Raw genomic sequence first — 131,434 nt, 5'->3', positions numbered from 1 at the left:
AATAATCCAACATGCAGCATTAGGAGTGTATAGCGTCCATACGCACAGCAGAGCACCGCCAGAGTCCACTTGAAGTAAACCCCAGTCCACCGGGGCTCCAAAACCATTTTCACGCTCTACCAAACGAACTGAACTCTCAGAGCAAGCGCTCCTGAGTCTGGAAAACAACGTTACTGTCAGATTGCTCTAAATGTGAACGTCAGCTAGCCTCCAGTTAGCATCTTCTTAAGTAACAAGCATGTACTCCCAGTCCCTTCTGCTTTTCTTGCTCTCACAAACCTGACTCAGCTCTTCAGAGGCTTCATCGTTACTTGATGAGTTGAGTCACGGGGTAGAATAGAGGAGAAACAAAAACGTACGGTATGGATTCACCATGACTGGACTGTTCAAGAAATAGTCCAACCAAGAGCTAGCTAATGCAGCCTATATGGTGCATGGGTCCATGGTTCCCAATCCAAAGCTTTTGGAGGTGCTCAATGTTTCAACAAGTTGTGAAAGGTCGGGATTGTTGGCCAACAGCTGTCAAGTCAAATCTGCCCATAAATTTAACTCCATAGAGAATGCCTGTTGTGGTAACCTTGACCTTCCAAGCCTCATTAGCATCATTTGGGCAATTCCAGTCTAAATAACTGGTGAAAAGCCTTTGTGGAAGTGAAAGGAGCTACAATTTACATGAGATAATACTCCTCTTTGTCTGCATAAGCATACTGCTTTCAAAAAGGCTGTGCTGCAGTGTGCCTCACCCACACATCTCTGCTTTATTCAACCAGATTTTATTTTATTTTATTAACCAGCTGGTGTAAAAAAAAAAAAAAAAAAACATTTCCGAACCCGATCAGTTTTGACAGCTTTGTGGCGTTGAGATAAAAAGCCAGGAAACCCAATGAGAGGAAGTTGCAGGGATCATTATTGAGCTAGTAGCATGTAGTTGCTCGGATTACTCGAGTCCAGTCTTAGTTCTGTCGCAGCCGTGATGTCATATTTACTCCTTTTATCAAATTAAGGAAGACTTATAGAGAACTACTAGAGTGCAAAACCTAGTTTATGTATTTCTAGGGACTTAACACGTCTCCTCAGCCGACACACTGGGGGGGGGTGTAGGGGACCGGGTCCTCAGCTCCACCGCACCAGCTAACAGACAGCCCGTGACGGCCAAAATCACTGAAGAGTGATGGAGAGAGAGAGAGCGCCATCCTCCCACCCGGAGACAACACGGCCAGTTGTGCTCTCTCTGACTCCGGTTGCTGATTGCAAAGCTCAGGATTGCACATCTGATTGTACAGCTCAGAACTCTAACTTGTGACGGTGATGAAAGGAGAGAGCCTCATCTACCCACTCAAAAACAGCATGACCAATTGTGCTGTTTTGGACGCTGATCGGCATGGCTCGGGATTTCAATTCGCGACCCCCAGGCCATAGTGGTAGCACCGCTGAGTCTCTGGGACTAGTAGTTTAAGTAGTAGTTTCCATGCCACCTGCAGTGCACCACTACGTCCCACAGATCTGGGTTGTAATGGTCTTAACAATACTACTGTACATTGTTGCGTCATCTTTTAACACCACATGCTCAGAAACCACATATCAGGAGATTAATTATTACCATATTATTGAGGAGAATGATTGCCATGATTTACAACAGATGATGTCCCAAAGCAGTTTTACAGAGATGCGGGTTAAGACCCATAAGGGACAAGTAAGAATGACAGTGGCAGGAACCAAGATTCACATAGAGAACTATCCTCCATCTATTACCTCACAAAAACAACCCAGTAAGATAAATTAGCAGTTTGAGGGTCTACTGTTGGCCCACCTTTCCTTAAAAGCTGAAGATTGAAGCTGAACTGTCTTTCTGACTGACTTTTCACACTTAGAAACCGGGGCTAATATTGAGTCTATCAGGAACTTTGGGTGATTCCAGTCCTGGAAGGCCAGATTCCTGCACAGTGTTTTGCTTTTCCTGCTCAAGCACACCTGAATTAGCTCACCTGTTATTTGGCAAGGTTGGAAGTGTCTGTCAGGTCAGGGAAATCAGCAACTCTACTGGACTCTGGCCTTCGTTTCCCACTTAAAGCAAGACTATGGAAAATTGGCATTTCCCCTCTAGTGTAATTCATCTTTTGAGCCACTGCTAAAGGGCATGTTTTTCTGGACGAGCTGAGAGGTACAGAACCGTCACTTAAAGTGGATGAAGCATGTGGACTGAGGTGGTACAGTAATATCACTGGATTTTACACAAACAGGATTTATGCATGTCTATGCAATTCTCTCAAGCGTTATCTTGCCGGCTTCACCAGAGTTACATATTGCAGACCTGCTAGTCCACACAACACCAGCTATCAGCATCACCAGCTTGAGCAGGCTGGTCGAGGTGGTCGTGCTGCTGGATCAGCTTGGTCACGCTGGTTGACTAGCTTGAAAAGGGTGTTCAAACTGATAGACCATCTAGCCATCAAACTTGGACATACAACACACTCTATGCTGGTCAAGAGCCAAGCTTGAGAGCCTGGTGTTTTTATTTATTTATTTGTTTGTTTGTTTACAATCAGCAGGGCACCCTTCCCCTGACCTTTGTAACCTTTTTGTAAACCCAACCAAGCAACCAATTGCACACCTATGGGGCTTCCGCTGATTCTGTCAGGCCTTGCTAGGTTTCCTAAACCTGAAACCAGGTTTGTAGGTGCATGCTTGGCACCAAGTCCTGCACCCACACCGGCACTTTCTGGATCATGATGCTCACCCCTGCTGGAACTTCATGTTCCTGTGCGAGTGGATGTCTTTGGAGAGAGTTTAGGAGGGAGCGCGTGGGATTGAAGAGAGGGGGTGGATTCTTTCAGTGGCTAAGTCTGGCAGAAGTTAGCGAAAGCTACTAACTTCACTTACAGAAGATCTGCACAATATCGATGTTCCAGAAATCCTCCATGAAACACTCGAACCCTAGCCGCAATAACAGCGCATTTGAACCATCGGAACCTTAATCCTGGCTTTTGTCCTGGTCCAATAAACCCTACCCCGTTTGCTAACAGGGTAAATGTGACCAGTTCAGGTTCTGAGAGCAACGCATATTCAAAGACTTCAAGCCTTTGCGCCACCCACAATGCAACAAAACAACATGTAGTAAACAGCATATTGTGTTGGCATCTGCCAGGCAGAGGAACAGACGACGCTAAGCTGCTCAGCAAGCATGGATGTTGTGTGCATATGTGTGTGTGTGTGAGAGAGTTTATGAGAGTGAGATGAGCGTGGCTGCCTATTCCCTTTGCTCCGCAGTCATGAAAGCAAGTTTGGCTGCCATGGCAACAGATGCGCCCTGTGTAGCCTGGAAGCGTGCTGTACCCCCCCCCCCCTCCCCTCCATCCCCGACATGCAAACAACACACGAACGTGCACACGCTCGCGCTCACGCTCAGCATCAAAGCAATGCTCTCAATTATTCAGCACTTAACGCTGCAGCCTTCTGCTGAGTGTCGGGGCCTGAATGATGGAGCTCTTGAGGGCCTCTTGAGGAGCATCTCACGTTGGAAAAGGGCTTGCATGAAACGCTTGTTAGGGTCTTTTGTTGCACCTTGTGTTTGCACTAGCGTCCCATAAACATATCCCCACCTACGCTATTCTAACACCAGAGGAGCTCCCTTCACACCCTTTAACGGATTTAGTAGGCAATTAAGCGGCCTAGTAGTTTCGCATCAGCCTGGTAGATTAACAGAAGCCCAATCCTGGAGCTTCATCCAATGCAGACTAATTTGCGTTTTACCCCACCCCAGTCCCCAGACGTGTCAGCTGTTTTAACGCACTGGACGCCGTCTCTGCTTACCAACACATTGTGCATGAAAACCTCCATTACACACTCTTCACAATCTTCTCCAGGACCATGCTCATCCCATCCAGGGACAAAAAAAAAACAACAAAAAAAAAGTCCCACGGTGGTTGCCATGGAAACCTCCGTACCATGAAGGGAAGTTGTCCTAGTTCTCCCACCGATGGTGCCGGGCTCTGTGGGAGGCACTTCAACTCTGCCCGTTCCCCACCATCAGTTCATCGTGATGCATTTAAAAGCGTGTTAGAATTTAGAAGTGTGCCGTAATTGGCCAGACGTCCCTATATTACCACTTTCCCGCTGCAGATCCGCTTTCCACCTACAGTGCTACAGCTCAGGGTGGACTTCTCGATGGAGTTCCCTTTGAAATGGAAGAAGGGAGCTATTAGTGTATGACAAAACAAACAAAAAAGTCATGGGGATTTGAACCGCCATTAATTTCACTTATTACGAGTACACGGGGGCTGGTGTTGCGCCTCCGAAAGCCACGGGGCAAAAAGTATTGATTATAAAAAGTAGAAAGAATGAAAAACCTAACGCCTAAAGCCCGCTAGAGGAACAGCGACTGGCTGCCTGCTAAATATGCACCTTTCTTTGGCGACAAGTAAGCCTTCTGAATGGTGCATCAAATGCCTACCTGTCTCTGTGGTTGTGATTAGAAATACTATGGAGTTTAAGGCAAGTTCGCTTAGAAATACAGTGCACTTCAAGAAAAGTTTGAGTAGAAATACTATGGAGTTCAAGACATGGCACTGCAAATGAATTAGGATGAATCTGACGCTAATTTCTTTAATCAGTAGAGCTGAAGTACCTGAGACCGGACCAGCCTTTACATTATTTGTATGTGAACTTGTATTTGACTTGATAGTAGTCGTACTTCATCTTCTCTTGAACTTTATAGTATTTGAATGGAAATTATGTTCTGAACTTGGTATAATTTGTACTGAAATTGGTCCTGAACTCCATAGTATTTCTACTCTGAACTCAGTACAATTTGTACTTAAAGATGTTCTGAACTCAATAATAATAGTACTGAAATTTGTCCTGAATTTGATACTTTTTGTACTAAAATTTACCTGAATTCAATAGTATTTGTACTTGAACTCAGTAGTATTTATATTCAAATTTGTCCTGAACTGAATAACATTTGTACTTAAACTTGTCCTGAACTTAAAGGTTTTTGTATTCAAACTTATCTTGAACTCTATGGTATTTCTTACACTTGTTTGATCTTGATTGTATTTGTATTTAAACTTGGCTTGGAAACTTTTGAAAGTATTTCTACTCAAGTATTTCTCATCAGACTTGTCTTGAACACCATTGTATTTCTAATCGGACTGGCCTTGAACTCCATAGAATTTAGAATCAGACTTACCTTGAACTTCACAGTATTTCAAATTGAACTTGCTTTGAACTCCATAGTATTTTTTATCAGACTTGTCTTGAACTCCATAGTATATCTACTCTGACTTTTCTTAAACTGCATGGTATTTCTAATCGAACTTGCCTTGAACTCCATAGTATTTCTACTCAGATTTTTCTTGAACTCCATTGTATTTTTTATCAGATTTGTCTTAAACTCCATAGTATATCTACTCTGACTTTTCTTAAACTGCATGGTATTTCTATTTGAAACTTGCCTTAAACTCCACAGTATTTCTACTCAGATTTTTCTTGAACTCCATTGTATTTTTTATCAGATTTGTCTTAAACTCCATAGTATATCTACTCTGACTTTTCTTAAACTGCATGGTATTTCTATTTGAAACTTGCCTTGAACTCCATAGTATTTCTACTCAGATTTTTCTTGAACTCCATTGTATTTTTTATCAGATTTGTCTTAAACTCCATAGTATATCTACTCTGACTTTTCTTAAACTGCATGGTATTTCTATTTGAAACTTGCCTTAAACTCCACAGTATTTCTACTCAGATTTTTCTTGAACTCCATTGTTTTTCTTATCAGACTTGTCTTGATCTCCATAGTATTTCAACTCTGATTTTTCTTGAACTCCATAGTATTTCTTATCGGACTTGCCTTGAACCCCAAAGTATTTATAATCAGACTTGTCCTAAACTCCATAGACTTGTCTTGATATATTTTGTGCTCAGACTTGCTCTGAATTTGATAGTATTTGTACTTGAACTTGTCTTTGATTGTATTGTCTCTGTGTCTATCTAACATTAAAATGATGCCACCAAACAATTGGACAACAATTACAAATTTGGACTTTTGGAGTTTCATTTGCACCTGGATTGTGCTCTCACTGTAACTCGGTCCTGACTTTATATCAGATATCGATTTTGACTTAACCTCAAATAGTCAGACACTTGTGATTACAGCCCTACTAGTCAAAAAACCAATTGGCTGTTATTGGAGAAACAGGTCAAGGGTCAGTTTCTTTCTGTACTTTCTGAAAACTCCACAGTAAGTCTTTTGTTCATAGACATTGTCTGCTAATCTTTGCAGCCTGTTTTTAAACTCATTTTTTACTTGTGTAGAAGTGAATAGACGGTGGAAGCGGTGGTCAGTTCACTGCTTGATATGAGAGCAGGAAAATGAACAGAATCGACTCTCAGTATTTCTCAGCTCAGCAAGTTTGATTATTACTGGCGTGAACCCTTTCCGTCATCACCAGAGGGAACGCTGAAGCTGAACTGTGCTGTTTCCCTGAACTGCCGAAGAGGTACACTGAAAATACCCTACGTTTAGTATTTGCTGTAGATTAAAGTAGGACTTGGCGTATTCCAAAAGATCTCACAAACAATGTATAGGGATTGTGATGAGTGAGGGTGATTTGTGTTGGATTTCCCACCAACGTGGTCGAAACTAAAGCTTTAGTGACTAAATATAGATTACTGTCTCCAAGTTGCTCTGGAAACTGCTATGGTTTTGTCATGAACACATCACATCACCATTGCTTCATTGCTTGTTTTCATTTTCTTCTCCAGAGTCGAGAGAATTAATTATTATCATTATCTGATCATCTTCTTCCCAAATTCTCCTCTAAAATATTTTGGATGCATTAAGCATCACATTGTGATGGATGGAGACCTTTGGTCTAATACAACCCCTCAAATCCACCCCACCACCCCCCAAAAAGCCTTTGAAGAGCGCTACTGAATAATGAATACCTATATTGAGTCATTTACCAGGAAGAGTTTTTAATTAGGTACCATCAGAGAGAAGCTTATCATCACTCAAGTTCTCTCTTTCTCTCTTTCTCTCGCTCGCTCTCTCCCTCTTTCTGTATCTAATGGAAAATGACAAACACCTTAAACTCCATCAGCTTTGATTCACAAGATATTACCTCTTTCAAAGTGTAGGGAAATTCTCTGAGGGCCAGGAGAGATCCACATTAATCTACCTTGATATGACTCACACCTTCAGTTGGATTAGTCTTTCAATTATTCAGGCATGCTAATACATCCAGCTAATGAGGCCGTTAGATTATTAAGGTTTCGCCGCTAAAGATTGTTTCCCAAACTGCCTCGTGGAGCATTGTGAGGAAATGTATGACTTATGAACCAGTGGGATACGTCCATTTCCATGGTGTCACTACAACCGATTCAATGGTAATGCTGGATGGTCTGCTACTGGAGATCTCCTGAAGATTTACACCTGCTGCCCCGAGGTCATAATCTGAGTGTATAGAAATAGCCTTAAACCTGAGTTGACTGATAAACCACTGATAGATCACTGGGCTACATCCATGTCTATGGGCATGCTGTATAACCATTTCCATGCTAATGCTAGGAGGTCTGCTATTGGAGATCTCCTAGCTTTCGGAGATTTCCTTGGAGTGAAGGTCTACACTTGCTGCCCAGAGTTCACAATCTGAGTATACAAAATAGCCTCAAGCCTGAGTTGACTGATAAACAACTGATAGATCACTGGGCTACATCCATGTCCATGGTTACGCTATAACCATTCCCATGCTAATGCTAGAAGGTCTGCTATTGGAGATCTCCTAGCTTTTGGAGATTTTCTTGGAGTGGAGGTCTACACTTGCTGCCTAGAGTTCATAATCTGAGTGTATAAAAATAGCCTCAAGCCTGAGTTGACTGATAAACAACTGATAGATCACTGGGTCACATCCATGTCTATGGGTATGCTATATAACCGTTTCCATGCTTATGCTAGGAGGTCTACTATTGGATTTCTCATAGCCTTAGGAGATTTTCTTGGAGTGGAGGTCTATACTGGTTATGTACCAACACTAGGAGGTCTGTTATTGCATATCTAGTTTTTGAAGACCTCCTTGGAGTGTATATATCATATGTTATTATTATGATATGATGTTATAGTGCACTTTTCACTATTCCGAGGATTTTATGAACCATATACCAGCACGAACTTCTAGAACATTAAAGATCTACATGCATCATAATAAGAAAAATTAGGGTGCGGGTATAGTAACAGTGCATAGGTCCCAATCCTGGTTCTGGAAAAAGACCACCAACACACATCTGGCTGTAATATTCCAATATCCCTGAAGGCCTTCAGTACCTAGATCAGGTGTGTTAGATTCAGGTCGGAGCCGAACTCTGCAGGATACCAGAACTGGACACCCAGGATATTTTTCAGCTTAATTATGGTGGTGCATTTTTTGACGCATCACCCACCCTTAACCAGCCAATATTCAAGATGCCTGTTTTAATCATCCTATCTCCAGCATTCTGCTCGTAACACAATGCTGCACACATATATTAGCTTGCCTCCGTTGCTGCGGGAGACAGGAAAAAATCTCATGAACGGAGCAAACCCCGGGTGCCCTTAATTGGCTCAGGAAGATCGCTTGTAGTGGCAGACAGCATAGACGGAAAAATGAGCGTGAAAACTCATTACGGCCCTCGGCTGCATAGATTTCTGTTGAATAGGCTCCACACAAGGCAGAAGGCTCCACCACCCACACCTGGTTCCTCTGCCCTGCCCTCGCTAACTTCCAGCGCAGCTGCCGAATCCCTGCCATTGTACCCAATTGGCACAGTTCAAACAGCAGTGATTAATACTGCTGGTGTCAAGCAGGCTCTTTTGAAGTGCAATGAAGCTCTGGAACAGCCCATATTGATGCAGTCAGTGCATAGCGCAGAGCGGCACGGCAGGGCCACTGTTTGCTGCAGATGGGCTTTAGATACGAGGCGTTTTTTTACACTGGCATTACCATAAACAAACAAAGTAAATGCAAGGCCTTGACAGGGCTTTTATTGTAGATTTATAATAAGAGCTGGACGATATGTTGTTTATACCAGTCTATCATATTGGTGTCATTTTGCATGGGGTTCCAATCCCAGTTCTGGAAAAAGACCACCAACACACATCTGGCTGTAATATTCCGAGATCCCTGAAGGCCTTCAGTACCTGGATCAGGTGCATTAGATTAGGTTTGGAGCCAAACTCTGCAGGATGCCAGGACTGGACCCAGCTTTTGCAAGTAGTGCTAGATAACACGCATTATCTCCATGGTAACATTCTGCTCCAGAAAAAAGCTTTTTTTTTATATAAAGGGAAAGTAGTTTAGAGCATTTCAGGCCCAAACCTTACCTCAAAACACCTGGTCACTCCATGTGACTAGTATCTCGAACGTATCCTGGTCTGATTTTAGCCACATGCATTCACACCTGGTAGTCAAATGTGTCTCCGGTTGTGTGTGAGGTAGAATATGCAAATTTGCTCGCTGAGCAGCAGTTATTACTGGTGTTTCGGTTGTACTGGGAGGGGTTTTGGTTGTCGATTGTGTCTTGGAGAGATGGATGCATTTACACTGCTATGACGTACTAAGAATCTGGATGTTTGATGATTACTACCACACCTCATCCCCAACTCTGCAACAGTTTATTAGAAGGGCTGTCCATTAACATTTGGACATATGGTGAAAACATGAATAGAGCATGGGGACCACATGAGATTTGAGCTCTCAGATAACTTTTACTAAGGTCTCAGATCTTCATTAGGTTTATTACGGCTATGGCTCATTTAGCCATCGTTAGGAAAGGCCAGATGATGCTGATTTCCGAGCTTTATAAAAAAACTCTTCTCTCCAACCTTGTCCCAATAATCAGCAGCCTGGGCTCCTCTAAGACTGCTGATGTTAAACTGGAATTTTGGGCTTCAATGTGCAAAGATTAGAGTTTGGAGGCAAAAGGGTGCAGAAATGAATGTAAAGAGCACGTTTCCAACTGTTAAGCATGGGGGTGGATCAAGCAGGCATGGACTTGTGCTGCAGCCAGTGGAATGCAATTCAATACCAGCAAAGTCTGGAAGCAAACATCACTTAATGTGTAAAACTGAAGATAAAAAAAGAGTAGGGCTTCACAGCAGAATTATGATACTAAACCTCAAAATCCACATTGGACTACCTTCATACCTCCTAAAGCCATGCCACTTTGCCATCAGCAGCCAGTTCCTAGAGAGCACAACTGTCTGTGCTCTATCAGGATGGGTAGGATACGCTCTCTACTCTCATCATTCCTGAAGTGATGTTAGCTGGTGTGGTGAAGCTGGGTCCTCCGAGCTTGTCGGCTGCCTGGCTTGTTCAAAAAGAAGCGACGGCTGGCTTTATATGTCCTTCATACCATCCTAGTTTCGGAAGCATTGCTAGTGCTAGGGGGAGCTATGAATGTGAGACCAAAGTGAGAAAAAAAAGGGCAAAATTTAATAAATCTGTGGATAGGCCATAAAGGACACCAGTGCAGCAGGAGAAGAATCCTGCCCAAGAATCTCCCAGAACTAGAAACCTGGGGACGAAAGTCCCCCAAGCACAAACTAAAAGACCCTTAGCTGCAAAGCCAGTTGAAAGCTGTGATACTTCCCAAAGGGTGGCCAAATTTCTGCTTAAGGCCCTTTCCTTTTTACCATCCAGGGAAGAAGGCTTTCTACTTTCTACTAGATCTAGCCCTTTTTTTTTTTGTCATTTTTGTAAGAATTGTTTGGACATCAGGTCATCTTTTATTCCCGTAGCTTTTCACAGTACCCAAAAATGTTTAGGCGTTGGTGCCCAACCTTTTGCTCTGTGTTTACTTATTTTTATTCCTCCTTGCTAAATAAAATGCACCAGGCTATGAATGGAGTGGTCATTAATGGTGGAGTGAGTCTGTGGAGGGGAGCTTGGGGGGGCGGAGGAGGTGGTGGGGGGGGGGGTTAAAAATAATGAAACTGTCAGGGCGGATGATGGGATGTTTTTATGACAGCTGAGATGAATCACTTTGCCATGTGTGAAACATTCACTTGGTTTTCCGAAGCCTCGCTGCCAGAGGAGTCTTCTCGGCTTGACGCCTGTCACGATTAGCAGAAGCTGACAGACACAAGTGTGTGTGTGTGTGTGTGTGTGTGTGTGTGTGCGTGTGCAAAAATGTGCATGTATCACAAGTCCTGCACAAAGCAAAAACAGTGCCTGGTGACACGCTCTCGGTGCGATAGCCGTACGCATCGGGGCAGCAACGGTGGGGCTGCCGGGGCTGTTGCCATGGCAACCGTCCCAGCTCCTCTCTGCTCACGCGGCTCCTCGCTTGGCCGCGAAGTTGAAGAAGAAGAGTTTATTTTTATAGGGATTGCGCTGCGAGTTTCAGCTTCCTACACAAGGGCCCGACACCAGGCAGAGAGCACGCTGCCTGTGAAGACGGTCTGTTCCGCATCTAGGCCTGGACTCGTTTCTTCCAGCTCGCTTTAGAGCAGCAGTTTAACCAAAAACCTAATCCGCAGTTTCCCTCTTTGACCAAATGCAGTCACGACCTGTTCAGTGTCTGAAGGTTTGCACTGGAGCTACGAAGTGATGGACGCTCCTAACCATCAGTTTGCACAACTTGGCAAAAAAATGGCTGTAAACAGCAGGAGCAGCAGCCGTGTTTTTGTTTACATTTGTAAAGATTATACTGATGTATCGTAGAGCGTCTGGAACCATTTATTTTGAGGCATATGTGGTCCAAATGTTTGTGGACACCCCTTCTAATGAATGTACTGCCAATAGGATAGGACTCTCTGCAGCAGATAAACATGGACATACTGGCACCATGCCTCTGAATGCCAGGCGTGGGCTAGAGGGGCACTGAGCATTGAGCAGTGGAGCAGTGGAACTGTGTTCTCTGAAATGATGAATGGTGCTCCATCCAATACTTTTGGATCCTCACAGCAATGTTCCTCCAAGATCTAGTAGAATTCTTCTTCCCTGGACAGTAGAGACAGTTACTCCAACAAAAGCCGGATCTCTTGATTTCGGAAGAAACAAAGAATAAGCAGGTGTCCCAATACTTTTGTCTTTATATATACATATAGTGTAATGGCAAACTGTGACCATTAGAGCTAGGCCCTCAGTTTAGGCTATAAATGTCAAAACTCAAAGTCAAAGAGGGGAAAACCGCCTACACCTACAAACCCCCATTATTCATTCTTCTGAAAATCACAATCCAGATGTTGTTTTTAGGATTTCCAGAAGGACCAGAGTGGCTTTTTATTTCCTCAGGACATCGCTCCCATCTATTCTACATCACAATATTTTTCTGTCACTATCATGTCATGATGGGAGTTAATCTGAAGGATTTTTAATACTAGTCTATCGATCTTTCCAGGGAACAAATGACACCAGTCGCTTCAATATTTGGAAGCCGTTGCCACGTTATTCCTGGGTAACTGTGATACGTGTGTGTCAGAATGTGATATTATGCAATAAACCTTCTTAGCTTTCAGTGGAAGTCAATGTAACAATGTAAAAAGTCATTTTGGAGCATTTCTATTGGCCCATTTATCCTAATTTTTTGACACAATGTAAAAAACATCTACAACAAGTGTCATTTCTGCATAATTTCCTTTAAAAAGCACAATATATTTACAGTATTTGTTAGAAAAGGCTACATTTGTAAAGCATCTGTATTATTTCTTGAAAATCTGATGTTTATTTATTGAAAAAAGCCAAATTATCTGTATTATTTCTTGAAATAATTTATTCATTATCTCTAGAAAGAAAATACTAAATAAAATAATTTATTGAAAAACAGACAAATATCTGCATTGTTTTTCGAAAAAAACGGGATTGTATTTCTTTAAGTAAGCAAAATTAGGGCAAAATAAGTGAAAATTTATTCATTACTTCTTTAAAAGTCTATATTATTTATTGAAAAAGCCAAATTTCCCCCCATTATTAATAAAAAAAGCCAGAGCTGCAACTGACTGAAATCCTTGCTGGGCTGAATTCTGAATAAATGTTAGTATATAACAAAATAATATAAAAACCAAATGACATTATGTGTTTAGAGGATAGATCTCTGTTTCTATGGGCCAGAAAGTATTTGATATCCACATTCTTGCAGCTCACTGTGTTTTTCTGATGGAATCGGAGCTCCATCCTGACTAAGTGTAATTTCATGCAATGTACTGTCCTTCAAATCTGCGTTATTTGCTGTATTCTCACCTGGCAGCATCAACCTGACCTACACAATCAGTGGTCTCATCAATAAAAACTCCTTTCATGCAGACTGATACCATCATTCATCAGAAAATCACATTCCAGATGTTGTACACGTCACTGATATATACATTACTGGCAATTATTGACCTACTGCATGGTTCACACTTGTTAAAGGTCTGAAGTACAGGACTGGTGAGGCCTGTGATGTTGGCGTATGGTGCACTACAGTGCAACTCCTCCAGCTTTACTGGCCTGTGTAGGATAACCCATAAGAAACGTTTAGCTGTGCACAGAGAGCCTACGAAACAGGGTAAAGATGCTGCACAGGCCTTGTTGTAGAAGATAAGGCCTGTTTTTCTAAGTACTGTTCAAATCGATGTAAAGAATGGCCACTGACAGGATAATTCAATTAGACAGACTTCACTGTGTCTAGAGAAACAGTTTTTAGGCCGTTTCGGTACATCATGGCGGATGGATTTAGGCCCTTTTGAGATGTGCTCCTCTTGTACATGCTGAAAAAGATCTTCTTTTTACTTTCATTTAATGGAAAAACAGGTCACTATAAAAGACGGCAGCTGATATAAGCTGCTGGATGTTGGAGTTAAGCAATAAAAAGTTCAGTAAAGTAAAACATGCAGTCTCAAGTGGACGGTCTATGAAATCTGGGACATTCTGGTATATTGTTGTTGTCTGTTTTTTATTATATATTGTCTAAAAATGAAGGAACTGGCACAGTAATGTTTGTACAAATCTTTTCTTTACAGTTATGGCCTCTACGTCTTACCTGTGGCTCTGTGTTAATATACAGAAAAGTACACATTATATTATATTTTCAAGAAATAAAGATTTTTTTTATTAGATTTTCAATACATTTCAATACATTTCTCTTTTTTAAAGAAATGTTGATTTTTTTTTCTATTTCCAAGAAATAATATAAGACAATTGTCTGTTCTATTATTATTGGTGGCTGGTGAGTGAAATACTAATACAGAACTGATTGACTGTTCATCTGACCTTACATAATCATAATCTGAAAGACTTATTAGATTGCTAGAATAATACAATATGGAGAAACATCAAAAAACAAACAGATGACTGAGCTGTCACACAAACCTCCAAAATGGCAAAAAAAAAAACAACAAAAAAAAAACATAACATTTAGTGGAAGCCAATGTTTGGACCTATTGGTCCATTCATCCTGGAATTCTGACAAAAGCAACTGAATGCAATTCTTTAATAAGCAAAATAAATTTCATTATTTCTTGAAAAATTATCTGTATTTTGTCTTTAAAAAAAATAATTGTAAATTGTATTCATTATTAATTGAAAAGGCTAGATTGTTTGCATTATTGCTTGAATATTGAAAATAAACTGGATGTATCATTTCTTGGAAGCAAAATTACCTTCATTTTTTCTTGAAAAAGACTTATTTTCAATAAAAGTTGTTGAAAAAGGCAGAATTGCATCATTCATTTTATTTCTTTAAAACAAAATTGCCAAATTAATTAAAATGAGACTAATTACCTAAATAATTGCTTGATAAAGCTAAATTAAATGCATTATTTCTTGAAAGAACGGGAAATTTATCAAAAGTTCTTGAAAAAGGCAAAATAGGATTAATTACTTCAAATAAGTGAAAGATTATACATTCTTTTTTAAATAAATCTGCATTATTTCTTGAAAAAAAGCAAAATTGTTTGCATTATTTAATGAAATTATCTGTTATATTTCTTGGGGGGGAAAAAAATCATACAATTTTAGACTCTCTAATGTGTGAAATGTCATTGATCTCACCTTGTACCTCCAGCTGTGGTGAATCTATGATCTTTAATAGGGTTGAGGCCCAGTGATGTGATTATGAATTGATCCAGTGGTGAGCTGTATTGAAGATTGCTTTTCTAATAGCATGGCCAGTCATAGAGGCCAGCTTAGACAGTGCTGTTGTGAATTAAATATAACAGTGGATGATGCTTGTCACGTCTTCCGTTTCTCCAGAATACTTTCTTTATCTAGACTTTATCAACAGCCTGCATATCATTTTCAATGTACTGGAATTTCCCCTCTATGCACATCATGGACGCTCCTGCAATCACACAATTGCACTGTTGAATTATTAATAGTTTATCAAATTACATGGAGCTTGTGGTTTCCTCAACAGCTTCCCGCCTTCCTGCCAGGCCCATACCACCTGGCCTTTCACCAAGCAGTGGCGATACTCAATCCTCTAGCGCTGCAGCAGCAAAGCCCAGTGGAATCAACTGTGGGCCGGTCATGATTAATTTACAGCAACTACCTACCATCCGCCAGCAGCCAGTCTGACCTGGAGGGAAGAGTACGGAGACACCGGCAGCATCGAACCCAGGAGACAGTATTGGATAAAGCTTCAACTCAGGTCTCTGTGCTTAAACAATGTGTATTTAGTATGAACGTCTACACCCGGCCTATATCATGGAAAGCTGGACTTCCAGGAATTCCAAATATGTAAAATAAGCATGTCAAATTTGCATAAATCCACCTATTCTCCTGCTACATTTGCTGACATGCTACTCAGCCAATTGGAAATGACCAACCTAGGCCCACAGCCATGCTACTGATGTACCCCTGGGCCTAAAAGGCAAGTGAGTTCCCTGCTCTAACACACTCTTCATATCACAAAAGAGTTGATAATGATATGTGATATGATATGTTATTTCGTTGGATCAAGTGGATCGGGAGCAGTGAATATGCTGCGATTTGCAGGGAAGTGGGTACTTCAGGACCACGGACAGAAACCACTAGATCAATGGCTCTGAACCATGATCCTGGACTACCTGTTCATTGGACATTGAAGTGCTTCTGGTGCTCTTTAATCACAGAAAATTACACCATTCAATCTTCAAATGAAGACTGAATGGATCAAGTGTGTTGTGGAGTGGAGGCAATGCTGCATGTAAGGGCAGGGGGTACTCCAGGATCAAGGTCGGGACCTACTGTTCTGCTCTGGACAGCTCAAGGTCAAGAGAGGAGCTTTACCTCTTCTGCTACATGAGCTCCTTCCTTTTCTGGACGGTGGGATAATCTCTCAGAAGACTGAAGAACCTCTTACAACACTTGTCCCATGAGAAGACTCGAGTGTTGTGAAAGAGTTAGAGGCAGCGGCAGAACATTCAGGGGTGCCTGAAATCACTGCAAGGATCTTTCTTCCGATGGGATTGTGCAAGAAGCAGAATCGATATGGGGAAACTTCAAAGGCAGAGGCTATTCAAAGAACTGGTAGATAGGACGGTTGCCTGGAAACACAATCGCAGTTCCAGCATCACGTTCTTGTATTACTGTTCATCGTACTCCGGTGGACTCCGATACTGAAAGACCCTCTTCCTTAGAACACTCAGGGCAAGTTCTGCACATTGCAGCCAAGCAAGTGAACCCTTTGGTGTCGGGCAGTGGGCCACTGGCTTTAAGCGAAGGTCAGGCCCTCTGATGCCCAAGAAAGCTCACGTAACTAGTTCTCGGCTACGCACGATTAAGACCACCGAGGAACTCACCCACAACAAATGTTATTAACGGCAGATTACCAAGTGGGAAAGGTGTGAGAGGTTTCCTCTCTGCCTTAATTATGAGCGAGGAGCGGGTGTCACGCTGCTGTTGCTATGGTGACCTCTCCTCGTAGCCAATCCCTAAGGATCCTCCAGGTTCAAATTGAAAAAGGGGCCCAATTATACATGGCTGTCAGAAACAGGTGTGGGGGAGGGCTCATTTGGACACATTCCTGCGAGGCTGTGCGTGTAATTAGACCTCTCTCTGCTTATGCTAATGAGGCTACGCAAGGTCACTCATGCTCACCGGGCTCCTCCAAGGCTCATTCATCCTGGCTGTGTTCCAAATGGCTCCACGATAAAACACATTGGCTCACTATATGCAGTAGAGGATTTAGGGTGGGGGTGTGTGTGGGGGACGGGGACGAGGACGGGTGGAGTAGGGGTTTAGTGGTTTGACCTCCCTGTCACCCCAAATTAATTCATTGGCTAATTATGCCCGCAGGCTCAGGTCACTGATGTCTCGTTCCCAAGTCCTGTAGGTCCTCAGCTCTACGCTGTGTAATGCTTCACCCACTCGAGCACACCTGCTTCAACTCGTGGGCTAATAATTGAGCCCTTTGTGAGGCGAATCTGGAGCCGCTGAGAGATACTGCATTATTTTTTCACCCTTAAGGACGAGGAGTTTGACACCCTTGCCCTGTCCTGTGTACCACGTGTCAATTAGCGAGCCGCTGTAGGTCCAGGCAGTGAGGCACACAGTCGAGTCCCTCAGCGAACACGGACACGCTAGGCATCATTACGACTGTACCTGGCTCCTCTGGGTATAACTGCAGTGTCTCAGCGCTGAGAATAATGGCCATGAAAGGACTACTTCACCTAAAGTTCACTAATAATGAATGGCAGCTAAAACACAACAACTATCATTACTCAAATTGGATCGTACTAGGCGGCCGCCGCTAGTTCTTATTCGTGGCATATTGAGTTAGCATAAATGTTCTGAGGATTGAGGTTTATGCATAATGACCTGATCATTCAACACAGTCTAGTTTCAGTTCATTATCAAGCTAGAATACAAGCCCAGTCAGTAGTGAGCTGGGTGCCTGTCCACTAAAGTTTCATCAGTAACTGTAGAGGTTTATCACTAACTAGAGTTTTATGAGTGGTAGAAAAGTTCTATTAGGCTTTGTAGAGTTTTATGAGTGACAGTAGAGTTTTATTAGGCTTTGTAGAGTTTTATGAGTGACAGTAGATGTTTATTAGGCTTTGTAGAGTTTGATGAGTGACAGTAGAGTTTTATTAGGCTTTGTAGAGTTTTATGAGTGATAGTTGATGTCTATTAGGCTTTGTAGAGTTTTATGAGTGATAGTTGATGTCTATTAGGCTTTGTAGAGTTTTATGAGTGATAGTAGAGTTTTATTAGGCTTTGTAGAGTTTTATGAGTGATAGTAGAGTTTTATTAGGCTTTGTAGAGTTTTATGAGTGATAGTAGAGTTTTATTAGGCTTTGTAGAGTTTTATGAGTGACAGTAGAGTTTTATTAGGCTTGTAGAGTTTTAGGAGTGATAGTAGAGTTTTATTAGGCTTTGTAGAGTTTTATGAGTGATAGTAGAGTTTTATTAGGCTTTGTAGAGTTTTATGAGTGATAGTAGAGTTTTATTAGGCTTTGTAGAGTTTTATGAGTGATAGTAGAGTTTTATTAGGCTTTGTAGAGTTTTATGAGTGATAGTACAGTTCTATTAGGCTTTGTAGAGTTTTAGGAGTGACAGTAGATGTCTATCAGGCTTTGTAGAGTTTTATTAGGCTTTGTAGAGTTTTATGAGTGACAGCAGAGTTTATTAGACTTTGTAGAGTTATAGGAGTGACAGTAGAGTTTTATTAGGCTTTGTGGAGTTTTATGAGTGATAGTAGAGTTTTATTAGGCTTTGTAGAGTTTTATGAGTGACAGTAGATGTTTATTAGGCTTTGTAGAGTTTTATGAGTGACAGTAGAGTTTTATTAGGCTTTGTAGAGTTTTATGAGTGACAGTAGAGTTTTATGAGTGACAGTAGATGTTTATTAGGCTTTGTAGAGTTTTATGAGTGGTAGAAAAGTTCTATTAGGCTTTGTAGAGTTTTATGAGTGACAGTAGATGTTTATTAGGCTTTGTAGAGTTTTATGAGTGGTAGAAAAGTTCTATTAGGCTTTGTAGAGTTTTATGAGTGACAGTAGATGTTTATTAGGCTTTGTAGAGTTTTATGAGTGACAGTAGAGTTTATTAGACTTTAAAGAGTTTTAGGAGTGACAGTAGAGTTTTATTAGGCTTTATAGAGCTTTATGAGTGACAGTAGAGTTTTATTAGGCTTTGTAGAGTTTTATGAGTGATAGTAGATGTTTATTAGGCTTTGTAGAGTTTTATGAGTGACAGTAGATTTTTATTAGGCTTTGTAGAGTTTTATGAGTGATAGTAGAGTTTTATTAGGCTTTGTAGAGTTTTATGACTGATAGTAGAGTTTTATGAGTGATAGTAGAGTTTTATTAGGCTTTGTAGAGTTTTATGACTGATAGTAGAGTTTTATGAGTGATAGTAGAGTTTTATTAGGCTTTGTAGAGTTTTATGAGTGACAGTAGAGTTTTATTAGGCTTTGAAGAGTTTTATGAGTGACGGTAGAGTTTTATTAGGCTTTGAAGAGTTTTATGAGTGATAGTAAAGTTTTATTAGGCTTTGTAGAGTTTTATGAGTGACAATAGAGTTTTATTAGGCTTTGTAGAGTTTTATGAGTGACAGTAGAGTTTTATTAGGCTTTGAAGAGTTTTATGAGTGATAGTAAAGTTTTATTAGGCTTTGTAGAGTTTTATGAGTGATAGTAGAGTTTTATTAGGCTTTGTAGAGTTTTATGAGTGATAGTAGAGTTTTATTAGGCTTTGAAGAGTTTTATGAGTGATAGTAGAGTTTTATTAGGCTTTGTAGAGTTTTAGGAGTGATAGTAAAGTTTTATTAGGCTTTGTAGAGTTTTATGAGTGACAGTAGAGTTTTATTAGGCTTTGTAAAGTTTTATGAGTGACAGTAGAGTTTTATAAGTGACAGTAGAGCTTTATCTCACTTTGTAGTTTTATCAGCCTCTGTAGAACTTTTTCAGACTCAGTCAAACTCTGTAGAGTTTTATCAGAGTGTAGTTCTCGCAGAGACTGTTTTATCAGACTCCATAGAGTTTTATGAAATGCTGTAGAGAATTATCAGACTCTACAGTTTTTAGATTCTGTAGTTTTATCAGACTCTGTGGTTTTTTCAGACTTTGTAGAGTTTATCAGATGCTGTAGATATTTATCAGACTTTTTACAGTTTTATCAGATTATGATATACAGTTTATACAGTTTAATCAGTAACCCTGGACTTCTATCAGTGACTGTAGAGTTTTATCAGACTCTGTAGAGTTATAATTAGTAAGTTTTGTAGTAAAAGGTTTTACAAGAAAGTCCACTAAACTATTGTATCACATTTAAACTATTGTCAACTAATGAAATCTTGGCTATAGATCTATGCTGAAGCACAATCTTATTTAAGCAGAAGCTTAATTATTAGTTTTATAAATATTTTTAAAAACATCAAACATTGTACAGTTATTTATTAAATATTTGTTGGATTTTTGTTTTAGTTCAGTTAGTAGTTATTCTTTAATAAGGTCAAAAAGCGAAGAGGGCTGCCTGAAAGCAGAGGGCGTGTTTCAGATCACGACGGTTGAAAATTGAATTCCCCACCATGACGGTGAAATCCAGACTGGTGCATGCGCTCCGTCATGGTTGGTTAAAGGCAATTGGTTATAGCTCACTGTCAACCCAGCCTTGAAGGAGACTCCGCGGGCTCTCTGCAGAATAAACACCAGAAGTCTCTATGATCTTTTATGCAGTCAGTTATTACCCCATAAATAAATGTTTAAAAGCTGTGGCATCAAAGACGCTCAGGCTTTTTATCATCGCGCTCTGTGAGTCGCTTCTGCCGTACTTTCCTGCTTTCTTGACAAGCAGTTTGTGAGGAGTTCTTCACAATGTTTCCAGTTCCCATAGAAACAAAAGTTCCTACATGGCTAACCATAACACATTGCTGCTTTTTTTTTTTTTTTTTTTTTTTTTAATTAACATGAGACAATTTGTCTTGTCTTGTGATAGCCAATAAAATCCATAGTGTTAAAATAGATGTTTAGCTACTGTCATATTTATCTTCAGGTTATATCAAGCAGTAGCCATGAGTCTTTGGGGCCTGGAAAACATCTTATTGGTTGCACAGTCTGAAGCATTTCCAGAAACATGTGCTCTTATATAACATTGAGACCAAAAGTATGTGCACACCAGCGCATTATTCCATATATATATATATATGCAACATTGCTTTCCAAAACCATGGATTCGTCACCAACAGCCTCTTGGCCTCCTCTACCGTTCTTGTAAAGCTTATCCTACAGTTAGAGCAAGTAAGTGAACCTTTGGAAGTACTTGGATGTTATCTAAGTCTGATTGTTATCTAAGTCACAATTATAGACAATAATCTAACGAAACTAATAACACACCAACAGTTGAACTGTCCATGTCTTCATTAAGTAAGCACCCACAGTGCAGGATAGAAAAAGTAAGTGAATTCTGAGGAGGGATTTGGACCACTCCAGTGCCCAGCCCTCTTCTGATCATGCCACAGCATCTCCATAGGGTTAAGGTCAGGACTCTGACCTTGTCTTTTTCAACCATTCCTTAGTTAAATGACTTGTGTGTTTTGAGTCATTGTCTTGTTGCATAACCCAACCTCTCTTCATCTTGAGATCATGGACTGCCATCCTTACATTCTCCTGTAAAATGTTTTGATACACCTTTGGATTCATTGTCCTCTCATTGTTAGTGAGGGATCCAGGCAGCAAGGCAGCCCAAAGCCATGGAATGAAATGTTGGTTTTGGTATACAGTGTTCTTGGTGGGTTTTATATATGCAGTGGTGGCTCAGCGATTAAAGCTCCGGACTATCGATGACAGAGTTGTGGGTTCGATACCCAGGCTCGACAAGCTGCCACTGTTGGGCCCTTGAGCAAGGCCCTTCAGCCTCTCTGCTCCCTGGGCGCTGGAGTTGGCTACCCACCGCTCTGGGTGTGTGTGTGTGCTCACTGCCACAGATGAGTATAATGCAGAGGACACTTTTTGCTGTAAATAGTACAGTGACAGATACATGCTTCTTCTTCATCTTACAAACACAGACTTTTCACTTTTGTCTCATCTGTCCAGCGCAGAAGTCCAGAAGCTAATTCCAAAAGAGTTCCCTTACCTTTCCTTGCGACTGTAGGTCTTGGAGAATGCCCACTGAGCCACAAGAGCATTAGTAAGGTCAGGCACTGACATTTGATAATAAGGCCTGGCTCACAGTTGGTATTTCACTTCATTCTAAAGAGTGTTTAGCAGGTCGGTCAGGTCCGTCCACATCTGGGGTGTGAATCTGAGGCTAGTTTCTGGGGTGTGGCTGAATTCTTGCAAGTCTCTGGGGAGCAGGTTCTGAGTTGAGGGAGTTAAGGGTGAGTCTGGATCGAGTCATGAGTCAATCAACATGAAAACTTCCAGTTCACAATGATGCCACTTACAGTTGACTGGGGCAGCTCTCGCAGGGTTCAATGTTTGGAAAGGTGGCTTTCAATGACAGTGCCATGCTGAAGTGCCATGATCTTCCCGTAAAGAATGTGCTTTATGCACCTGGGTGTGGCTGAAATCCAGGGTTCGACAATGAAATTGAGGTAATGGAATCTAGCATGACATATGAGGAATGCCATCCATTTTATTTCTGTAAGTTTTGTAAGAACCTGCATTGATCTCCATATGCTCCTTTGGCTGGAACATTCACACACTATCATAACAGACAGTTTAAGGCTTGCCAGAGACCACTCTTATAAGAGGAATTACAAAAGCATTCTTGTGCTTGTCTTCCTAACACGATTAATGGTTCATATAATACTGGATACGCAACAATGGCTTGCTACTGTTTAAGTAACACCCCCCCTTCCCCTCCCAACCTCATTCTCTAATCCTCTGAGGAAGATGAAGAGACTACTAGCTTATTTAAAGTGAAAGTCTGCCAACTATCCTCTGCACACACAATGGAAACTTTGGAACTGAGTTCAGCCATGTTCAGCTCCTCATTTGCTGCGTTCTCTCCTCACTGGCGTCCTGTAGCTGCTGCCCACATCAGATTCAGAACCCTTACTCTGGCCTACAAAGCCAAGAATGGACCAACCAGCCCCTCCGTACTTGATGGCAATGGTCAAAAGCCGATCTGCACCATAAGCCATTCGAGCTTTGAGTATGGCTCGGCCTGACCCGCCATCCTTTTAAGATCCCCAGAAGACAAGCGTCCAGGCTTTTTTCAGTCCTGGAGCCGAAGTGTGAACTTCTCCTGGGAGTCGCTCACTGTCTTCAAACCCAGCTCTTCCAAGAGTACTAATTGCAGCCACAAAGTTAACCATGTTACTTGGACTTACTAAAATGAATCAGGATCAAATAATGAACTAATTTTGATTAGAAATACAGTATATATACTGTATATATATATATATATATATATATATATATATATATATAGTAAAAAAAAAAAATATATATATATATATATATATATATATATAGTAAAAATATATATATATACACACACTATAAAGGGTGTCCGGCTCGTGCCGGCTCTGGATGAGAGATGCTCAAATCAAGTTCTACAGCACATTTTGACTTCTGCAAGAGCCAGGTCAAAGCTGGGTTCCTGAAGATCATCTCTGTATTAATGAGTATTGATTAGCCACCTCAACACACACACACACACACACACACACACACACTTTCCCCTTGCTGATAGCGTCATCAAAGTCTTTTTATCCCGACCGGCACTTTGATTCTCAGCTTTCCCCCCAGGTCAGGTCCCCTCCTTAGTGGTAGTAATTGGTCTAAAATCCTTTGACATGCCTGCTGTGATCTGGGCCAGGTCAGAGTGACCCATCAGCAACACTGAGACACAGCATGGATTTTAAGGATCTTCTCAAACCCCCAGCTTGTCATCCCAATCATGTGCATGCTTAATAGGACACTAATGGGTCGCGAAGGTTCAGCCGCAGCTCGTGTACCTTCAGCTTGTGACATCATATGGCGTCATGTGGCTGCATGTGTAACACGGAGTGAGACAGCTTTCTCTCCCGGGGCGGCTTTCCACGTTCCCAGCTATCCTTTAAACCCCCTGATGGAGAAGGTAACCTGCACAGAAGCGATTCTCCTCGCTCTCCTGGTTTCTAAAGTGTGGTGCAGCATCTGCTGGTTACAAAAAGTATTGCTCAGACTCAGGCAGGAGGCGGGGCCGTCAGAGGGTGAAATAGAGCACAGTGAAAGAAGTGTCATCTAGGACTTCGTGAAAGTGTCGGATGGCGCTGTACTTGGAGGGCGAGGTTCTTAAGGGTTCACAAGAACCTACATAAGCCTGTTATGGTCATTACAATGAACGTATACTCTTCAAAATAAAGGTGCTACAAAGGATTCTATCAGCGATGCCATAGAAGAACTATTTTGTGGGTGAGGAACCCTCCTAAAGAAGTGGATGTAAAGGTTCTTTACCAATTGAAAGGTTTTCTATACTCACAGCCCCTGTGAAATGCCTCTTTATGGAATGGTTGTGTATGAAATGGTTCTTTTGTGGCACCACTCAAAAAGGCACCTCAAATTTTAGAGTGTATGTACATGTTTATAAAGGCTTATTAAAATAAGTGCTAGTAGTCACACTTTCTGAAGTTCAATGACATAGGATTTTACAAAAAAAGTCTGTTGGTATACGCCTGTGCAGTGGTAAGCAAAAACCCCTAGTTGAAGGAAAATCAGTCTCTGAACAGTTAAGTGTGTAGAAGATAAACGGATCTACAAAAGGTTAAAAAAAAACAACATCAAAAGATCAACCATTATTTAACAAAATTAAAGGAGTACCATGCAAAATGTGGGCACCCCAAAATATATCTTTTAGAGACCTTAGTGAGCTTAGTTCATCGCTACACAGAACAGAACCCCAAAACCTCTGTGGAGTGATGAACTAAGCTCTCTAAGGTCTTTGAGAGATCTCTTGGGGTGCCCACATTTTGCATGGTGCGCCTTTAATTTTTTTTTTCTCCGAAACTGAACAAAAACAAAAATATCACACTGATCTTGCTTAAAATGCTGAAAATAATCCACAGGTCTGTGGATCAGCACTATGTCCGGAGAAGAAGGAATAAAAGAAGCATACGCTGAAAAGAACACCCTACAGTGAGGCATGGAGGTGGCTCGGTGATGCTCTGGGGCTGCTTTGCTTCTATGGGAACTGTATTTTCAAATTTGACTTTTTGACATCATTTAAATCGGATCGGAATTTCATGATGAATGGACCAATAGAAATGCCCCAAAATGGCTCAAAAAGTTGTTACATTGACTTCCATGAAAGGTCTTCTGTAAAGTTGCCTCTTTGTAGATGTTTTGTGTGACAGTGACAATATGTCAATTACTGAAAAAGCAATGCAATGCAACCAAAAATGTAAAGCATTGTTTTCGTTCAATGCTTCTGTTGGTCCACTCATGTCCATTCTCGTCTCTGACCTCAAAAGTTCAAAAGTCAGCTGTTCATTTCAAAATGATGGTTGATGAAAAGGCAACAATGCTGTTTACTGATCAATGGACCACTGGATGAAAGGATAGTGCGAAATGCTAGACTCCACTATGGCCCGGGTGTTGCGAATCCCGTTTGAATCCCGAGCCGTGCCCCTTTGCCATCAGCAGCCGGAGTCAGATAGAGCACAATTGGCCGTGCTCTCTTCAGCACTGCTTTAATTTCTCTTAAAACGATGCTGGCTGGCACAGGCATCTGTTAGCTGGTGTGGTGGAGCTGGGGACCCGGCACTTTCCTCTGAGCGTGCCGGCTGCCCGATGATTCTGTATCCTCCTAGTGTCGGGAGCATTGCTAGTGCTAGGGGGAGCTATACATTACAGATATGTCAAAGCCTCAGTCAGATCTCGCTGTGGTTTTAGTTCTATAACAGCATTTTTTGGATATAGTGATCCACGTTCCATTCCCTGTCTACGTAAACTTCAACCCTAGTAGCTCTTCATCTGTGATAAGAGAATTTATGGGTTAATAACACTACTGTCTAGTTCCTTTGTGGCTGCAGTCAAGAAAATAAAGGCAAACACGCTCTCAGTGTATCAGTTACTCAGCAGCAAGACTTTATTACATGCAGTTACACACTCCGTCATTGCACTAGCAGCACTACGGCGAGTCGACGAGAGCTTGACAGCCACTTTGGAAACACAATTGACCTCAGAAACGCGAAAAGTCGACGGCGGCCACATTCACAAGCTTATATTTTACACATCGGTGGTCACAACTCTCAGCCCACTGCCCGCAAGCAGAACAGAGCCAGGGATGAGAGAAGCTTCTCTGTGCCATATTCATGCATCTCAACAGACACCAAGTCACCATGCTGGCCACAGCAACCCAAGCTACACAGGAGCAATACCTGAGTGATAGAAAACAGTTACAATCTCGTACAGAAAATAAATGACACATCCATCCAGACCAGTGGGTCATAAAACAGCTCAGCAGGGGAAAAAAACACAATCTGTATTCTTTTCAGTTTTTTGCTCAGTTTAGTGTGGATGTCTGTTTCTGCCACTTAAGCCATTTAATGATTCGTAATGGGAAGCTTTCTCATAATGGTACCATTAATAATGATCTCAATTATTAGATACTGCAATACCTACAACCTTCTATCTCACAATGAGATACTACCTCACTGACAACTTCTGAGAACTGGGAGATACTATCTCATATGCATATTCATACTCATAATTAATAAATAAATAAATAAATAAATAAAAGTGTGGTTAGTGGGGGCATCCTAATTGGGTACTAACTACTAAGTATGTAGTATAGATGTCAAAATTTTCAAAATTGAGTACACTCCAATATCCAAGATACATACTCAAAACCAGGCGGTTTTTAGGTGTGGTTATGATAGATAACATTATCCCACAATGCAATGCGAAAGGGACAGAGATGAGCTACTCACGTCTGGAATAATTATTCCAAATAAAATGAAAAATGGATGGATGCAAGTGCAGTGATAATAGTGTCTGGAGAATGTACAGTGTTGGCATATGTTGCCATAGCAATGCTTCATCACTTCTTATTATTAGATAATATGGTTAGTATGGTAATATTTGGTGTACTACCCTGCCAAACCCACACTATTAAGATTAGTATGTAGTCTATACCTTATAGTATTAGTGTGTAGTATGCAATTGGGACGCAGCCACTATCTCATACCTGGGATGCTCATCATCTCACATGAATTCTGGAATATTGACATTCGTCAAAACTTTCTACTTTAAATAGAGACCGACCTCCACAACACTAGGGGGCAGCCGAGTAGTGATGACAAACAATAAATTGCCTGTGCTTGTAATGTCGCTCTCTACAAATGACTTATATGGGAAATGCACATTGGTCAATGGCTAGAAATGGCAAAACAACCCAATACACTTCCAGACTACTTCTATAAAAAGCTAAAAACTGATGTTGCTGAAGAGAAACGACAGTCTGAACAGACAGGTGTCACAAAGACACTAAATTACCAGCCTTACAAGCCCTCCTGTTCTAGACTTGACCTTTGCTAATCAGTGTTTTAAAGAGGTTTGCCATATTCCTCAGGAATGCTGCCAGAAGCTGGTGTTTGGCTATGTGTCCTGTTTACAGCAGATCATAATAGCAGAAAGGTGCTCAACCACATACTAAAGACACTGCAGAAACTGCAGTCGCAATTAAAAGTGTAATTTGTCAAAGTGTTGCATTTGCACTTGTCCTATTAGTTGTGCTGAGATATTTAAACTGGTCTTGTTTGATTGGTTCAATGAATTGTTAATTTTGCTGATGCACCTAAATCGCAATTGGGCTTAAATCTATATGTGTCTCACAATTTCAACATAACAGATACAAAAGTAGGCTCCACACACAAAAAAATGAGTCACCTTGCATGTTTAAGGTGGTAGTAACTTCAGACTCCTGTTAATAGCGCTGCACAATGATGATGGGGCTATAAATACCTGCGGGGTGTGTGACGGAACTCATACTTTGAGAAGAGGTGGAACTGTACAGTGAGTGTCTCGTTGGAGGTGTAGAAAATGGGTTGCATAGCAGATGTTGTTGTCTCGCAGAAAGGAGTGATTGCATTTGGGCATTGTGTGAAAGAAGTAGCTGAGTCTGCAGGTGTATGGGAGCATACGGTCATACGGGTCTACCAGCAGTGGCAGAAATCCCAGCCTACAGGAAATTCTCCTCAGAATTGTGTCCAAAACATGAAACAAATAATATATAAATATATAAATATAAATCACTTCGCTTCCGGGCAAAAACTGGTTCTAGACGCCAGTGCAGGTTCTTCACCACCAATTTCTGAAAGAACACTCTGGAGGGAACTGCAGACCATCAACATATGGAGCAGAGTGACACACAAGAGGCCATTAGCTCACTTCTGCTTAAGAATGAGGAGAATTTCCTGTAGGCTGGGATTTCTGCCACTGCTGGTAGACCCGTATGACCGTACTCTTCCATACACCTGCAGATTCAGGTACTTCCTTCACACTGTGGTCTCTGACCATGCCCAATTGCAATGACTCCTTTCTGCCAATCATTAACATCTGCTATGTGACCCATTTTCCACACATGCAACAAGACACTCACTGCACTGTACATACTCTTCTCAATGTCTGAGTCCTGTCACACACCTCGCAGTTATTATATTACAGACCGATTTTTCGTCCTTGTATTTAGTGAAGTTACTATCACCTTAAACACGCAAGGTGGCTTTTAAAACCTCATGATTTTGCGTCTTAACTATGAGCAGCTGTTATTATGACTTACTAAACGCGATACTCTTTTGTTTTCAAGCGGCAAAAACATGCATCCACAGTTCTGAGATCTAAACAAACAGCAAGAACGTTCTTCAAGCCATAAATTCACGGATATCATCAACACGCTATTAAACAACAAAATGAGAGATAAACCTCAAGTGGCGTTTAAAAAACATAACAGTTCGTTGGAGAAGGTCAGCTGGGTCAGGCACTTAAGACTGGAGAGCACTTTAACCAACAGAAAGTGCCATCTCAGCCACAATTTGACATCTTTTTAAATCCCCAAAAGACAATCAAATACACTCCACGGTAAATACATGTAAATACAACATGTCGACGATGCTGCCTTGGATGGTGACAGTGCTGATCAAGACGCCATCGCACCACAGAAAGTGGCCAAGCGTCAACAGTCTCATTTGCAGCAGATGAGAATCGCTTATACTCGTCGTGGCAAGCAGCAATCACAAAGTTCACGAAATCAATATTTACATAATTACCTCAGAGACAAACACCGACATTTTGACATTCGTTCCGGCCTGCTTCGCTCCACAGCGCAGGAGGACAATAACGCACGTTAACATGCTTCAGCATCGCCGCGGACGCCACCGAGCAAACGTGCCATCAGAATAAAAACCAACAAACACTGAAGCAGTTTTTTTTTGTTGTTATTTTTATACATCCAACACTGTAGCTGTCACGGTCATTGACTTGTTTGCATATAACCTTCTCTATGAATAATTTACCATCGAATTAACAGCTGATTTTGTGTTCTAGTGTGTCAGGGTAAACCTCAAGCACAATTAGTGCCTAGCGACAGCATTTAATGAGGGTCCAAATGGGGTGGATTGACTTTCATAGACGATTTCGCTACACTGGAGCAATTCAGGAATAATTAGGCAGTGATGTGGAAGGAAGTGTTGGGGTTTTCAATTTGTAAAAGAAACTAAAATAAAATAGTCCCCATAGGGGCATGGATTTGCATCTGTTTGTAATTTTCCAAGTTTCATTCTTCAGAGTGCATTCTTCTTGGTTTTCTCAAAAAATTTCTCTAAGTTATTTATGTCATTATCACAACATAACCATTCAGGTTTTCCCAAGATCATTTCCATCATGGACAGGCCACTGAAATGGATGTAGTACTACACCAGTACTACAACCCACTGCAACACTGATCATGCAGGGAGCCTAAACTTTTGCTATGGGCCTTTTTTGTTATTTTGCAAAAGATGAAAATAAAAAAATCCTTTCATGTATTTTATGTCTTCACACCCTAAGAATTAGTGTAATAAAAACATAAATGGAGCAAGAACGGGGTATACATACATGATGATACATACATGGAATGAACTGGTCCCATTATATCAGCTCCACTACCATATAGGGGCACTCTGTAGTTCCACAAATTTGGACTGTAGGCCATCTGTTTCTTTGTGTACTTCCTTAGCCTCCTTTCACCCTGGTCTTTAATGGTCAGAACCACACAGGACTGACCACCACAGAGCAGGTAGTATTTGAGTGGTGGGTCATTCTCAGCACAGTGTGTGCTGCGCTGGTACAAGTGGTTCAGACAAGCAGTGTTACTGCTGGACTGAGAATCGTCCACCAACCAGAAACATCCAGCCAACAGCGTCCTGTGGGCAGCAGTGTCCTGTGAGCAATGATGAAGGACTAGAGGAAGACCAACACAAACTGTGCAGCAACAGATCAGAGAGTCTTTGACCAAATAGGTCCATCATCCATGTATATATATTATCTGTACTCAATATTATCTGTGCTGTAGCCATTTTGCGGTATCTCAGGAACACAATGGTTGTCATGTAGAGGTAATGACATAAATAACTGTTCTTGTTATCAATAGAAATGTAGAAAATACAGTATATGGGAGACTCCTGTAGGAAAGAAACCGATCGTTGCAAGATTTGAGCAGCCATATCATTTTCTTAGGAATTCCTCATTCTGTTTCATGATCTAGGGACATAGAGATTTAGTGCAAATCAAGTCAAAACAGATATCAGAAATCTACACTTTTAAGCTTTACAGCGCCCCCCCCCCAAAAAAAAAAAATAAACAACAACAACAACACAAAGACTGCTGTAAAAGGTCATCCATTAGCATAGTATCCACGTTATCTTCGCCCAACCCCACCCCCAACACCATCAGACGCTGTTGGGGTTGTAGCACAGCATGTTGAGCTGCAGATTCTCATCCCAATGTCTGAGGATGATGAAGAGTTGGTTGGCCGCGGCCTTTACCACTGCCAGGTCCCGGCCCTCTGGGACCGCTTGCTGGTCAAGCCACAGGCTGGCTTTAGCCGCGATCAGCTCCCATTCAATGAAGTACCTGGCCAAGTTGTTCTCCAGCCAGGCTAAAGCCACGGCCGTGGCCCACACCATGCTCTCCGGTTCCTGGGTCACCATCCGCAACCCTCCCGGCGATACGGGCTGAGGCGTGTCCAAGTTCTCAGACTCGGAGCCACGTCCGCTGTCAGCCTGGGAGTTACTGGGGGAGAGAGGTGGATCGGTCGATAAGGAGGAGGAGCCGGGGCCGCCCAAAAGAGAGGAGCTGCTTTCGGTTCGAGGGCTGCGGGCCAGGCTGGGCGAGTTCGGACTACAAGATGCCGCCTCCTCCGATTCGGAGCTGAGGTCGATGTCTCTTGGTGGAGGGGAGCTGCTGTGGTGGACCTCCAGGCTTTCCGTTCTTTTGCTGCTGCTGGAGTGGTGTGATGGGTGGGTGAGGCTGACCCTGTGGCTGGTGAAAGGGGAGGTCCACTTCAGCTTGTCCATGGGTACGTTGATGGCCTCGCATAAGGCGCTGTCCAGCAGGAATGCGCCACAGGAAAGCTGCAAAGAGACCTGGAAAACATCCAGGAGCAGGGGCTTGGTTTTCTAATGTTAGCAATCCCAGAAATGGACAGTGAAACATTGATATTTTGGGAGTTAATAAAATCCAAAAAAGAGGAAAAAAAAAAAAAAGATCTGACAAACTCGACAACATTCTCTCTACTATTTTTAAACAATAAAACATATTTTAAGATTTTAACCCCCAAACACCAATTATATCATTTTAAAAACTAAGATTACTAGATCATTAAATCAGTGCCTTATAACCTTCTCTGTGGTCAGAGGGATTAACTTTATTAATATTAATTAATATTCCAAGGTCCAAATTGGTTAAAATGCTCATTCCTAGTGTAAAAGCCAAAATCCAACTTCTCAAAAGGCCTATTCAGACAAGATATTCCCATCCAAATATGCCATGTCAGTCATTTTAACAGACCTTCTGGAGGAAGGAGTCAATATTCCTTCAAATCCTGTGGAAAAGGTGTTTCCTCAAGTATAGAGACTGGGTTTTATTGTGCATGGCACAGCTACTCAGGATGCAGCTAGGAATGCCAATACTGTTAGCCCTCTAAATACAGACGATATGTAAACTGTCAAGTAGCTTGTTGATTTCTATGACCTTTTCTTGCACGTCAGTCCTATTGATTTTGCTATGCCTTGCTATCAATTACAGAGGAAAATATGCTCAAATGAATTCAGATCCAGCAATCGATGAATTCCACGGTAAATGCTATAAGAACATATTCAATGTAATTAGGTTTATGACCTGTAGGATGTCAAACATACCCTGTTTAATGTCACAAGAGCTATTATTTCCTAATTGAGCAATGAGACAAGGTCTGCTGTTGAATGCCGGCCGGCTATTTTTAAGCTACGCCACAGGTGCTTCTTATAGATTCAACTGCATTTGAAAGTTCACTATCTATATAAATATGAGCACTCATATGTAGCTAAAGTTCATTGGTTCTAATAATTTCACAGTAAAACACAAATCAATGGAGCCTTTTGCCTATATTGATTATATTCTCCAGTAGGGATGCTGATCTAAGCCCAGGTTTTGCAAAACAATGTAAGCCAATCAGTGTTCAGGGATTGATGGATCTTCACATACTAACATACAAATGTCACTAAAACAACGGGTACTAACCAGACGGATGTAGTCTTTGTTGTCATTGTCACTTTCGCCCACAGAGTCGCTGGTTTTGCTCTGAGCTCGGCACATGAAACCTCGGGCTGCCTTGGTCAGAAGACGGGTTCGAGTGAGGCTCAGCCTAAGAGAAGAGTGTGGAACCTCAGTGGAGCAAAATAACACCAAAACCAAGTTCATTTATACCCTCCACACATGTTAACAGCTCAAGCAGATTTGAAAGGGATGTAACTGGCATCAGCCAAACCCACATTAGTAAAATCTCATGAATACATAAAGTAAATATAGCTTACATAAGTGTGAAAAGGCGCCACGTGCAGGATGCAGCCAATATTCCAATATTCACTATATGTCCAAATGTAGACAGGATGTGGACCCCCCTTCTAGTAAATGCATTCAGCTACTTTAAGTTGCACCTGTCGCTGACCCAGATGTGCAACACACACACACAGCTGGTCTAGCCCCTGTAGAGAAGTGCTTGCAATAGAAAAAGACCCTTTGGAGCAGATAAACATGAACCTATTGGCACCATGCTGCCTAATGCCAGACGTGGAGTAGAGGGCTACAAAGCCCCCCCAGCATTGAGCTGTGGAGCAGTGGAACTGGGTTATCTGGAATGATGGTTGGTGCTCCGTCCTCCATCCTTTTGGGATGAGTTGGGTGTTGGGGAGGAGGTGGAGTGGTGATCATCTATCATCCTGACCTCACTAACGCTCTTGTTGCTGAATGCATTAAAATCCTCACAACAAGGGAAGCACTAGGATACAACTCTAAAAAGAAACCTCTGGAATCAGGAACAAGAGCTTCTCATTCTGAAGAAAGAAAGTAGGTGAGATCTTGTCGGTGAGCTAGTCTGAAGAACAGAGCTTGGTTCCTCCACGTTTCTCCTGGATGCTCCCCAGTCCAGCCAGCACAGCATGGTGGATGTGTTCAACTCCAGTAGCAGCAGCAGCAGCTCAACTGATTTACCATCATTAAGCCCTGATTTACTAAACCAGGTGTTGGATGAGGACTCTCAATAATACTAGACTCCATGAGGAGAACTCTGGAGATGTTCCAATGAACACAGTAATGACAAAACATGACTCTTTATACGAATGTTATTAAATATTGATTCTAATATTAGTGTGTTACTGAGAAAACAAACACACACAAGATATGTAATGAGTATATGTATACAGAGTGATGGTACTTCAGCTAGATTGTATGGATGAAAAAGCAGATAGGCTCTGGAAGAGTGGTGCTGCGCATCAATGACACTGCACACTCTGGCTCTGAAGAAAATGAAAGCACGCAGCACACTTCATGATTACCTTTATCTTCAGCTAAAGAAGCCACTTCACTAGAAATATCAGCTCACGGACAGGCACAAATCTCACAGGTTGAAAGCGAAGCGAGAGGCCATCAAGAAACCAATCGAAGATGCATCACAAGTGGATGAGCTCTGCTCTAATCCGCCCAAGTTCATATGGCTGCTTTAAGCAGCCTTCAATCGATACGTCTGCTTACAGAAACTTTCTACAAGGATTCAAACTGGCATGTAAGGTCAGCACAATCAATAACCACTCATGACCACGGCCTACTGCATCCCGACCAAAGACCACAGACCGAGCTAAACAGGAAAGGTGTTCTTCTGATGCCTCATTCATTAAGGTCGTATTTGTAGAGCAGTAGAACAGTGCACCACCACTCCAGTTCAGTATGACCCTGATGTGTATTACGCTTTGAACGCAATATCGCCCGCATACCAGTCGTTTACCTGTGTACAGAAACAGCTCAACGTCTTTATACGGTCCTTAATGAATGAAACCGGTGCATCAGAGCGTCCTCTCTACGTACTGGACTTCGAGTAAACAACAGATTGACGAAAGCAATCAAAATGCAAATGAAAGAGATGGGAAATGAAGCAGTTCAGCACGAGCGCCAACTGCAGAATAACTGATCCGAGTTGAGTGAACACTACAGGTCAAAAGTTTAAGAACAGTCCACTGGCAGAGTTTCGTGGCCCAGGCAAGCCCGCCTTTCTTATTTGCCTTCTTCTCTCGTACTGCCACTCCACCTGCAGTCAAACCTGCAGCTCCAGGCCTTCTCTTCACAGCTGGAACTGAGACCTGGTCCAGTGTTAAGCTGAGCTACAAGGTGTTGTTCACTCTCAGAAGCTTGTCTGTCAGACCTCCTTGGCTCTATGCGGACGGGATTGGTTTTCCATGGAGAGGTGGGCTAATGTAATTATTACCAGAGTTTCGCAAGGTGTCTCATTCTTCGATTCTCTCGCTCTCTCTCTGTCTCTCACTCTCTCACTCACCTGGCGGAGAAGAGGCTTTCCACTGATCTCTGGGAGTGATCGGAGGTCACAGACGGACTCCTTTGAGAGGCTGAAAGAGAGAACAGTCGCAGCAGGTTAGCCTCCTACTCTTCACTCTCCCATAGCCCTCTCTCTCTCTCTCTCACACACACACACACCAAAAACAGGGCAAAGAAGTGTCACACACTTTTTTATTGCTCCTCCAGGAACATTAGCTTGGAGGACAGCAGATTTAAGTGAGCGAGTGTCTTTTCCTGAAGCATCAGTGCAAATTCGGTACAAGCAAAGCAGATGTACAGCTTAATAATCCAGTAACTCACTTTCGGGGAAGGTGCACCGCTCCCATCCAGCAGACGTGGGAGTGCTACAGGGGGAAGTGCCGTCTTCATCTGGTGAAAAACACAACACTTGATCTCTTTGTGTGCTTGGATGAAGTGCTTACCTTCATTTATTACACACCGGTATTCTGACAGCAAGGCCAATATAAGCTCGGCTAATAATGAGAAAGATTGACAAGACAGTGACTAGATTTAGGATGATGTCACTGGCAGCCATGTTTGTTTTGAACATTGCTGGATGGCTCTTACGAGACAGCAGTGGTTTGTCCTCTTCCTCAGGAAGGTGGCCGGACTGTGAGCGGCCCAGGCCTACAGAGTAACCCCGGCTTTTCCTGCTTCCGGAGCACGAGCTCGAGTGTGAGCCTCTCTTCAGCTCATCCCCTGAGAACGAACACGGAGCACAGTTAGCATAGCCATGCTAGCTCTCTCATTCAGAATCACAGAATGGCAGAAGTTAACAGTTGTCAAGACTTCTATTCTATCTATACTTTTCTTGTAAAACCAGGTTATTCTGCAACTACTATAAATCATTCAGTAACTAATGAATCATTCAGTAACTAATGAATAATTCGGTAACTACTATAAATCATTCAGTAACTAATGAACCATTCAGTAACTAATGAATCATTCAGTAACTACTATAAATCATTCAGTAACTAATTAATCATTCAGTAACTACTATAAATCATTCAGTAACTACTATGGATCATTCAGTAACTAATGAATAATTCGGTAACTACTATAAATCATTCAGTAACTAATGAACCATTCAGTAACTAATGAATCATTCAGTAACTACTATAAATCATTCAGTAACTAATGAACCATTCAGTAACTAATGAATCATTCAGTAACTACTATAAATCATTCAGTAACTAATTAATTATTCAGTAACTACTATAAATCATTCAGTAACTAATTAATTATTCAGTAACTATTATAAATTATTCAGTATCTAATGAATCATTCAGTAACTACTATAAATCATTCAAAAACTAACAAATCATTCAGTAACTAATGAATCATTCAGTAACTACTATAAATCATTCAGTAACTAATGAACCATTCAGTAACTACTATAAATCATTCAGTAACTAATGAATTATTCAGTTACTACTATAAACCATTCAGTAACTACTATAAATCATTCAGTAACTAATGAATTATTCAGTAACTACTATAAATCATTCAGTAACTAATGAATCATTCAGTAACTACTATAAATCATTAAGTAACTAATGAATCATTCAAGTAACTACTATAAATCATTCAGTAACTAATGAATTATTCAGTAACTAATAAATCTTTCAATAACTTATTAATCATTCAGTATCTATGACTCAAGTAGTCAATACCAACTATAAATCATTCAGTAACGTGTAACAACGATAATGTGAATTATCAGCAACTGCTATAGATCATTCAGCCACTATGCATCATTTGGTAACTGCTATTAAAGCACTCTGTATTTACTACGAATTATTCAGTGGCCATTAAAATCACTTACTGATATAAAATTAATATGTAGAGTTGTGAAGTATTCAGAAGGAGAAAATTAAATGATTCTATTGTTAATGAACTAATCTATGAATTCTTTAATAATTTGTAAATAATATGTAAATAATATATTATAATTTGTAAGGAATTATTTATTTAGTAATAAAAAATAATTACTAAATATATAAATAAAACTATTATTTAGTAATTATTATAAATCAGTATTTAGTGACTACTATGGATGCTTGTGTTGCCATTATGAATCATTCTGTAACCACCATTAAATAATTATGTGACTCATGGTTTAAATCTAGTGGTAGCGTTCGAGGCAGCTGCTACTCTTGTGTGAATGAGATTCTGAGCGAAGAGTATTGGTTTCTTTGATGTGAGGAAGTGTATTGATAGAAAGTGTAAAGCTCATTAGAGAAACACAAGCATGACTCACCAGTGTGGAAGTACTCAGTGGATGTGGGTAAATACTCGTTGCTGTCTAGATCAATGGGCACAAAGGCAGTGTATTTGCTCAGGATGTTGCAAGCTTTGCTGGTTTGCATGGCATACAGCTGATAGCGTCTTCCAGAACCTGAGAAAAAGAACAGTCGTGTGTTTACACTAGAAGTACCCAACTGAATCAGACTTTCCTGAATCAACAAAGGCGGCGATTCAACTCTAAATGAATCATTAGACATTTCCACATTTTGTTTTTTATTTCATTGCCTATGTCTGTGTGTTTCCACTGTAGCTCTACATCCAGACGGAGGGAGTTAGTACTGTAAACAGTAACAGTGGCAGCAGCAACTGTAGTCCACGCTGTTACGGTTAAACTTTGGCTATTAATCCCCAACTAATCGACCAATAATTTAAAAGCCAACTAATATGGTTATATGAACTTCAGGTAACTGAACATGGACAAGCCCATGGGACTGGTGAGACACGTCCAATCAAATCCATGAGTAGGAACAGTATTAATAGAGAATCTCAAACTGCAGCATTATCACTGTACTGGCTCATCACTTACTGTGCTCAATCTCACATTCCTTGTCAGCCATCTGCTCAAAGTCCTGAATAATGGACCGGGCAGCCAGGTGATGGAAGGTCTCGTTCCACAGATCCTCGTGGACCTTCTCCTCTCGCTCTCGGCCTTTCAGGTAGGGATCAATGTCGAAGGTCACCTCCCATTTCACAGGTTTCCCGCACAGTAGGCCGGACACCACCGCTTTACAGTCTCCTTTACCCTGGAACATGGCTTTGAAATCGGCAGTGTGGGGGTCTTGGGGCGTTTCCGCTTCACAAAGCTGATGAGTGTAGCCATCTGCTAAATAAAACACAGAGGAGTGAACATCTGGCCATAGTGGTTATTCTGTATTCCGTGGAGGAGCTGTTTTGACACATGAATTTATTCTAATGATCAAAAGCGTACCAGGCTATGCTATATAATCTGTCTAGTGGGATGACGGATGTAATGAAGGGAGCCCAGTCTTCTGCAATGTCAAAATTTCAGAATGAATATAAGCTTCCACCTTCTGTTCACCCACTAATGTCTCTTTGGTTCTTCAACTGCTTGACTACTGCCTTCACTAAAGGTTAATGGAATGGCTAGCAACTAAGCTCTGTGGTGACTACGCTCTGCTGTGATCGCATCGGTGCGTCACTCTACAAGTTTAGAGACCTTTACACCTAACATTTCCATGATCTCTTGAGCATACTCGACAAAACAGCTGCATACATCGATCAGCCATAACATTAGAGCCACCTGGCTAATACTGAATAGGTCCCCCTTGTGCTGCCACAACAAATCTGATCATAAGAGCCATAGACTCTGAAGGTGTCCTGTGGTATCTGTGGTACTAAGACGTTGGCAGCAGATCCTTTAAGTCCTGTAAGGCCTCCACGGACCCTGTTGCTGGTTCACCAGTTGTCCTTTCTTGGAGCATCTTTGGTAGGTCCTGACCACTGCATACCAGGAAGACCCTACAAGACCTCCCGGATGTTTTGGAGATGCCCTCACCCTCCAGTCGTCTAGCTATCGCAGTTTGGTTCTTGTCAAAGTGGCTCAGATTCTTATGCTTGCCCGTTTTTCCCTGCTTTTAACATCATCATCTCCTTCAAGAACTGACTGGTCACCACTTGCTGCCTAATATGTCCACCCCTTGACAGATCAGATGGCACTGTAGATAAAGATAATCAGTGTTTTTGTAAACAGACTGACCTGCCTCTCCCACGCTGCCCAGAGATGGACTGTCTGTTGAGGATCTGGAACCCTCCTCTTTGTTCGGGCCACGGCTTTGGGCTGCCTGTGCGCTGGGGCTGGGTTGAGTCTGCTCTGGCTCAGCATCACTATGGGGCCCTTCAGTCTGAGGTGGAGGTCTGTATACCATTGCACTTGGCCCTCTAGAAGAGGCGGCACACAGGCTGGCCAGCTGGGGCTGCCGGAGACAGAAGGTGTGTACGATACAGCAGTCACACAAACCAAACAAAACCATAATGATCTCAGACCTAACGTTCTGGGGGTGGTAGATTAGCTAACTAGCATCACTAAGTGAAGCTAGGGAGAATGAGGGCCATCCTAACCACTTGTTGTCCCAGCTTTCTTTAGGAGACTGCAGAGTTCCAGAAAGCATAATTGGCCTTGTTTTGTCTTCCAGTCTGTAGGACGGCCCTCCCTCTTACCCATCACTCAGTCGAGATGCTAGTCAGTGTGGCCGTCTGTTAGCTGATGTAACAGAACTGGCGGTTAGTGTTCTCCTCCAAGCGTGCTGATGCTGCGTTATTGGCTGATGCCGCGTCTTGCGTCCTGTCTCGGAGGAAGTACTGGTACAATCTAGTGGGTGGGAACTGGAATTGACCTAATTGGGGGGAGGCATTTTTTCTGTTCATTCAGATTGGTCTGACTCAGAGGCCTGGCAAAGCGCTCACTTCGCCTGATCGTGAAGAAAAGCCAGCTGCATAAGTGGGCCATTAAAGTCATTATTAACCACATTCAGCGGAAAATCAAAGGCTTTTATTATCGGCAGTATAAATCTGTAAAATTTCTCAGAGCCCTGCCCCCATTTTTCTTTTCAGTGCAGCGAGACTATTGATATGGTCCGTCTATTGAAGTCACCTTGATGCAGAAAATTATATGAGGATCCATTAGGGGGCTTCGGAACGAGCCGTTCCTTCTGTGACGAGGATAATTTGAGTTTTTTTGTGTGTGTGTGTGTGTGTATTAAAGTTGCTCTGCTCTTTGTGGGATCTTACAGTACGTAGTGAACTAAAAGCTGAAATGGAAACAATTAGTATTGAATTCAGCCTCGAATGTGCTCTCAAATGTGGCTTTTCCGAGAAGTACACACACAAGTACACACAGACGTGTATACACATGTACCCCTCGTTCTTGAGAAGTCACCTCCTCAGGGTTGGTGTGATTGCTGTGTGTGAAATGAGCATGGCCCTTGTTATCAGAAGGAAGAAAAACGAAGAAGGAGGAGGAGAAGGATCCCACTCTGCCTTTGTGTTCTTGATTACATCGAAATTCCTCTTTTGGGTCAGGCATATTTTCGTCACCTCATTATCTCGCCTCTGCCGACGCAATTTCAACACTGGCACGTCTCTCTATGGCGGCCAGTAACCTCCCCTCCCCCCCGTCAGTGGAATCAAAGGAGATTTCGGATTACCGGGCATGTGGCCGCGTAATACGGAAAGCCATTAGCAGCATCTACCTGAAGGCCAGCCTCTATCTGAGAATTACTTCTTGTGGATCTCTTATATATATATATATATAAAACCGTCTGCGTTTGTGTTTAGAGGTGACAGAAAGCAGATTGAATTACCCGGACTCCTCCAGACTAGCAGTGAGAAAATGAGCTCAAACAACTCCTGCTTAAAAACAGTCAAATCCTCAGGGTTTTTTCCCCCTTTGGTCGCTCATTATCACAACAGCTGCTCAACTTTAGCAGACGGCACCGGAGAGATTAGCCAAGGAAATCGTATCTGCATCGATGAGAATGACAAAAGTCTTTTCAACGCAGCTTTGGATTTTTTAAATCAGCTCATCGTATCTAAAAGGGAGATTGGATACACCATGTGAGGCAGGGCACATTTGCACAGTGCTTTACATGCAGTATGGACAAAGGTATTGGGACATCTGATCATCTATTGTTTCTTCCGATAACAAACACAAAGATGTACACCATTTGTGACATTTTTCCACCTTTAACCTATCCGTGCAGTGAACACACACATACACACCAGTGAAACACACACAGTGGACAGTGAGCACACCTGCCCGGAACGGTGGGCAGCCACTGCTGCAGTGAAAGGTGAAGGGCCTTGGCAGCTAGCCGAGCTCTGGTATCAAACCCACAAACCTGTCATCAATAGCCTGGAGCTCTAATCTCTAAGCCACCACTGTCCAACAGTATATATAAAAAAAGAGTTTTGTTGGAGTGACTGTCTCTACTGTCCCTTTTTGCAAGATTTTAGAGCATTGCTGTGAGGTCAGGATGTCGGATGGTTATCACACCTACACCCCAACCCATCTCAAAAGTACTGGATGGAGCTTCATCCATCATTCCAGAGAACACACGCCACTGCTCCACAGCTCGATGCCACGTCTGGCTTTAGGCAGCATGGCGCCAATAGAGAGTCCTATTCTATTGGCAGTACTTCTCTACAGGGGCTAGACAAGCTGTGTGCGTGTGTGCATTTGCTCATCTGTGCCAGCAATGAGTGCCTCTTAAAGTAACTGACTGCATTCATTACAAGGGGTGTCCACAAACATTTGGACATACAGTGTGTGTAAGTTTATATATAATATATAACATGAACCACATCTGCTCTATGCAGACTTTCTAATGGTGTCCTTCAAGGCTCAGTGCTTTGACCTCCACTGTTTTCTGTTTGGCTCTCCTGGTGCAGTAATATCTTCTTGTGGGTACTCCCTCCACTGCAATGCTGATGACACTAGCCTGTTACCTGTTTAATTTCCGAGCCCTATCCAGACCTCAACATCATTGGATGTTTTTGGACTCACATTCATGGATGGAGAGAGGCAGAAAATAAAGTTTTAAAAATTTCTTTACTTTATGACAGAAAGCTGTAAGGACAGTAAGTTACTAGCCATGTGGCTTGAAACCTCACTAACCTGATAGTTCACCTTCCACTGGGCCCCGTAGTCAGGGCTTGTCTGGCCAATGAGCTCCTGGACTTTGGCTCTCCTCAGGGGGTTTTTGCCCACAGCTGAGCTGGGATCACTGGGAGTGTAGACTTTCTTCAAAGGATTGTAGTCTTCAATTTGGTTGGTGCTGTATGCCCGCCTCCGCATGCTCGTATCAGCACCTAGGACAAAGTTTTCATTATTGATTGATCATTCAACCAATCAGTCAATCAATCCATCAATAAATCAATCAACCACGGCTCAAACTCTTATTATTTTTTTCTTTTCTTGCATATCTCGCTTTTTCTCCTCGTCTTTGTCTTTTAACAAGTATTTTTTCCAAATCCAACAAAAAATGCCACTTTTAATTCAACTGCAGTCTCAGAACTATTTAACCTCTTCATCACAAGTGTCTTTAGTATTTAGTAGAGCACCCTTTTACTGGTATGACCTGCTGCAAGCGCAATTCATAGCCAGAAACCAGCTTCTGTCAGCATTCCTGAGGAATCTCAGTCCATTCCTTATGGACAGTGGCCTCCAGTTCACAAATGTGTGTTCTTGGATTTGCTGCTGCAACAGCCTTCTTCAAATCCCACCAAAGATTTTTTATGGGGTTCAAATCAGGTGAATGTACGACCACTCCAGAATCTTCCAGGACTTCTTCTGAAATTTGATGTATGATTAGGGTCATTGTCCTGTTGGAAGGCCCAATGATGCCCAAGCTTCAGCTCTTCCTCACAGAAGGAATGGCAAAAGAAGGCAAAGCGGCTGCCATGCTTCACTGTAGGTATGCTTAATTCTTTCTCCTCCAGACAAACCTTTGATTCACAGGCCTGAAAAGTTCATTTTGTTTTTGATCTCTCCACAAACCAGATGTCCCAAAACTTCTGTGGCTTATTTATCGGGTTCTGAGCACATTAGAGCCAACTGTTCTTGTACTTTTGGGTCAGGAGAGATGTACAGGCATGGAGATCTTCTGCGCTTAGCAAGCTGAAATCTTGCTGCAGGTCTTCTGTAGTCACTCAAGGGTTTTGACCACCTGCCTCCTCAGGAATCAGTGGCAGCCAGTGATAGCTTCCTTTTTCTGCCATGTCCTGGTAGCATAGCCAGTGTTCTTTTAACTTGTGAACTATGCTTCCAACTGTACCTCTAGGAACATTTGGTGCATTTGCTCTCATTTTGTCTCCGTTTCCTTGTTTGTGAAGGAAATGATCTCTTCTCTGAACTTTCTCAGGACACTTTTGCAACTAATGAAGCCCTTGGTTTGGGATTGTATTCAGGGGCCTGAATAATTCTGAAACTGTGGTCGTCACCAAAAGTGACCTTGTGTGTGGAATGTGGAGAAAGCACTTGTTATATCAGTTGTTTTGCGTTTTTTAAATTGCTCTTGTATGACTGGTTTATTTAACAGCTAAAACAAGAGAATTTGGCATCTGAGCTAACAGATGCCAAATTCTATAAGGTATTCAGTACATAATAGGATTCTCAGGAGTCTTAACGATGTGGATTGTTACCAGTGGCTTCCTGTTCTGCAGTGAGGGGGCTGCTGTCACACATGGTGCTCTGGTAAGGGTCATAGGCTGTGGTTCCTTGCGTGTCTCTGGGAGGAGCCTGGCCATCAGAGCTGCTTTTCCCAGGCTCCTCCTCCTGGGAGTGGTAGAACACAGAGCTGGCCGACTCGTTGGAGCGCATCATGCTGTAGCGTCGTCGCTTGTCCTGGAAGAATAGAAACCATACAGCAGTGGTCACCAAACTGCAGAATCCTGCAGCCCTCCACACCTGCCCCAGCTAAGCCCAGCGTCTCAGAAGCGCTTGATTCATTAGTGTTTGACTGGGGCTGGAGATGAAACTTGTCGGATGGTATATCTAGGAATGCACGACTCAACCAGGATAGGTTCAGAGCCACTGATAAACAGGTTTAGATACATCTTTAATAAAAAAAATCAAATGTCACAGCCTCTTTGCGGCATCGCTGGGCAGCCAACACACTCCAAAAATCCATCTCCACCGCACCAACTAACAGACGTCTGTGCCATCCAACAGCTCTCTCAGACTCTAGCCACTGATGGCAAACGGAAAGGAATGGCTCAGCAACCCCTGGGCCATAGCAGCAGAGCATTAGACTGCTAAGCCACAGTCCACATATTTTAGATAGGGCTGAGGTCAGGACTTTGGCAAGGCCCTTCCAAAACCTTAATACTGGCTTACTTCATCCATCTCACAATCACCGTTGATGTGTTTTTGGGGTCATTATCCTTTTAGAACAGTGATTTGTTTCCAAGTCCTTACCAGTCTTTTTCCATACTGTCTAGCTGGCAGCAAAATAGCCCCAGAGCATTATGGCTTCTGGCAGTAAAATAGCCACAGAGCATTATGGCTACTGGCAGCAAAATAGCCCCAGAGCATTATGGCTACTGGCAGCAAAATATCCCCAGTGCATGATGGCCACTAGCAGTAAAATATCCCCAGAGCATTATGTCTACTGGCAGTAAAATAGCCCCAGAGCATTATGGCCACTGGCAGCAAAATAGCCCCAGAGCATTATGGCCACTGGCAGTAAAATAGCCACAGAGCATTATGGCCACTGGCAGTAAAATAGCCACAGAGCATTATGGCCACTGGCAGTAAAATAGCCACAGAAAATGATGGCCACTGGCAGTAAAATAGCCCCAGAGCATTATGGCCACTGGGAGTAAAATAGCCACAGAGCATTATGGCCACTGGCAGTAAAATAGCCCCAGAGCATTATGGCCACTGACAGTAAAATAGCCCCAGAGCATTATGGCCACTGGCAGTAAAATAGCCCCAGAAAATGATGGCCACTGGCAGCAAATCTCAAATATCCCATTTCTAATCCCTAATTTTGAGTTTTCTTAAACTTCTTAAACGAATCTGACATCCTGGCATTTCGGAAATGTTAATGTGACTTCTGGCAAAATGATTTGAATGAAACGTGACAGGTAAGTGGCACGAGAAATGGCCTACTGAGAGAAGAGAGAAATGCTAAACAGATAGAGTGTGCCTGAGAGTGGAAATAAAAGTGTTCTTGAAGCGCTGGTGTTCAATCCCAGTCCTGAGATTTCACCTCTCAAAGGACCTGCTAATTAGCTGATGAGCTGAATGTGTTTAAGAGCAGGGAAAACATCCAACTGTGCAGCTTCTCAGCTGCGGAATGGCTTTCCTGCCAGTGTACAGGATTCAGGCAGAATCACACTCTTCCTGTCTATGCTAAAAGCATGCTTCTATATCCTGAGCACTGTTCAGTGAAATACACTATATGTCCAAATGTTTGTGGACACCCCTTCTAATAAAAATGCATTTAGCTGCTTTAATACACACACAACTTGTTCAGTCCCTGTAGAGAAGTACTGCCAGTAAAATTGGACTCTGTGGAGCAGATAGTCATGAATGTTTGGCACCATGCCTAATGCCAGGCATGGGCTAGAGAGCCATGAAGACCCCAAGCATTGAGCTGTGGAGCAGTGGAGGAACTGTGTTCTCTGGAATGATGGTTGGTGCTCCATCCAATACTTTTAGGATGAGTTGAGGAGTTGGGGATGTGGCGGGGTTGGTGGTCATCATCCAATATCCTGACCTCATTAATGCTCTTGTTGCTGAATACAATCAAATCCTCAAAGCAGTGCTCCAAAATCTAGTAGAAAGGGATTGTGAGAGCCAAATGAGAGGCAAAATCATTAGCCTTTCTAATGGCTTACGGATGCCGTCTAGCTGAAGAGTCACTGTATAGATGGGCGTTGTCAACCCGCCAAAGTGTCGTCCAAGCTGGCATCACTGATTCTGCAGTGCCGCTTGATATGACACCATTGCAAGGTCATTCCTCTGGCTCTCTGGATTGGACTTATTTACTCACTTCATCACCAACCACATATTCCGACATGGACATGTCCCAGTGCTCTAGTCCTGTACTTACAACCGTAGTAAATTACTTTAATTGTTCGGTGCTGAGATGAACCAGAACAATTCCAGAAGGTCTAGAAGTCCAGAAGGTCTAAATACACTAACTTAAGCTGCCTGGTTAACAGCTAATTAGATCACATTGTCCATTTAACGGTAACATCAGACTTATCTCATATGTCCAGATATCACATGATCAATAATAGTGTGACTAACTAGCTAGTTGCCTATCAGCTCGCATCTACTCCACGTAAACGGAAAGGTCTTTCTTCTGTTCCAGTCACAGCTGTCAATCACTTCATTCCTAGGTGTTACCCCGCCTTCTTAAGATTACTGGTTTAAAAACAGACTTAAAAAAAATTAGCACAGGGACAGCTAACTGTTGCAATTAGACACTGGAGAGGAAAATTGAAACATATGGGGGTGGGCGGAGCTCCACATCATACTGTAACCAGTAAGCAGAGGCGCCAGACCTGTGGTTGCTTCACTTTTGAGAGATGTTGTGCCGTCACTGCTTTTCCACAGTCACTGGTAGCAACCCTGAGTCTGGCCACTTTGCCATCAGCAGCCGGAGTCTGAGAGAGCACAACTGGCAGTGTTCTCTTCTGGGGTGTGTAGATGTTGCTCTGTCCCTTCATCACTCTTAAAGCGATGCTGGCCAGCACAGGCATCTGTTAGCTGGTGTGGTGGAGCTGGGGACCCTGCACTTTCCTCCTGAAGTGTGTTGGGTGCCCGGCAATGCAGCATTGGTGGCAGTTCAAAAAGAGGCGGCGGCTGGCTAAGTGTAAAGTCCTTGCCCTTACCTTACCCTTCTAATGTCGGGGGCATTGCTAGTGCTATGGGAGCTACGAAGGAAAGCAGTCTTGCCCACCATTCTACAGTTAGCACTTTCCCGTTATCGCCTTTTCTGTTTGCCTTGTGTGCCCTCGTCCTGTTAAAGCTTTGCCGACGTGTGTTTTTATGTTTGTCTTCATGTCCTTCATCCAAGCTGACACCAGCTATTACCAGCCTCCAATATCTTCACCTGATGCTCTGGTCTTCTGTAACCTTTCCTGGAGGCTCCAGAGTCTTTCTCACATCCTCCATGACCTCCTAATCCTTCGTGGTCCTTAGCCAGCCCTGTGGGCCTTTAACTGCTTCAAGAATGCCACATCTAATTTTGGGTCTGTATCTTTCGACTCCCATCGCTCTGGTCACAGGTCTTATTTCTGACCTTTCCTCTATAAAATCCGATTACTGCTGTTTAATCCTTCTTATTTAAACCTAATCTTCGAGCAGAACTTCACTATTCGGTACTCGGACCTGGAAAGTCAACACATTTTCCTGTTTGTACAGAGTGAAAGACGGTATTGCGAAGGGTCTCTGAGCCAAATCTCAATCCCAGCAGTAGGTGGGGGTGGTGACAGGAGGAGGTGAAACATTAGGAGGTGGTTAACATTAATGTTCACCCATGCAGTGGGGTATGGTGAGGACTACTCTACATGGACAAAAGTATTGGGACATCTGCTCATTCACTGTTTCTTTTGAAATCAAGGATTTATTAACCCTCTAGAGTCTAAATTGCATTTAGACTGTAGACTTGTATATAAGATAATACCCACATGTACACACACAAAATGAGACCCCATGTGACCTAAAGCACGGAGTGAAGAGTTACCCTGACCATTACCCTGAAAAACCCAGACTTTAGAAATTCTTAACATTTCCTGTGAAAACACACCTTTACTCAAGTGGACGGATTGCTTTGGTGCTTGAAACAGGTTAACCAGAGTCATAGCTTCACAAAAGCAAAGGAATGCCTGAATTCAATAGTTTATAAATGGTAAGAGGAAGAAGATGAGTTTCTGAGTGACCATTGGACAGTTTCACACAAAAAAAATAAATGGACGCATGATTCCACCAATTACAGATGAGAGGCAGATCAGCGCGATACCGAGATGAGTATGTTGACTCATCTTCACAGCCTCATGAATTCAGCATTCAGTGACAAGAGCTTCAGTGAGGTCAGGGTGTTGGATGATCACCACCCCTCTTCATGCTCAACTCCCCAACTCCTCCCAAAAGTATTGAATGGAGCACCATCCATCATTCCAGAGAACACAGTTCCACTGCTCCACAGCTCAATGCTGGGGGGCTGTATACCCCTCTAGCCCATATAGAGAGTGCTATTCCTATTGCCAGTACTTCTCTACAGGGTCTAGACAAGCTGTGTGTGTGTGTGCATTTGCACATGTGTCAGCAACCCTGTAACAAGCAGGGTGCCAGGCGCATTTCACACACAGTTGGCACAGGTGTCTAAGTGAGTCTTTAGTACTTACAGACTTAGGGTTGGCGTGGTAGCGGGTAGTGTCGCACACCACACTGTACCCAATCAGCCGGTCACCAGGGAACAGATAAGTCGTCCCCACTGGAGACAGTAACACCTCCTTCGTCTCCGGATAGAGCCACTCGATGGAGATGTCACTCAAAACTGGGGCCATGGACTTCTTCAAACACTTAATCATCTGCGGACACACAGGAATGAACACTGGGTCAGATAGTGGCTAGATCTCCCAATACTGGCCTGAAAACCCAACCCATACATATTCTCCCATATCACATGCAATGCTACCGACACTGGACACTCGACAGTGAAGCCCAGCACACGCCTTCTTCGACACATGCGCAGCCAGCCAGTGCTTCTTCCGGCTGGACCACGCTTATGTACCCTTATGTACAAGACTGTTCTTATTGGATTTACTATCCGTGACTCGTTTATGACTTGAGGGGGGCTTGAGAGAAAGCCCCTATTAAGCTCTATTATTCTGGCAGTGCAGTGGAGCTGAGGACCCAGCGCTTGTTGGCAGGGGCTGGCTTTGCTTGTAGACTTCTAGTGTCAGGAGCATTGCATTGGGAGTTATTCAATTATATAATATAATATTCAATATTCAATGGGAGGGGCCAATTTCAATTTCTAGACACATCACGGACTGAATACAAGGCATTTGATATTTTAAATTGGCCCCGCCCACTGAATATCAGATCTAACCAATGGCAGGGCTTGTTTAGGGCTTGTTTAGCCCATTTGTGCTGCACGCTATAGAATCCGATTCCCCAATTCCCAACTCCCAATGCAATGCTCCTGCCAATTTCAATTTCTAGACACATCACAGACTGAATACGAGGGATCTGATATCTGAAAATGCTAAAGATGTAGATATTAGAATCATTTTATATCTCTAAATCTACAAATTTGGTTTATATCATTAAAAAAAAGTGATTCCAAGCTTCCCACAGAAAACCGAGCGGGAGAAAGGAACATCTGTGCTGTCTGCGTCCACCACTTCCCCTAATTTATGTTTTAACTAAGCAGAATGAATTGTTAATTGCTAATAGTGGCGGGGGCTCCACCGTTTATATCCGGGCTATAATTGCATGGCAGTGACATTCAGAATAGCTGGCTGTCACAGTGGAGGATAAACATGTCAGTGAGAATGAAAACCTTGGGCTGCAGCCTTTCTCCCTCCGCCAGGAACTCAGCCGTGCCTCTGGAAACAGCGGAGAGACCCTCAATGAGCCGTCTGCAAGCTCCCTGCCCAATCCCAAATGTGTAGCACCTGCAAAACATGGCGTGAATCACCAGAATTGAATCTGATTCAAAATTCGAAGATTCAAAATACTGATCAGAATTGAGTCTAAAATTCCAGAACTGATGGAGTTCATTCACAGCCTCATCTCCACCCCTGACTTATCCATCACCTGCTTCTACTTCTGCTCAAGGCCGACTTCATGAGCTCTTAAACAGAGACTGATGTTCTTGAGTCACTGTACAGAGAAACCAGAGCTGTTGTTTTTTCTAAAAAAACTTTTAGTAGAACCTTGTTCTTGGTAGAACCCCCCAGCATTTCAAGCACGACAGGTCTGTCGATGATGTGGTCAACCTGACCCTGCACTTTATCCTGCAACATCTCGACAGCCATGGAAACTATGCTAGGGTTTTGTTTGTGGACTTTAGCTCGGCCTTTAACACTGTTGTGCCGCAGCTTCTTCAGGCCAAACGGTGATGAGTCTGCTTACAGAAAGGAAATTGAGCAGCTGGTGTCCTGGTGCAGCAACAACCACCTGCTGCTAAACACAGAAAAGACTGTAGAGATGGTGGTGGACTTCCGACGCAATCCACCCACCCTTCCCCCCCTCCACATCAACAACACTGCAGTATCAATGGTGGAGTCACTCAAGTTCCTGGGCACCACCATCTCCAGAGACTTGAAATGGGAGAAAAACATCATCTCCATCATCAAGAAAGCTCAACAAAGAATGTTCTTCTTGAGACAGCTCAAGAAATTCAACCTGCCACAGACCCTGATGATCCAGTTCTACACAGCGATCATCGAATCCATTATCACAGCCTCCATAACTATCTGGTTTGGTTCCTCCACCTCACAAGAAAGAACCAAATTCCAGCGCATCATCAGGACAGCAGAGAGGATCACTGGATGTAACCTGTCATCACTTCAGCAGATCTACACCAGCAGGGTGAGGAAGCGGGCTGGCAAGATTACATTTGACCCCTCACATCCTGGACACCTCCTCTTCCAGACACTCCCCTCTGGTAGAAGACTGCGGTCCATCAGAACCAGCACAACACGCCATGCTAACAGCTTCTTCCCCAGAGCTGTAGCGCTCCTTAACCACAGTGGACACCTCCCACTGTAAACCTCAAAACATACAACTGAACTGTACCAAACCGGACTGAACAGCTATTTTGCACTCTGCCTATTTGCACTATGACTATTTGCACACCTGTACAGATGTTCTTTTCTGTAAATATATTTTCGGCTCTTTATTACCTTTAGTACTTTTTACTTTTTTAATTTATCCCCTACCCTATTTATTGTTTAGTGTCATTTTCCTTTAGTTTAAGACTGTGTTCTGTGTTTTTTGTTACTTGTCATACGTGTTGCTCTCACCAAGACAAATTCCTTGTATGTGTAACATACTTGGTGAAATAAAGAGATTCTGATTCTGATTCTGATTCTCAATGTTCTTCAAGGAAAACATTTCTTGGGCATGATATGGTCGGTGTGAAGAACTGTTTTGAAGTTTTAAGAACCTCCACATAATGTTGTTGTTCTCAGAAGAACCCCCAGCATTTCAATGGAGTTCAACGTTCTCAGGAGAACCTTTTTGTAAATAATATGGTGAGTGTGAAGAACTGTTTAAAAAAACCTTAAAGAACCCCTTAGCATTTCAACTGAAAGTTCTTCAAAGAACCTTTTTTGTGAAAGGTTACAGTGGGTGTAAGGAACAGTTTGGAAGATTATAGAACCTCCACATTATATCAAAGAACAAATGGAAGGTTCTTTGAAGATCCTTTTTTTGTAAATTATTTGTTAAATGTATGAAGAACTGTTCCACAGCTTGAAGAACCCCTAGCATAGAACCCTAGAGGGTTCTTAAAAAAAACGTTTTTTCGTAAATGATATAGTGGGTGTGAAGAACTGTATGAAAGCTTAAAGAACCTCCAGAATATCAATGGAACATCGTTTGGAGAACCTTTTTTGCAAGTTACATGTTTAAACTGTAAACAACTGTTCCACAGCTTAAAGAACCCCTTAGCATTTAACTGAAGTAAATGATATGGTGGGTGTGAAGAACTGTATGAAAGCTTAAAGAACCCCCAGAATATCAATGGAACATCGTTTGGAAAACCTTTTTTGCAATTGTATGTTTAAAGTGTAAACAACTGTTTAAGAACCCCTTAGCATTTAACTGAAGGTTCTTCAAAGAACCTCTTTGTAAAAGGTAACGGTGGGTGTGAGGAACAGTTTAGAAGATTATAGAACCTCCACATCATGTCAAAAAAACCCTCATAGTTCAAAGGAAGGTTCTTTGGGGAACCTTTTTTTTGGAAATGATATGTTGGGTGTGAAGGCCTGCATGAAAGCTTAAAAAAACGCCACATAATGTCAAAGTTCTAGGAAGAACCCCTTACATTTCATCTATTCCACCTCATCCCCGACTTCCCAACTCATCTGGATGGAGCACCATCATCATTCCAGAGAACACAGTTCTTCCACTGCTCCACAGCTCAATGCTGGGGCCCTCTACACCCCTCCACTAGCCCATGCCTGGCATTAAGCAGCATGGTGCCAATAGGGTCATTATGTTTATCTGCTGCACAGAGTCCGATTCTATTGGCAGTACTTCTCTACATTCGTTAGAAGGGGTGTCCACATACATTTGGACATGTATTGTTTACTGACTGAGCGTATGCAGTGTTTTCAAACTGCAAACCTGATTAAAAAAACGGAATCTCCCAGAGCGTATCGATATATCCCCAGACAATATCCGCTTCATTAAGCGCTGCAGATTTATCGGTAGAGAAATCTGGCGAGCAGACCACTTTCAGCGAGCCAAAAAAGTGGATCATTAGCTGTGTTTTTCAGTGCCAAGATAAAGAAGTTCAGCTTTTTTTTACAAATCAGTAATCTCATTAGATTTGATGATTAAAATGTGGAGGCTTTGGACTGCTACGTCAGTGCTATCCACTGCATCTGGTGTGGCTCATGCATATCAGATGAAGGCAAAGTGATTAAGGGCTCAGCTCAACCTTTAGCATTGCCACTAACATCCGCAGGACACATCAGGGCTGGAGATTCATTGCTGTTTGCTCAGTGGCAGTTCAGCAAGGATTGGAGGTCTGGGCAGACTCTGCATGTTGCTAATGAAATCACTGAATGGCGTTCATCCTTTAAAAGGACAGAGCTTCTAAGTGGCCTCCGTATAGCGGAGGACAAACATGACTGACAAGAGCGCAGGTGTGGAAAGTGGAGAGAGCTCAAATCTGCAAAGAGACGCTACTATGGTGAGTGTGAGTGTTAATAAAGTAGTTTTACCTCTAGAAGTTTTATTTAAAGGTACCAAAGAATGCATTTGCTGATTAATTAAAAGCTTCTGGGAACCTAATTAGAGTTTTCTTTCTAAGGAAGTGAGTCTGGCTCCACTGGGCCCCCAGTGTAAATGTGCAAAGTGTATTTTATGAAGATCCTCACAAAGTCTAATAAACATCGGCTGTACTTCACCAGTATCTGCTGCTGTACTTCTCCACTCTATGAAGAATCTTTGGCCTGTAAAATGGGTTAGGTATACATTTACAGCATTTAGCAGACGCTCTTATCCAGAGCGACTTACAAAGTGCTTTGCTATTTATCCAAGAAAAACCTCAGCTAGTTAGAATAGACTAATAGTTCAAAGATACCTTTAAGCTTTAGACATTACTAAGCACAAGACACTAGGGTGACCATAGTACTCTATTCGTCCGAGTATTCTCTGAAGAGGAGGGTCTTCAGTCTGCGTTTGAAGACAGCGAGCGATTCAGCCGTTCGGACACCCAGGGGAAGCTCGTTCCACCACTTTGGTGCCAGGACAGAAAAAAGCCTGGACGCTTGTCTTCCGCGGATTTTGAGGGATGGCGGGTCGAGCCAAGTTGTACTCCAAGCTGGAAGGGCTCTTGGTGCGGATCGGCTTTTGACCATTGCCATCAAGTACGGAGGGGCTGGCTGGTCCGTTCTTGGCTTTGTAGGCCAGCGTCAGGGTTCTGAATCTGATGTGGGCAGCAGCTACAGGAAGCCAGTAAAGAGAGAATGCAGCAGTGGAGAGACATGGCTGAATTTAGGGACATTGAAGACGACCCGTGCCGCTGCATTCTGGATGAGTTGCAGGGGCCTGATGGTGCGCAGAGAGAGACCAGCATATGTCAGCATACCCCTGACCAACCCAATCACAAGGCTAACATGGCCCTGTCCTCTCTTTTCGGGTTGCTCAGACTAAAGCTAAACCTGGCGAGCTACAGCTCGAGCCGCAACTGGGGGAGCATCTGTCCCGCATGCCCCATCGTCCCGCTAGCATCTGGGTGGCAGTTTGGACGGGAGGTCCCAACGCAGCATTGTAGTGGAGTGGAGAAGTGTATGGCGCTGTTTCCCTATTTCTGCACTGTGTTATTTCAAACATATTAACAGAAACATCGAGAAACATCGAATTTATAGTGCCGTAGATCCCAAAGGGTTAAGACCAGAGAGTTTTTTTTTTTATCATAATATCATATATCCTCAAAACTTCTATTGATCTAAATCTAAATGTGATTCCTGGAGCTTTAATTTTTCTTCCTTGATGTGTAAACAGTAAAAGAATGATCACAGTTTATTCCTGAAGGATGAAAGGAGCTTATTACAGAATAACCAAAGATATTGTCGAATGTCTTTTCGAGCTGAACTCCACCTGAACTGTGTCTATTGTGTTGAACAAATAGCAGCCTGTGCTCTTCCGCCACCATTCAGACCCAAGCAATCTAGCGTTCAACTTCGCCTCTAAGTGAAAAAAAGAAAGTAAGACGTGTAAAAAAATCACAACTAGCTGTTCCTGCCTGGACAGATGTGAATACATATAAGAGGAGTGTTTCAGTGTTTCCTCTCGGCTCCTCTTTCAGCAATTTGGGAAATATGACATGAGAGATGAAATACAGGGAAACTACTGCAAAACTATCTATTCAGATCCATTCTGCACATATGGCATCTTTCCCCCACTGTAAACTGGCTGCTTTCCAGGTGAAAGATAAGGGCTGTACAGGGCTAGCATATTAAAGTTAGCTAGGTGAGCTAACCTGCCCATACACATTTACATTTATGGCATTTAGCAGACGCTCTTATCCAGAGCGACTTACAAGGTAACTCGTATTACAGAGGTGGGCCAATGTAGTGTTAGGAGTCTTGCCCAAGGACGCTATTGGTGTAGCACAGCAGAGTCACCCAGACTGGGAATCGAACCCCAGTCTCCCACGTAGTGTGGTAGCTCACTGGCAGGTAGTGGTGTTATCTGTTGCGCCACACCAAGGTGGGCCAATGTAGTGTTAGGAGTCTTGCCCAAGGACGCTATTGGTGTAGCACAGCAGAGTCACCCAGACTGGGAATCGAACCCCAGTCTCCCACGTAGTGTGGTAGCTCACTGGCAGGTAGTGGTGTTATCTGTTGCGCCACACCAACCACACGACCAATTGTTAACCAATCGACTGGCTGCCCCTGACAGATTTGCATGGGGTCTCTGCATTAACGTTGGGATGGGAGTGGATACTTGACTCTCGTGTTACCGTCACCAGTCTTACAACCCAATTACATTAATAAAGAAATCCTACTGTGAAAATTAGCAGCTCCATTATCATAACACTCTGTAGGCTATAGGCTGCGCTACACAGTGACTTAACTAAAGCAGCCAGAAGCGTCACGCCACGCAAAAGTAATGCTAGTTTCCACTAAGCAAGTTGGGCCGTGCCGACGGCACAGTAGTGTGGTAGCAATGTTGGATGAGGATGGTAGCCAGGCCATGCTAACGCTGCGGTAGAGATGTTGGATTAGTGTGGTATACGGGTCGTGGTACGCCACAGTAGTGATGTTGGATGAGGATGGTAGCCGGGCCGTGTGAACGCTGTGATAGCAATGTTGGATGAGGATGGTAGCCGGGCCATGCTAATGCTGCGGTAGAGATGATGGATGAGGATGGTAGCTGGGCCATGCTAACGCTGCGGTAGAGATGTTGGATAAGGATGGTAGCCAGGCCATGCTAACGCTGCGGTAGAGATGTTGGATGAGGATGGTAGCTGGGCCATGCTAATGCTGCGGTAGAGATGTTGGATGACGATGGTAGCTGGGCCATGTAAATGCTGCAATCAGGAAATCCCTTTGTTATTAAGCCCTCCCACCCAGCAGTCGAAAAGAGGCCATTGTGACCCTTGGTTCCTTTCAATATAGTCTATTTCATTTTTTACCATTAAATCTGCATTTATTCAACATTTTGCTCCTTAAAATCATCATCTGTGCTAAAACATCTACACTGGTCTACTACTGCTCCCTCACGCTCAGTTGAGCTGGATTTCTCCAGCAAAGTCAATATACGCAGTGATAAGAACACACAGCCAGAAACGTCCTACCTGGTGAATCGTGCATGACTGCGGACAAGCTCGATGACCTTCCCTGTATTATTGACCGCTCCATCAGTAAGCAGAAAGAGCAGGCGAGGATGACCACGCTGGACAGGCTGTCTTAGGATCCAGTTCAGCGGGGCCAGAAGGTTGGTTCCGCCCATGTCGGCCCGGATCTTCCTCATGTATTCGCAAGCAGCAGCTAAGCTTTCCTGCGAAGGAAGAAAAGAGCAGCTAGCATGAGCTAATTGGCACAATGCTACACGAACCCTACAATAAACCCCTATTACTAACCTAATTACTAACGTCATTAGCACGTCTGAGTGGATTTCAGCCGTGTTAAGTCAGACTTAAGGTCAAAATCATCGGTTCTAGATCAGTTCAGGAGAAAATGTCAGTTCATGAGGTTAAATGAGTTACTTGATTATTTAAAACGAAGGTTTGGAGAAAAATCTAATTTACTTCCTCTGAATGTAGTCTACTGCAGGCTGAGTCACTCTACGAATCGGGTGCCATTTGCATCCGAAATGTTCGATGAGATGCATTAGGCCCAAAAAAATGCACCAAACTGGTGCTGAGGTGGTGGTGGTGGTGGTGGTGGTGGTATGCCCCCCCCCCAATGAAAATCTGCTTAGGGCCCCATTAAGGCTTGGGCTTCCATTGCTTGTTAGCTACATTATCCTGTAAATGGCTGTAGTTCCATTTGCTACTAAAGAGATGTTGGCTAATGTTGGCTGAACTGTGTTTGAGATTAAGGGATCAGTGTGTAAAACAGGTCTCTGACCACTCAGAGATCTACTGGGAAATACAGCAGTAGCGGTCAGTCAGTGATGAACTGATTTGAATGAATGGAAAAGTAATTGACCACAAGCTTGCTGTGAGTGTGGATGTGTAGCTTCTCTGTTCTGACCTCTGGTGCTAATGAGAACACTCCTGCTAATTATAGTACACCTATTCCTATTTGGCTCAAGTGTATGGCATGAGTCATTTCACAAAACGGAATGGCCCAATAATGGGTTCTAGTGTAAAACGTCATGCAAAAAGACTCAAGATCTCTGAAAAAAAGACACTGGTAAATTCGGCCTAGATGACCTTGTGGCATTAAAGAAGTACTTCACTTGAAATGCCAGTATGTTCAGCAGTGAACAAAGAGAAGTGAGGAGCAGCTTGCGTGAACTGATTAGCGCTGTGCTAACGGTTCTCCTTTATTTTAGTTTGATTATAGTATCCTAGCATCAAGGCTGACAATGGTATTGATACATAGATGAAAAGGCAAATATCCAATTGCAATGTCCCTTATATAGCGCTTTTCACAATGGATATTCCAATATACAACTATCCAAATAAGCCAAAACAATATGTTAACAGAATCTGCTAGGGATCAACTTTCTTGTTCCAGCTCATCCAACAAATACTCAATTTGGAGGCCAGAGCAACGCCTTGAGCTCTCATTTGAATAAGCAAACATCTTCCATTGTTAAGTCTAGATGCTCTGATCCTCAGTGGTGGACAGTGTTAGCATGGGCACTCTTGACATGTGCCATTGATATGAGATGATCACTATATTTATATACTTTAGAATGCAATTAGTTATGAAGGATAAAAGAACATTGAGATAAACTGTGATTACACAAAATTCTGCAATTAATCGCAATTAACGTACACAATTAATCACAGTTAACTCTGAAAACAAATGTGATTAATCATGATTAACTACGTAGCAATGTCATGAATCAGGACTGACCATGCAAAACGATGTAATCCATTGCGATTATACAATATGATGTGATTAATTGCAATTAACTTGCATGATTAATCACAGTTAACTATGCAAAGAAAGTGATTAATCATGATTAACTACGTTACAACGTCATAAATCATAACTGACTACACAAAATTATGTGATTCATTCCAATTAACCTGCACAATTAATCACAGTTAACTATGCAAAAATGTGATTAATCATGATTAACTACGTTACAATATCATTAGTCATGACAAAAGTCATGACATGGCAAAATTATGTAATTCACTGTGATTACACAAAATTATGTGGTTTGTCACAATTAACTTGCATGATTAATCACAGTTAACTATGCCCAAAAAAGTGACATAATTGACTGTACAAAAAGACGTGATTAATCGTGATTAATTGTGATTAATTGTAATTAACTAACAAGATGAATTTCTACTAACTATGCCAAAAAATGGATCATCACTGCAAAACAATGATTGTAATTACACACATTTGTGCGATCGACAAGTACAAAGAAAGACATTAGACAAGATTTGCACTGGCGATGCAAAATTATGCAAATGTTAATGATTACAAAAAGATGCAATTAATCACAATGAACTAAGATGATTTGTGATGTTGAACTACATTAAATATTGTGATGAACCACAATTCAATATTTTAATCATTTCACAGCCCTAAATATAAGACATATGTGTGTACACAAACATGTCAACATGCACATCTATCATAAAAAAATATGAGTGAAGTAATCCTTTCACAAAACCCACTGCCAAATACCATTAGACAGACAAAAAGCGAGAACAGGACAGGTGGGGGTGAATTGACCGCACTGTTGTGGCTCCTGGTGGGTGCTGTACCTCATCGTAGCTCTGACTGGTGGCAAACAGAGTTTTGAACGTCGAGCCGAAGCCGATAATATTGAACATGCAGGCGGGGAAGAGGCTTTTCAGTATCACCACCATGGCATCCTGGCAACACAGCAAAGATGGAGCGAGGTTAATGGAGAGAGGGGAAGAAGTAAAAGCTGAATAGACAGGGTACAAAAGAAGGCCGGGGAAGGACAGAGGGCAAGAGAGCAGAGGAGAGCCGGAGAAAAGGTCAGGCCAGAGCCCCTTTTTGTACTGTATTACAATGGAAATGCATTCATCACCATTCACTGCACTGGAAACACTTATCTTATGGCTCACCATACAAGTGAGCAATTACAGCCTGCATCTGTTGCTATGCAGAATTTGTTAGGCACCCTTCACTCCATCATTGGTCACTGGTCATTACACAGAGCTGCTGATGAGCAGATACTGTCTGAATGGTGGACTATATTAGTATATTCTTTATGGACAACCCATGAAAAGTTTTGTCCAATCAGACGAAAGACATGTCTTTTAAACATCATTTGTAAAATGTAATTAATATAAATGCCCCAACTACCCCCCCCCCCCCCCCCCCCCCGCCTCTTTTTCTGACCTGCCCCGATGCAACGCCACCGGGCAAGCAACACAATTTTGAGGACAGTGCTAGGTACCCCGCTCTGATGAATTGGAAGCCCATGGGGCCCTGAGTGGTCCAGCAGAAAAAGCTGCTGTCACTATGACCAGAGGATTGCTAGTTCGTGCTTGTTCAAATCCTAGTAGCCATTGGCAGCCAGAGCCCAGAGAGAGTGCAACTAGCCCTGCTCTCTCCAAGGTTTTAGAGCGTTGGTTGCCCGGCCTTTAGAAGAAGGCTGTAGATGCAGATGAGCCTGGAAAGGAGTTTAAAAATGCAGAAAGGTGTGCGGTTCTCCCGCTGGTAAAACAGAGCATTTTCATGTTCCACTGTATAATACTGTAGCTCCACACTGCAGAACCTCAACTAACGGGACTAATGTCCGTTAATGGGGCCTTAAGCCCACCAGATGGCACTCTGAACACCGTGGTAAAAAAAAAAAGACTCTGAGCTGGATAGGGATTAAAATAGCCGATGCCCGATCCATTCAAATATGCCTGGATCGGCCCCGGTCCCGATCGACTGGATCAGATCGGTACATCCCTATCTCAAACCCATTTCCTCTTTTTCCATCCGTCTCCCCATCCCCAGGGATAAACCTGGACGGCTGACATTTCCTCTGGGGATGAAGTTATCTCCAAGGTCAGGCGTGTTTCTGGAGGGATATCGTTATCATTAGGCTGACCTGCTCCGTAAAGGTGGGCTTCTGTGGTGGTGCCGGCGGTGCAGGAGCATCCTCAATCAAACCCGGAGTGAGTCATCGCTGCCTCGTGCGTCACACACGCCTGGCTTCAGCAAGCAGCACACACTCGTCAGCGTGTTTGCTTCTACTCACTCACCCTCCCAACACCGCAGCCCAAATCACTCATGCAGCTGGTGGCGTGCAGACCAGAATGAGTGTCCAGGCTGGACTCTGCTGTAACGGTCTTAACGGTCTTATTGCGACTTATTGTATAGCCAAGCAAGGTGCATGTAGGATCTCCAAAAAGACAAAGTTAAAGATGAAAAATTCATCCAAATTAGTGCATCAAAAGTTTGAGCACCGCAAGATGTTTGAGATCTCAGATAACTTCCACAAAGGGCTGAGACCTTCGGTAGCTTGTTAGGGCTATGGATTGTTCATATTCGTGATTGTTATGAAAAGCCAGGTGATGCAAACTGCTTGGAGGATTGCTAGAAAGTAGGGGTGCAATGACCCATCAACTTATATAGACTAAAATACAAAAAAAAAAAATAATACAACAAAAATTGATGGTAACTAGTTTAATAGTCGACTAGTTGGTAATGTCATCACGTGTGCTTCTCGCGCTAAGAAAGTTTAACCATAACAGTGTGAAATACAGTCTTCCAATCAGCTAGCTAGTTACGCAAAAACTCACGCCCTTCAACAAAACGAGCCAATCAGCTTACTGGTTACCTTTGTGCATTAATAATCAATTATTTATGTCAGTATCGAAATAGTCCTGCATCCTCACTTACAAAAGTCAGCGTTAGGAACATCTAAACAAGCCTGAAGCATTTTGGAAACCAGTCCTGTGGGCTGATGAAGTTAACCCCTTAACCCCAAAAAGGCTTATTGCACACTAAGATGTATTACTCACTAACTACAGGGACATCTGTACCAACTGGAGGTGTTTTTCTTTGGTAGTAGAAGTTTATAATAACATCTACTGCCCGCTGGTGGTCCATACGTGTTTTGAGGGGTTAACATTCACAGTGAGCGAAGGTATGAAAAGAACACCTTTCCAACTGTTAAGCACCGGGGTGGGCTGATCATGCTTCAGGCTTGTGTTGCAGCCAGTGGTAAATGGGAACATTTCAGTGGTAGAGGGAAGAATGGATGTCATTCGCTCTCCAAGTATGTTCCACCACACCAACAATATCTGGTCAGGGGTGGTCCTATGGTGGCCACGTTTTGTTCTGACGGAGGGGGCTGATAAGTTGTGCAGCAATTGCAACTGTGCTGCCTAAGCCTGCAATGTGTAGCAATCCTTACCTTAACCCGGCTGATGTTGACCCCGCTCATGCTCCCGCTGCGGTCAATAAGGAAGATGAACTCTCCCTGGACTCTCCGCAGGTCAGAGGTCATGGACTGCAGGTCTGGGCAGAAGTTCAGCATGACCACAGGGTTGTGGAGGATGTCCTTGTGGAGCCTTTTATGGATGATATCCACCTACACAGGGCAGAAAACCAGTGGGATAGGTGCAGAAGTGAAGCTTCTTGGCTTCCATTAGCTGAAGCAGTGCTTAGCAGTCTAAATGCTAAAACGCCTATTTAATGCAAAGTATTTCTCAGGTTTCTTGTTGCTCGGAGTTTGATGATGCTGTCCTAATATTTGGAGTGTTCTGTGCGAAAGAATGCCACAGAATTCTCATAAAAAAGGATGAAACTATTGAATAATTCAATTCTTCCGAGCCAACAAAGTAGCAATTACCCTTTCAGGAGATTACGTTCTTTGTCAGTAAATTACATTTAGGTGTTTATGTATTCTAATGCAGCTGAAATGGGCTAAATGAAAATCCAGTTAAATGAATGTGCGCAGGATTCGCCATACTCCATTATTAATGGATCTCATATCCCGGCAAATTAGCGCACGCTCCTGCTCTCGTCCTCTGATATCCAAACCTCTTTCTTTCTTCTTTCCCTTCCTCGCAGTTCTGAAGCTTTAATTGTTGGTGCAAACATGTCAGAAAGGGAAAAAAAGAGGTGCTCAAGACCTCTTCTACCACCCCGTAGGTAGAAACGCCAAGACCACTCCGCCGAAGACCTCAGGTGGTTTCCATAGAAACCCCTTTTCATTGCCCATCATTTTTGCAGCTGAATGTTCTCGGCCTCTTGCTGAGGAATAACGGTCATTTAAGGATCTAATTGCAAACCTGCCTTTGTGCGAATACTGGCAAGGAGAACACATCTGCCCTAACATTCCTTGCAAATTCACACTGCATTTCACACAAGACCAAAAACTAAAAACACACGCATGGAAGAAGACTGTTTTTGATCAGTTTGGGCAGCGTATGAAGGGTTGGGCTCCAAAAAAAGCCATTTTTATGTGTTTTTATTGCGAGTATGAGAACAAGAACTCTTTGAAATAACACTTAGTCTGAGCATAGTCTATGTCAGAATTACAGACAAACAATCTGACGTGATTAACAGCACATAAGGGGCCCTATTTTAGGGCGAGCCATCAACCGCATACCGCATAGCTTGATTTAAGGCATGTCGGTGTGTCTTTACTATCATAACAATGGGAAAGGTTCACCTTGCGTGGCTCGAAAAGTCATGTACTGGGTCTCTTAATTAATCAGGGGTGTTTTTTTGGGGGTCACGCACAGTAATAAACCAATCAGCACGTCTCTCGCCGCCCCCTTTAAGAGCCAGGTGCGGTCTGTCTGACCTTGGCGGGTTGCTATTTCCGTGGTGTAAAGTGTGGGGAGGTGTACGAGCGTGCACGCACCTGTGTTGACAATTCACTACCAAGATAGCAACGAACGTCTGACTGTTGACATCTGCCTAGGCTATTTTCAGTCAGTGGAGACCACCATTGAGACCACCACGCCCATCGCGAGCAGCATTGCTATTTAAACGCTGCAGACGGAAGTCGTGATAATAGACTGTTGGCGGGGTGTAAGATAGCAGTGAGCATCGCGGCACGCCTTGCACAGGGTGTAAGATGGGGCACAAATAGGTCGGTAGAACTGATTTTACTGAGCACTTCTGTCACAGGTGCGTCACTCCAACAAACAAGATGCAGGAAGTGTGCATTAGCTGGAGCTCTACATGAGTATAGCTTTGCTCAGTTCCTGTAGCGTTCAGAAACACTCTCCTGCTGGTGCATTACTCAACGCTCGAGTAATGAACTCATCAGATAAGCTTCTAATTATCAGCTCATTATCGATGTACTACATCAAATAATCATCAGCTCATTATAGACGTTAGGTCTGCTGCTTTCTCCCTCTGCTGTAAGTCGTTTGTCAGCTTTCAGACTACAGCTCCAAGGCCTAAGGTCCTGTTCTGACCTGCTGTTTCTATAGTTCATCATCGCAGAAGCTGGACATTAATTAATTGCCTGGCTCTTTTACTTTTTTTTCCCCTCATCCTGACCTTATCTCCTTCTCTCTGCCCTGCCCCACCCCCCTCTTCTCTCTCTCTCTTACTTTCTTTTCATTGCTGGAGTCCTTCTTGGTGGCTTTTATGTAGTCGCTCCTGCCCTTCAGATGTTCGTCATACTCCTCCAGTGTCATGTCCCCGTCTTCAATTAGCACATGGGGAAGATGCGGTTCTGTAGATGGCAAACAGAACATCTGGAGATCAGAGCAATTTCAGGCTCTCACCAAAACATGTAATTACAGTGATAGTTCAGAAATCCTATTTATATTAAAACATATTTTTTATTGTACTGGTGGGTGCGACTGTAGTAAAGGTCATGTGTATAAGGTGAGTTATCTGGTGTTATTCTTTCACTGGTATGATTAGCTAGCTGGCCAACCTTTATGATGAGCTCATATTATATATAATTTTATATATATATAACTATAAATTTAACCTAAAACATTAGATTTTCACTCAAGTCACTCTGCAAGTCACTCGGAATAACAGCATCTGGTAAATGCCTTAAATTTAAATGTTAGTGATGTTACAAAAATCCAATCAAATAAGACTATAATAGAAAATGAGGTTGTTTATTTATTGAGGAATATGATCCAATATTCCACTATATGTGAGCATCAAAAGTATTAAAAACTTTTAAGCTTAGCAGAACATTAAATTGGGGTCCACTTTTGCCACCCTACACCTCTACACCGGCCGCAGGTTCAGTCTAACGAGCCCAGGTGAACAGACTGAAAAGGCCTGCTCAGTCAATACACGGGGGGAGCGAACCAGGAGAGAGCACAGACTGAGCTGCCAGAGACTAGACGTGAATTCTGTACGTGTGTTGAGACTATTAGAGCTGTTGTTTGGGTGGAGGGTGAGGGTGGTGGAGGGTGAGTTGAAATAAAGGTTGGTGAGTCACTTGAGCCATGTGTTTGTGTTGTCTCTGAGCCTCGGTCCATACCCTCTTCCCAGGGGATCGCCACACTACTTTTATGAAAATCTGCTGTTCCATACAAATCATGTAGCGATTGTGTCATTTCAACAGTCCCTTTTCTGTGCACGTTTTTGCAAAATGGTAGCAGGTTTATCCGTAGCTTTTTCTTCTTTTGCTTGCTTGGATAGCAATGAACAACAGCACTGTCTGGAGTCACAGCAGTTCACCGTGCATGAACACCTGCAAACATGGAGCCGTTCTCTGAGGAGAAGGTTTTTTCAGCCATGCAGGCGAGAAGACGAACCGATCAGGCAACCCCATGCGTCGCGACAGACTCTGCAGCGGTCCGGTTAACTAAAGCTAAAATCCACCTGTTTAGTGGATAAAGCCTCATATCTGAGAGCACAGAGTCAAGGGAATGGTCTTGGGAGTCTTTCCCAGTGTTTTCAGGCCTATTTAGTAGACTGGCTCATCCAGGTTTGCTAGCTTTCCGTCATACCCTCACTGAACTTAGCATTTCTCAGTGAACCACTCAGTGAACTTCCAAAGGTTTCGGTGCCTGGATTCCAGATGTTTCTGTGAACTGCAGCAATTCATTAGCTTCTTTTCTCTTCAGCTTTCAGCAGTCTGTAAAAGGAGAGCTCTGGGTTCCTGCTGAATTAGTTTTATACAATCAATCGCACAACAGCTCTTTCCCATTTTTTTGTGTTTTTGCAAAAAACGCTAACACTGCCACTCAGTCTGCATGGCCACAGTGACTCCCGCCACCTGTGATGTCACGTTCATACCCTCTATTAAAGTGTAATGCTAATGAATAGCAAGATCTGATGCTCAAATTGTGCATAAATACTGCCAAAGCAACGTATCGACTACGATTGATGAGGCCTGCTTGGCTATTTTCCCAAGGGTTCCCAAAAGTGAGCCGTTAGCTCGCACGTAGCAAATGTCGTATTTTAGCTCTTTAACAGCCTTGTTATTCAGTGAATCCAGTGATATTAAGAAGAAATCTGTACACATGGAACAAAAAACATGTCAGCCATGTGGAGCTGTGGTCAATGGCTTTTGAACCCTTGATCTGTTGCTGCTGCTGCTGCTCCAGCAATCAATCGACCGGCTGATGCAGGTCAGCCAGTGATGAGAGAATCCGGACAAAGCAGAGGAAAGAGCTGGAAAGAGCCTGCAGGATGAGTTACCATGTCATTGTGCGAGAATATTAGCTCCATTATTAGCACTGTGCGCACACATGCTGGGAGGAGGGTGGCATGGGGAACCGGGAGCAGATTGCTTGTGGATGTCTAAAGTATAAGAATACTTTCCGTTTGGGTCATGGTTTATCCTGGCAAAGGCCTTCAAGTCCTGCAGAGCAAAACTGAAGTATAAAAGGAGTATTTTAGTAAAAAGCTGCAGTTTTGTGATACTGTTATAGACCAGAGGTACTCGATAGGCAGACTCCGGTCCGGGTCCAGACCTAAATGAATTCTAATGCAAATTTTGTTCACCAAATAAATCGCGGAGAGAAAACTTTTCTATACCAGCAGTGATTTAATAGTCATTTAGACTCAGAGCACCAATGTCTTATCATCCAAAAAACACTAATTACGCTAAGCAACAACTTGGTAAGGGTAGCATTGGCTCAGTTGGCTCAGATTTCGAAAGAAGCAATGAATGAGCCAGTGTCCGGATACTTTTGTCCCTTTTTTGAGGACTATTCTTTGGTACTTTGTGGGATGCATAGAATGTATATTACTCTTCAACCGGGTGGAATTTGGTAAGTGGACCTGTTAGATATATACTGAGTACCCCTGTTATAGACAATGTCCGATCCAGATAAGGGGAAAATTGGATTTTCAAGTGTACTTATCCTGTAAACAAGGGGTTTGTCGGCCCTGGGGACCAGAGGGGGGGTTGCTCAGAAGTGGCCTTAAAAACGTCTTATGAGTTACTTACTAAAATTCTGTCAAATGATCATTTTTCAGTTTATTCAGTCTACTTTGGGTTCAATTCCTTGGAACATTATTTGAAGCTAAGTTGCTCTGGATAAGAAGAAGTCTCAGACATGCTGGATTGGTTTCTGCTTCACTGGCTGCTGGTCAGTCTTGAGGAGGGATGGCCTGAACAGGCAGATTTATTTCTCCCATTTCTCTGAGACAAGAGATGGAGGTCAGTGTGAGCGAGGTCTGGGAGTGAAGAGTGTAATAAAGGGAGGAAAGAAGGTGGGAGGGGGGGTCTCAGAGCTCGGAGCTGCCGGAGGACGTCTGAGCGGCAGCCCACACCAGGCAGCAGTGAGGGAGGTTATGGAGCGAGGAATGATGTTTCAATAGTTTCTGATCTAATAAACAGCCCACACTCGGCGGGGGTGTGCAGAAGCATTAAGGCACATTAAGGGGAAGCCTTAAGGCTGGCTGGATTCGAGAGGCTCTGTTGTGCCGTTAACACACAGCGTAGAGAACAGAGGGTCGGTGTGTGTGTGTGTTTGTCTGTCTGTGTCCTCCCCAGGCTTGCCCCCAGTTCTGCCGGGCTCAGTAACGGCATGACGGCTTGTGTGACCACAGGTGGTAAGGAGTTTTAGAGCGCGGTGGGCTAGAATGCGTCACACGCTCTGCAGAGTACTACAGTGGTCCATGAGTACATGTGCATGAGGCGCTTCGCTGCCCCCGCAACATGTACTCACCATGACCTTGCGATATGGTCAATTATTTATAATAATTTATAAAGTAATTCATTTCAATTTATTCAAAAAATAGATATCCATTTGGACTGGCTCCCGATCCATTATTTCAGGATATTTCGGGTAGACTCACCACGACCCAGACCAGAGGAAAAAATTACATTAACAAATGATGGGACTGCACACTTAATTAGACTTGCTATTGTATGGTAACACACATCCCTTCCATGTGATGTCCTGGAGAGGCTTGAGGGTAATGCTGCGTCCAATTTACCTCGGAAGTGGGATGTCGGAGCTGGGAATGACGTCACACACAAGTAACATTCAGATAACTGTACAGACTTCGCCTAAAGAGTTCGGCACAACTGGTTTGACAATCCTTTACTGGTGTTTTATGGTGAATCTAACCAAATATGTCCCACCTTTTATGTTAGCATTGTCCCAGGTTAGCATTGTGCGTGATACCAGTTGATAACAACACATTATGCTGTAGTTTGCGTGTCCAACTATTAAGGAAAGACATGCACAGTTGGACAGTACTGTGTGTGTGACTGATTTTATGGGACACAAATAGATAGAAGTGCTAGTAATGTATAGCACTACTACTGGACAATGCTTGCTAACAATGCTAACCTGGGACATATTTTGGTTAGATTCACCATAAAATGGCAGTAAAGGACTGTCAAACCAGCTGTGGAAAACTGAAGACAGAAGTCTTTAGTTTTGCAGTAGTGCGATGTGGGGGAGAGTATGTACGGGTTGGGTAATTGGCTGTCCAAAAAAAATGGGTGAAAAATCTGATAAATTGAAAAGAAAATGCTAGCCTAGTCTCCTCACTTTTTGACAGGCCCAAAGACCCTCTTAGCTGCTGTGCCACTTGAGATCCAAGGTGCTATGCCAGTAGAGAGTCAGTCCTTTAGTGTCCATGTGGTTCCATCCTTCCGTATTGAAGACATAAGAAGAAACAAGCGGACCAAACAAGCCTCTTTCTTCTCTGGCAAGCTGAATAACACCATCTGTCTGCCAAGGTTGCAATCTTAGGCCATTTGGTTTTTGCCATACTTCTCCACAGCTGTGACAGCTGGATCTTGTACAGTAGACCTATCAAAACACTGAAGCCTTTTAAAGTAACTCCCTCTACCAGTCCTTCACCGATGATTACAAAGGGGGGGGGGTCCATCAATAGGATTGTGATGCAATTCTTAAATGGGCAATAGTAGCAAGATCCATGCAGTTTATCCATTCCGTAGATATACTTCCAAACCACTCCATCCAAGAGGGCCATATACTCTCCATCTAGGAGGGTCAATAGTGAGTCGGAAAAGGATACTGATGTCTGAAGAGGACAATTGCTGTGCCTGTATAGCACGAGCAGAGAAAGATGGTAGCAACAGCTGCAAAAAAGTGATGCAAGCCCCATTGCAAATTAGGTTCATTATCCAAATGTGCAAACTTTCTGTTGTTGGCAATGAACTAATCAAACGAGACCAATTTAAATAGCTCAGCACGACTAAAATGAGAATCAGGTGCAGAACATCAGCTGCAGAAGATCAGAACTTGGTTAGAAAGGATTCAGGAGGAGCCCGTCTTATTTAAACCTCAGGTATTTACAGCCTGGTTGTACCTTTTCTACCTGGATAGTATCTGGATCTAAAAAGTGTGACCAGATGAGATCCGATTTTGCGTGAGAAGCACAACATCCCGTATATCATTTCTGTTTTACTCCGTTTTACCTGCAAACAACTAGTTTTTATCAAAACTGCCGGGCTCCGGAGACTGTGAACAGTTACAGTCTGGTGAGGTATGGTGGAGGTTCTACAACACTGTGGAACAACAGATGGTTCTCACATTATTGTAACAGAAAATGTGACAGACCACAAGGGAACAAACTCTATAATCCCGCTCCCATCTACCGGTTAGTAATCATGATCACGAGCACTCACTTACACACACATGAGAAGATACAGAGAGCAAACAGGAAAGAGAAAAGCCAAGATCCACAGTAATAATGACTGGTATTTATGTTTCATTTTTCTTCTGACAGACGTATTTTCGCTTGCCTGAGGAAATCGGATCACAGAAAACGCATTGCATTCATGTTTGTATTAAATGTGGATGAGATCTATCTCTGACCACTTCCAAATCTGGTCCGATCCAATCACAATCCATCTAGAAAGTGCTTTTTTATGACATCTGAAGGTGATCCGGTCACCAGAAACGCATGGCAGTGCCAACATGCGTAAACAGCCTCTTAGGTTGGTTTGCTCTGATTCTTGAAGTGAGTGATGAAGATCATAATGGCCAGATCCAAAGAGCTCTCTGAGGCCTTCAGAAAGAAAGCTGAAGATGCAGATGAGTCCAGGAAGGGGTTTAAAAGATCTCAGAACAATTTGAAATCAGCCGTTGTAATGTACATGTAAAAAAGTTGTGTAAAGAAGTCTCAAACAATCCTAGAATGGCATTATGGGAAACTACAGGTAGCTCTTACCACAGCTGAAGTCAAAGTATAGCATCTACCGTCCGAAAGAAACCTGACTAGTCTGATTTTAATGGGACGTATGCAAGGAGGAAACCTTAGCCGTCTGAAACATCAGGGCAAGACTAGAGAACAGCTAGACACAGACCAGGACTTCTGGCATGGTCGTTCTTCTGCCCAATTTGGAAGGCCAATTACCCATTGTCCATTACCCTCGTTCATGTGAACTTCCCATCACTAGCAATGCTCCCAACTTTAGAGGTGGTGAAGGCCAGCACATGTCTCCTCCGACACAAGTCTAGCCATCCACCACCTCTTTACCAACTGCCGATGATGCAGCATCGCTAGGAGTGATGTGGGGTGGAAGAGCCATCACTACACCCTTGAAAGAACAAGGCCAATTGTGCTCTTTCTGACTCCGGCTGCTGATGGCAAGCAGCAAGACCTGGGATTCACCCAGCAACCCAGTGTCCTTCCAGGGGTGTCTTTACTTTTTCACACAGCTGCATGTGCATATAAATGTGTGTCTACACGTGTGGTACACACCACTTGGGTAGATGATGATCTCCACAGGGCAGTCGTAGGTGTACTTGTCCGCCAGGGTGACCACGATGCTGGTAGCGGAGCGCGCTGACGGGTCGGCATCGGCCCGGATGGCGTGAGAGGGGCTCTCCACTCCTGCACACAAACACACCGTTAAACCTGCAGCATGTGATGTGATGTTGTCACCTGTGTGTTTTCGGTTTCCCTCTCATCTGTCTTTCCTTTCTGGCTGATTCTGTGTGATCGACAGGGAGCTCTGACTGACCTGCCAGCAGATACGGCCCTCTGATCTCCAGCTGGAAGTTGAATTCGTAGTCGATGGAGTTAATGGACTCCTCCTCCAATAGCCAGGCCAGACACAGCTGGCTGCTCAGAGACTGGATCTGCTCATGAGAACCTAGAGTGCAGTGGTGTCTGTCTCTCCTGAGTCAAAGAGCAAAGAACGAAAGGAAAACAATTCACATACCAGCATAACCCACTAGCAAGATCCCCCTCGATCACCTGATGATACCAGTGCTGCCTGGAAGGGTGAAGGCTAGCAAGCAATTACTCAATTACAAGAACCGTGAAGCGCTACAGTGTCCGACTGCTGTTTACATAACAGTGCTCAACTGCTCAACATGTTGCAGGACAATGGTAACTGTCAGTTCTGTAGCATCAGATAACCCCTAGGAGGTGCTATAGGGGGGCGAGGTAGACACTGCCCACTTCTTGGGTCTGATTTTGTGATTCTAGAAGCTAAGACATGGCTGATGGAAGAATCCTTGCTGCCGAAAAGTCTGGAAAGTCTCTTACTTCCTGCTTGCGCTTGGAGAGAAGGCCTGCTCCTCTTTAATGGAACGCTGGACCCTGGGGCTGCAGACGGGAGGCGAGGTGACCCGGATGCCCCCATTGGGAAGGGTGGACAGCTCAGAGGACGTGCTGACCAACACGTTAACCGTCTCCAGAGGGGGAATGACCCCCAGGTTCACCACGAGCACCCTCCGCTCCAAATCCTCATCTAGCAGCACCTGACCTGCGGCACAATCACAAATCCAATCAGGCCCCTTTCCCCCACGTTCAGCCCTCACAATCAACCTGTTCCATTACCTGTGATGAGGGAATGAAGTGGAGTCAGTGCCATGGACATACAGACCGCGCCTTATACTTTGAGGCCTTATATATGAGGGAAACAATATCCTTGTATACCAGCACTCATAACCTGACCTTATGATACTTATGATGCTATCCTCAAACCCTCCTAAGTAAGCACTCACATTCATAAGCTCCCTGGATTAATAATTACTCACCTTGCATGTTTAAGGTGGTAGTAACTTCAGGCCCCTGCAGATGGCGCTGCACAAGGACGATCAGGCTATGAATGTGTGACGGGATTCATCGATTGAGAGGTGGTGCAGTGCAGTGACTGTCTTGTGGGATGTGTGGACAATGGGTCGCAAAGCAGATGTTAAGGATTGGCAGAAAGGAGTGATTGCATGTGGGCGTGGCCAAAGACTCTGGTGTGAAGGAATTAGCTGAATCTGCCGGTGTATGGGAGTGTACATACAGTCATACAGGTCTACCAGCAGTGGCAAAAATCCCAGTCTACAGGAAATTCACAGAATTGTGCCTAAAAGACCATCAACATAAGGAGCAGAGTGGCACGCAAGAAGCCTTTGCTCGAGAATGAGGAGAATTTATAGCCCAAACCATAAGTGTTCATGGCCTGATTTTCCTAGTGCAATGCCATGTAGCCTTAAACACACAAGGTGACTTACTGTTTGTGCAGGGATATTATAATTGTCATTCTTAACAGCGCCCCCTTGTGGATAATCTTTAGCAATGTTAACGTGTGTTGAGTGAGTTATAATCAAATACAATCCCAAGATTTCATAAAAAAATTAATCTGGAACAATTTACATATATAAAAATGTACTGCTAACTAGTCCACACAATATTTTCCAGTATTTCACAATATCTTTAATATTGAAAGTCTTAATAATTCAGACCCATATTCAAATGTCAAAACATATATAATATAATAATCAGATCAAATATAACAAACTAGAAAAACCTATTTGCTTGTTTGTCTCCAGTAGATTGGATTATTGGATTAGTCTTTTTACAGGCCAGAACATCCATAACACAAATGCAGCACAAATAATCCTGAATGTTAACCAGGAGGTTTGATCACATCACTCCAACATTTAGGTCCTTGCGCTGGCTCCAGTGTAGCTACAAACCACTGAACGGACTTGCTGACCTGTTTTCTAGACCCCATTGAGACCTAGTCACTTCATGTGACTAGTATCTGGATTTTGATCCAGATCTCTGATAAGATTTTAGCCACATGCATTTACACTGGCTAGTCTAATGCATCTTTGGTCAGTCAGACTGAAACCTGATTGCCTTGTAGGCCAAAATATGCAAATCTGCTTAATTTGCAGCAGTTATTACTGGTGTTTCAGTTGTACTGGGAGGTATTGGAATGTGTACTTGCAGAAATGGTTTAAGTGATCAGATTTGTATCTGTCTTGGACCTCAATGCCTGCTGCCACCAAATATTGCTTCAGGTCTTTTGCAGTCACTCTAGTTTTTGACGTCCTACCTCCTTAGGAATTTGGTGGAAGCCGGTAATAACCTCCTCTTTCTGCCACGTCCAGGTAGCGTAGCCAGTGTTCCTTTTACTTTTGAACTTTTTATACCATGCAGTCAAACCTCATAGTCAACAAACCCCTAGCCAGTCCAGGTATTTGATGATTTTTTGGGCCTTGATTCGGAATATCCATTTATTACCCTAATACTCAAAGTGGATGAAGTGATCAGGTGTAAATGGGGTCTCAAATCACTAGAGTCTGGTCAGTTAGGAGTGCCTGGAGCCAGAACAAGCCATGTTGAAATTCCAGATGTAGTCAGAGTTGCAGATTGTACCTGCACTGTCCATCTTTCTTTGCCTGTTTGCTTATGCTTTTATTTAGATATGCAGTCAGTACAGTGCTAATTCATGGTATTGTAGTGAGCTTCCACACATTAGCCTCACAGCTCCAGCTGGAAAACTACTAAACAACCAAACTTCAGAAACTAAACATCTTTTGGCTCGATTGCCTTTAGGCTACACTGGGCAAGACTGTGTACATTTGGTTTTCCTCCGCTTTGGTAAAAACCGAAGGGAAAGCATGAAAGCCTCACCACTGCCGGTCTGTAGAGCTCCATTGGTGGCCGTGCAGCAGTCGAAGTAACAGTCATCGATTTTCGTCTTGTCTTTGATCTGCACCGTTATGATCTGACTGGATATCATCGCCTCAAAGCCCACCACCACCGCACCCTCCTCCAGGGGGTAAATGAAGATACCTTCAATAAGGGAAACAGAAAAAGAGGAATGCTTACATAACACACACTAAAAAAAACTTGAAAACATGCATCTGTAGGCACAGAAATACAGAGAGAGGACCTACAGAGAGACCATTCAGGTCCAGAAAGTCCAACTGTCTGGCCAGGCAGGCAGGCATGTACACAAGCATCTTTAGTACTTAGTCAAAGCACCTTTTTGTGGTTATGACCTGCGGCAAACGTGATGCATAGCCAGACACCAGCTTCTGGCAGCGTTCCTGAGGACTCTTAGCCCATTCCTCATGGACAGTGTCCTTCAGATCACTAATATTCTTGGGCTTGCTGCTGCAACCACCTTCCTTATATCCCACCAAAGATTCTCTATGGGGTTTAAGTCAGGTGACTGTGATGGACACTCCAGAATCTTCCAGGACTTCTTCTGAAACCAAGCCTTGGAGGACTCTGAGGTGTGCTTGGGGTCCTTGTCCTGTTGAAAGGTCCAATGAGGAAGCCCAAGCAAGGATTTCTCCTAGAATTCCCTGATACTTGACTGAATCCATCTAGCCCTGAGGAAGCAAAGCAGCCCCAGACCATCACTAAGCCACCACCAAAACTCTTATTTATCTGGTTCTCAGCAGTATGGAGCTGAATATTCTTCTGCTTTTGGGTCAGTAGAGGTGTACAGGTATTCGCCTTACTGTGCACACTGAAAACTCAGTGCCTGCTGCCTCCAAATCTTGCTTAGGGTCTTTTGCAGTCACTCGAGTTTTTGACCACCTACCTCCTCAGGAATCTGATGGAAGCCGGGGATAACCTCTTCTTTCTGCCATGTCCAGGTGGCGTAGCCAGTGTTCCTTTTTATATCATGAGGTCAAATGTCACAGTCAACAAACCCATAGCGAGTTTTTTTTTATCTCAAGCACTCCTACCACTTATGAAGGCATAAGATGTTCTCTTATGAGGAATTTTCCTTTAAGATACATTTTGCTAATAAAAAAATAAAAAAAACAAGGAGCTGAATAATTGAATAATTGAATAATTTCTATTGCAACTATAGAGCATCATCCTCTGGTCTCTGGTCTCTTGAACACTCTCAAGTCTGAAGAACAAAGCTGAGAACAGTGGAGGTAAAGTCTAGCTCTGCCGACACTAGACTGCTGTGAGCTGATTATTTCCTTTCCTTTCTGTGGTCACAGAGGCGAATCTGTCTTCATTTCAAAATCAATGGTTGCATCTCAAACCTAAGAAAATTGTTCTCCACCTTCTCCTCTCTACTTAATCCCCTCTACCTCCCACACCTTCTCCTGCTGCCAATGAGTTCATGACATACAACGAACAGAAGGATGACATCCGTGATTCTCTCAATCATCTGGCAATGGCAGAGCCATCCCACACACAACAGCCAGACTCTGCCAACCTTGAAATCACTCAATGAGGATGAAAGTGATGAAATCTCAGAATTACCAGCAAAAATACTGCAAACCTTAGACACACATCTCCACAGCACAGGTACCATATCCTTCTCCACAGCATTCCTCCTGGCACAGCTATCTTCTCATCTTCACAGAAGAACAACCTTACTGACAAAGCAGTGTGGAGAGAAGCCTGGGTGAACCTTGTTCTCATCTTATGTTAGAATCCAGCCCACCACGTAACTTGGAAAGGTTCTCACTCAGTTCTCCATAGGGTTAGTTCTTGGTCCACTTCTATTCTTCAAGTATAGCAGTGCAGTGATAATCCCACATGGCTTTTCCTACTCACTTATAATGCTGAAGATACCCAGCTCTACTTCACTTCTTCTCCAATCTCCTCCCAAATCTCACTATATATGATATGATGCTACTGCTAAAACATCTCTTTCATCACTTAAAATGGAGTCTTGACAAGACAGAACGGATCTACCCATCTGCAAGGAGTTGTCCAGCACTAGACCTCTCTATCACTACTGACTCTCTTACTGGCTAGCAATAACACAAGGCTAAAAACCTTGGAGTGATTCTTTAGACCACTGTCATTTCTCCAAACACGTTATATTCCTACAGTAGATAGAATGAGCTTCAGTTTGAAGTATTTTGGTCTCTCAATATTCATAGAGATGAGAGCCTGGTCTTGTGTGACTGGAAACAACTGCTTGGCGGCCTTGCAAAGATGGCCGGAGAAGGACTTTGTTGAACTTTGTTGAACTTCACAACTGCAGAGGCTCTAGCCATGTCCTTACTTGATTACTAAAATGACCCATTTGCTTCCTTCATACGTCATTCCTCCACAGTTAAGCATAAGCAGACTGCTGTTGCTCATCAGTACCTCCTGAAGGTCCCCCAAGTGACATTTCTACTGTAATCACTTCATTGACTCAGTGTGACAACAGGAATATAAAGAACCTTTAATCAGGCAGTGAAGTTTCCTTTTAAACAGTGATAAGCGCAAAGCTTCTGGGAGTGCGCATCACAGACAATCTGACATGGACTACACACACACCACCTTCCTTGTCAAGAGGACACAGCAGCATCTTTACTTCCTGAGACGGATGAGGAGAGCAAACCTCCCACCTCCAAAACAATTGAGGCTTATTTATCTGGTTTGGAGCGGACTGTTCTTGTGCTTTTGGGTCAGTAGAGGTGTACAGGCATATGCCTTACTGTGTACACTGAAAACTCTTGACTGAGGTCTTTTGCAGTCACCTGATAACCTCCTCTTTCTGCCACGTCCAGGTAGCGTAGCCAGTGTTCCTTTTACTTTTGAACTTTTTATACCATGCAGTCAAACATCACAGTCAACAAACCCCTAGCCATTTTTTTTATCTCAAGCACACCTGATGCAACTTCCTCACAACTTTCCACAGAGGCACTATCGAGCCAGATCCTCACTTCCGTCCATTCAAGATGTGTACCAGTCATGCTGCCTCGGCAGAGCCCTCAAGATAGTCAGAGAATCCCACCCACCCTGTCCATAACCTGTTCAGCCTCCTGTCCTTTGGCAAACGCTACCGCTGTGTGCAGTGTAAGAATGTCAGATTTAACAAGAGCTTCTTCCCACAAGCCATCAGATTACTAAACACCCACTAACACAACAAAAAAGAAATATAGGAGTGATTACAAGCAGGACTACAGTAAAGTAATCCTCCCAACCCGGATCATTTAAGCATCCAAATAGTTCTTACTGAAGAACCCTCGAAGTATCCTTGAAGTGTGCACTAGTGTCTTCATATAGACTTCATATACACGGTTGAGATTCTCAGCTGTACGAAGTCATCCTCCCGCACTCCCACCTTCGGAGGAACAGTGCACCCCAGATTCAGAAATACTGGTATGCCATCAAAGCTTCAGAATCCTTCCTTCCAGCTGTTTTCGTGAACAGGAATGGCATTCAGGTAGTTATCCCTCGTCTTGAAAAAGGGAATACGTGCCTCTACTGACACCAGTTGAAACCAGTTTGGAGTACAGTGTTGTCTTGGGTGATTCTGTGAAGTCCTGTAAGCAAATGTATGCAGATTTGATGTTCTGGGGCCTCACTGGAGATAGGGCCACATCAAACAACCCAGTGCTTTCTCTGAAGTGTGCATTTGTGTGTCACAGGCTAATACTGAAATGCTAGCATGGGTGACAGCGCTGAGCTTTCCCCAGACAGAAGGAGGGTGGCAGAGGAACGTCTGCCGTCTGCCATGAATGCCTTTGTGGCTGCTCGCCGCGTTGCTCAGGCCCAGGCTGCTCATTCATGTGTGTCTTAAAGTGTCTGCTTGTCAGCGAGAGGAATACGAGTCAGAATGGATGATGAAGGAATAGGCTGGTGTTTGGAAATTGGGAAATCGGGTCCTCAACAACACTGACAATTCAGTCCCCAAAACTGGGCCTGAGAACCACTGGTGTACCGTATGTTAATAGGTGCAGTTGACATCATACCACATACTTTACAGCGGTCAGTGACTTAAAACACTGGCCTATGCTCTATGAAATGTCCCCTGAATCCCGTCTGAGACGCAATAGACGACTCTCACCTTCGATGGGATGGTCCTCTATGTTTTCATATGTCATGGAGGCTGTCATGGCCAGGGTATAACCACGGACACAGGAAGTGATGTCCGAGACGCTGAGCGGCAGGGCGCTGCGCTTGGCCTTGTTGATCAGGCCTGGCATTGCTGCAGACTGGCAGGGCTTCTGGCACACACACTGTTGAGTGAAGTCTCTGAAAATACACCAGCAAGACAGATTCAGTCACAAACACTATCCCAAAAACATAAAAATACGTATTAAATATATTATGTTGTCAGTACTGTACTGGTATTGTAAGAAACTACATAGAAACTCATATTCATATCATCATTTATAATAATTATTATTAAAAGGTCCCCAAAAAGTATTTCTGACAGTTTTTAATTGCAAGTTATTTGGCTATGGCTAAAAGGGATACAGTGTTAAATATTACTACTGTTACCACTACTGTTTCCAATACTAGTTCTACTACTACTACTGTTACCAATACTGTACTACTACTATTACTGTTACCACTACTGTTTCCAATACTAGTACTAGTGCTAGGATACAGAAGGTGGGAGTGCAGAAGGATGACTTCCGCACTTCCGCACTAGTACTACTACTGTTACTACTACTGTTTGCAATACTAGTACTGAAACTAGTACCACTACTGTTACTACTGCTGTTTCCAATACTAGTACTGAAACTAGTACTACTACTGTTACTACTGCTGTTTCCAATACTAGTACTTAAACTAGTACTACTACTGTTTGCAATACTAGTACTGAAACTAGTACCACTACTGTTACTACTGCTGTTTCCAATACTAGTACTGAAACTAGTACTACTACTGTTACTATCGCTGTTTCCAATACTAGTACTGAAACTAGTACCACTACTGTTACTACTGCTGTTTCCAATACTAGTACTTAAACTAGTACTACTACTGTTTCCAATACTAGTACTGAAACTAGTACTACTACTGTTACTACTGCTGTTTCCAATACTAGTACTTCAACTAGTACTACTACTGTTTCCAATACTAGTACTGAAACTAGTACTACTACTGTTACTACTGCTGTTTCCAATACTAGTACTTCAACTAGTACTACTACTGTTTCCAATACTAGTACTGAAACTAGTACCACTACTGTTACTACTGCTGTTTCCAATACTAGTACTTCAACTAGTACTACTACTGTTTCCAATACTAGTACTGAAACTAGTACCACTACTGTTACTACTGCTGTTTCCAATACTAGTACTCAAACTAGTACTACTACTGTTGCTTTCAATACTAGTACTGATACTAGTACTAATACTGTTACCTCAGTTTCTACTGCTACTGTTATCAATATTGTTCTACTACTACTACTGTTTCCAATACCACTTTACCACTACTAGCATACTGTTATTACTACTACTGTTACTAATACTACTAATATTACTATGACTACTATTACTACTGTTGCTAATACTAGTATGGGGTCTACTACTACTTTTACTATTAGAAATACTACTAATACCAGTACTATGACTGTATAGTGTATACTAGTAATTCTAATACTATTGTTATTACTAATACTAGTACTATTACTATTCTATTAGAATTAGTAGTAGTTCTATTAGAACTACTACTACTACTACTACTACAGCTACTACTACTACTACAGCTACTACTAATAATAATAATACTTCCTTAAATCTTATTTTAAATGTGATTTTAATATGGCACCAAAATGAGTTCCACTATTGCTGTTATTGAGTTAACAGGCCCTTTTTCAGTACTATACATAGAACCCTTTTAGCTAACAGTAAAAGGTTTATCTGTAGTCTGTAGCTAATGCACCATTGCTATCCTTTGGCTAGATCCAGACACCTACCAGACCGACCGACTCGCACGCATCAGTTCTACCCCTAGCCGGACTTACTGCAGTTGGACCATGTTAGCATAACATTATAATTAACATTAACATTATCTATTAGCATTATGTTGTCAGTACTGTACTTTATGGGAAGATACTGCATAGTCAATTATACGCATATAATCATATATAATCATGAATAACAATTTTTGTAACGTAATTGTAAATTATATTCATATCAAAAGGTCTCCAAACAGTATTTCTGACATCCACTTGAGTATTTTAGCTCAAAGGCATTAGGTGTTAAATATTACTACTATTACTAGTGTTAATACTAGTACTACTACTACAACTGTTACTACTACTAGTTACCAATATTGTCGACCAGTATAACCAACATGGCAAAGTGGACCAGTATAATCACCAGGACAAAGCTGGTTTAGCACAACCAGCATGACAAAATTGGTTAAGCAACATAACCAGCTTGATGACCAACTTGACAGAGCTAGTACACAAGCTAAATTTGAAATGCTAACGCATTACAGGCCAAACAGCTAAACTGCTGTACCAGCTTAACCAGTTGGTTTAGCAGAATAGGGTGTATTGTTACCTGGATGACCAGCCTTTCTACCACCTTGACTACGACTTGGACTAAAAGTAAAGTAAAAGTATGACCTGGATGACCAGCCTTTCTACCACCTTGACCATGACTTGGACTAAAAGTAAAGTAAAAGTATGACCTGGATGACCAGCCTTTCTACCACCTTGACCACGACTTGGACTAAAAGTCTCCAAAGTTGGAAATACAAATTACAGAAGAGTACTTAAGTACTGTCCAGGCTTTCATGACAACTTCAGATACAAATAAAGCTGAGGTTTGGAAGCTGAGGTGTTGAAGGCCAGTAACAACTTAACACTCAAGTGTGTTTTGGACCTAAGGATGGCATAATGTTCTATTGTTGAAGCTGGCATGATGCCAACCCACTTTTTCATTCATGTTTTTTCTGCAATAAACCATTCAAGATTTCTGGCACGCCAATCGTCGACTCTTGCCCATAGCAAGTTCTGGGCAACCTCTGAGAAAGCAGCGCCATCAAAGTGAATCAGACTTCCTTGTGCATCAAAGGGGCCATATGGCTCACTGATACACGGAGACAGAATGGAGCAGTCTGGTGTTCCCTCAGTTCTTACCCACTTTTTTTTTGCATCACCGTGGTCAAAACTCTGGACACGTCTACTCACTTTTTTTTTACCATTTGTCTCATTATAGATTAACACTGCAGACTGACTGGAAACTTATCTCGGCGAACACATCAGGGATGAACAAGAGACACTAATAGCCTCCCTCCTCTGTCTCTATACTTCCTGTGAGGATGGCCTTTTGGACTTGATTACATGCTGCAAGGATTTATAGCTAATCACTCCCCGGCCACGAAGAAGGACATTACGGCTGAAGATGAAACATCTGTAGCGGCGCAAAAAATAGGACCATTCATCCAACCCGGCGGCCTATAATTCACAGACCCGCGTAGGAAACACAGTTTCATTAGGCATGGGCATGTTGTTGTGTTGTGACAGTGAGAGTGGACAGATGCAGTACATTAACCCTCCAAACAGGCCAGCCTGTGCCAAGACTGCCATCATGTGTCCAGAGCAACGGCTGCTCCAAACTAAACAGGTTCCCCCTAATCCGATTGCGGCCTTATGGAAGAAACGGCACAGCGGTCAGGGTGAGTGGATGGTAATTCATTTATGCCTGCTTGCGGGCCGAGTGCAGTGGCCAGAGCAGGCAAAATGGTCCTGTGAATCCAAGCTGATATAGCAGCCCAAAAGTATCCAGACACCCCAAGCAAAAAAGGCTTCTAAATAGAACCTAAAGGGGTTCCTTGGGCCTCGTCACAATAGTGGAACCCTTTTTGATGCTACATACACTCTTAAAAATAAAGATGCTACCAAGGGTTCTTGGAGCGATACCATGGAAGAGCCATGCTTGAGACGTGTGTGAGTAAAGAACCTTAAAATTGGTGAAGAACCTTTATGTGCACTTTCTAGAACTTTCAAAAGAGCATCTCTTTTACAGAAATGGTTCTTTATGGAAAGTAGCATCTTTATTTTTAAGAGTGTAGATCCATTCTCAAAAGCATCAGAACCACTTAAGCATTAAAATGGATTGTATCTAGAACTACCAGCTTTACTACAGAAACCAAGAACAACCCCCTTTTAAGGGTATACATTAAGGCTGCTGTCACAAGGGTGCAATTGTGGCTACGTAGCTTCCATTGAGAAACACTGCCAGTAGAATGGGACAGTGTGTAGTAGCCGTAGATGAGCCTAAGGTACCTGTGCCAAATAGCATGCATCAGCTAGAGAGGTATAAAGCCCCACAGCATCGGGCTGTAGAGCAGTGGAATTGCATTCTTTGCAGTTATGGAGCTCCATGATCATCCAGTGGAGCTCACTAACACTCTTGTTGTGGAAAAGCAATTAAGTTCTCACAGCAGGCCTCTAAAACTAAAACATGGTTGGTTTCCTTTTTCTCCCAATTTGGTGCTGCCAATTATTCCACCCTGGGTGGGTATCCCCCCAGCAGTAGCAATGCTCCAGATACTAGTGGGTTGGGACTTCACACGTCTCCTCCGATACATACGAAACCAGCCACTGATGCGGCATTGCCAGGCAACCAACAAGCTCGGAGGAAAGCGCCAGGTCCCCAGCTTCATAGGCGGCTTTACCCACCCAGAGAGAGCACGGCCGGTTGTGCTCTTTCAGACTCTGGCTGCTGATGGCTCGAAGTTGTCATGGCTCAGGATGGCTAGTGGCAGCGCCACAGCGACCCTCTATTTTAAGTGAGGTGTAGTGTACAACCTTCCCAGATGAGTAGACGCATTGCTGTATCAAGGTGTATGTAAATGTGTGTGTGTGGGGGGTGGGGGGGTGTTAATTCTCTTTGTAAATACTCTAGATTTCAGGAGAAACCTTGGATAAGCTGCTGTCTGCAAACTTTTGGACATACACGTATACCCCAATGTAAGTGTAATAAGAGTGTAAAGCTTCCTTGGCTGTATATATATTTCACAGACAGCTTTTCTTAAGTCATCAGCAGTCGTACGGTGACGTGGACGTCTGAATCCTGGGCGCTAGGAGGCCAGTGGTGCGCCAAATAGCCGCACCTAGTCCACAAAATTCAATTAGCTCTTTTGCTGATGAGATTACATTTTTGCGCTATCTCATGGAACCCAGAGAAAAAACGGAGCTCCAGACCTCCTCCACTCCCATGAGGGCCGGATGACCGAATCGTCCGTGAGGCCTGGAGGGAGAAACTAATGAGCGAGCGAGTAAGCACTGTAGCGTCAGGTGTGTTTTTTCGCCATGCCTTTAAGGTAAAGCCTGGTTGATTTACATATTCATAAGATGCTCATATACAGAAATCTTTATATTCTTAAAGTGGTTCTCCGAGCGCAAGGCATAATCTAGTCTTTGGATGTTGTTTATTATGGAGTGAAATATTCACTGTGGGGTACAGAATCCAGCAGAACTCCAGCTCTGAGTGATATATTAGGAAATCTTTCTGTGCTATTCTTCAGAGTCTCATCGTTTAGCTTTCCATTAAAAGGAGCCTTTTAAAGGAACCAAGGTCTGTGTTGTACTTTAGATAGCCCGTTTAACCTTCCTGTAGCTTTGCATAGGAGCACTGTCTCAAGCAGCTTCAGGAGGGCTCTTGAAGAATGGTTTAGAAGATGCTCCACATAGGCTGAGGCCTTGTCGCTTGCTGAAAACTACTTGTTTGGAGGGGCATTTCAAAAAGGTCTTACATTTGTCTTGTATTTTCTCTTTTGGATTTATGCCCATTTTCCAATCTCTCCGAATCACCCGGGCTATCTTTGTTACCTCTGTTTTGATTTGCTATCCTGTATGCTACCTTGTTCAACAAGAAATCTGTGCTGAAACACACTGAATTAGAGACTGCCCAGCTATTCCTTTATTTTTTACATATATGACTAAAGTGTACGCCAAGAAATCTGCAACATTTGCACATATTGTTGCGGGATACTTATTTTATCACGGTACATATTTTACCATTTATAAGGTGCTCCCGTCCACTGGTGGCGCTGTTTTGCCCAATACACACAACCCAGCCTGTCATGTATTCGAAGATGAATTGACGAAAAGAAAAACAGCGGCGGCGGAAACGGTGAGAATTCTACCTAACCACATTCTACTGTGGCTAAGGTTAGGGTTAAGCTGGGTTTAGGTAAGGGTTAAGTTTAGTTTAAGGGCTAGGTTAAGTTTAGGTTAGATTATGGTTAGGGTTAGGTTAAGTTTAGTTTCTGGTAAGGGTTAAGGTTAAGGACTTAGACGTAGGTTTAGGTGTAGTAGGTAGAGTCCAGGTTTAGGTTGAGGTGTAGTAGGTTAAGTTCAGGTTTAGGTTGAGGTGTGGTAGGTTAGGTTTAGGTTCTTAGGTGTAGTAGGTTAGAATTAGGTTTAGGTGTAGTAGGATCAGTTTAGGTTAGGCTGAGGTTAGAATTAGGTTTAGGTGTAGCAGGTTAAGTTTAGGTAAGGCTGAGGTTAGAATTAGGTTTAGGTGTAGTATGTTGAGTTTAGGTTTACGTGTAGTAGGCTAAGTTTAGGTTAGGCTGAGGTTAGAATTAGGTTTAGGTGTAGCAGGTTAAGTTTAGGTGTAGCAGGTTAAGTTTAGGTAAGGCTGAGGTTAGAATTAGGTTTAGGTGTAGTATGTTAAGTTTAGGTTTACGTGTAGTAGGTTAAGTTTAGGTTAGGCTGAGGTTAGAATTAGGTTTAGGTCTAGTAAGTTAGGTTTAGGTGTAGTAGGTTAAGTATAGGTAAGGCTGAGGTTAGAATTAGGTTTAGGTGTAATATGTTAAGTTTAGGTTTACGTGTAGTAGGTTAAGTTTAGGTTAGGCTGAGGTTAGAATTAGGTTTGGGTGTAGTATGTTAAGTTTAGGTGTAGTAGGTTAAGTTTAGGTAAGGCTGAGGTTAGAATTAGGTTTAGGTGTAATATGTTAAGTGGGATGGCCTTGATTTGAGGCTAATAATGTAGAAGGTCAACAACTGCAGATTTCTAGCAGGTTAATGCTAGGAAGGCTAGGAAGCAGAATTTCCAGCATAGTTATGCGGGAATTCCCAAAGGGTGCAAGACGTTAGAGTGATGCATGCTGGGTAGTGTAGTGTGAGAACATTGATGGGCTTAAAAAACACAAAAAGGATACAATCCTTGCAAATTCTGCTTAACCAATGAGGCAGAGGGATGCGGTGCTGCGCTATAGAACGTTACGTTATGAACAAGTAACATATTAAAGGACCCATATCCTACATTTTCTTCTTGCATTTGCCTTTTTCAACTTGGATGGTCACTTTTTTGAAGGTTTGTATGAAAGTATGTACCAAAACACAGTGGTAGTCAATTTTTGGGGCAGTCAATAAGGTCTGTGTCAATAGGCAGGATATATGGATATATGCAAATGCGTTAGTATTTGTGACATCATAAAAATGAGATATTCAAAACATAAAATATTACGAATAGCTGCTTTAATCAATGCTTTAAAAACTGCTTATCTCTGCTTATACTTTTTTTAAGTATCGAGATAGGTTTGCATAATAGGATCATGAAGAAAAGAGGCGAGATCGGCCACCCCTGCTCAATCCTGGCAACCCAGGTAAGAAGCATATCAGAGCACTGGAAATAAACCACCCCCGCTGCCTGCCACTGTTCTTGCAGGGAGATGGGCAACACCACAGGAGGCGTCACGGACACGGCAGCCACCTGTTGATGCACAGAGCTCCGCTGCTGCTGGGCTTCAACCCTGCTACTTTCCCCTACCCTGATATCTGGGATCACTCCTGCTGTGACTGCTTCGCCGGATAGCTGCCCATGTGCAAGAATGTGCAAGGGCTGATCGGCTTGCCTGATTGATTGCTGTCAAGACATCGGTGGTCTGCACCTTCCTTCTGCACCTGCCTACTTCTTCCCACTTCTTTCCTCCCACCAAAAAGCCAAGAGGCGAACGGACAACTGATCCACAGCCATGGACTTGTGCAACAACATGGAAAGCAGTGGTCTTACCTTACATTGGGTCAGTTAGGCTGTCTCTGGTCACTTCTCTTTGAACACCTGTCGGATTGTGAAGGAGCAGCATGAAAAGCAGCCTCTCTCTCTCGCTCTCTCTCACTCTGTCGGTCAGTGGCGTCCGTGTGAATGGCGTAGAGGAAACATCAGCTTGTCACAGGTGGCTGAAACTCTAAATTGAAGCACTCTAGCGCTCACTGATGGACAAAACACCAGGGAGGGAGAGAGAGGAGGAGAGAGGGAGGGAGGAAGAGAGACTGTGTGAGTGAGTGAGTGAGAGAGAGAGAGAGAGAGAGAGAAAGAGAGAGAGAGAGAGAGACAGAGAGAGAGACAGCAGCTGCAGGCTTACACTAACGCAGTCAGTCGGCACAGCAACATGTGGTTATAAAAAGTAGCTCATGCTGCTGCCTCTGCCTCTGCCTCTGCTGCTGCCGTGGCTGGACTTGGGGGGCTGCAAGAGGGAGGAGAGAGGGATGCGTGGGGAGCAGAGGAGAGAAGGATGATTGTCTGTCCACCCGTCCCTCCCTCCCTCCCTCCCTTCTCCAGCAACCCCATCACCCCTCCACCCCTCCCCTCAATCAGTGACGATGGAGCCTATTCATGTGTCCTTTTTTGATAGTCCTTGGTGGGGGGAGGAGGGGGTTTAGAGTCTAAATGAAATGCAGCAGCATGCGTGAGGAGAGAGAGAGAGAGAGAGAGAGAGAGAGAGAGAGAGAGAGAGAGAGGGATGGGCACTGATGGAGGAAAACATAAACATAAAGCATGCCTGGATCTGGCCTCCAAAGACAGCCAACCTCCCGTCTGATCTCTCTCTCTCTCTCTCTCTCTCTCCCTCTGTCTCTCTGTTTCTCTCACACCCCTTCTCTCCCTTGTTTACTCCTCACTCCCCCATCTCTCTATTTTGCTATTTTTCTTACTTCTCTCTCTACCAGTTCTCTCTTTCCTTATTTTCTCTCTTTTCATTGTTTTATTTTTCCTCCTGTTTCCCCTCACTTCTCCATTCCTTCTTTCCCATTTCTATTTTTTTATTCTCTCTCTTTTCCCATTCAGTCTTTCCATTCTCTTTTCTCCATTACTTGTTTTCATATTCCCTCTGTTCCATTAATTTTCTCTTTTCCAATTCTCACTTTCTCCATTCCCTTTCTCTCTTTCCCCATTCTCTTTCTCTCTTTCCCCATTCCCATTCTCTCATTCCCATTCTCTCATTCCCCATTCCCTTTCTCTCTTTCCCCATTCCCTTTCTCTCTTTCCCCATTCCTATTCTCTCTTTCCCCATTCCCTTTCTCTCTTTCCCCATTCCCTTTCTCTCTTTCTCCATTCCCATTCTCACTTTCTCCATTCCCATTCTCACTTTCTCCATTCCCATTCTCTCTTTCCCCATTCCCTTTCTCTTTTCTCCATTCCCTTTCTCTTTCTCCATTCTCTTTTCCCATTTCCCATTCTCTCTTTCCCCATTCCCTTTCTCTTTTCTCCATTCCCTTTCTCTTTCTCCATTCTCTTTTCCCATTTCCCATTCTCTCTTTCTCCATTCCCATTCCCTTTCCCCTTTCCCTTTCTCTCTTTCCACATTCCTATTCTCTCATTCCCATTCTCTCTTTCCCCATTACCATTCTTTCTTTCTCCATTCCCATTCCCATTTTTTTATTCTCTCTCTTTTCCCATTCAATCTTTCCATTCTCTTTTCTCCATTACTTGTTTTCATATTCCCTCTGTTCCATTAATTTTCTCTTTTCCAATTCTCACTTTCTCCATTCCCTTTCTCTCTTTCCCCATTCTTTTTCTCTCTTTCCCCATTCCCATTCTCTCATTCCCCATTCCCTTTCTCTCTTTTCCCATTCTCTTTCTCTCTTTCCCCATTCCCTTTCTCTCTTTCCCCATTCCCTTTCTCTCTTTCCCCATTCCCATTCTCTCATTCCCGTTCTCTCTTTCCCCATTCCCTTTCTCTCTTTCTCCATTCCCATTCTCACTTTCTCCATTCCCATTCTCACTTTCTCCATTCCCATTCTCTCTTTCCCCATTCCCTTTCTCTTTTCTCCATTCCCTTTCTCTTTCTCCATTCTCTTTTCCCATTTCCCATTCTCTCTTTCTCCATTCCCATTCCCTTTCCCCTTTCCCTTTCTCTCTTTCCACATTCATATTCTCTCATTCCCATTCTCTCTTTCCCCATTACCATTCTTTCTTTCCACATTCCTATTCCTTTTCTCTTTTCTCCATTCCCTTTTTCCATTCCCATTCTCTCATTCCCCATTCCCATTCTCTCTTTCCCTATTCCCATTCTTTCTTTCCCTATTCCCATTCTTTCTTTCCCCATTCCCATTCTCTCTTTCCCCATTCCCATTCTCACTTTCTCCATTCCCATTCCTTTTCTCTTTTCCCATTCCCTTTCCCTTTTCCCATTCTCTCTTTCTCCATTCCCGTTCCCTTTTCCCATTCTCTCATTCCCCATTCCCATTCTCTCATTCCCCATTCCTATTCTCTCTTTCCCCATTCCCATTCTTTCTTTCCCCATTCCCATTCTCACTTTCTCCATTCCCATTCCTTTTCTCTTTTCCCATTCTCTCTTTCTCCATCCCCGTTCCCTTTCCCCATTCCCATTCTCTCTTTACCCATTACCATTCTCACTTTTTCCATTCCCATTCTCTCTTTTTCCATTTCTTTTCTCTTTTCTCCATTCCCATTCTCTTTTCCCATTACCTTTCCCTTTTCCCATTCTCTCTTTTCCCATTTCTTTTCTCTTTTCTCCATTCCCATTCTCTTTTCCCGTTCCTATTCCCCATTCCCATTCTCTTTCTCCATTTCCATTCTCTCTTTCCCCATTTCAATTCTCTCTTTTCCCATTCCCATTCTTTCTTTCCCCATTCCCATTCTCACTTTCTCCATTCCCATTCTTTTTCTCTTTTCCCATTCTCTCTTTCTCCATCCCCGTTCCCTTTCCCCATTCCCATTCTCTCTTTCCCCATTACCATTCTCACTTTCCCCATTCCCATTCTCTTTTCCCATTTCTTTTCTCTTTTCTCCATTCCCATTCTCTTTTCCCATTACCTTTCCCTTTTCCCATTCTCACTTTCTCCATTCCCATTCTCTCTTTTCCCATTTCCATTCTCTCATTCCCCATTCCCATTCTCTCTTTCCCCATTTCCATTCTCTCTTTTCTCATTCCCATTCTCTCTTTCCCCATTTCCATTCTCTCTTTTCCCATTCCCTTTCCCTTTTCCCATTCTCACTTTCTCCATTCCCATTCTCTCTTTTCACATTTCTTTTCTCCATTCCCATTCTCTTTTCCCGTTCCCTTTCCCCATTCCCATTCTCTCTTTCTCCGTTCCCATTCTTTCCTCATTCCCATTCTCTCTTTCCCCATTTCCATTCTCTCTTTCCCCATTCCCATTCTCTCTTTCCCCATTTCCATTCTCACTTTCTCCATTCCCATTCTCTCTTTTCCCATTCCCATTCTCTCTTTTCCCATTTCCATTCTCTCTTTCCCCATTTCCATTCTCTCTTTCCCCATTCCCATTCTTTCTTTCCCCATTCCCATTCTCACTTTCTCCATTCCCATTCTTTTTCTCTTTTCCCATTCTCTCTTTCTCCATCCCCGTTCCCTTTCCCCAATCCCATTCTCTCTTTCCCCATTACCATTCTCACTTTCTCCATTCCCATTCTCTCTTTTCCCATTTCTTTTCTCTTTTCTCCATTCCCATTCTCTTTTCCCATTACCTTTCCCTTTTCCCATTCTCTCTTTTCCCATTTCTATTCTCTTTTTTCCCATTCCCTTTCCCCATTCTCACTTTCTCCATTCCCATTCTCTCTTTTCCCATTTCCATTCTCTCATTCCCCATTCCCATTCTCTCTTTCCCCATTTCCATTCTCTCTTTTCTCATTCCCATTCTCTCTTTCCCCATTCCCATTCTCTCTTTCCCCATTCCCTTTCCCTTTTCCCATTCTCACTTTCTCCATTCCCATTCTCTCTTTTCACATTTCTTTTCTCCATTCCCATTCTCTTTTCCCGTTCCCTTTCCCCATTCCCATTCTCTCTTTCTCCGTTCCCATTCTTTCCTCATTCCCATTCTCTCTTTCCCCATTTCCATTCTCTCTTTCCCCATTCCCATTCTCTCTTTCCCCATTTCCTTTCTCACTTTCTCCATTCCCATTCTCTCTTTTCACATTTCTTTTCTCCATTCCCATTCTCTTTTCCCGTTCCCTTTCCCCATTCCCATTCTCTCTTTCTCCGTTCCCATTCTTTCCTCATTCCCATTCTCTCTTTCCCCATTTCCATTCTCTCTTTCCCCATTCCCATTCTCTCTTTCCCCATTTCCATTCTCAATTTCTCCATTCCCATTCTCTCTTTTCACATTTCTTTTCTCCATTCCCATTCTCTTTTCCCGTTCCCTTTCCTCATTCCCATTCTCTCTTTCCCCATTTCCATTCTCTCTTTCCCCATTCCCATTCTCTCTTTCCCCATTTCCATTCTCACTTTCTCCATTCCCATTCTCTCTTTCCCCATTCCCATTCTCTCTTTCCCTATTTCCATTCTCACTTTCTCCATTCCCATTCTCTCTTTTCCCATTTCCATTCTCTCTTTCCCCATTTCCATCCTCTCTTTCCCCATTCCCATTCTCTTTTCCCATTCCTTTTCTCTTTTATCATTCCCCTCTTTCCCCATTCCCCATTCTTCTTTTCCCTTTCTTTCATTTTACCATTCTCTTTTTCTCCCTTTACTCTCTCTCTCCTTTGTATTCTTTGCTCCTCCACTTCTCTCTCTCTCTCCCCCTGCCTTTCTGCATTCCTCTTTCTCTCTCTCTCTCTCTATTTACCCCCCCCCCCCCTTCATTTTTGCGACTGTGGCTCGTCTGATCCATCTGTTTTTGCAGAGGAGGTAACCATGACAATCAATATGGAGCCTCTAGAGCTTCTTAAAGACAACAGGTTGGTGTGTGTGTGTGTGTATGGCAGGAGGTTCGGCTTCCACAATTCAATTAAATGTCTCTCTCTCTCTCTCTCTCTCTCTCTCTCTCCCTGTCTCTGCTCCGCTCATAATCACATCTGTGTGTCATTCTTCACTGTGTTTTTATCCAGGGTAATAAATAAGCGCCTTGATCAGACAGGAGGTTACTGTGAGAGTGTGAACAGCAGTCCTGCGTACGGCTGCCTTCCCTTTCCAGCGGATCCGAGCTCCTCATCTGTGACTACGTGATTTGGTACAGAACAGCTGTCAAATGAAGCATTTCTCCCTCTTCCCCGAAGGTGTTTGAATCCGATCAGAACCCGTTTCTCAGAGGACCATCTGATTGGGGCCTGAAGCGCAGGACAATCAGAAGTAGGTGTAGAGCAGGGAGGCCTGTGGAGAGCCGTAGTCCAGGTCTACCTGAAAAAAAGACAGTCCCAATTAAGCTCTAAATGCTGGCCAATACAGAGAGACAGTGAGGGAGGTTTTCAGTGGCGGGACAGCGAGGTATCAGACCTCATTAATTTGACATCTTTGTTCGCACTAAATTTGAAGGGCCAAATCACATCTGCTCTGTGTTTGAAGAAATTCCTAAAGAAATGTCTGAGTGCGGCCACAAGAGGGCGCTGCCACAGTGTTACAGCAAAATAAAAAGCTTAAAAGTACATTTTAAAGAAACCAAGAACTCAAAGCAAAGAAGTGGGTGTGGCCGAATAATGTGCCCTTTTTACAAAGAGCTCGAACGCCCAAATCCGATCTTTTTAATCAAATCTGAATCGGAATTTCGGTCTCAATTTGGGCCACTTTCATATGTGGTACTGAAATCCGAAACATATCCGATATGCGGCATTGACACTCAGTCTGAACAGACAGATCAGAATTTTCGTGCGACTTTTACGTCACTCCAACTCAATATTCCTCGTAACTGCGAGATGCGGGAAAATGGACGACAGCAGTGTGCAGTTTAGGAGCATGAGCTGTACATTAAAAAGGTAGTGCGGACAACCTCAAAAAACATCGGATTCAGGGGGAAAATCGGGTTTTTCTGCAGCGTGAACGTAGCCTGAGTGAACACTGTCCACAGTTTTACATCAGTCAATCATTCAGTAAACGTTAAATCGTCAATCTGACCATAACAACTGAATTTGTCTCATAACAACTGAATTAGGAGAGATGAGCTGGTTAGCATTAGTTTAGTTAGCAGGATAACAGTCTGCTCTCCACCGAACAGTCAAGTCTGACTGAGAGAAAGCCCACTTGAGGTTGTGATCTGTAGCCTGTTCGCTAAGCTAACCTTCGCTTAGCTACCTCGGCTACAGAGCCACCGAGAACCACTCAGACAACTCTCTGAGAAGTTCTAACTGCTGAGCTACAGACACAGGTGTTCATGATGCTGATGTTCAAGACACTGATGTTAGGTTATGTCATGCTTAGAGTCATATCCAGTGTCGGGAGATTAGATGGATGGATAGATGGATCAATCAGGTAATGTGGGTACTGTGAGTTCTCCCCATGTCCACTTTGGTTTCTTCTGGGTGACCGGGTTTCAGGTGACCTGAAACACTTGAGTAGACTGGTCCCCTGTCCGGCGGGCACCCAGTGGTTCTGGGGTATGCTCTGAGCTCACCGCTCACCGTTGACCCTGACCAAGGAGAAGACGATATGAAGATCAGTCGGTTATGCCCGGGGATTAGAAGATACAATGGGTGCTTTGGGAATTCAACCCCTGAGGCAGAAAGGTCAAAAGCTCACCTAAACGCTGTGCCAACACACCTCGTCCAGCTAATCAGCTAATTAACCTCCCTGAGCTGAAGTGTTGACGGCAGGGCTACTCCAGTCCCACTAGGGACCATCCCATCGTATCTTCTGAGCTTCTGCTGAAACCAGCTGCTCCTAAGATTCTTGACACTGTAATATGTCTCTGTAACATCATTGGACCTCAGACATCAAATCTGTGGCCATGAGTGTAAGTGCAATTAAGACCACCTTCAAACAGTCAAGAGCTGGAATAAGGATTGAAATATTGAAGAAATCATTGGACACATGGCCAGCATACCCCCTCGACAGGGTGCCAGTCCATCGCAGACAACGACACCCACCCACTCACACCTAGAGCAACGAGCCCACAACCAGGCCCCTGGAGCTATGCGACATACACACCAACGGCTGCGCCAACGTGCCACCATATTAGCAAATTTTTTGGGGTAGTCAAAGCAGACTGCAAAGTTCTGGAGCTTCTGTCCATCTACCGGCCAGCATGGTCTTCTGGAAAAGGCACTTTCATACAGGGTCCAGATCTATGGGCCCAGCATCTTTGGGGGGTGGGGGGGTGGGGTGAGGGGGTTCATAAGAATTGTTAACAGTGCTGGTGAATGGAGACCAGACATCTGAAGAGGCCTAAAGCGCATAAATATGTGGCCTGAGGTCTGAGCACAGTGCCTTAATGGTGGAGGGGTACAATGCAGGGTGTTCTAAGGCAAAATAGTCTTTAAAAAAATAAACGTTTTTTTTTTTTTTTAGATTTACCACAATTTTACCACAATCAAAAAATCAATGGTTCATCAGTGGCAATGCAATTTAGTCCCAATTTAGCCACAATCCATGTCCAGGATGGATTTAATAAAATAAAAATCCAATTACAGAACGTAAACTCGGTGCTCCCAGCTTACATGGGTCCCGTTAAGGTGCCCCTGGCATCACGGGGTATCAGGGATGCAAAAACGTACTTTCAGAAGCAAAACAGACACGAAAAGCTGAAGCCAAAAATACACAGAAATGCATTTTTTGCCATTTTGATCATGTAGGAACGGAGTGTTGCTGCAGAAGGCAGCCCGGTCAGCTGAGGACAGAGCACGGACCCGTTCCACCGTGGAGCTGAGGCTGGAGAGGCGGAGTGAGGGGGAAAGCGGTCTGAATGAAAAGTGATAGAAGTCTTTTATTAAGTACCTAAAGTTCATTAGAAGGGATGGCTACTGACTCGTGGGCGCTTGCCGTTGACGAACAAGAAGCCACCTCCAAATCGGTAGCTAAATCAGTTGTTAACTCATATTGCATCATTCGTGCGCTGCTAACAGGTTAGCTGCGGCAGGAGCGGAGCACGGGCTGCGCTCCAATGTCAACTCTTGCGTCCTAACTAGGGCGCCGAGGTAGTGCGTACGGCTCTGACCGGTCTTTGCACCTGCGTGCTATCTTGAGTCGCCAGACTAATTCGTAAATAGTATGAATGGACGTTAGCTAGAACCCGTGTGGAGTGCTTAGTTGCTTAGTTGGCTCACAAATGTAGGTATTGGTGAGAATTTTTACGCACTACCTAAACAGCCAAGTCCTCGGGGACGGTTATTGGGCTACAGCCTTAGCCAACTCGCTTAGCTGCGCACCTGTTAGACCGCTCATAATCATTTCATAATTCACTCCAAAAACTGAACATTTCGTTGATATTTGTTAAGCTTGACTGCGTCTAAACTTGAAATGTGTGTGAAAATAAATATTTGTTTGTTTTTTTTGTTGTTGTTTTTGTTTTTTTAGATTTTATAAATATGCACACTATGTAGGTAGCTAGTGTGTTAGAACGTGGTTTTGGACGCAGCCCTAGTCCTGCAGTGTCAGTGGGGAATGTGGTGAACGTCCCCGTTGGGAATCCCTAAAACAACCCTAACGGTTTACTGTGGACTGTGGTAACTCTGAAGTTGAAGTAAAATAATAATAATAATAATAATACAATTAAAAAAAGTTAAAAACTCAATAATTAAATTTAATTTTTCAACATTATAGAAACTAACTGCAGCCACAGTCTGTTATTGCCATATGCCATTGCGTTAGTCATGATGACCCAGCAGGCAGGGCTGGACAGAATAACCTGCTTTAATAAGGCTTTACTTTCCCCTTCTGCAAACAGATTGGAGCGCTGCGGATTAGAGAAAGACGGGTCATACCAAGAGCCAATGGTAATCAGGTTTTGGGAATTGCGCGCACACACACACACACACACACACACATACTTGGGTAGTGTGGTATTACGTACCGGACACTTCTGTAAAGTAGTAGTAATAACTGCGTCCTCTTTGGTGGGCTGTAACTCGTGTGCGTTCGTTCTTTTTGTTCAGGAATGGCGAAACCTGGAGAAGACGGGGACAAATCTGATGAAGAAGAAAAAGGTGGGTGAATTTGTTCAAGATGCTAAATCTGAGTAAGGGTTTGGCCTTCATCATTTTTACTGATTTTAGTGTAATCATAACTTGTAGACTCATAACTCACTTCAATCAAAAATTTCCATCAGAATGGATTTTTAAAAGTTCGGAATTTCGTATTTTCTTGATTTCACCTTTCAGTGAAAGTCAGAGTGTAAAGATTTTATTCCAAATCATTTCTGTTGGTCCATTCATCCTGATTTTTGACAGTGTAAATAACAGCTTACAGACACAAATTCAAAAAAGGAGACCATCTAATGGGAAAATAAATAACTCAAATGTGCAGATATTGGACAAACTCAAGATGTGTTGGGAATGTCTTTTCCTCTAGACTCCAGTGCGCCCCCTGCTGACTGCTCTGAGCTAGAGGACAAAGCTGCACAGTCGCTCCTCAATAAACTTATCAGGAGCAATCTTGTCAACAACACGAACCAAGTGGAGGTTCTTCAGAGGGATCCAAATTCACCGCTGTACTCAGTCAAGACCTTCGAAGAGCTGCGTCTGTAAGTACGAATGTGGGGAAGGCCTGTCCGACGGTCAGAGCCCGTGCTGGTGTAGAGAACAGAGCTGATGCTGTCAAAAGTTTGCTTGTTACCTTATAATGATAATATATATATATATATATACATACATACATACATACACACATATATATATATATATATATATATATATATATATAACACCATGTTTGGGTATTGACAGAGATGAGACTGGTGACAGTCTAGGTCCAGTGTTTATTAGCACCGTTAGCCCAGCATCTCCCGTTCTAAGCTGAAGAAGCACACGACAGATGCCATTGATGCTGATCGACGGCATCTTCACCAACCTTTTCTTTTAGTGATTAAATAGTTTGACAGCATCAACTATTTTCGGTACACTGGCACTGAAACGTCAACCACTCTGATATAGAGGTCATTACACAGGCATGTCTCTGAGGCCTCTCTGTGTCCTTCTCTAACTACATACAGGCTACATAGCGCAGTCACAGTGTGTCACTTCATTTTCACTGTCCTTACAGGAAACCGCAGCTTCTCCAAGGGGTCTATGGAATGGGCTTCAACAGACCCTCCAAAATCCAGGAAAACGCCCTGCCTATGATGCTGGCCGAGCCGTGAGTACACGTGTAGTAGTCAGCAGGAACACTCCGAATCTGTTGCTGATTTCGAAGAGCTGACTGAGAATACTGATTACGCTGCCTTACTGACTGATATGATTGTAATAACTGTTATTACAGACACAGCTGTTTATCATGTGAAATCATACGGCACTCGTAACGGGTACTCATCTCAGCAGCCAATCACAAACAGCTGCTATTTGATGGGATATGTGACCTCTGTGTTTTTACGTGAGGGGCATGCAGGGCTCCGTATTTACTTAACAAGTTATTAGCACCTGTTAGATCAGCCATAACATTAATACCCCCTGACTAAGATTGAATAGGGCAGATCTTGTGCCGCCTCAACCAGTCCAACCATTCAAGCATGAACTCCACAAGACCACAAGCCTGAAGGCGTCCTGTGGTATCCGGCACCGAGACGTTAGCAGCAGATCCCGTAAGTCCTGTACGTTGTGAGGTGGGACCTCCATGGATTGTATCAGTGAGCCTTAGGTGCCCATAACCCTGTCCCCGGTTCACTGGTGGTCCTTTATTGGACTCCTTTTAGTAGGTACTGACCACCTGCCTGATGTTTTGGAGATGTTTTGACCATCCCGTAGTTTGGTTCTTGTCAAAGTGGCTCAGATTCTTACACTCGCCCATTTGTCCTGCTTTTAACTCCAACATCACCTTTGAGAACCGACTGCCTGATATGTCCACCCCATGACGCCACTGTAGATGCAGATAATCAGTGTTTTTCACATCCCCACGTGGTGTTAATGTTATGGCAAATCAACCAGAACATTAAAACCACAGATAGGTGGGGTGAATGACATTAATTGTGGGATTATCATAATAATAAAGATATTTACTCAGTAAATAGAGTTCACTCCCCATTAATGTCCTGCACTGTCTTCTCTCTCTCTCTCTCTCTCTCTCTCTCTCTCTCTCTCTCTCTCTCTCTCTCTCTCTTTCAGACCTCAGAACCTGATCGCTCAGTCTCAGTCCGGCACGGGTAAAACTGCTGCTTTTGTGCTGGCCATGCTGAGCCACGTCGACCCAGCAAACAAGTGGACACAGGTGTGTGAGTGTTATTGTACTGTAGAACCAAGTGGATTGAATTGGTGGGGTTGTCTCCAACTAAGTGGTTTCTTGACGGCATTTCCGACTCTTTGCAATCATCTTTATACATGTTAGAGTGCTCTCATATGGAGCGCCTTTGACATATGAGCAGAATCTGTTGAGAACATTACAAATAATTAGTCTTCTGGTGGGGCTCATGTATTGGCAAGAACCTGGCGATGCACGTCACAATACAGGGGTTAAAATATGTATTCTGCTGCTGTCCAATGTTCTGGGTGAATAGACCAGTAGAAATGCTCTAAATGACTAGGAAATAACTGTTATTTTACAATGACTTCCATTCAGTATTAAGACCATTTTTGCCTTCTCCTGTAAAATCACCATGTTTGAGATGCATGTTTTTCCATTGGACAGCAGGGTGTTTCTTTTGGGGCAGGGGGTTAAATCAAATTTTAGGAAAACTGTTTCATAAAATCTGGATAAACGTTTCCTTTTATGCCAGTCAGAACAGTGGGATCTGAAAACAGTGAAGTACAACCCTGCAATCAAGTGGTTGAAGTTTAAAAACAGCACAAAATAAACCACGGTCTGCCACCAATCCTTACATGTAAACTATTCATTAAAAAGCAGTATTTTTTGAGAATTTATACATTATTGCAAAACATAATATTGTGATAATTTGATATTTCCAACACTTGGAAGCATTTCTTTAAGACAGTTTGTACACAGTTCAGTAACTGTAACAGTAAAGTATGAATATTTGAATTACAAAAAAAGAAAAGTCATTGGAAAATGAGGAAATTGTCTATTAAATTATTTAAAACCTATTTTTGAAGCTGCTGTTCCCGGTATCATTAAGGCCAGTCTGTCCAACCAAATTCTAAATGAGGGGTGTTCAGGTAAATTTCTGGTGTATTGCTTTGCATATAGCCTAGGCAGACGTCAGCAATCAGACTTGAAATGCTATCTTGGCAGTGAATTGTCAACACGGGCACGTACAGCCCAACACTGCGTACACCCCCGCTTTACACCACTGAAATAGCAATCCAGTCAGACCACACCTGGCTCTTAAAGGGAGCAGCGAGTGACGCGCTGATTGGTTTATTGCACGTTGCGGCCAAAACACACCCATGAATAATTAAGAGACTCAGTACATGCCTTTTGCACGTTTCGAGCTGCACAAGGCGAAACTTTCCCACACTGACGCCCTAAATCAAGCTGAGCTGTGCACGGTTGACGACTCTCCTAAGATCGCCCCTAGTGTTGTAATAGATCCAGGGGAAACTGTCAGATATACCAACCAAGCTACCTACCTGACTGCCACACCAGCAAACCCAAACCGTATAGTGACCTGAAAGCTAACCTGTCTGCTTGTGTTGCTGTGTTTATGCTCTGCAGTGCCTGTGCATTTCTCCAACCTACGAGCTCGCCCTGCAGACGGGTAAAGTGGTGGAGCAGATGGGGAAGTTCTACCCTGAAGTGAAATTGGCGTACGCCATTCGAGGCAATAAGAGTAAGGGGTTTTAGGGGCTACACAAGCATTACTGATTCGAATTTAGTCGTTGAAATACGAGTAACGTCCTGTTCCCTTTCCGCAGTGGAGCGGGGCAGTAAGATTCAGGAACAGATAGTCATCGGCACTCCCGGCACCGTGCTGGACTGGTTCATAAAATTCAAGCTGATGGACCCCAAGAAGATTCGGGTGTTTGTGCTGGACGAAGCTGACGTCATGATAGCCACGCAAGGCCATCAGGACCAGAGCATCAGAATCCAGAGGTGAGAGGGTCTTCAGGTTTAGAGAAGCAGGACTGGGGTTGGATAGTCAGATGTAGTTTGAACTGGTACTGGTCAGTGTCTGGGGTATATACTATGGTAGTTGGTTGCTGAGGATGGACAAACCTCGGACTCGGTGACGGAGCGCTCAGCTTACAGGACTTAAAGGATCTGCTGCTGATGTCTTGTGGGCCAACAGCTTATTAGACAGATGGCCTTAATGTTTTGGCTCATTGGTGTATAAGTAAAAAAAAAAAAAAAAAGAATCACATGACACTAAAATCCATCAGGCTCTGAGTGATTCAGCGGTGTACTGCCCTACCACTATGGCCTGGGGGTTGCCATCAGTAGCCGGAGTCCGGGAGAGCACAGTTGACTCTCTCATTGCTAGTGCTAAGGGGAGGTACGAATGGGTGGGTTAACTGGCTGTACCACTTTGGGAGTTCCCTAATATGCATTCATGTGGTCCCACCAAACCATGTGGCCTGCAGAATGCTGCCCAAGGACTGTCAGATGCTGCTCTTCTCCGCCACCTTCGAGGACTCCGTGTGGAAGTTTGCTGAGCGGATCATTCCCGATCCCAACATCATCAAGCTGAAGAGAGAGGAGGAGACCCTGGACACCATTAAGCAGTATTATGTGCTGTGCAATAACAAAGAGGACAAATTTACTGCACTCTGTAACATCTATGGAGCAATCACCATCGCCCAGGCCATGATCTTCTGCCACGTGAGTCTGATCACTACCACCAGTTACTTTTTGGCTTAAGGGCCAGGAAAAAAAGCTCCCGTCACATTACGTCATTCTGTCTTTGTGCTACAGACTAGAAAGATAGCAGCCTGGCTGGCAGGGCAGATGTCCAAAGAGGGCCATCAGGTGGCACTGCTGAGCGGTGAAATGGTGGTGGAACAAAGAGCAGCCGTCATCGAGCGCTTTAGAGAAGGCAAAGAGAAAGTGCTGATAACGACGAATGTGTGTGCAAGAGGCAAGTACACCCACAGTTCACTGGGAGGCCTGAAAATGGTTTGTGTTGCTGTTCCTAAACTTCTTTATCCTTATCAAAAAGTCCATATCCTGGAAAATGGCATGTCTCACTATTTAGATTTTAAAATGAAAGCGTCCGAAAGGCTCATTTTGATTGAATAAAATTTTATGATTAAATTTATGAAGTCACAACAGCCAACATATGCAGTTATAGTCAAAATTACATTTTACATTTTTTACATTATAGTCAAATTTACTCAAATTTAGTTTCTATTGAAAAATAACTCCATGTCTACAGCAGTGGTTGTTGATCTACAACTGATCCTAATTTATTGCGAGTTCAGTGTGGCCTGTTTGGGGGGTTTAAGGACCACTGCTCTACAGAGAACACAATTCTGAATATTTTAATGCACTGTTTGCTTAATTTCATATAATATTGCAAAACGTAATGTGGCATTTACAAGTTATGGCAAATTTCATGTTATTGTTTTTCCTAAATATGTTAAATTTAGCACATAGTTATAAAAGCAGTTGTTCTCTAAGATCTGTTAGAAACCAAAGTCACAAGTTTGTTTTCCTGTAGAGGATTTGTTTGCTTATTTATTAATAATTTACTTGATCATTATCAATGAAGTCATTGATTAAGAAAGTTATTGACTAAAAAGGGTTTAAATTTATCTTTGTTTACTTTGTGTTACAACCTCCAGTGATGTAGATTACAATTAGAGGGGGACGATATGGTAAAAGTTTTATGGTATTTATATGATCTTCACGATATTTATCACAATACATGTAATCACAGACTAAATTCATCAATAGCAACAGACTCTTAAACACTACTATGTAGATACTCTCCCATGCAGTGATTTGTAGTCAGCATCTGCTGCTGCTGTGTTCTTTAAGCACTAACAATGTTTTACAAACATTTATATGAATGAAAAATTTACATTGATTTCCATTAAAAGTTACGAAGGTTTTACAAAGTTGCCCCTTCTGATGTTTCTTGTGGCCATCAGGCATTGATGTGGAGCAGGTGTCTGTGGTGATCAATTTTGACCTGCCACTGGACAAAGATGGAAACCCAGACAATGAGACGTACCTCCACAGGATAGGAAGGACGGGGCGCTTTGGCAAGCGGGGGCTCGCCATCAACATGGTGGAGAGTGACCACAGCATGAAAGTTCTCCATGCGATTGAGAAGCATTTCAGTAAGCCGCCTCATCCTCATCAATTTCATTACATTTTTAAAAAATCAAATTCAGGGTCGAATTTCGAATGAATTAATCATGATCTTCCTTCCACAGATAAGAAAATATTGAAGCTGGATACTGATGATCTTGATGAAATTGAAAAAATTGCCAACTGAAGTGGCGATGAGCTCCGAAGCACTCCACGATTACTCTCGTTTTCATTTACACAGTTACTTAAGTATCTTCTTGTTGACTAAGCATATTTAGTGCTCTGGTTTATTTTGGGCAAAAAAACAAACATGTTTACATGATGCTAAAGTAGGTTACTTTAACCTTCAAGTCATTTTAAACTTGAGCTTACTTTTTGCCAAATAGGCTTGATTCTTAGCCGATAGTGGCTAAGTTTGAGTTGCGTGTATGGTTGCACTTTTTTTTCCCTCCCTAAGTGTGTTTTACTCTGAAAATCAACAGATTCCCTGTTTGAGTTCTAATACGTGTGGCTGAGTGAAGCATATAAGCTAGTATAAAGTATACAAGTAGGTAAAGTTTGTAAGAGGATGTGCCTAAAGACTCTAGTCCACTTAAAGGACTTTAAATTAAATAAAAAGTCAGATGTGCTACAGAAAGCATATAGATACCAAAAAGCCCAACGAGGCAGAATCTCGAGCAAAGTTTGCACTTTAAGTGACTACTGAAGAAACCGATGTGAAAAGAGCAGGCTGTGACTTGCCACAAGCACTGTGATTCCTCCTCAAATGTACTGTGATTTAAAAAAAAAAAGCATTGTGAAGTATTGTAAACCCCACAGTTTTTGGTGGGGTTACAACTCTTGAGATTTCCAGAGGGCTACGCGAAAAGTTTACCAAGTTCTGCTTCCTTTTTGTTCAGATGACCAAAGGTTGGTTTGATTTTGTTTCTTGAAACAGTGGAAGGCATGTTCTGTTTAGAGGCTGAAGTTTTAAGCACTTTTACTGATTTAAAAACAGCCGTATTTGCAAAAGTACTTGAATAGTTAGGGATAACTAAGCATTATTATCATTAGTATTACTGAGCTTTGTTACTGAGCGTGCACTTTGAGTTGTTTGAGAATGCTGTGTTTGAGTGCAATTAATAAGTTAAAGACTAGCTAGCAGTATTGTTTTTCCTCTTCTGCTGCATTTATGGTTTTAGAGTTGTTTCTGGATATATGCAATAAAACTCCCAACCACATTCTCTCAACACATTTCCCTTATTTTACTCTGAATTGGTTTGAACAGTGTTTGAATTCTTCATTGTCTTTATGTTTAAAGTTTAGCCTCCTTCAGTTTGTGCAGGCAATTTCAATGCATCTACCCTAGGGTTGTTGAAGCAAGTGGTGAAGATCACCATGGCCAGATCCAAAGAGCTCTCTGAGGCCTTCAAGAAGAAGGTTGTAGATGCAGAGGAGTCTGGGAAGGGGTTTAAAAAGATCTCAGAACAATCAGAAATCAAACTGCCAACATGGCCAAGTCAGAAAGAAGTCCCGAACAGTGCTAAAATGTCATCACGGGATCTACAGGTAGCTCTTGACACTGTTCATCTCAAAGTATAGCATCTACCATCAGAAGAAAACCCTTGCTGTCAAAAAAACCTCAGGGCAAGACTCAAGATTCATCTATCCAAAGCACACTGTTCCAGACATCCAGACACAAACTTTGGTCTTGCTCTAATATTTTTGGAGGGGGGTTGACAGCAAGGGTCCTTTTTGCACATCTCCCACTACAGCCAAACTTGTGCAGTTCATTTCTGATAGTAGATATATTTTACATGTGATTTCTAAAAGACATTTCTTCAGGTCTTATGTGTTTGGTTATCTTACATCTCTCAATATTAAATATTAAATACACACAAACACTGGTTCTCATGGAGTGTCCTCATTTTTACACATGACAATAGCTCCCATTAGCTAACCTGAATCTGTTTTATTGTTGGTTTAAAATTTTACCCAGTTTATAATTACCCAACTTACTTGTTCATTCTTTCCACCTAACACATGTACTGCTCCAAACACTGGGAGGGTGAGGACTGACGCATGCCTCCTCTGACAACCAGCCACCATCTCTTTTGTAACATCATCAGACGACCGGCGCAATTGGAGCAATGCATCGGGTACCCAGCTCTGATGCTTTGGCTAGCATCACACTAAAGTGATGTTGGGGGAGAGAGACCGACCCATCCGGAGTGAGTAAGGCCAATTGTGCTCTCTCAGGCTCTGGCTGCTGATGGCAGGCAGCATGATCCGGGATTCAAAAGACCTACTGTATCTAATGCTGTTTCAGACAGTCTGTGTTTACAACGAGTTAAAGTAAATACTAGGGCTGCAGGATACTGGAAAAAACTTTTTTGGGTGATATATATTACGATATTAAAAAACAGTCATTTTCTCCAGGTTTCAGCTGAAGTTAATGATCTAAACGGATGATAATAATTAAGCACTCTGTGTACTCATAATTCGCGTTAAATAAATTGTAACAGGCAGATATAGTCTGCCCCTGCTAGATTATACGTTATATACTCATTTTTTTTTTTTTTACCCTTAATTTAGTAACGGTGAATGAGCATGTGTCCCAATACTTCTGTCTATATGGTGTATATCATGGAAAATGAGATCTATGCGTTTTCGTTTTGCATCAAGCATCTTGTGATGTGACTATTGCACAGGGTGCAGCCCTAGTAAATACTCTTTACTTGTTCATATTATTGTTACTAATAATAGAACCCTAATTATTCTATTATTAATAATTAATAGTAAACTCAAATTGAGGCTGTTTTTCTGACAGGGGTTGAGTCTACTTGTGGACTGTATTTTACCTTCAGTGGAAAATCTCTGTGTAGTCTAATCCCTGTCCTTAAAAAATCAGCCCTTAATGATCAGTTTTCAATCCGAGTCCATAGCACTGTCTTCAAGGCTGATGCATAAAACTGACTTATTGAAGATGCCGCATTGAGACAGGCTCGTGGTTAGATCAGTGAAGGTCTGTCGAGGAACCTCCATGGTCTCGATTACAGCATGTTCATACCGCTCTCCAGATTTGGCCTCTGCAGCGGCTATGACAGCCTGGAGCGTGTCTGTGGGCTGGAAATGGCACTCGAACCTTTGACCGAATGGAGTTCGAATAGCGAGCAGCAGATGTGAGTCACCAGCAACATCGACACTTGTCTCACTCCCAGAGTGTCCATGAGTCACCCTCCATGTGTCAGCTGCTGCAGTAGAACCACACTGTACCTCAGATGCCAGCCCCATCTCCGAGACGCTCCTGGAAGCAGTCCGAGGACAGAGACGGGTGATGTGCTGCTCTCTCTGGATCCGATGGTTGCGAAGGCTGCTGTCGGACAGGCTGAGCCTTGAGGCCTTTTCTTCCATGCGTCTGGTCAACACCTCAACTTCTGGCCTTTTCTCGATGGAAGGCAGGACCTTGTATTTATTGAGAGAGAGGACTGGAACATCTGGGGGCCTTTCGGCAAAGACTTCAGTGAGGACGTCCGGACTTGGCTTGATGTTCCGTCTGAGACCAGTTTGGGAGGAAACCACGGTGGATGTAGAAGAAGGAGGAGGAGGAGGAGGATGGGGTGAAAACATGTGGCCTTGATGAACAGCTTCGTCCACGGGCAGCGCCTGGGTCACCCTGGCTCTGGTGCGGCCTTTAGAGGATTTTGGTCTCGTCATATGCATGTTGCTCTCTGTGAACAGGATTACGATTATCACATTTATTTTCCTTCTGAGAACACTATGGTTGGTTTCCCAAGCCCAGATTAAGCCTAAGACTAGACCAAGTAGCAATTTAACCAGACCTATATGTCCAAAAGTTTGTAGACACCTGCTCATTCACCATTTCTCTGTCTGCTTGTATGGTTAAGTGTGGTTAATACAATGTAGTCAAAATGTCACATGCCAACGTCATGCTGATGTAAAATACCATTGTGAGGTATTGTGGCCAACACCTAACACCTGCTAAACTTCAGAATGTTAATGTCCACAAAACATGAATTTCTAACACTGCTAGACATTGAGATGTTGTCATGGTTTTAAGTAACCAATATGTCTAACTGATGGTGTTTTTTGGTGTAATTTTTCCCTTTTTCTCCCAATGTCGCTACTGCCGCCCATAATTCCCCTTGCAATAGTAATCCTCCCTACGCTAGGAGGTTAAGGACTTGTCTTCTTCAATACATGTAAAGCCAGCCACTGCCTCTTTTGGAACTTCCACCGATGCGGCAGGATCGGGGAGCCACCACACCAACTAACAGATGAGGGGAAAGAGCGCCATCTACCCTTAGCATGGCCAATTGTGCTTTTGTAGACTCCAGCTGCTCAGGATTCAAACTCGTGACCCCTGGGCCATAGTGGCAGTGCATTAAAGCCGCCAGGCCACTCAGAGCCCTTTCAGTGGTGGTTTCTGACAGATGTGACTTTGATTTCCAACCAACTTTCGAAACCTGTGCAACACAAGGTTTTCATTTTCAATTAAAATTTCCACAATCTTTTTGATGTCAAACTGACACCCCTTACCAACTGGGTGTACTGATGCTAGATAATTGGTCCTTGCACTCTTGCACACCTAACGTACTGGATAGAGCTCCATCACTCCAGAGAACATAGTTCCCTTGTTCCAGAGTGTCCTGTTTTATTTCCAGTGCCTTTCTATGGAGATTAAAGCTGTATATGTGCATCTGAACATCTCTGTCAGCAGTGGCTTCATCTTAAAGTTTGCACTAATTCACTGAGGGAGTGTCTGGACACTTTTGGACATATAGATAGTGTGTGAATAGACGCTCAGTAAAACAGCTGTAAAAAGAGCTTCAAGTTACAGTACGAGTGTCTTTCTACGAAACAGGTGCCAGGTTTCCACGCCAGGTATAGAATTCACAGTGAAAGTGACGGGGTGGTAGGTGGTTCCTGACAGGTGTTCCTATCCTATCTATTTTGCATGGCGGGGTTGGCCATAACAGACCCTATCTTACAGGAAAAAGCAACAATCTGAAAGTTGGTCCTTAAACCAAACAATGCAATGAATTATGGGTATTATTATTATGTCCGTTAGTGTACACTATTTGTACATTTACATTAAAGGCGTTTAGCAGACGTTCTTCTCTAGAGCAACTTACAACAGTGCGTCACAGTTTACACCATCAGCTAGTTTATACCGGCTAGGATGATTACTTATAAACTACTAATTGTGGTGCATTTTTGGGATTGTTGGGATAGTGCATTGCAAAACGGCGAAACCTTTTGGGCTAGTGCCCTATAAAGTGAACAGGGCACAGTTTCAGACACAACTACAGACTAAACAAGTGAGTGTGACGGGGTGGTAAGTCAGATGGATGCTCACAAAAATGATTAAACAAGTAAGATTTTTACACTTTGAATAAATATATCTTATGTAAACAGGGATACAACTATATAACCCTAAAAATAATACAAGTTTTGATAAATAATAGTTGATATTTTTATATTTTACTGGAACTGGAGTGTGGAAATGGCAATGAACTGATTTAAAAAAAATATAAAAAATAATGTGTTACTTTTTAAGAAGTAGTATTTTCTAATTTATCATGTATATAATAATTAGTATATGTATGTTTTTGGGCTAGTGAGAGCAAACTGCACCGTTTCGTAGCAGGACTCCCGGCTGTAGTTTCAGGGTCTGTAAATGAGCAGAAAACTTTAAAGTTACAACATCCAAAGTCACAAATCCAGCATAAAACTGTAGTTGAAGCTCTTGCTGCACAGAAACGGCCTGTTTTTAACAGGACAGGTGTGATATGATGACCAAATCTACTCAAAATAGTCCGCTATTAAAGTTCCAGCTATTAGCGCTAACGTTAGCTACCTACCAAGCTAGCTGTTCACCAAGCTAGCTGCCCACGTTTGGAGACCTGACTCCGTTAGCTAGCATTAGCAGCTACGTTGTAGCTAACAGACGTACACTGAGTTTCAAAAGAAACGTTTTCACGACATATTTCAATACCAACCCGACACCGTCAGCTTTACTCAGCTCGTTTTGTCCGAGGTTGGGATCATCCCGAGCGGAGACATTTCCACCCGCGTCACTCAGACTGCGGTTGCTAACGCAGTCGTGTTTCCTTGGCAACGCCTCTCCTGAGTAAACGCTGAGCTTCCGACCTCCAGCCCTGTAGCTCAGTCCTGCAGCTCAGTCCCTGCAGTCCTGCAGCCCTGTCCCTGCAGCTCAGTCCCTGTAGCTCAGTCCCTGCAGCTCAGTCCCTGTAGCTCAGTCCCTGCAGCTCAGTCCTGCAGCCCTGCAGCTCAGTCCCTGCAGCTCAGTCCTGCAGCCCTGCAGCTCAGTCCTGCAGCTCAGTCCTGCAGCCCTACAGCTCAGTCCCTGTAGCTCAGTCCCTGCAGCCCTGCAGCTCAGTCCTGCAGCTCAGTCCTGCAGCTCTGTCCCTGTAGCTCTGTCCCTGCAGCTCAGTCCCTGCAGCTCAGTCCCTGCAGCCCTGCAGCTCAGTCCTGCAGCTCAGTCCTGCAGCCCTACAGCTCAGTCCCTGTAGCTCAGTCCCTGCAGCCCTGCAGCTCAGTCCTGCAGCTCAGTCCTGCAGCTCTGTCCCTGTAGCTCTGTCCCTGCAGCTCAGTCCCTGCAGCCCTGCAGCTCAGTCCTGCAGCTCTGTCCCTGTAGCTCTGTCCCTGCAGCTCTGTCCCTGCAGCCCTGCAGCTCAGTCCTGCAGCTCAGTCCTGCAGCTCTGTCCCTGTAGCTCTGTCCCTGCAGCTCTGTCCCTGCAGCTCAGTCCCTGCAGCCCTGCAGCTCAGTCCTGCAGCTCAGTCCTGCAGCTCTGTCCCTGTAGCTCTGTCCCTGCAGCTCTGTCCCTGCAGCTCAGTCCCTGCAGCTCAGTCCCTGTAGCTCAGTCCTGCAGCTCAGTCCTGCAGCCCTGCAGCTCAGTCCCTACAGCTCAGTCCCTGTAGCTCAGTCCCTGCAGCTCAGTCCTGCAGCCCTACAGCTCAGTCCTGCAGCTCAGTCCCTGTAGCTCAGTCCCTGCAGCCCTGCAGCTCAGTCCCTGCAGCCCTGCAGCGCAGTCCCTGCAGCTCAGTCCTGCAGCCCTGCAGCTCTGTCCCTGCAGCTCTGTCCCTGCAGCTCAGTCCTGCAGCCCTGCAGCTCAGTCCTGCAGCTCAGTCCCTGTAGCTCAGTCCCTGCAGCCCTGCAGCTCAGTCCCTGCAGCTCAGTCCTGCAGCCCTGCAGCTCTGTCCCTGCAGCTCAGTCCCTGTAGCTCTGTCCCTGTAGCTCTGTCCCTGTAGCTCTGTCCCTGCAGCTCAGTCCTGCAGCCCTGCAGCTCAGTCCCTGCAGCTCTGTCCCGCAGCCCTACAGCTCTGTCCCTACAGCTCTGTCCCTGCAGCTCAGTCCCTGCAGCTCAGTCCCAAAATATGAGGGTAGAAAAATAATTTTAAAATGATTTTAAATATTTCCTTAATTTAAAAGGTAAAGGTGCACATATTTGTCACTGTACAGCAAAATGTGTCCTCCGCATTTAACCCATCTGGTAGTGAACACACACACACCTGTGTGTTAGGGGCAGTGAGTACACACACACAGAGCGGTGGGCAGCCAACTCCAGCACCCGGGGAGCAGAGAGGGTAAAGGGCCTTGCTCAAGGGCCCAACAGTGGCAGCTTGCCGAGCCCAGGAATCGAACCCACAACCCTGTTATCACTCAGCACTCTAACCGCTGAGCCACCACTGCCCAATTTAATTTAATAACATGTTCCATCAGACGCTTAGAGACGCTTTCCTTCAGCTAAGGGAAGAATTAAAAAAAAAAAAAAAAGTTTATAAAATTCAGGGAACAATTTATTAAATTTATTAAAAAGAGAATGATTTATTAAATCAAGAAAACAAGTGATAAATTAAGGTAATTATTTATGAAATTGAGGGAACAATTTATTAAATCAAGAAAAATATTTATAAATTTGAGGGAACTATTAATTAATTTAAGGGAACAATTTAATACATTCAGAGAACAATTTATTAATTTAAGGGAATAGTTTATGAAACTCAGGGAACAATGTATTCAATCAGGGGGATTCAAGAAAATAATTTATTAATTTTAAGGAAAATTAAATAAATTTAGGGAACAACTGATTAAATCAAAGAAACGATTTATTAAATTCAGGGAACGATTTATTGAATTCAGGGAACATTGTAAGTCTTTGACTATTATACTACTTTTTTATCTTGATACTTTAGGGGCTCTGTAGAAATACCACAAGAATCATGGATAAAAGTTTTAATAATTATTACTGGGGATCAGGGTTCTGGGGTTCTACAGTACGTTTGTGATAACGTAAGCAGCTGCTTGTGTTCATCTACTCAGATCTGTGAAGACATCTATCATTAAATATGACTCTATTGACCAGTTATATGCCCACTTTATTATCTCTTATGTCAACAATGTAGTGCAAATGCCCGTTTGTCCAACACTCACTGTTCTCAAGTCTCAATTACATGCAGAAAAAAATTAAATACATCAAAGGATCACACAGCAAATATGAAACTATAATTTGTATGATATAGTATTGTAATACATCACGGCTATGTGTTCACTAAACTCCACCGAATATTAAATACATACAAGTCCCTTTAAACCACAAATACATACATGTAGTAGCTTCGTCTTAAACATTCAGCTTTGGTCACTCGCCAGTGTAATGTACGTTAAAACAAGCCGGAATAGTTTCACAGGCCTACAAATCATCACTGCCATGCAAAAACCTTCCATCTCCAAACTGGCAACTTTACAGGAGAAGGGAAAAAAACTTTCAATGGAAAAAGTTAGATCATTCAAATGTCCTCGATTTAATAACTTGTTCCCTCGGTTTAGAAGGGCTGCATTAGTTCAACTGAGGGAACAATTTATTAAATTCAGGGACCAATTTATGAAATTGAGGGAAAAGTTTATTAATTTGAGGGAACAACTTTTAAATTGAGGGGATTTGATTTATTAATATCAAATTAAAATAAAATAAAAAATCTTTAAAATAGGAAAAAAATATTGATTTGTGGGAATCATTTATTAAATTCAGGGACTACTCTATTAAATTGAGGGAATTATTTATTAAATTGAGGGAATTATTTATTAAATTGAGGGAATTATTTATTCATTTGAGGGAATTATTTATTCATTTGAGGGAACAGCGTATTAAATTGAGGGAACAATTTAGTAAATCGAGGCTATGATCTATTAATATGAGGGAAAAAATTATTAATTTGTGGAAATAATTGATTAAATTCAGGGATCAATTTATTCAATCGAGGGAACGATGTATTTAATTGACTTTAGATAGATAGATAGATGGATAGATAGATACGTTATTGATCCCGAAGGAAATGCAGGAGAAGGAAAACCTTAACTTTCAATGGAAGTCAATGGAACAATATTTTATATTTTAAACGATTCTGAAGCATCTCTATTGGTCAGCTCATCATGATGTTTTGACAGAATGTAAAGTGTAACTGCCAGATTTAACTTACACCAAAAACTAAAAAAATTGGAAAAACAAGGTTTCCGTTTGACAGCAATGATAATCAAATTATAATCTATGAGCACAATCATAAAAGAGGTCCACCACCCGTTAGATCAGATCGGGTCGGGCTGATCAGGCTGAATGCTGAATGACCGCTCTGGACAGTCTCAACAAAACCAAGCCTTGTAAGAAGGTTTGCATTTGATGTTTCAAAGCTCCGCCCACAAACATGTTCTTTCATTGCCACTGTTGGACTTTTCAGGTTGGACTTTCAGTCTTGGGTCTTTAAATGCTACGCTAATGGGCTGGACCGCGTTGGTGCAGCTTAGTGCCTCTCTGCCCTGGTTCTGGAGTACTGGAGTACCCTGTATGGATCCGACATTCTGATCCTGGAGTCCCGTACAGGCTGGAGGTTTCCTTCTTAAACAAACCTGACCCAAATGATGAGGTTACACAGGTGTATTTGAGCAACTGTGCTGGACACCTGTTCTCTAGCTACAGGGTTCTGCCTGCTTTAAGACCCCCAGCTCAGCTCAGGAGGGGCCTGTGGATTGGTTCGGTAGCTGCACCACGTGGGTTGGGAGCAGGGAAAACTGGAAAACATGCAGATCATCTGAAAGTCATCGAAGCCCAGCCCAGGGCAGTGGTCCTCCAGCACCTGGATCCAGAACCAGGCTGGGGGGGGGGGGATGTTAAAAGCATGGAGAACACAGGTGTTGCTACTGTGCCACCTTATAAAGGGGGGGGGGTACAGGGGACAGCTGTTTTTCAGATCTTCTGCATAATTAAAATGTTAAGATGTAAACAAGGTCATTCACAGTGGGTTTGGTGGGAAATGGTACCGATTTCTTTACAGTGGTGGTGAGAGGAACCAAGGATCGCCATGATGCATTTAACGAATGCATTCAGCTACTTTAAGTACCACCCATTGCTGACACAAATGTGCAAATGCACACACACAGCTTGTCTAGTCCCTGTAGAAAAGTACTGCCAATAGAACAGGACTCAGATAATGCCAGGCCTGGGCTAGAGGTATTACCTTTGATTTCAGAAAAAACAATAACTAAGCAAGTGTCCCAATACTTTTGTCCAAATAGTGTCTCTACCATAGGCAGATTATATCTGCCCATTATGACTAATTTTACTCCAATCTTGGATAGACACAACACCCTGCTTGTGCCTCAACGTCTCTGGCTTCAGAAAATGGATATTCATCACCATCACCAGCTTTTGGAGGCATAAACTCTTGGCGAATGACTCTGTTTACATCTTAACCATTAAATTACGGAAACATGGCCTCCGAATGGCTCAGCGGTCTGATGCGCTACCTCTATGGCCCGCGGATTGAGAGCTCGAATGCCAAGCCAATGCTGCTTTGCCATCAGCAGCCGGAGTCAGAGAGAGCACAACTGGCCGAGCTCTCTCCAGGTGGGTAGAGGGCGCTCTCTCTCTCCCCTCATCACTCTTAAAGCGATGTTGGCCCGGCACAGGCGGCTGCCGGCTGGTGTGGCGGAGCTGGGGACCCGGCGTGTTCCTCAGAGCATGTCGGCTGCCCGGCAATACAGCAATTGGGGGCTGTGGTGTGTGATGGCTGGCTTTGCATGTATTGGGGGACCCTCCTAGTGTAATGCGGGAGCATTGCTAGTGCTAGGGGGAGCTACAAACAAGTGGGTTATTGGTCTTCTGCTAAGCTTTTCCGAACTCGCAACAGTCGCTATGAAAGAACGTGTTTGTAGGTGGAGCATGGACGGGTCGAACGTGGGTAATAGAGAGACTGCGCAAAGTGCTACTCTCCCCACCACATACCGGGTATACTGTAAAGCTTGTAGGAAACGCAGCCAAGATGTTCATTCAACGATCTCAGCAGTGCCGTCGAAACTCGCTCCTCGCCCATCTACGGCAACTCCAGCAGGTTGTTCTTCGCATACAAGTCCTCTGTGATCTGGTACACCTCCGAGATGAGGGGCAAAGCTTCTCCCAACAAGTCGACCACCTCCTGTTGGCTGCCCGCGTTCATCACCTCGAAGAAGGAGTCGCGGCCGGGAAGGGCGCAGAACGCCATCCCGGCTGCTTTCCGGATGATCCAGGCATGGTGCTGGGCCAGGGACTCGTTGTAGGCCTCCGAGCACATGACGGAGGTCTTGCTCTCCTCCGTGCTGGTGCGCAGACGCTCCAGGAAGAGCTCAAGCCAGAGGAGAGCGCGATGCAGACGCAGGAGGGTACGGCAGCCCGACTCTGGGTGGCTCCCCCTTTTGGTCAGGTCCACCAGCTCGTTGTCCAGCTCAAATTTCACCATAGACTGGACACTGAGGTAATGGGAGCCGTTCTCGCTGGCCAGGAGACTCTCCAGTATCTGGATTTTGTTGACCGCGTCCTTGGAAATGAAGGAGAACACGGTTCCCAGGCTGTTCATGAAGCTGGAGGGAGGAGAGAAGACGACTGAGTGAGATAGGAAGGCAAACACCACAAGACATACAATCAGGGACCACAGTATTAGTAACCTCAGCCTTGTAGGTCCCCCGTTTGCGGCCCACCCTCATTTTTCCAGCAGCGCCTTTGATGTACATGGAAACCCCGGCCAAGAACAGTCCACCACCTTTCAAATTATACCTGGTCAACCTGGTCTCGTCAGCTCAAGCTTGTCAAACTGGCCGACCCACATAGTTAGGTCAGGTTACCCAGCATGGGATATGACCAATTCAACGCCTACCCTCCTGGTAGCTGGTCTTCAGGCTTGGTCAATGATCACCAGTCCTGACTGGGCTTCAGCATGGCTGATGCTCATTCTCTGAGTACAGCTCAGCTTGTCCCACCACCTCTCAGGACGCATGGAAGACAAGCATCCAGACTTTGTCCTGAAAGCGAGGTGGTGCAACGTGAACTGGAGTCCCGGAGTGTCCGAACTTCACTGTTATTCTTACACAATCGTTAATTCTGGGAATTCTGACAGTTTTCCAATAATTTCAGCATTATGCACTTGGTCATGCTGGTTGTACTGGTCAATCAGCTTGGTGAGGCTGTTCATACTGGAAGGCCAGCAAATCTATCAAACATATAGCTACTATGCAGGTCAAGAGCTAAGCTGGTCAAGCAACTTCCCCCACCTCTCCAGGCTGTTGTTTTTGGTACAGTATAATAATAATAATAATAGTATAATAATAATGATGATTATTATTGATTTATTTTCATGATACTGACATTTACTAAGAAAGAACTGCATTCACCACATACCTGACCAGCTCTCGCCATCCTGCTATATAATACCTGATGTAGACTTCCTTGTTCTCACTGAGACTAGACTTAAACGTGTCCAAAACATTCTGGAGACTAAACGAATCCGCCATGTTTGTAGTTCTTCCACTTAGTTCAGCTATTCGTGTGTCCGATCGAGGGTACGAAACCTCAAGTATGAGATCTTAGACCGAAGAACTGACAGACAGACACAAAACAATCATATCAGTGCATATCAGTCTGCTGAGCAGCTCCTACTGCACACAGCGCGGTGTCTAGCAAGGGCTCCTTGCCGGCTGCGTTCCAATATGAGCAATGGTGTCCTAACTAGTGCGCTCAGTGAAGTGCGCAGAATTCCGTCCGCAATGGATTCACGAAGAATAGCCCTACATGCAGTTCATGCGCAAGTTGCTAACTATATTTAATTCGCCTGATAATTAAGAAACACATATTCTTATATATACACTATATATATATATACATATATATATATACATTATAGAAATTTATTTAAATTAAATGCATTTGAAAATGGCCAGTTTATTGTTTATTTATTGTCCAATGTGTTTGGACTACATTTTGAAAATAACAATATACTGTATACATATATATATAATGTATATAGCTACAAATTTAATTAATTAATTTATTTATTTATTTATTAATGTAACCATTTTTGGTGAATATAAAAAAAAAATACTAAAAACATAAAAAATACTCTATATATTTTTATATTTTGTGAATGTTTCAGATCCTTAGTGTAACAACTTGAATATAACATTTAAGAATATGTATTTTTTCAAGATTCATTCATTTCTAATAACTGTTCTTAAGAAAGAAATTTCAAATAAATGAGAAAAATGTTTTTTATTAAAGAATAACAATGTGCCATATTTTCCTTAAGGCGCTTTTATTAACGAGTTCCTGGCGCACTATACACTCGCTAAGCGCGATTATTGGGACACAGCCCCGATCTTGGCCCATGGAGTCACTCTTCCGGCTACGAGCGCTGATCTGACAGCTCCGCCAATCAAATCCAGCAGTTAGATCACATGCTCAAGTTTGAAGCGGGCGATTGGCTGCAGGTCAGCGGACCAATCGGGTTGGTCATCATGTCCGCGGCTGCGTTTTACTTTGGGACTTTTATGTTGAATTATTGTGGTGAATTATAGTGATATTTTAGGGGGTTTAGCGCTCGGTCCGCTTCTAAACACAGTGAACCAGTTTAATTAAATAAAGCCTAATTAATGAGGGGGTGTTGGGCAATGTAGCAGTTAGCCAGCATGTAGCATCTTGCTTGGATAGCAAGGGAGACTGTTAGCCAGCTAGCCGCGTTAGCTAATCGTCCCATACAGAAACCTACATAAACAAACCTCTGGACATCAGACACTGCCCCAGAGCTCCATCATGCCGGACATTAAAGTAACGCCGTTAGGTAAGTTAGCTTGCTGGTGGTGTGTATTGTAAACACACAGCTCACATGTACCTTCACTATTTTAGCTAACCCTAATATTTCGCCCCCTTCCCTCCCTTCCTCCCTCCTTCCCTCCTTCCCTCCTTCCCTCCTTTCCTCCCTCCCTCCTTCCCTCCTTCCCTCCTTCCCTCCTTCCCTCCTTTCCTCCCTCCCTCCTTCCCTCCTTCCCTCCTTTCCTCCCTCCCTCCCTCCCTCCTTCCCTCCTTTCCTCCCTCCCTCCTTTCCTCCCTCCCTCCTTCCCTCCCTTCCTCCCTCCTTCCCTCCTTCCCTCCTTTCCTCCCTCCCTCCTTCCCTCCTTTCCTCCCTCCTTTCCTCCTTCCCTCCCTCCCTCCTTCCCTCCTTCCCTCCTTCCCTCCTTTCCTCCCTCCCTCCTTTCCTCCCTCCCTCCTTCCCTCCCTTCCTCCCTCCTTCCCTCCCTTCCTCCCTCCTTTCCTCCCTTCCTCCCTCCTTTCCTCCCTCCTTTCCTCCCTCCCTCCTTTCCTCCCTCCTTTCCTTCCTCCCTCCTTTCCTCCTTTCCTCCCTCCCTCCCTCCTTTCCTCCCTCCCTCCTTTCCTCCCTCCCTTCCTCCCTCCCTCCTTTCCTCCTTTCCTCCCTCCCTCCTTTCCTCCCTTCCTCCCTCCTTTCCTCCCTCCTTCCCTCCCTTCCTCCCTCCTGTAGGCGCTGGGCAGGACGTCGGACGCAGCTGTATACTGGTTTCCATTGGAGGCAAGAACATCATGCTGGACTGTGGGATGCACATGGGCTATAACGATGACGTAAGGGATTGGAGGAGCCTAATCCCAGTACACTGTACTGGTTTGTCCCCTAGGTAGCTAACTGGTGTAGGGTAGGAGTGCCAAATGCTGTATGTCCAAATGTTTGTGGACACCCCTTCTCATGAATGTGTTCAGCTACGTTAAGCTGCACCCGTTGCTGACACAGATGTGCACACACACACACACACACACACACACACGCTCACACAGAGCTTGTCTAGTCCCTGTTGAGAGAAGCATTGCCCACAACATGAGCGTATTGGCACCATGCTGCCTAATGCCAGGTATGGTCTAGAGGAGTATGAAGCCCCCCAGCATTGAAATGCTGGAACTGTGTTCTCTGGAATGATGGATGGTGCTTTATCCAATATTTTTGGGATGATGAGGTGGGGTGGTGATGATCCAGCATCCTGCAAGCTCCTCCAAACTAGTAGAAGACCTTCGTCCCTGGACAGTAGAGACAGTTACACCGACAAAAGCAGGATAAACTTTTGAATGAGCAGGTGTCCCAATACTTTTGTCAATATAGTGTATCTCCTCTGTAGTGCAGTATATGGAAAAACGTCCTACCATAACTAACGTGTTCTTCTCATTTTCCCTCAATAGAGACGATTCCCAGACTTCTCCTACATCACCCAGAACGGACGTCTTACAGATTTTCTGGACTGCGTCATCATAAGGTGAGCACTCCTTAAACCCTCCTTAAAGGTGCAGTGTTTAATCACAGCGAAGAACCATTGATGCATATTAGAGGCAGTGGCAGTGGTGGCTCAGCGGTTAGAGCGCCGGGATATCGATAACAGGGTTGTGGGTTCGATTCCCGGGCTCGGCAAGCTGCCCTTTACCCTCTCTGCTCCCCGGGCGCTGGAGTTGGCTGCCCACCGCTCTGTGTGTGTGTGTGTGTGTGTGTGTGTGTGTGTGTGTGTGTGTGTGTGTGTGTGTGTGTGTGTGTGTGTGTACTCACTGCCCCTAGTTCACTAGTGTGTGTGTGTGTGTGTGTGTTCACTACCACAGATGGGTTAAATGCAGAGGACACATTTCGCTGTACAGTGACAAATACGTGCACCTTTACCTTAGAGGTTCTTTATGGTACTATTGAGTAGTCGTAGAACCTTTGCTTGCCTTTGCTGAAGAACCTTTAAATCCTATTTTTAAGGATGTGGTACGCTGCAAGAGAAATAGCTGTTCTGTATAGTACTGAAAAGGGTTATTTGGCTGATCCCAATAGTGGAACCCTCTGGATGCCAAAGAACCATTTAAACAAAGGTTATAAATGGTTCCTTTTAAGAACAGGTTTTTATCAGAGTGAAGAACCCTTTAAGTCATGGTTCCATGGAAGCATAAAACAGTTGCCTTTCCTAAAGAACCCATAAAACCCATCTTTTAGGGCTGTAGTACGCTGTAAGAAGGGGTTATTTGACTGGTAACAATAGTGGAACCCTTTGGATGCCATAGAACCACTGCTAGAAATGTTCTATAATTAGTTTTTACATTTTTTAACATTTACTGTTGAGTTGTCGTGGCTCTATACAGAACCGTACCTTTGCTAAAAACTCTTAAGGACCCCCCCCCACCACCACATAATAGTACCATTTAGGCAATGGTACTATGTGTAGTACTGGAAAGGGGTAATGTGACTGGTAACAGTCGCAGAACCCTTTTGTTGCCATAGAACCACTTTCAAAAAGGTTCTTTAATGAACCACCAGACTATTGTTCTATCAAGAACCTTTACATTTGAGGGGTTGCTTGAGTTACAACTCTGTATAGAACCATTACTTATGCTAGGATCCCTTAAAGTACCCCCCCCCCTTAAGGATCATGGTACACTTAGCAAAAAGACCTCTATGTAGTACTGAAAAGGGGTTCTTTGGCTGGGAACAGTAGTGAGGCTCTTTTGATGCTATAGAACCACATTCAAGAAAGGCAAAGCACCATTTCACTTTTAAGGGTTCTTTAAGGTGTTGAACTCATTACCGTTGAGTTTAGGATCTAGTACAGGACTAAAAAACAGTTAATTTGGCTGCTGACTTAAGTGGAAACCTTTTAATGCTACAGAACCACTTTCACTTCTCAAATAGGTTCTTTGAAGAACCATCTACAACAACGTCAAAGTCTTTAAACAAATAAAGAAAATGTAAACATTCAGACGGTTCTTTGAGTGGTCATGATTGTATGTAGAACCTTTGCCTTTGCTAAAGAAACCTTTAAAGAACCCCCTTTTTAAAGGGTCTAGGTAAACAGTGGGTAGGAGTGTGCTGAGTTGGCGATTATCCAATGCCTCCCATCTGGTCCCTTCCAGCCATTTCCACCTGGACCACTGCGGCGCTCTTCCCTACATGAGCGAGATGGTGGGCTATGATGGGCCCATCTACATGACTCATCCCACCAAGGCCATCTGTCCCATCCTGCTGGAGGACTTCCGCAAGATCACGGTGGACAAAAAGGGGGAGACCAACTTCTTCACCTCGCAAATGATCAAAGACTGCATGAAGAAAGTGGTGGCGCTGAACCTCCACCAGACCGTCCAGGTGGGTACCAACCAAGGCACTGTTGCAAATGTTAAAGTAGCTAATAAGTAGTGGAAGGCCTTCTGCTATATTGTGGAGCATTGCTGTGAGGATCTGATTGCAGTGAGGTCAGGATGTTGGATGGTCACCACTCCGCCTCATCCTCATCCAACAGCCCAGCTCATCCCAAAAGTACTGGATAAGGCACCAACCATCATTCCAGAAAACCTAGTTCCTCCACAGCTCCATGCTGGGGGGCTTTATACCCCTTTAGCCCAGGCTGGTCATTAGGCTGGTCAGAGTCCTATTCTATTGGCAGTATTTCAATAGGTTGCAACTTGAACAAGCTTTCATTAGAAGGGGTGTCCACAAGTATTTGGACATGTAGTGTGTGTCTTGACGTCTGTCTCTCCTTGTAGGTGGACGATGAGCTGGAGATCAAAGCGTACTACGCAGGTCATGTGCTGGGGGCGGCTATGGTTCTCATTAAAGTCGGCTCGGAGTCTGTCGTCTACACTGTGAGTATTATAACAGTCGTCACCCTGCAGAAAAACAAATCCAGCTCAAGACCAGCTTCTGCCTGGGAGCTGGTTTTTGAGATGGTCTAAGCTGGTCTTTGAGGGTCGAGGTGGTTGGAAAGTTGGACTGTAACTTTAACGTTTATCATGTGATATTTTCTGTATCTCTGCAGGGTGATTATAACATGACTCCAGACAGACACTTAGGGTGAGCGTTCGATCATTCATTTATTTATTTATTTTAAATTATGGTTCAGATTTAATATTTAATACTTTTCTCTGCAGAGCGGCCTGGATTGATAAATGTCGTCCAGATATTTTAATCTCCGAGTCCACCTACGCCACCACCATCCGCGACTCGAAACGCTGCAGAGAGAGAGACTTCTTAAAGAAAGTCCATGAAACCATCGAGAGAGGAGGGAAGGTGAGGACAGAAGCCTTAGTATGGTGTCAGACCTCCTGATATTTTTTTTTATGGCTGGATCGTTTTCTGTTTATAGTTGAACTGCATTTTTAAATGGTTGCAGGTCCTTATTCCAGTTTTTGCGTTGGGAAGAGCTCAGGAGCTTTGCATCCTTTTGGAAACGTTCTGGTGAGTTTGAGACTGGAACTGTATGCATGATAACATATCTGGTGGCTTAAGCCGGGGTTACACTACGTGATCTTTACCCTGATCTTCGCTTACCTTAGGAGGTCAGTGAGCCTTAGTTATCTTCTCAGATCGTCCTGTGGTGTGGAGTGTGAACAATCCAATCTATACCCCTCCATTCTGCTCACAGTCATGTGTTATTATATGTACCATAGTGTAGTGGATAACACATTTTGATTTCTCTGCTGTGTTGCCCTAAACAGGGAAAGGATGAATTTAAAAGCCCCCATATACTTCTCCACCGGCCTCACGGAGAAAGCAAACCACTACTACAAGCTCTTCATTACCTGGACCAATCAGAAGATTCGCAAGACCTTCGTCCAGAGGAACATGTTCGAGTTCAAGCACATCAAGGCATTTGACCGCTCTTATGCAGACAATCCAGGACCAATGGTAAGCATTCGTGTGCAGTGTTTTCTGTGTCCATTAGAACCCTTTTCTGTTTGGCTAATTGTGTATTGTAGTGTCCCTGTTATTGGACTTTAGCCAGCAATAATTACCCAGCTATAAAAGTGGTTATGCTAGCACCAACCGGATAGAAAGCACACAATGAGGAACTGCAATTAAAGTGAAAGCAGATTCCCCTTGTTCACCGAAGATCTGCAGTGTTCCAGATGTGTCGACTACAGATGTGTGTGTTTGTTTTGTTGAGTTACATTACAGGGTTATAATAGTGGTAGAATGTAGGCGTCAGACTGCTTTTCTTATATGATAATTTTTTATTTTATGTGTTTTAGGTGGTATTTGCCACTCCTGGCATGTTGCATGCTGGCCAATCTTTACAGATATTCAAGAAGTGGGCTGGAAATGAAAAGAACATGGTAAGAAAATTAATGAGAGTTACATCGCTAACCCCTGCATTTTCAGGTAGCTGTTTCCTCAGTTCAAAATGTAATAATAAAAAATAATTAAAGTCTATGTAGAATTTTTACTTTAAAATAACAGCTTCAAAATCATGATCTGTAATAGTGGGAATAGCGTCACCGTCGTTGGTACTCCAGGCTCACCACATCGCTGAGTTCCATATCTGCGCTAAGGAACTCAGACTGGACAACAAATGCGAGGCATAACACTGTCATATTTGTGTAAAATCCTGTAGCATCATTCTACCACCTCAGCTCACATGCTTCTTTCACTTTTGGTGATAGTTCTGTATCTCTCAGCTCGTCCAGGAAAAGCGTTCTTCGGTGATGGCTCAATGCGCAAATTACACTTCTTGGCTGTAGGGGGAGCCCAGGAGCAAGAAATGCCAATTATCTATAGAGCTGCTTTAACAAGAACAGTGGACATGAAATTGAGGTTGGAAAAAGCTAGAAAACCTTCTAAGAGAACTGCTAGTAGGATTGCTGAATATGCAAAGGACCAATTGACTGCAAAGGATGTTCAGGTAGATGTAGCAGACCCCGGAGTGGCGGTGCATTGTTCTACTGTGCAGCTACACTTTCATGTATATGTCCAAAAGAACATTTTGGCCACAACAAGCCAAATAAAAACATATATTAGCAGAAAAAGAGTGAAGAAAGTCATGTAGAATGAGTGTGGCTTCAATGAAAGACCAGCAAAAAAGTAAAAAGCTGAAGATGAAAAAAGGATGGCTTCTACAGCAGGATCATGGTCCTAAACACTACCTAAAGAGAGCAATGCAGGAAGACGGCCCAAGAACCTCACATAACTAGAAGCCTTTTACATGGAAGAATGAGTGAAAATCCCCCACTGTGAGACCCAAATAAGAAGAGAAAGAATTTTAGCTGCTACAAGAAGCTTTTACAAGCTGTGATGCTTAGCAAAGGGGGTGCTACAAAGTACTGACCATTACTAGTGCCCAATATAGGCTTTAAAAGATGAAAATAATGAAGTTATCTTGTTTAAAATATGAAATAAATATCATCTTTTACTTTTACTCGCTTAGCTTTTCACAGTAACGAATATTTTGCCCAAGGGTGCCCAGAAGGTTTCTGTCCGTGTTCTTGGACATCTCTGGAGATGGCTTGGTTATGGCTTAGAAGGCACCTGCTCTATTTTTGGCGACAACTAACTGACATGTTGTGTCTGGTTTTCCTCCAGGTGATCATGCCGGGCTACTGCGTGCAGGGCACAGTTGGCCACAAGATTCTGAACGGTCAGAAGAAGCTGGAGATGGAGGGGAGAGCCACGGTAATTACCCCAGCCCTCACTAGAGGGCGCCAGAGAGCTGTGCTTAGATACCAGTAATAATGCCGTTGGCATTGGGCCATGGTCCTTCGCTTGTCGGCTGGTGAATCTCGAATGAAAGATGCAGCTGGTTTTGCTCATCTTTGTGTTTGGTTTTTCGAGGGGGGGGGGGTGACCTCTAAAGACCACAGCCTTGAACTGAAAACTGAAGTGCCCTCTTCAGCTATGTTACTGCATTCAGACGTTAGCTTTTAAGTCTGTTGCATTGCAGTCTCTTCTAAAAATGGTTACAATAAGTGATTGTGTGTGTGTGTGTGTGTGTGTGTGTGGTGACAGCTGGAGGTGAAACTGCAGGTGGAGTACATGTCCTTTAGTGCCCATGCCGACGCTAAAGGCATCATGCAGCTGATCCGCATGGCTGAACCTCGCAACATGCTGCTGGTGCACGGAGAGGCCAAGAAGATGGAGTTCCTCAAAGACAAGATCGAGCAGGAGTTCAGTAAGTGTTACAGTTAAAGAATAATAGATGTCCAAAAGTTTGTGGACACCGCTTTCATTTGAGCTACTTTAAGGTGCCTACATTGCTGGCAGTGGTTCATTTGCACAAACACAGAATAGGATGCTCTGGAGAAGCCACCCATGAGCCTCAGATCACCATTCCCAAAGCCAATCATCAGCTTGAGTGGTACTGTTGCAATCGAAATGATTCAACCCCCCATTGCAAATTAGGTTCAAACCAGTGCTTTCTCCAAACTCCACACAGAATACCACTTTTAATGGCATCTTTAGAAAGTGTGAATTCCACTTCCTGAGCCCAGGAGCAAGAACTACCCACTCTCACATTCTGCTGTTATAGGGTACATCCATCCTGAATGTCCCTCTCTGCACATTTGGAAAAATACATGTTAGGGGGTCGATAACATGTAACAGCATGTGAAGGCGGGGGCGGCTCGAACCGGTTTCCGGGTTTCTCACAGTTGTAAACTTCAGTTCTGCACTACATTCATCAAATACGTACACCTCTGCTAATTACAGTGCCTGGCAAGGCACCACCTACTTTGACAAGAAAGGGCCATTTGGACATGCAGCATAGCCTGCATGGAGTAGACGAGTCCAGGCAACCCTTTAACACACTCACACTGAGCATGAAGCAGCACAGTACCATGCACATACCTGATTATCCCCACACCTGCAGGTATCAGCTGCTATATGCCAGCTAATGGAGAGACCACCACTGTGACGACCAACCCGAGTGTGCCGGTGGACATCTCGCTCAACCTGCTGAAGAGAGAGATGGCTCTTGGAGGTGTGTGTACTCAGCACAGCACCACATAACACATGACAGCCAAGCACACTGACAGCCAAGCTTGTTATCTGCTCAGGACAACACTATAGGGGGGACACACAGACAAAGGCAACGAGGCAGCGATCTGAAGGGCACTACCCTTGAATTATGAAAAGATACACTAGCTAACAACTACAGCACGTGTGTGATTTGAGCCTCCGTTTGTGCTGTGTTTATTATACTGCTAGCTAACTTATCTAAGCCTTATCTTTAGAGTCCAAACACAGCAGAACCGGTCCCATTTTCGCCATTTATAATGGTTTGAAAAGGTGGGTACTGCCCAACCCTAGTAATAATATCATTTGGATTTGATCTCTGCCAGGTCCATTGCCTGACCCTAAGAAGCCTCGCACCATGCACGGAACTTTGATCATGAAGGACAGCGTAAGTTCAGATTCTTCATCTTCCACTAAGGTCTAGAAAATGACTTTTGCTCTTATTTGCATGGCGGTTATTGGTGTTAATACACACTCTTTCTGCTCTGTGTGTGTGTAGAGTCTGAAGCTGGTTTCTCCAGAGCAGGCCCTAAAGGAGTTGGGTCTTTCTGAACATCAGCTACGGTTCACCTGTCGAGTGCATCTGCAGGACCCTCACAGTGACGCCGACACGCTCACCCGCATCTACAGCCACCTCAAAAGGTTTCAGACGTTCATTTGCAGCTTCAACCGACTCAGGAAGCCCTGCACCCTTTCACAGCAGTTCAGTCCCATAGCAACGGCAATAGTTCAGTGACAAAAGCCAGTTCACACAATTTTCCCTTGTATTCCTGGAGCTATGAGCTAATATAGCTAATAAAAAAATAGATGCCTATAGCCCTAATCTCAAACAGGCTTGCTTATGTGACTTTTGATCCTGTGGGGTGCATGTTATCTATTTTTTTTTATCTATCTAAAATTCTATATTTTGTTGATTTTCTAAAGATATAAAAAGTAAACACACCCTTGTCAACCTGTTAATAATTTAAAGAAACATTTGATTGACTTGGAAAAATACGTGTCATGTGCAAAACCCTGATTACCAGCATTGGAACTTACTATATTAATTATAATAATGAATTATATATATATATATATTAATTAATGTATTAATCACTTCATTATGTTGGACAAAAAGTGTCATCATAAGCCTAATATCTTGTCTAACTCCTATGGATGTTGTACCAGGCATGCAGAGGTGGGGCTTAGTGGGGGTACAGGCTGATTAGGCCTGGCCTAATCAGTTAGGCCAGTAAGTCTCTCTTTTCTGTGATGAGCAGTGGGAGCATCAGCATTCAGAGGGTCACATTCCCACAGCTACGTAATAGAGGAAACTTTGTGCTAAGACTAAACAACCATGGGCTCTTTAAGTAGCTGGCTTAGAGATTTGAGATTTGTAAAAGAAGAATTTGAGTGGCAGTTGAGGGGAGCTGTGGAAGTCTAAGCAATTTTCGGAAGATCAAGAGTACAGAGCTGCTGGTATGCTGGTCAGAAAGGCAAAGCCAAAAAGGTTCAGCTGATGTAGGCCAGGTGGTGCACTATTCTTCTGTGCAGCGCTGCTTGCACAAGCATGACTTGCATGGAAGAACATTAGCCTCAAAGGTCTGATGCCAAATGATCAACTACGACTAGTGTGAACCTCTGCTTTCAGAGGTCTCCCTATTTATCATCCCTGTCACTCAAAAACCTCTTATCTCCAAAACGTCAACTTTACAGGAGAAGGAAAAATACCTTCTCGCCAGCCAACTGCCACTGATGCAGCATTGCTAGGTAGCCAGCACGCTCATAGTAAAACGCTGCTCCCCAGCTATGGTACTCCAGCTAACAGACGCCTGTGCTGACGGACATCATGGGGACATGTGGGGGAGGAAGTGCCATCAACTCACCCCTGAGAAAGCAAGGCCAATTGTGCTCTCTCTGACTCCGGCTGCTAATGGCAAGCAGCATGACCACTGATTTTTAGATCAGTGCCTTAGTCCGTGGGACCACTCGGAGCCCCCCAAACATTGAATTCTGTTGGTCCGTTCATCACGAAATTGTGACACAATGTAATAAGTGCTCATGGGGAGGTTGTATTTACCAGATCGTTAACTAGTAAATACCGCTTCACTCCATCAGGGTGATTGTAGAGCGATCCGCCCGCTAAGCATGGAGATCCGTAGGATATCAGGAAACGACAAAGTTGAGCTGTCCGCAAAGACTGAGAAATATCAAAATACTTAAATTAATTATTATTCTTAATTAGTCAGCAAAGCGCTGGAGTGTTAAAAAAAAGGGAAAGAAACTAGTTTACAATGAAATGCATGAAGGAGCCTACGCTTCTGTTTCCATCTCTAAATGAAAGTTATGAGTTGACTCACTTCCTCCCCCCTGTTGTTTTAACCCTTGATTTCTGTAAATGTCAGTACATAATGCCCAGTACAGTGTGTGTGTGTGTGTGTGTGTGTGTGGTGTTTTTTGGGGGGAATTTCTGCATTTCTGCCTTGCTGTCACTCATAGCCCTGTCTCGCTCTCTCTCTCCCCTCTCCCAGTGTTCTCAAAGGCTATACCGTCCAGCACCTTCCTGATGGCACAGTCATGGTAGAATCCATCGTCCTCAAAGTGTCCTCATCCGGCGAGGACCCCAATCTCAAAGTCATCCTGCTGTCTTGGAGCTATCAGGTAAGTTGCAGTGTGGGCATCTGCACTAAACTGCAAGGTTGGGATTGCAGGCCTGCGGTTAGGACTGCGAGCTAAAATGGGCCGTATTGGTAAATGATAAGCGTTGCCTTTCACCACAGTGCCTACATTATAGTGTGCACTGTAACCACAGAGTTATCTAGGCTAACAAACAAATAGAATCGACGGGGGCGAAATGGCATTTGTCCTTGCGCTTTTCAGAGTACTGGGGTGAAAACTCTCCCCGCTTTCCCCAACCGCACAGACCACTGACCTATAGGCAGACATGCAGACACTCGGCAGCTGGAGGACGGGACTTTGCCCTAACAGTGAAACCTGCACTGCTTTGTGTTTAGCAAGCGGAGCTGCAGTGCCGCAATCGTTCCCTAATATTTCATTAGAAATCAGTGAAATGTATGAAAATATTTAATATTTAAACTTATATTTATGCGATCTGTGTGAAATGTAATGTGATCTTCAGAGATCATAGCTGGCAAAGGTAGCTAGAGTCAAATTGAGAATTACAGCCTGCAAAGCCCCTGCATCCCCAACTCCCCAGCTCATCCCAAAAGTATAGAATTGAGCACATTCCAGAGAACACAGCTAGTTACACAGCTAGTTACACTGCTCCACAACTCAATGCTGGGAGCTTTATAACCCTCTCTAGCGCACACCTGGCATGGTTCATAGGTTGCTGTTTATCTGCTCCAGAGGGTCCTATTCTATTGGCAGTACTTCTCTACAGGGACTAGACAGGCTGTGTAGATGTATTTACACATCCATGTCAGCAGTGGGTGCAACTCAAAGCAGCTGAATGCGTTCATTAGAAGGGGTGTCCACAAACATTTGGACATGTGTGTGTATATAGGACAAATTTAATGAGATGTTTGGAGTCTCCAAGAACCGCACTGTTGTCTGTGACCATTTCCCTGCTAAGCTAAGAAGTATAAACACACCCTTCACTCTGCAGTGTGAAAGTGTTTAACAGAGGACCATGAAAACATGTGACCGCTCTGCTCCTCCTTTAGGCCAATAGCTCAGGGGTTGACGACAATCTGAGCACAAGCCCAGGGAACCTCACAGGAAACGCTGTTTGTTGTGGCGTTATTGCTGTACATCTGTGGCAGAGTGCCGTCTGCAGGCGGAGGGACGGTTGTCTTTAACATTAGGCGTAGGAAGGGCAGATGGTGTGAAGCCTTTCGCTTTCATTCACAACCCAGGTTGGCACCAAGTGTACAGTTTTAGGTCTGGAAGGAAAAATCACGCAGGAAATCACACATTCAGCTCAGTGATCTCGTTAGTCACAGTGTGTGATTGAGTCATTTACAGGAGGTGGTCACACTTCTCATCCCACAGAGCTTGATTTGACCTTGTGTTTCCAACCCTGCACCCTGCATGCAAATTTGAAAGAGTGTGTTTTTACACATTTTTAGTGACTAAAAGCGAGGAGAGAGTGACTTTGATTTATTTATATCTATTGATTTATCTACAAGAAATCAATAGAATGTGACATTTCTCTGAACATTTCAATATTTTTATATAAGAAATAATTAATTTACATATAAATTTTAATAAAAAATGTGTGGAGCCCACAAAAGGAAACCTGCCTGCAAAATTTATTTTTGTTATTAATTTAAATTAATTTATATCTGGAGCATTATCTAGGCAAAATTCTCTCAAGATAATTATCCCCCCCATTTTTTCTCAGTATTTCCTATGTATTCCATATATATCACAAAATAATTAAGAAATAAATGTCTGTAAATCTTGAGATAATCCATAAAAAAAACCCTGCCTGCAAAATTCTGATTTATTTTTGAGAGAATTATATATATATATATATATATATATATATATATATATATATATATATATATATATATATATATATATGTTTGTGTGTGTGTGTGTGTGTGTGTGTGTGTGTGTGTGTGTGTATTCATTAATAAACAAATAAACAATAGTCTGTATAATCATCTTGAGATAATTCATTTAAAAAGAAAATAAAAAACACCTGTTGTTCCCCCAATGTCCTTTTGGTGGCTCTGTAAAAACATAACATACAATTTAGTACCACCATAAAATTTGTAATTGTAATTGTATGGCTTTGTTAAGAAAACAAATACATGATTTTTTTTCCCCCTTGGCAGTTACCTTGGCAAAAGTATTTAAAGATAATTATCCATAAAATTTGTGTTTCTCATATATATATATATATATATATATATATATATATATATATATATATATATATATATATATATATATATATATATATATATGAGAAACAAATAGAAATGCACAAAATGAAATGCACAAAATGTTTTCATGTACTTCCGTTGGGCTTCCCTTTCTCCTCATAAACCAACAAAACATGTCATTTTACCTGCGATCCACATTTAAGAACTTGTATTTAATGTATTTGACTGTACTTGATCCCCTTTCTTACAACTTTAAAATGTTCTGTTCTGTGTTTTTTTTATTATTAGGATGAAGAACTGGGGAGCTTCTTGTCCAGTCTGCTGAAGAAAGGGCTTCCCTCTGGGCTGTGATTTCTGTTGTGAACTCTTCTCTCTACTGCTGTTTTTGCAAATAGATTCAATAAACCTTTTTTGTAGAAAAATACCCCACCACCACATCTTTTAATCTTTTTTATTACAGGAACAGGAACAGGACAGTACAATTCAACTCAAGGTCTGTTTTTTTTACTTTTCTACTTTAGTAGAACAGCTACAGTGTACATCCACCCACTGGCTCTACCTACTATGTAGGTCTACCATTACAGACTGTTGCACTGTTCTACTGCCTGTCTCATCCTCAGTTTCTGACTACAGAGCGATTGTTGGTCAGGATGTTAAATGCCTTTACAGAAAACAAATACATTTCATGACTGTCAAAGCGAGCTAAACCAAAATGGTAAGAGCTGAAATATTAAAATACAGTGCCTTCACAACTGACTACTGAATAAATCTGTCAATCAGTACGTTGGTACTTCAGTCAGTAAGCAAAGGGGACCCAATAAGCATGCTGGAGTGGTCACTGGCTGTCTAAATGATATGCTGTTCATATGTTACTGCTGCCAGCAGCAGTGTTTTGAATAGTAACATTTCATCAACATCCAACACTGCTGGTATAGGGCTGGAATATTAGATATTCCATATTCCAATGTTTTTTATATATATATATATATATATATATATATATATATATATATATGTATATATATATATATATATATATATATATATATGTGTGTGTGTGTGTATATGTATTATAATATATTATACAAAAAAAATATATATATTTTTTTTATTCAAACAAAAGACTTTTAATTCGTACCAAAAAAATGCATCATAAATGTTACATATACAGATTTGAATGTAATATTTTAGTATGTAAGTATTTAATATACTAATTATAGTATTTAAAATAATATACAAAAAAAATGCCATTCAGAAATTGATCTCAATGCTGTCAAATGTAAAAACCTTTTAGTTTAAAAAAAATAATAATTTACTGCCCTTTCTTACAGTTAAGCTGAGCTAATATGTTCCATGTTTACCACTGAGGTTATGGCAGATGGTATACACACCTCCTCTTCAGTAATCTCAAGTTCCACTTGAGGTTCCACTTGCAGTGGGCTGTGCTGGAACAGTAGAGCCAGGAGCATTGTATGAGGTGTGGTAGTGTGTGTGTGGGGGGGGGGGGGATTTTGACGATTTAGAAAGCCTGTGATTGACAGGGGCCCTAAAATGTATTTATTAATTTTGGCAGAATAGTTAGAGCTGTGGGTATAAAATATCTTTTAATATGCCCCAAAAACCCTGGCAGCTCCCCTGAGTAGAGCACAGGGTCCAGCAGGCTGTCTGTTCTGACCAGTGTCGTGGTCCCGCCTGAATGACTTGCGATGACTAGTGTTCCCCTGGTGGTCTTGTCAAGAACATTGGATCGTCCCTTTGTTGCAAGAGTTACTCCAGATCAAACAAGACCAGATGTGTTCAGTGTGAAGCCTTGCTGATGATGACCGGTTCCTTCTGTTTTGTTGTCTTGACCATTGAAGCAAGCAATTTATCATCTGTACCAGCGATCCTGAAAGTGGTCGGAGATGGTGTAGACACCCCGCCTCTTCTTCAGCTTCAGCCAACTGACGTTCCATTGGAAGTTCCGTATGAAGTTCCACTTGCAGCGGCCCGTGGCAAAGTAATAAAGCACAGGGTCCAGCAGGCTGTTCATGCTGACCAGAGCCATGGTCACCCGCCGGACTTTGTAGATGACCTCTCCTGCCGTGCAGTTGGGGATTACTTGTATGCGCCACAGCAGGTGCAACAAGTGTACACCATGGTAGGGTAGGAAGCAAAAAACGGTGATCGCCAATATGGCGTAGATGACCCGCAGGGCTCCACGAGCCGTGGCCGTCTTGATGCGCGCAATCCGCCGCGCCACCAGCGGGTAGCAGACCAGGATGATCACTGATGGCAGCAGGGCACCAAAGACCAGGCTAATGACGCTGTAAGGCATCAGGTTGCTTTCCCACTCCTTTTGCGAGAAGTTCTCGAAGCACTTCTTGCCTTTTTGGCCATCGCTTTGGATCCCATCAGTGTTCAGAGGGCAGGTCAGCATGAAGGTCAAGGTTGCCGCCCCAGTAACCACCCAGACCCCGGTTGTAACCATTTGGGCCCACCGAGTGTTCCTCAGCTGCAGGTACGTATGGGGATGAATGGTGGCTATGTACCGGTCGAGGCAGATACAGGTCATGAAAGCGATGCTGATGTAGATGTTGCCGAAGAAGATCGTCCCTGTGACCCGACACACCACGTCCCCAAATACCCATATGTTCCCATTCAGGTGGTAGTGGACGCGGAACGGCAGAGCACACAAGAAAAGCGTGTCCGCCACGGCCAAGCTGATGATGTAGGCGTTGGAAGGAGACTTCTGGTCTATTTTGAAGAAGAAGATGTAGAGGGCTCCCAGGTTGCCCAGCAGTCCAAAGACCATCACCAAGCAATAGGTGATCGGGAGGAGGTAGAACTGGAAATCTGCTGTCGGCTCAGGACACTGGCTGGTGTTAGAGGAGTTCATCATTGGAGCGTTGCTTGTTTTTCCGTGCTTTCTTTTACGATCTCCTGCAACTGAGCAAGAATAGTGGTCGTTAGATTTGAGTGTGGACAAGAAGGTACATGACCTTGGTCCTACTTAGGTCCTACTTACATTAGGACCAGTGCATGGGCCACCGCAGATCCGCGCATCGTTTCCCAAACCTTACACTAATCTAAACCACTCTAACTCACTGTACTTCATCTACCTAACACTGGTACTATTCCAAACCCCAGCATTGGTCAAGCTTCTGAGGGACTGCCTCATCAGATTAGTGTAAATTGTCAGCATGGGTGTGATATAAGCTTGCAGTAAGCCAGATCGCAGAAAACACTGCCGTCAAGAACCCCTTGACTGCACAGTTAAGCGAAATAGAGCAAAGGCTAATCAACAAGGCATGGGCGATCAGGATCTACTCACAGGAATCTTCAAAGATCTTCAAGAGTCCAAAGAGGAGGGATGCCTGCAAAGATCTTGAGGCAGATACCCAGCCTTCGACCGTCTCTTCAGTTGCCTCGTGCCACCACTGGTGGAAAACATTTCGGTTCACGCAGAGCAAGACAAGATCAAGACAGGAAGTCATCAGAGAAATTTCCTCCCACGCTCATGCTCTGCAAGCAGCTCAACAAAGTGTTACAAATGTGTACAACAGGTGACAGTGAGGGGGGGCGGGGGGCGGAGGGCGGTGGGCTTCTCGCCCACGTTCTGTATTCCATTTTAAGACAAGGGCCAAAACGAGATTTCTGTAGGCCCCAGACTGGGGTCAGATACACAGCCAATGACGTGGAGTGGCCTACATCGCAGTCTGCGGTGGTTTGTCTAAACACATGCTTGAGCAAGATTACATTACTACACCAGATGATTCCATTTCATCTCCAGGTGCAGATAACGCTGAAGAGCATCCCTTCAGTAGAAACATCTACCTTGTTGCAGCACCTTGTACATGTACAATTAGAGGCCGTCATTAGTTGCCGGCTTCCGATCACAGAAACACTGTTGACTGTGTCACATGAGTTTTCATCCATTTGGCAGGTCTGCATGAAGGTTGAGCCATCCGTGGCGAATGACCCCAACCGCAGCTACATATGGGAGGAAACTGTGGCTACATAGTGGTCAAGGCAGCTATCGGTCATGATGCAGATGCAGATGTTGACATAGAAAACCGTCCCCAAACACACGATCATTTTTGATCAGGTGTTAGCAAGGGAGATGGTGGCCATCATAGCCAAGTACACCGTGTTGGTGTGCACATATAGACTAGAGCTCATTACCCCCGGCACAGTCCACCCTTCACATTCTCTTGCAAATGATCTGTGGTTAGTTTTTGACCACAGGGCCATTGTTGACTGGATATTCATGGTTGGTGGACTATTCTCAACCCCTCA

At 43.3% G+C, this 131,434-nt stretch overlaps 6 protein-coding genes across 8 annotated transcripts; 2 read left to right on the top strand and 4 right to left on the bottom strand.

The window, feature by feature from the left end:
- Nucleotides 1-28,479: 28,479 nt before the first annotated feature.
- Nucleotides 28,480-85,364, bottom strand: vwa5b1 (von Willebrand factor A domain containing 5B1). 3 transcript variants are annotated; one of them, XM_072656358.1, is made up of 23 exons: nt 85,299-85,364; nt 84,947-85,146; nt 77,026-77,213; nt 72,891-73,052; nt 70,518-70,737; nt 69,988-70,145; nt 69,726-69,857; nt 63,164-63,288; nt 61,006-61,182; nt 58,385-58,495; nt 55,778-55,980; nt 49,298-49,412; nt 48,135-48,320; nt 43,416-43,617; nt 41,890-42,083; nt 38,974-39,190; nt 37,783-38,079; nt 37,210-37,347; nt 35,517-35,648; nt 35,250-35,318; nt 34,930-34,999; nt 32,625-32,748; nt 28,480-31,489 (listed from the first exon to the last, which is right to left on the bottom strand). In XM_072656358.1, exons 3-23 carry the CDS (start codon nt 77,162-77,164, stop codon nt 30,794-30,796), a joined length of 3,867 nt encoding a protein of 1,288 aa, XP_072512459.1. In that variant the 5' UTR covers nt 77,165-77,213; nt 84,947-85,146; nt 85,299-85,364; the 3' UTR covers nt 28,480-30,793. The 3 variants fall into 3 exon arrangements, with proteins under 3 accessions (XP_072512459.1, XP_072512460.1, XP_072512461.1); XM_072656359.1 differs by having other exon boundaries at nt 37,783-38,076; XM_072656360.1 differs by lacking the exons at nt 77,026-77,213; nt 84,947-85,146; nt 85,299-85,364 and having other exon boundaries at nt 70,518-70,732; nt 72,891-73,027.
- Nucleotides 85,365-92,752: 7,388 nt separating this feature from the next.
- ddx19a (DEAD-box helicase 19a) lies at nt 92,753-101,415 on the top strand. Its single transcript, XM_072696855.1, has 12 exons — nt 92,753-92,910; nt 93,784-93,832; nt 93,992-94,042; nt 94,407-94,578; nt 95,097-95,189; nt 96,152-96,254; nt 97,656-97,770; nt 97,856-98,033; nt 98,522-98,759; nt 98,853-99,015; nt 100,031-100,222; nt 100,319-101,415. Exons 1-12 carry the CDS (start codon nt 92,854-92,856, stop codon nt 100,378-100,380), a joined length of 1,473 nt encoding a protein of 490 aa, XP_072552956.1. The 5' UTR covers nt 92,753-92,853; the 3' UTR covers nt 100,381-101,415.
- Nucleotides 100,006-106,280, bottom strand: ubxn10 (UBX domain protein 10). The gene is made up of 2 exons (XM_072696856.1): nt 106,196-106,280; nt 100,006-103,903 (listed from the first exon to the last, which is right to left on the bottom strand). Exon 2 carries the CDS (start codon nt 103,893-103,895, stop codon nt 103,101-103,103), a length of 795 nt encoding a protein of 264 aa, XP_072552957.1. The 5' UTR covers nt 103,896-103,903; nt 106,196-106,280; the 3' UTR covers nt 100,006-103,100.
- Nucleotides 106,281-108,575: 2,295 nt separating this feature from the next.
- Nucleotides 108,576-113,208, bottom strand: cptp (ceramide-1-phosphate transfer protein). The gene is made up of 2 exons (XM_072696640.1): nt 112,922-113,208; nt 108,576-112,107 (listed from the first exon to the last, which is right to left on the bottom strand). The coding sequence occupies exons 1-2, from the start codon at nt 113,032-113,034 to the stop codon at nt 111,585-111,587; spliced, it is 636 nt and encodes a 211-aa protein (XP_072552741.1). The 5' UTR covers nt 113,035-113,208; the 3' UTR covers nt 108,576-111,584.
- An 823-nt stretch (nt 113,209-114,031) lies between these two features.
- Nucleotides 114,032-127,588, top strand: ints11 (integrator complex subunit 11). Its single transcript, XM_072696814.1, has 17 exons — nt 114,032-114,356; nt 115,053-115,150; nt 115,757-115,830; nt 117,452-117,680; nt 118,079-118,177; nt 118,351-118,385; nt 118,463-118,601; nt 118,705-118,769; nt 119,030-119,219; nt 119,564-119,647; nt 120,891-120,980; nt 121,314-121,476; nt 122,173-122,283; nt 122,645-122,706; nt 122,818-122,960; nt 124,829-124,958; nt 127,445-127,588. The coding sequence occupies exons 1-17, from the start codon at nt 114,329-114,331 to the stop codon at nt 127,505-127,507; spliced, it is 1,803 nt and encodes a 600-aa protein (XP_072552915.1). The 5' UTR covers nt 114,032-114,328; the 3' UTR covers nt 127,508-127,588.
- A 1,187-nt stretch (nt 127,589-128,775) lies between these two features.
- LOC140577374 (lysophosphatidic acid receptor 6) lies at nt 128,776-130,563 on the bottom strand. Its single transcript, XM_072697331.1, has 2 exons — nt 130,470-130,563; nt 128,776-130,084 (listed from the first exon to the last, which is right to left on the bottom strand). The coding sequence occupies exon 2, from the start codon at nt 130,035-130,037 to the stop codon at nt 129,027-129,029; it is 1,011 nt and encodes a 336-aa protein (XP_072553432.1). The 5' UTR covers nt 130,038-130,084; nt 130,470-130,563; the 3' UTR covers nt 128,776-129,026.
- Nucleotides 130,564-131,434: the final 871 nt, after the last annotated feature.

This window comes from Salminus brasiliensis, chromosome 14 (genome assembly GCF_030463535.1).
Source record: "Salminus brasiliensis chromosome 14, fSalBra1.hap2, whole genome shotgun sequence".
Taxonomy (NCBI): Eukaryota; Metazoa; Chordata; class Actinopteri; order Characiformes; family Bryconidae; genus Salminus; species Salminus brasiliensis.
This window is presented reverse-complemented; position numbering and strand designations above follow the sequence as displayed.

Bases quoted from the DNA above. Each gene is read 5' to 3' on its own strand.
- cptp (XM_072696640.1), bottom strand. From the start codon at position 113,034: ATGGCGGATTCGTTTAGTCTCCAGAATGTTTTGGACACGTTTAAGTCT. The intron at 112,108-112,921 runs GTATGTGGTGAA...TCCTCCCTCCAG, and splicing joins GGATGGCGAGAGCTGGTCAG to CTTCATGAACAGCCTGGGAA.
- vwa5b1 (XM_072656358.1), bottom strand. From the start codon at position 77,164: ATGCCAGGCCTGATCAACAAGGCCAAGCGCAGCGCCCTGCCGCTCAGC. The intron at 37,348-37,782 runs GTAAGTGATGAG...TCTTTTTCTCAG, and splicing joins GGAATGTGAGATTGAGCACA to GTTCTGGAAGACGCTATCAG. The intron at 35,649-37,209 runs GTGAGTCATGCT...GTTCGTTCTCAG, and splicing joins CACTGAGTACTTCCACACTG to GGGATGAGCTGAAGAGAGGC.
- ddx19a (XM_072696855.1), top strand. From the start codon at position 92,854: ATGGCTACTGACTCGTGGGCGCTTGCCGTTGACGAACAAGAAGCCACC. The intron at 96,255-97,655 runs GTGTGTGAGTGT...TATGCTCTGCAG, and splicing joins CAGCAAACAAGTGGACACAG to TGCCTGTGCATTTCTCCAAC. The intron at 98,760-98,852 runs GTGAGTCTGATC...TTTGTGCTACAG, and splicing joins AGGCCATGATCTTCTGCCAC to ACTAGAAAGATAGCAGCCTG.
- ints11 (XM_072696814.1), top strand. From the start codon at position 114,329: ATGCCGGACATTAAAGTAACGCCGTTAG. The intron at 114,357-115,052 runs GTAAGTTAGCTT...TCCCTCCTGTAG, and splicing joins CATTAAAGTAACGCCGTTAG to GCGCTGGGCAGGACGTCGGA. The intron at 121,477-122,172 runs GTAAGTGTTACA...CCACACCTGCAG, and splicing joins CAAGATCGAGCAGGAGTTCA to GTATCAGCTGCTATATGCCA.
- ubxn10 (XM_072696856.1), bottom strand. From the start codon at position 103,895: ATGCATATGACGAGACCAAAATCCTCTAAAGGCCGCACCAGAGCCAGG.
- LOC140577374 (XM_072697331.1), bottom strand. From the start codon at position 130,037: ATGATGAACTCCTCTAACACCAGCCAGTGTCCTGAGCCGACAGCAGAT.